This window comes from Wyeomyia smithii, chromosome 1, assembly GCF_029784165.1.
Source record: "Wyeomyia smithii strain HCP4-BCI-WySm-NY-G18 chromosome 1, ASM2978416v1, whole genome shotgun sequence".
NCBI classification, from domain to species: domain Eukaryota; kingdom Metazoa; phylum Arthropoda; class Insecta; order Diptera; family Culicidae; genus Wyeomyia; species Wyeomyia smithii.
The window spans coordinates 32,713,270-32,857,448 of record NC_073694.1 but is presented as its reverse complement, the minus strand read 5'-3'; positions in this window follow the sequence as shown (position 1 = coordinate 32,857,448).

The following is a 144,179-nucleotide window of genomic DNA, read 5'->3' as shown; positions in this document are numbered from 1 at the left end:
CGTAGCATTGGCAATGGACCGAAGTATATAGAGGGCCTTCTTCAATATTACTTCAAAAATCATTATTTGCTGTCAATACGTAAAATATACTTAAAAGTATGTGAATTTCGAAAATGTAAAGAGGAAATAGTGCATCAAAAATAGTCAAAACTATTTTTTGCTCCATATTGCGACATAATTGGAAAGCTAGAATATGACGAGAATTTTGCAGGGTATAAATTTACAAGAATCAAAATATGCTTTTTTGTAAAATTTCATTCATGTCGAGATATCAATTTTTCTAAATTTGTCCAATATTTAGACAAAATTTTTGAATAAATCAATACAATTTTACTTACCAAATTGTACATAAGCAGAAAATAAAAAATCATGAAAAGTACAAAAAGTCATTTGAAGCTCTCTCTAATGTTTGTTTAATGTAGCGTAATACGCAGTTTTCTATTAAATTGCATAAATCTCTCAAAACAAATTACTATCACCATTGAAGGTAGGAAAGTATTCGAAAAAACTTCTGGTTTCAAGATATGTGCAGCTATGAATCGGCAAGGCATTAAGTATAAAGAGAATCTCGAGTTCCACCCACATCCACAGTATCCATAGCATTACCAGCTACTTAAATACAAGTTTCGCATGCTCGACGATACAACCAGTGCTCAAAGTACGTACATGATAGCTTTTAGAGTGTCGTTTTTTTGCCGACAGCAAAAATGAGAATACTTTCGAGGTATTCAATTAAAACTTGCGATTAATTTGGATTTTTCTTCGTGCCCCGTTTGTCACTTCACTATTTCAAGGCTTGGTACACAGTGAAAACCAAAAGCTGAAAGCCTCCGTTAAATGTTTGACTTAGCTGGATTTAACCGCACTAATTCGATAAATATTTGTTCAAGAAAGAATCATTTCTCAGAAGTTTTTCATCTCGCCCGGATAATCGCAGCATACATTTTCCCGCCCAATTAAAAGTTACGCCGGATTGGCGATTTGTTTTTTCCCGCACCCCTTCAGGAAATCCAACGAATATTTCCCTAAACTACCTGCAGCATTTTCTCGCGGTACATTGCTGACGGTGCCTCTGCCTATCCGCAGAATGCAAGTTGTTCAAGTAATTTTGTATTTCGCACTTTTCACTACTTACGGGTACCGCGCCAGCAGTCAGTATCTATCCGCTTTTCTCTACCCTCCTTTTGGCTAGCGTAAGAACTTTTCATCCGCTCGCACGCTTGCTCGGTGTGCATTGCGCTGTTCGCGGTAACTTTTGACGCAAACTTTTAAGCCGGGATTCGCGCTACCATTGGCTTGCGGCGTCGGCGGCTGGTGGACTGCAGGCAGATTGTTTTTATCAGCAGCAGCAGCAGTAGCAAAAGGGTTTGCACGCGCGCAAAATGGGCACTTCCGGCCGGTAGCAGCGTGCGCTTTTCTTCTTTGGAAATTTGTTTTTAGTTGTTGTCGGTGTTGTTGTTTTTTTTTCTGGCGCTCGTTTTCTCCAGTTCGCCCGAAGGATTCAATTCAGTGGACTCAGGAGCGGACGTTATTTGCAAAATGGAGGGAATTTGTGCCATGGCAGTGACGGGGGGAGGAATGATTTTAAAACAAGCGGAAAATCGTTAATAGTTTGTTGTGCAGACACGAAACACGGTAAAGAGAAACAAAGTTTTTGCGCAGATTTCTTGCTCCTATGGAGCATTCGGGGGAAGGTTTGGTATTGGATCGACCGGAGTAACTGTGAAAGCTCTGATTATTCGGATGATAACACGGGAAACTTTCGCATTTTGCTGACAATCAAACACGAAAAAGTTGATCACACCAACACATACACAATGAAACAAAGTTCATTGTTCGAGCAACTACGTTTAGCTGGTGTATGGTCTAAAATGTAAACAGTAAGAACGTGGTTTCGTGCTCGATACCGGAAACAGTATGAGTAACGGAAGTACAAGCATCTTATCTTTTATTAGGTCGAATGTGGAATGGAATTGGTTGTTCCGCTTTATCTGAATGACACTTTTTCGAAACTATTTAGAAATAAATAGTAGCCAAAATTGGCTAAATTATTTCAAAGCGTCCCCTTCGCATCTCCAACCGGCATAAACCACACCAGCAAAACAAGTCGCATCGAACGGTTTGATCGTTTCCACTATAAAATATTGACAAATATTTACCCTGCCTGTCAGTCGATTTGATGAAGCGGTCATGAGTAATTCCAGCAACCGGTGAAAACCATTCCCGCTAAATCATCATCCGCAGCACTGGCAGCAGTCGCTCATCGTTCGTCATCAAAAATCGGCACGATAAAACAACCATCGGGCGGACGGAATTCACCGGTACCTGTGTGCGAATTCCGCAAGTGTTTACGGTGAAAACCTTTCCGGTGGTTTGGTCACCGCACTTTCAATCACTCACCGTGCGCGAAGCCTCCGATGAAGCGCCACCTGCAGCCGCAGAGTGGTAATTTGTATTTCGCAAAGTGAAACCAATCTGTCAACACAAACATCGTGAATAGCAGTGTGACCTGCGGCAACGGTGTCTGCGTAAATTATCGCCAGTACCAGAGACGAGCTGCATTTATGACAGAACGGTAATGGACATGGTTCGAGTGCGGACATCAAACGACACGCTCTAAGTAGACGCGCTTCGACCGCTTTCACAAGTCAATGTTTCGCTCGTTTTGTTTGACATGTGCTTCTTGCTATTGACTCGCAGATTCTCCACAAAGTCAACGTACCGGCATTTGAGTTGGATTCCTGCCGTTCCGATCGTCAACAATTCATTAGAACACTGCTTTCTGATATCCAATGTTTGACACTTGATTTCTGCTGATTTCTGATGGCAGATTCTTTGTTGTGAAACTTTGTTTATGTTTTATTTTCCTACAGTTTTAGCATTCCGCATTTTGATTTTGCTCTTTGCTTCATGGTTTTTGATTTCCGATTTTTGGTTTCTGGTTTTAATCTTCCTTTTTTGCGCTTTACTTTGTAATAGGGAAGCGAACGGCTTTGGCAGTGAATTTCTCCGGCCTGTTCCCTGCAGCAATCTTATGCAGGAACCTACTGAAGCGATTCGCTACCCTATTTGTTTATTTTTGCATCCCGCTATGCATAGTTTACATTTTGTTTATTGCTTTTTAAGTTTTATTGCTAGCATTTTTGCTATATTTTTTTTCATTATGATTATTGCGTTTTGCTTTTTTGTTTTGTTTTCTGCCTTTAGCATTCAACTTAATGCTCTATGTTATTTGTTTTTTGCTTTCCACTCTTTGCCTTCTGGTATTTTCATAATTTGCAGTTTGCTTTGTGTTTCTTGCTTGGCTTGTAAGAAGCGAAACAAAAAATTAAGAGTCTTCTTTATTATACTCTCTTTTGGTTTTTGATTATTGCTATTTCATTTTACTATTGAATTTAAACAGCTGTCATTTATTTTCGTTCAATTCGTCTTTCAATTTTGTACCTTTTTTCTATTTTGCGTTTTACTTTTTGTTTGAACTTAGGGTAATTATTTCCTGCAGGAACAGTTCACTGCGACCAGCAACATCGCATGTTAGCACTATCACTATTGACAGTAAGTGGCATGCTAATCTGTATATATTTCACCGTTTCCCTCAACGCTTACTATTTAAAGCCTCGTTCATACTGCCAATAAAATCGCCAATTATAATTCCTTGGAGATCTTGCAAATAAAATACAATGTTGCCATTTTCCTTTTTGCTTTATCATCCTGTTACCACCCTACCTATTTGCTTGTTCCCATAACAACTTTTTATTTTGTTGATTTTGTCCTCGTTACTTTGTTATCTTGTTGTCTTTCTGTTTTTGATACTTTTTATCAAGTTACCTTTTACTTTGTTGCTTTCTAAAAAATTTCCAATTTGTTGTTTTTTGCTTTGATTTTTGTTTTGAGTTATTTTTTGGTTTTTACTTCTTACATATTGCCATTCATTTTTGCTGTTTAATTTTTTATATTTTGCTCTTTGCTTGAAACGTCTTCCTTTTTGGTTCCTACTCTTTGTTTTTTTTTCGCTCTTTTTGTTTTAGCTTTTTGTTTTCTGTTTCTACTTTTTTTCTCGTTTTTGGTCGTTTTCTCTGTTGATTTGTTTGCTGATTTCGCTGTGGGTTAATTGCTCTGTAATCTTTTTCCTTTTTTTCTTTTGCCTTTTAGTTTTTAAATCTCCTTATTAATTTCAGTTTTCGAAAAGGCCAAAATAGAAAATGATGAAAAATAGGCTCAGAATGACCGAAAACCCCTTCTAAAAGCCAGAAAAGGCCGAAATAGAAAATGATCCCAAATTAAGCTCAAAATGGCTGAAAACCCCTTCTAAAGGCCAGAAAACGCCGAAATAGAAAATGATCCCATATTAAGCTCTGAATAGCCAAAAACCCCTTCTCAAGGCCAGAAAAGGCCGAAAAAGAAAATGATCCCAAATTAAGCACAGAATAGCCAAAAACCCCTTCAAAATGCCAGAAAAGGCCGAAATGGAAAATGATCCCAAATTAAGCTCAGAATAGCCAAAAACCCCTTCTAAAGGCCAGAAAAGGCCGAAATAGAAAATGATCCCAAATTAAGTTCAGAATAGCCAAAAACCCCTTCTAAAGGACAGAAAATGCCGAAATAGAAAATGGTCCCAAATTAAGCTCAAAATGGCCGAAAACCCCTTCTTAAAGCCAGAAAAGGCCTAAAAAGAAAATAATCCCAAAATAATCTCAGAATGGCCGAAAACCCCTTCTAAAGGCCGGAAAAGGCCGAAATAGAAAATGATCTCAAACTAAGCTCAGCATGACCAAAAAACCCTTATAAAGGAAAGAAAAGGCCAAAATAGAAAATGATCCCAAATTTAGCTCAAAATGGCCGAAAACCCCTTCTAAAAGCCAGAAAAGGCCGAAATAGAAATTGATCCCAAATTAAGCTCAAAATGGCGAAAACCCCTTCTAAAAGCCAGAAAAGGCCAAAATAGAAAATGATCCCAAATTAAGCTCAAAATGGCCAAAAACCCTTTCTTAAGGAAGAAAAGGCCAAAATAGAAAATGATCCCAAATTAAGCTCAGCATGGCCAAAAACCCTTTATTGAGGAAAGAAAAGGCCAAAATAGAAAATGATCCCAAATTAAGCTCAAAATGGCCAAAAATCCCTTCTAAACGACAGAAAAGGCCAAAATAGAAAATGATCCCAAATTAAGCTCAAAATGGCCAAAAATCCCTTCTAAACGACAGAAAAGGCCGAAATAGAAAATGATCCCAAATTAAGCTCAAAATGGCCGAATACCCTTTCTAAAAGTTAAAAAAATCCGAAATAGAAAATGATCCCATATTAGGCTCAGAATAGCCAAAAACCCCTTCTAAGGGCCAGAAAAGGCCGAAATAGAAAATGATCCCCAATTAGGCTCAGAATGGTCGAAAACCCCTTCTAAAGGCCAGAAAAGGTCGAAATTGAAAATGATCTCAAATTAAGCTCAGAATGGCCGAAATCCCCTTCCAAAGGCCAGAAAAGGCCGAAATAGAAAATGATCCCAAATTAAGCTCAAAATAAAACTTTCAACTTTTAACTTTTAACTTTTACCTCTAGGCTTTTAACTTTTAACTTTTAACTTTTAGCTTTTAACTTTTAACTTTTAACTTTTAACTTTTAACTTTTAACTTTTTACTTTTAACTTTTTTCTTTTTACTTTTTACTTTTTACTTTTTACCTTTTACTTTTTACTTTTTATTTTTTACTTTTCACTTTTTACTTTTTACTTTTTACTTTTTACTTTTTACTTTTTACTTTTTACTTTTTACTTTTTACTTTTTACTTTTTACTTTTTACTTTTTACTCTTTACTTTTTACTTTTTACTCTTTACTTTTTACTTTTTACTTTTTACTTTTTCCTTTTTACTTTTTACTTTTTACTTCTTACTTTTTACTTTTTACTTCTTACTTTTTACTTTTTAATTTTTACTTTTTACTTTTTACTTGTTACTTTTTACTTTTTACTTTTTACTTTTTACTTTTTACTTTTTATTTTTTACTTTTTACTTTTTACTTTTTACTTTTTACTTTTTACTTTTTACTTTTTACTTTTTACTTTTTACTTTTTACTTTTTACTTTTTACTTTTTACTTTTTACTTTTTACTTTTTACTTTTTACTTTTTACTTTTTACTTTTTACTTTTTACTTTGTACTTTGTACTTTTTACTTGTTACTTTGTACTTTTTACTTTTTACTTTTTACTCTTTACTTTTTACTTTTTAATTTTTACTTTTTACTTTTTACTTTTTACTTTTTACTTTTTACTTTTTACTTTTTACTTTTTACTTTTTACTTTTTACTTTTTACTTTTTACTTTTTACTTTTTACTTTTTACTTTTTACTTTTTACTTTTTACTTTTTACTTTTTACTTTTTACTTTTTACTTTTTACTTTTTACTTTTTACTTTTTACTTTTTACTTTTTACTTTTTACTTTTTACTTTTTACTTTTTACTTTTTACTTTTTACTTTTTACTTTTTACCTTTTACTTTTTACTTTTTACTTTTTACTTTTTACTTTTTACTTTTTACTTTTTACTTTTTACTTTTTACTTTTTACTTTTTACTTTTTACTTTTTACTTTTTACTTTTTACTTTTTACTTTTTACTTTTTACTTTTTACTTTTTACTTTTTACTTTTTACTTTTTACTTTTTACTTTTTACTTTTTACTTTTTACTTTTTACTTTTTACTTATTACTTTTTACTTTTTACTTTTTACTTTTTACTTTTTACTTTTTACTTTTTACTTTTTACTTTTTACTTTTTACTTTTTACTTTTTACTTTTTACTTTTTACTTTTTACTTTTTACTTTTTACTTTTTACTTTTTACTTTTTACTTTTTACTTTTTACTTCTTACTTTTTACTATTTACTTTTTACTTTTTACTTTTTACTTTTTACTTTTTACTTTTTACTTTTTACTTTGACGACATCCATAAATTACGTAACGTAAAAAACCCAATTATCGGACCCCCACCTCCCCATATGTAACGAAACGTAACGCTGCCATAAAAATTACGCAACGCTATAGAAGAATTTGCTCTATAAAAATTCTCGTTTACGAAGAGTTTCTTCAGAGTTTTTGTGTTACGTAACGCTGATCTTACTTCCCTCCACCCCTATGTAAGAAATCGTAACGCTCAAGAAAACTCCCCCTCCCTCCTATGAACGTTACGTAATTTATGTATGCCGCCTTTTTACGTTTTACTTTTTATCTGTTAAATTATTTTACAAAAAGGGTTTTTCAATATCAGACCGTTCCAAATTTCATTTTCATTCCATATCATTTATTTTTCGCCCTCCCTTTAGCTAACTTTGAAAACCTTGGAGTTCTAAATTTGTATCAGCCTTGCTATAAAATTCTGATTCAAACAAAATTCATTTCATGAAACTACAACTACAACATTTCGTAACAAAAGAAATTGAGATTGTTCCTAAATTGACCATAAAATTGTGTTTAAAGGGAATCCGATGGCTTACTGATATTTTGTGTCAGTTTCATAACACTTGAGGTACGTTCCTCTACATCATTAAATGGATCACATTTCCGGTAATTAAATGGGCAAAAAAAATCAGTCCTCGCTGACTCGCCCAACTGGAAACAAGCCAATTTATTGGCAATCAACTCATTTCCATTCGTAAATGAACCAAGTCGAAATGCTGCCATTCGCTGGCTGCCGTCGCCGGTACAGTTTTATTATCCCCTTATCAACGGCAGTTAGTTTCTTATTCATAATCCAATTTACATTTTTATAGCCAAATCACCACCAAAACTTATGGCTGACCTGAAGCTCCACGTGGCCTTTTATCGCGTGCATTCAGAACTATTCCGAAGCCAGACTCGGCACGGAACTGCTGCCAAAAACTATTTTCCCTCCGAAACCGGTTCTGCCCGGGTAAGATCTGAGCTAATTTATGGAACCATACCGAACTGGTTTCTCATTTGCTGGTTTTGAATAAACATATAGCACTACTGCATTACGGTCCGCACTTGGGACCTCTCCTCTGCTTCATCATCGCCATCATCCCGGAATGATGTGACAAAACCGCCACCACCATCAACTCGATTGCCCGAAACCGAGAACAAGAAACCGGTTGAAGCAAGGAACGGGCAGAACCTATAAAGTTGCACCCACTTGGCCCCAGTCCACAGTCCTAGACACACATATCACACACACACACACACACACCCACTCTCATATAACCAAGAATGTCTCCACCCCCGGCTATGGGGCTGCGTTATGCAGTGGCCAGTGTTTTATGGAAACCGTTATCAGTTTTCCGTTTTTCTTCGATGCTGCTTGTGTTGTGCGCCTTCGTTTATTTAGGACACAAACGGCCGCCACGGCTGGAAGGCATGCTTCTTGAATGTCTTCGTTATCTAGCTATCGGTCGTGCTTGGTGCCAGAAAAACCTGGGGGGGGGGGGTCGAACATTGCAATCGCTGCCGCCGCCAATCTGATCCGATGATGCCGGGCGGGAGCAATTTTCGAAAAACATGGCCGGACGGAGGTCGCACGTTTCCTTTGGGATCGCAGAAGAAAATTGGTTACAATAAAAGGAGAGTGAAATTGGCGAGGAGCATCGGGCCATCGCATCGATCAGGTCCGATGTTGGGTTTTGGTTTCGTTGCGGGAAAGGCGGAAAAGTAAATTCCTTCTTCATCGGATAGTCAATTTTGCTCGGAAATTTACTAGCAGCGATTTGATAATGCTTGCAATCCAATGGGCGAAGTTGACTTTTCGATGCTTGTGCCAATTGATTATTTCAAATGATCATGGTCTAAGGCATCAAGAAAGCCACTGAAACTATTCGTATTATATAGTTATCGATATGGATTTTTTAGCTGTTACGGGACGGTGCAATTATCCTATGACCTTCTGTATTGGCCTTAGCAAAATAGCAATTGGACCACCAGGTTCAACCAATTTCACTATTTATTTCAATTATAGCGCTTACATTAATACGAAGCCCTCGATTGCAGATCGTTGTAATTTCGAATGTGGTTTGAGATTCAGTAGAGATATCCTAAGGAATATAATTAGGTCTGTGGAACGTCATGATTCAAACTTTTTGATTTTTATGTTGAATTATTGTTTTACTCGAGCGTGACAGCACCAGCAACTCACAAAATTAAACGAACCATTTCGATCAGTATGCAACGCTGCCGCCTGCTCACGATGTATATGCCATCTTCGTGCGACGTAAATTTGATATCCAGTAAACTGTCACCGGAAAGCCAAGCGAACAACGTTGCCGAGCGAGAGCAAGGATATAGCTTCTGCCAAGCGCCGGATACGCTCTGCGGAAAAGTGAAAATATATTATTTCGCTCTAAAATTGAAAACTACAGGCCATTAAGATATCAGGATACAGTGTTGCCACTCGCAACCGTTTGCCACACTCCGGGGAGGGCAGCTCACGGCCGGAAACAATTGGCCAAGTCGTGGAGACGGGGGTACTCTCTGCTGCTGAGCGTTCCAGCATTTTTTTTTTGTTTCATTCCTTGCACTTTGTCCAGCCGGCCGCGACTGCCAAGAAGTATAACAGCAAATTCCTTCCAATTCACACGAGCAACGGCATCATCAGAGCCGAGATTGCATGCGATGCCAGTGCCAGTCACTATAACGACAGGGTTGAACCCCCCAGGGGGGCTAATCGTTGTCCCTTCCTCTCGATAGCTTTAAGGCTCTGCTCTGTAGCTCTTCTCACTTCCGGCACAACTCTATAAACTGTTGGACCCGTCCTCCTCCGAGCGGCAGTGATGCTTTTCCCCTCAGCATGCGATTCTTTATGACACGAAGATGCATTCCTCCGGTGGCTTGCCATCGCCGCTCCCGAGTGGTGTCCATCGGCAGCATCGTTGGTAAGAATTTCCGGAAACCGGAACGATGTTGCATTGGATCCCTCTGCTGCCGACCGCAAAGGCTCTCGCTCCGGGACTCTCGGGCTGCTATCAGGAGGTCCAACGGCGGCGGTAGCACAGAAAAATTCCCTCTTTCTGGTGCACATTTCTCATCTTTGCGGTACGTTTATTATAAAACCCAGGGCCCCTGTCTGTTGCTGTTTTTGAAGTCTATCAAAAAGTTAAACAGCCAGCCAGTAGTAAGTGAAACGAACATGTGTACCGAGTAAATATGGGAAGCAGATTCGCTTCCTCGTTTTTCCGGCGCACGGCATCCGGCGTTGTTATTAGTATATTGCAGTGCAGGAAAGATTCGACGCTTCCTTCCGGGCTGGCAGGGATTTTATAAATTAATTTCGAGCGATGAAACTGGCAGAGCAAGCGGGCCCCGGCCCACGAGATGGTGGTGGGTTACATTGTTGCCGAGGACGATTTTGCTGACCGGTGGGAAAAGTTACAACGGCCACTAGGAACGAAGGTACGGCGGCGACCGGCTGTCGAGTTAAGTTAATAAAGTTTAGAGACAGCGAAATATTAAAAACAAGCCAACGCCGTTGCTCGCATACTAATTGGAAATCAGATGTGAGTCTTATCACTAAAGTTATGTTTCTTAGTGTATTATGGTTTGAAAAACAGTTCTAAACAACAAATTCGTTTTACTAATTTGGTGATCCTCATTTTGTTAAATTTACAATGTTCTGATTGTAATTATCGGAACTAAAATCACGACTTTTTTATGTTTTGTTCGGCAACACTAAATTGGAGATATCTTTAAGTTTCTCATTCACAATATGAGCAAAATCTTACATTTAGCATTCTGCCAAACATGAGCCGTAGGGCTGTAAGAGTATTATATTACGATGTCCAATAGAATACTTCAACAAGCTTTTGAATACAATTATAATAAAATGAAAAATCTGGTTATCAAACTCCTAACTTCATTATAATTAGTTTATTATTTAAAACTGTTTTAATTATTATTCGTTAATTATATAAATTATATTTATTTAATTTTTTTTATATTTTTATACGTTCACAGTTTGTTACTCAAAGTCAAAATTTGTTACTCAGAATCACAGTTTGTTACTCAAAAGGCATTAAACCTTATATCTTTTCTTACTCTTACTTCATTTATAATTATTTATTAACTTTGTTTTATTTAAGAATAAAAATTATAATATTGCGACAAGCCAAAGATCAAAATTCACGCAATTCATATACACAAACATTGTAAACATTGAAGTTGGAAAATTATGAAATAGCTACAAAACAGAAATACGTGCAATAACACGAACAATCATCAATTAAAAGCTTTATAAATTTCAAAGGACTGGAGAACAAATGGGAATTAAAAAAGAAAAAGGTTGTATCCAAGACACGACCTGACGTAGAACTACGCACACTATTAACAAATGCATTGTTGTAAGTGTTTCATTAATGAGTTATAAAGTCTACTAATTCTTGCTTTGTGCTGCCTCAACAGTGGGGGAATAAAGACATTGAAAACACGAGCTGTAAAAGCTGTTTCACATTCAGTAAATTAGACGGCCGCTACAGATCTAAATTGCTAGTATCCAGCACAGATTGCTCGCTTGAGTTGTCAAACAAATATCAACCTTCGAATACTTGTTGATTTGCCTTGAGAAGGGCATTTTGCTGCTCAAATTGGATTTGCTGATGGCAACCTTTATGCTGCCTCAGTAGTGGGGAAATAACGGCAGTCTGACAACACACGCTGAGAAGTGTGAAGAACCGCGTTGCTCCTGAGACATGTTGACCAACCACAGGGCAAGTGAATTGTTTGATTTAAAGGTAGCCATAGGCGCAACCCGCTGCTTTCCGCTGCAATCCGCTAGGCTGATATCTGCTGCTACTGCTGTCAACGTTGTGGACGGTCTAGCCAGCTCACCTTCCGACTAATGAATGTAGCTGGTACTACCAGAAACACTCTTTTATAGCCGAAGGGAGCTTCGAAATAGACCACGCCTTTGTGTTCAGTTTTACCATTCTCTAATGTTCTTAAGACGAATTATTCTTCAATTCGCATTGAATTTATGCATCCAGCGAATAAACACTGATTCATTTATTTATTTATTTCCTTATTTATCAACAGGCCTCGAACGGCCCCAATGATAAAACTTAAAGTTAAACAAACACTACACATTTTTAAAATAATCTAAAAATAGTTATCTCAATCAAATCCTCGAAACATTTAAGTCCAAAATATGCGACACACGATTGAACAGTCTTTGAACCCCTGTATGGCACCATTGGCGGCAACGTTAGTACTGCTATGGGTTAATCGGAGAAATGAACTGCCTCTTAAACTACGCAGCCTTGCTTGGATGTTGATGCGCGCTAGTAGAGATGGAGCATCACAACGTCCTGTCTAGAGATCAGATACTACTAAAGCCCGAGCTGTATTCCTTCAAGCATGTAGAGGGTAGAGACGGATGAGTTGACATCGGTTTACGTAGCTTGGTAGTCTTAATGGATCATGCCAGGGTAACTGTCAAAGAGCGTAACGAAAAAACCTGCGTTGAACATTTTCGATTCTTTCAGCTGCATTCAAGTACACTGGGTTCCACACTACTGAGCAATACTCCAAAACTGAGCGAACAAGCGAGCAGTATATGGGTCATTTCATACGAAGTGTACATACCACTTGGACACGACCATCACAGATTTTGCTCAAAGTTGGGGAGATTATTCATCTACTGTCTCTTCGGAAAAATCCCAATTTTGGTATCGATTGGAATACCCCCCGCTCTGTGGGATCTCCCTGTTTATTGCAAAGTCACGCATTTTTTGTTCAAAATCTCTTCTTTTTCTTACAATTCATAGACGAAAGATGTCCGAAAAATACTGATAGATGATTTTTGAAGAAAATAAACCAAGGAATCCAGAAAAATATAAGTTTTGACCGGAAGTGTTGCCAGATAAATTATTTTTGTATTTGAAAACTAAATTTACATTTTTCGGCAAATGCAGCCATTTTAATTTTAAATTTGATAATTTCATCGTATTCTATCATCACTATCATCACTATCATCACTATCATCCCGAGGTAATATGAGCCAATCCCAAGATATAACAATTTTACGAAAAAAGTTGTAAACTTAGTAATTATTTTATTTTATAATTCATAGACGTAAGACACCCGAAAAATAGTGATAGATGAATTTTGAAGAAAATAAACCAAGAAAAAATATTGTTTTTGACCGGAAGTGTTGCCAGACAGATTATTTTTGTATTTTAAAACTAAATTTGCATTTTTCGGCCAATGCAGCCAATTTTCTTTTAAATTTGATGATTTCATCGTATTTCTCGGAAAATTTTACGTAAGAAGCACTTATTACCCCGTAGTAATATGAGCCAATCTTGAGATATAGCATTTTTACGAATAATTAATTACAAAATTCAGAACTATTTTCGTAAAAAGGATATATCTCGAAATTGGCTCTTATTACCTCGGGATGATAGTTGTTTCTTATGTAAAATTTTTCAAGGAACACGAAGAAATTATAAAATTTAAGATAAAAATGGCTGCATTTGCCGAAAAATGTAAATTTAGTTTTAAAATACAAAAATAATCTATCTGGCAACACTTCCGGTCAAAAATAATATTTTTTCTGGATTCCTTGGTTTATTTTCTTCAATATTCATCTATCAATATTTTTCGGGTGTCTTGCGTCTATAAATTGTAAAAAAAATTATTACGAAGTTTACAACTTTTTTCGTAAAAGTGTTATATCTCGAGATTGGCTCATATTACCTCGGGATGATAGTTGTTTCTTATGTGAAATTCTCCAAGGAACACGATGAAATTATCAAATTTAACATCAAAATGGCTGCATTGGCCGAAAAATGTAAATTTAGTTTTCAAATACAAAAATAATTTATCTGGCAACACTTCCGGTCAAAACTTATATTTTTTCTGGATTCCTTGGTTTATTTTCTTCAAAAATCATCTATCAGTATTTTTCGGACATCTTTCGTCTATGAATTGTAAGAAAAAGAGAAAAGAGATTTTGAACAAAAAATGCGTGACTTTGCAATAAACAGGGGGGTCCCACAGAGCGGGGGTATTCCAATCGACACCAAAATTGATTTTTCCAAAGTGACAGTAGATGAATAATTCTCCCAACTTTGAGCAAAATCGGTGATGGTCGTGTCCAAGTTTGTGCTTTTTCGTGATCACTTGGTATGGAACAACCCATATGCTTTTTGGGCAGTAAATGTCTGTGAAGTTTCTGGTCATTCGGAAGATGAAGCCTAAGTTCTTCGAAGCTTTGGCATTTGTGAAGTTGATATGCTGCTTAAACGTTAGCTGAGAGTCAAGAATTATTCCAAGGGTCCTTCACGTGTTCAACGCGAGGAACTATCACGCCAGCAACTTTGAATTCGAACTTAATTGTATCCTTTCTACGGCAGAAGAAAGTCACCGAACATTTCGTTGGATTTAATCCCATCCGATTCCGTTCACACCAATCGGTGAAAACATCGATTTGCTGCTGGAAATTCAGTGTATCATCGTCAACTTCAATTCTGCGGAAATTCTTTAGGTCATCAGCGAACGATAGTCTCGGTCCATCGAGCGCATGATTGACGTCATTAAAATAGAGCAGAAAGATTAGCGGTCCCAGGTGACTGCTCTGAGGTATACCTGAAGTGGCCGTAAATGGAGCAGAGAAACTTTTAGAGATATTCACGCTGAGCTGACAATTGGTTAAATAAGACTCAAACCACCTCTGAAGCGAATCACCGAAACCCATTTTTTTTTTAAATTTAGCTAGGGTGATTTTATGATTGATTCTGTCGAAAGCCGCAGACAAATCAGTATATATTACGTCTGTTTGACAGTTCTTCTCAAATCCTTCGTAGACGAACGAGGTTAGCGAAAGCAGATTTGTAGCGGTTGATCGATTTGGCATAAACCCGTGTTGCTCATCGGAGATAAACGGTTTGCAGTGGAAAAGTTCAAACAGCTTTGATACTGCGCACAATGCCGATATTCTTCTATAGTTGTCAACGTTGTTTTTATCTCCTTTTTTAAAGACCGGGAAAACGAAGGCAGACTTCTAAAGAGTTGGATAGGTTCCGGTACGCAGTGATAAACGAAACAGGTGTCGCAGTGGCTGTAGCAAACCTTTAATACACTTCATCAACACAATAGTAGGAATTGCATCAGGCCCAGAAGAAAGCGACGATTTTAGCTTAGAGGAGAATATTGTCGTTATCAATACGGATATCCGTCAACATTGCGTTCGAATCAGGTACAAATGTTGCCGCGGCCACCTGATCTGAAGAGAGTGTTTCCTTTACGAAAATACGGCTGAATTTTTCCGAGAAAAGTCTACAAAGGCCAGTTGAATCAGCTTCAATTTCGCCGTTATAGAGCATTGTCGAGGGTAATCCAGGGTCTTTTCTTTGCTCGTTGACAAAAGACCAGAGGGCTTTTGGATTTGTTTTCCGCTGCATGCGATATTGATGGGCATCGAAACAGCGCCTGCTCAGTCATTTATAATCCAGGTTCAGTCGAACATAGTAGTTTCGTAAAGCAAGAGAGCGATGTTTTGTAAATCGACTATTCTGTCGACCTTTTTAGGAAAAGACAGCAAGCGACTAATCAGAGGACGTAATTTTCGTTTCAACAAGGCTTGACAATTTTCAATAGTATAATAGTTCGCATAATCAATCAACACTTTTCTACATTTAGGAGGATGCGTGTATAATTTTCCAATCAAATGCTGCAAGAATCAAGGAAATCGGTTGAAAACAAACCAATTCATAAGCATTTTAAAACGTGACATTTTTTGTCCCCTTTTCGTTAATAGTTTTCCTATTTACATCCCTTTGTGGTAGGCTAAAGAATAACGTAGTTCTACGTAAAAAAAAAAAGATTGATAATAATAGGAACGAAAAGGGGTGGAAAAAGAAACAAAAGATTTTTTCACTTTTCTGGCTATGCACGATATGCACGATAAAACTTTTCATTTCTTGAGTCTATTTGAGCAGAACCGCTGATCAGCCAGACCATGTATCATGCCACGGAACAAGTAATAATCCGACGACGTAATATCTGGGGAATGTGGTGAGTGAGGTTCATTGAAGCGTTTCTATGTAAATTTTAACGACTTTGGCAATATGAGGCCGAGCGTTTTCATTTTTTTAACCTCTCGATTTTTTATGTGAAAAGAAAATCAGAAATTAGTAAGATTGTGCATAATTTCAATTTTGTTTTCAACATTGGTATTCTCTTGCAAGACTTTAATTTCGGTAGGCATCAAAGAAGAATTCCAATTCCGACACTCAAAGTCATTCTTACGTAAAAGTCTTTGTCATTTTTCATGATTTATGTGATATTGATACTACCTGATTGTGTAATTTCTATGTGAACGGACAAAATAAGCTATTTTTTCGAACTGATTTCTCCCTGTTTTACCCGTCAACATTTAAGTTTATTAAGGTAGACAGTGTATGCAGCTGGGGAAAGTTTTTGAACTAGGAAACCCCTTCATCTCAAAAATTCGTGAGTTCAGAAATTCGATTTACATGGGAACTTGTTTCGAAATGGAAATTTTGTCTGGGGACTTTTTCGAAAAGACGAAATTTTTGAGCCTTACCAATAATCGAAATTCGAAGGTAGAAGGTGGCTGAAATTGTAGCGAAATATCATATATCATCAGAGAAGGGATGACACAGAGGAAGATTTAGAAAGTTACAGCCTGGCTATCATGACACTTTGCAAATTAGAAAGAAAGATAAACAGTTTTCTAATAATATTCGGATTTTTCAAATCATTCAAAATTAACCTATTGCTTTTTTAGAAAAAATACTATATTCCACGTGGAGGTGATTGCAAGAATCCTGGAGGAAAAATTGCAAATAAAATTGGCAACCTGAAGCAGTGCAAACGAAAATATAACTGGAATAGGAACACAAAAAAAGAAAGAAAATAGTGATATTGACGACCTATCGGGTTATACATAGGCTACAGCGTGACTTTGTCTTAATTTAAAACTAGTCAACTGTGTTGGACAAATGGTCAATAAGTTTTCCATCAAGGAAACAATTTCTACGTGATCTGGTGCCTCCATCACAGTTACTCAAAAAAAAAAAAAATATTACCAGAACATCGTAAGTTTAGTTGTTAAGATTGTGTTCAATTTGATTTTAGCTAATAATATTGATATCTAATCTAGCGGACTTATTTTTTTAGTTTTATAGTAGTTCAACACAGATTTTCACAGTTTTTTTTCACAGTGACTACGAATGTTTGCTTCCATGAGCCTAAGACTGATTTGATGTCTCGAAGGTAAAGGTTTCCAAAAAAGTTTGTGATAATTTCAATTTCCCCAACAATTTTTAGATTTTATGTTTGTTTTTCACTTAAAGCTAGATAAACTGCAACGTCTTACATGCTTATCAACGAGTAGAGCAATGGCCAGTGCACCCTCCAAAGCCTTAGAAGCTCTTTTATATCTTCTACCCTCACATCAATAAGTACAACTTAAAGCCGAAAAAGGTTCTCTAGGGGGCTCTAAATTGGGTGAATCTACAGGCGCTAGCGCTGGGGTACAGGAACAGGAATGAATATATCAATTCCAATCGGGCAGTGTACCGCAGTTTTTCAAGCTGAAATAAACGCTATTTTAACATGCACAAATATTTGTTTGGTTAGAAAATATGTATATGCCAATATTTGTATTTAAGCAGTCTCAATGCATTAAAAGCATACACTTGTCAATCGAAGTTAGTATTGGGCTGCATTTTATCCTTACGGCAACTGACTTTAACAAACGATGTTAATCTATCCTGGGTAACCATATCTACTAGGAAATGCGAAAGCCGATCTTTAAGAAAGAATTGGTTCTGCAACTACATTCGTTGGGCCGGAGACCTTCTGTGGGGTATCTACATCCTGTTTGAAATCTGAACTGAGAGGCAGGGAAACAACGATGATTAATGCCAACTGAAGGACTTCTTGCAAAGCGAGACAATCTAAACTATTCATCATTACATCATTTAATAGAAACACACACAACCTACTCAGAATAAATAAAACTGATCTGAGCATGATAACTGGATTACTGACTGGATACTATCCGAGATAGTATCTCGTAAACCACATGACATATGTTGTTTCTGCAATTTTGAAGTTGAAACATCGGAACATTTACTATGCTAGTGCAGCTCTTTGATTCAGGGAAGACAACGTATTTTTGGAAAAGATGTTCTCAATCATGTTCTTCATCACCATCTGAAAAAGGTTCATTTTTTACCGCAAACGTTAGTTAGCATTCTGCCGAATATAAGCAGTTTGCAACAATTTGTTAATTATTAGTTCGCATTTATGGGCTATGATCGAGTCAATCTATTTTTCGATGTCTTCTTATGAGTAGAATGGGTAGAAAAAGTAAAAATAGGGCGGCGTTTTTATGTGAATTTTACCGACTTTGGCAGTATGAGGCAGAGCGTTTCCGTGCAGTAGAATCACTTTAACAGTTCGGTTTTAACAGCGACGAGCTGACGACATGGAAGCATGGGTTGCTGTAAAGAATCTATTTTTCATCACCTAGCATGATGCGTTGAAGAGAACCCCTAAATTATTAACCCTGAAGAAGTTGTTTCCATGCGAAAAAACGACGCTTAAAGTCTCTTGGCTTAAACCATGAGGAACCCGACCTCCTGTTTAGGCATGTAATTGCTCGAAAATGGCTTCATGGGTAGCTTCTAATATACAAGCAAGCTGTTCCTGCGTTTGGCATGGATCCTTATCGAGAAATATCTTCAGTTCAGCGTCTTCGAAGATTTTGACCTTCTTTAACACCGGAAAGCCGTTAACACCGAAACTACCGTCATTAAAGCGACGAAACCAATCAAGGCACGTTGTTTCACTTAGAGCAGCGTTTCAGTTTATTTTCCTTAGCTCTTTAGGTTAACGTTCTTTCTAATGGTTGGTGTTCTCTTGCAAGACTTCAATTTCGAAAGGCATTAATTTTCGTCATTTTAAGCATGTTTGTATGAGATCGCAATTGCAGTCCGATGGGCTAAGCTGAGCGTTTCTAGAGGAATTCCAATTTCGACAATCAAAGTCATTTCTACGTGAAAATTTCTGTCATTTTTTATGATTTATGTGATATTGATAATATATGGTTGATTACGTACTTTCTGCGTGAACGGCAGAAAATCAGCTTATTTCTTCGTACTAAACTCTCTATCTATAACGACTTTTTACCAGTGTTGCTAAATATTGCTTCATTACACTCACATACGTTGTTTGCATCCAGAAGTACTCAGTACAGTGGCAGCAGAGTATGCACTCATAAATGATACGAACGTGTTCATTGTCCCGTGCCATGGTGAGTGACTTACGTGAGAGAAGTTTATTTTCTCTTCGCACCATCTCTGCTTCGGATCCAAACAGATCAGAATTTTATTCGTGGTAATCTTGTCACTCATCATGTTCTTCGTGTGTTTTTTTTCTGGGTGATTCGAAGCGATTAGCTTTATGTATGTGTTTATGTGTGTATTAGCGTTATGTATGAAGTTAATTCTCAAAAATTAAAATAGGTTAGCAGTGATGAACCACGGCACGTTAAAAAAATTTGAAGGATGGTATGGAGAAAAAGGCTGATGCCACAGGGGCTATGAAATATCGGTGCCTTACCGATGTTGACAAGTGCACCTACGAGCAAAATAATTTTAATCTGGTTAATTTTAAGAGGCATCTCATTTCATATCACAAAGAATTTACACGTCGATTGAACTTAGTTGCGAAACGCAGTGAAAATATACCAAGTGCCATAAAACGTCCCCGTCCGCCGCCGTCGTCGTCTTCTAGAATTTGCTTCGAATCCGAAAGGTAGCAAGTCTTTCTGGGAACAAGCATTTTATACAGTTTTTAAAAATTCATTTAAAATGTCAGAAACCTTCAATCAGATGACTCCAAGAAACATGGATACAAAAACATACATTGAAAGAATGCCTTTTTTCTAAATTAATACGTGCGTTTTTTATTATTTACGTGCGAACATCTCAACTAATTCCTTAAACTATATCTCGCAAAAAATAATTTGTCAAAAACATATCAATTTTCAGATGTATCGAACACCCCATCCGATTGCCAGAGAATTGGCTGGTCCACCTTATGCAGCGACGTGTGTTTGGCGACGTGAAGGTAGAAAGCAGAGGGGTTACGGTTGAACATGGCTGCAATTGTAGCGAAATATCACATATAGCTAGAGAAGAAGTTCTCAGTGGAGCATTTAGAAAGCTACAGCCAGGTCATCGTAACACTCTGAAAATGGGAATAAAGGGTAAAAGTCTCCGATCGATATTCAGAACAGTTTTAAATTACCTCATTTTTCTTTTGGAAAAATTCGAAAAATTACTCTTTTCCACTTGGAGGTGATCGCAAAAACCCTGGAGGAAAAAATAGCAAATAAAATTAGCAACCTCAAGTAGTGTAAACGACAAAAAATTAGCAGAAACGCGCAAATATATAAAAATAATTATGCTTTTGACGACTTAGCCGGTTGATAAAGAGGCTACAACGTGACCTCGTCACAGCTTACAACGATGGTTAACAGTCTTGAATAAATGGTCAATTAGTTTGCCATTCAGAAAACAATTTCTACGGAATCTGCAAGCAATCCCACAGTTACTCAAAAGTTTTCCACATTATCGGAACACATGTGACAAGTAACTGGTAAGATTGTTCCTAATTTGATGAACTTTCTTTCTTAATTTTGTTTCAGATTGACACAGACTTTTTCTGACATTTTTTTTTGATTTACGCAATGGATTTGAAAAAAAAAATCTAACGATTGGTTTAACTTTAATTTGCTGAAGATTTTGGCTTATTGGCTAATTGTTTAACGATACCGGCCGTCTATTGTCTATTCTTTTTTATTGAAAAAATGAAAGTCTCCCCGCCCCAACAGGTTGAATTATATATTCCAATTAGCGTTTGCTGCCAGGAGCCCTGGACTTATTTGATGTCTCGAAGGTAAAGGTTTCTCAACAAGTTTACGACAACCTCAGGCCTCTACCAATTTCTAGATTTTTTGTTTTTAATTTAAGAAATAATATCTTTTGCTAAACAGTGACCAAACCTCAATTCGTCGTACTAAGTGAATAACTTGGCAATTCTATTGTAAGGTTTCAACCACAAAATAAAAAAAAAATAAATCTTTCCAACAGAAGTTACAGAGAAAATTACTTGCAAGTTGGGTTCAAATATTTTGACGAAGAATACGTCTAACGGCAACATATCCAATCTAGTTTCCAATTTCGAACACCGAAAACATCGAGAGCATACGAAAATTGTCCAATTTCAAACGTTTTGAACTCAGTCAGTTTCTAACCGATTTCCGTTATTTAAGCAGCAATCGATTCTGGTAGCTTGTTAAGCAGTACAGTAGTTAATTTTCGCTCATTTCGCTTTGTACGTTTGTTCGTAAGTGTGGGTGTGTGTTCGCCTTGGAAACCGACGCTACGGTGAACCCTAATATGGGTAAATCAAAAACCAGTTCCAGTACGGGGAAACGGCCTCCGCCTGACAACACGCCTGATCCCGCGGCTAAAAAGCTTTTGGCCAACAACAGATTCGCTGTCCTGGAAAACGCCACGGATCCCGAAGTAGTGAAGAAGGAGAAAATCCCGCCTTTCTATGTGAAAGGCTTCCCGGAAGGCCTACCCGAGTAAAGTTGAACAACAAAACGATAACATGATGTGATGCCTTGTTATCAAGTAAGCCAAATCCTATAACATGATATTCTATATTTTGATAACGGAGAAAAACGAAATGAATCCAAAAATGCCATAATTTGTTATTCAGATGCCCTGAGAGCTGTTATCATACTTTATTCGGGGACGTGAAGCAATAGTGTTTTATATCGACAAAGAACTGAAATGCACCATCCGCATGTGCACTGAGAGATACAAACTGATGGTTCCGTCGTTGAATCATTACAAGGCGGTGCAAGTGATACTGCAGAAACACGAGGTGAAATATTTCTCCCATGATATCGAAGCAGAAAAACCCCTCAAGGTTGTTCTCCGTGGTCTTCCTGACATGGAAGTTGACACCCTGTTTGAGGAACTAAAGGCAAAAGGACTCAAGCCAATCCAGATCCACAAGATGACGAAGCACAACAAAACTCGGAGGTACCGTGATCAATTATATCTCGTAAACCTGGAGAAAAATCAATGTACCTGGCGGACCCGCAGTCCATCCGAGCACTTCTTCATATCATCGTAACCTGGGAGCGCTACAAACCGGTGCATCGTGAGGTCACCCAATGCTCTAACTGCCTGCTGTTTGGACACGGGACTAAAAATTGCCATATGGCGTACCGTTGCATCAAGTGTGGCCAAACGCACGCTTCCGATGCCTGCCAGCTGATGGAGACCGCCGATCCGGTGTGCGCCAACTGTGGGGCTGCCCCCAAACAACACAAAGAAGTTCCCAGCCATTGGCTCTCGGCACCCCATACCTTAGCTCGCCCCGCTACCGCTGAATCAAACCACCAAACCAGTCACAGCTGCCTCTACGTATGCTGAAGCAACGAGATCCGGTAGCCGTTCACCCCCACCAGGTCTCCGAGCGAACTCGTCCGCAATGATTTTCTCCCAAGCTGCAACTGGCACAACTGAAAACGAACCCATGCTCACCATGAAGCAATACGTTTCACTGGTCGTGGAACCAAGTATGGACCATGAAATCATTAAGATTACGAACTGGAACGCTTGCTCCATCAGGAACCAAAGTTACGAGCTTGTTGACTTCCTCAACGTACACAAAATAGACATTGCTATCATCACGGAGACGCATCTCAAACCTGAGGTGAACATCTTCCTTCCCAATTTCCGATTTGTACGGCTGGATCGAGCATATTCTTCTGGAGGAGGTGTGGCTATTGCTCTTCGGCGTGAAATGAGCTGTCATCTGCTACCGAGTTTTCAACTCAAGATCATCGAGGCCATGGGATTGGAAGTAACCACTGGAGTCGGTCCCATTACCTCCATCGCAGCCTACTGTTCCAAGCAAGTAAACGTGAGGGACGGGTCGGAAACGAATATAAGAAGCGACATCATCAAACTGACTCGGAGACAGGGGAAGTTCATTATTTCGGGTGACCTGAACTCAAAACACCAAGCCTGGGGCAACAGTCGACGCAACCAAAACGGCCTGATCCTCTTCAACGACCTACAAGTAGGCCACTACAACATCTTAGGTCCGGCCGCTCCCACCCGGTTGAGCAGATCCGGAGTCGCAACCATCGACCTGTTCATCTCCAATATGGGCAACATCACCGACCCGGTTGTTCACCAAGAGCTCAGCTCGGACCACTTTCCAGTGGTAGTCGAAGTTGGATCCTCTGCTAACCGATCCCAAGACTCTCGGCGTAACTACCATCGAGTCGATTGGGCGCGGTTTCAGCGATGTGTGAACAACGCAATAGACTGCAGCGTCCAACTCGAGTCCTCAGAAAACATCGACCAGTGTCTGCAGTCCATCGATGAGGCATTATCCCTGGCCCGGGATCTACATGTACCGGCTTCTAGTCTGGTGAGTAACTTTCTAAACCTAGACAACACAACCAAACGATATATCCAATTCCGTAATACTATAAGACGACAGTGCCAGCGCTCTGGCCGGCCTAACCTGAAGACCACTGTCAATCGTCTCAACAAAATCATCAAAACCAGGTTGGTGGATCTAAGAAACAAACATTTTTCTCAACATCTTCCTCCCTCCCAGTCCGTGGAAAGCCGTTCTGGAGACTTCCCCGGTCATTTCCTTTTAACAGCATCTGAAAAAGCCAATGAACTTGGTCAGCATTTTGTCAACTCTCACAACTTGGGTCATTCCATGGTTAGCCCGCACGAGCTTGCCGTCCAGAAAGTATTAACTAGAGTCGTCGATCTTCCATCAGACATTCCCGGTGAATCTAAAACATCTGCTGATGAGGTGTTAGCTGCTATCGAGCGCACCAAGAAAATGAAGGCCGACGGTGTCGATGAGGTCCTCAACCTTGAGTTGAAAAGCTTGAGTCGAGAATTTTTCGAACACCTGGCAGCGATCTTTAATAAGTGTCTGGAGCTTAGCTATTTTCCGTCTCGCTGGAAGTTAGCTAAAGTGATCCCCATCCACAAACCCGGTAAGAGCCCTACCAATGCTAAAAATTATCGTCTCATCAACCTGTTTTCGGGCATTTCGATGTTGTTCGAAAAGTTGATTCTTAGTCACTTACTGGAATTCGTGAACCAGAATAACATTTTCCTCCCAGAACAGTTCGGGCTTAGGTAGGGTCACTCCACCGTTCACCAACTCTCTAGAGTTACTCAGATCCTAAGGCGGAACAAGTCCAACATCTGTCATGGCATTGTTGGACATCGAAAAGGCGTTCGATAATGTCTGGCATGATGGCCTGGTGTTTTAGCTGCAGCGATTCAACTTCCCGATTTTCCTCGTAAAGATCATCAAGAATCATCTGTCGAATAGATCATTCCTGGTCTTCCTCAACAATATTCCCTCTGATACGTTTAACGTAGATGCTGGAGTTCCACAGGGTAGCCTTCTTGGTCCCATCCTGTTCAACATATTCACCTCAGATGCTCCTCTCCTTCCGGGTGGTGGCATCCTGTCAACTATTTTCAACATTTCAACTATTTCAACAGCTGGAAGATCTATATCAATGCAGGTAAGACCCAGGCTATTATATTACCGCATTCAAAATCAACTAGACTTGTTCCACCTGCCAATGTGAGAATCCATCTTGATAACACCCCCATCGAATGGTCGAGTAAGGTTATCTATCTTGGTCTCTCCCTGGACCAAAAGCTTCTATTTCATTCGCACGTAGAAAAAATTTTTACCAAGTGCAACATACTGACCAAATTTCTCTATCCTCTCTTTATTAGGAAATCCATCCTTTCCCTCACCAACAAGCTTGCCGTTAACAAGCAAATAATTTTACCGGTCATAGAGTACGCTTTGCCTGTCTGGAAGGGCTGCGCTAAAACCCACCATCTGAAACTTCAGATTGTTGAGAATAAAACATTACGCATGATCCTAAACACCCCTCCGAGGACATGAAACTCTGAGTTTCATCACCTGGCTGGTCTTCAGGTGCTGGAGGAACGGAGAACAACATCGTTGGCTAGGTTCAGAGAGTCCTGCGCCAGGTAACCTCACCAGATCATTCGTGAGCTGGTACCTTAGTTTTAAGTTAGTTATAACGTAGATAAGTAGGTTATCAAAATTTATTTTTCAATTAAAAACAAGTCCTATAGCATAGCATAGCATATTTGATCGCCCGTGTATTGCCCGCGATTGACCAGAATCAGCTGAAATTGCACAAAGTACCGTCAAAATGGTACCTAGGAGTAGCAAGCCATTTCCAGTGAACAATTCCTGGTGATCTTTCTTTTCACTGGTCAATAACGTAGCTGGCCACGCTCAATGCAGATCAATAGAGGGAGGGATATCGGGAGTGTTAGTTCTATACTTGTTGCTACTAGAGACCGAGGAATCCTCTGCATCATCCACAAGTATCAAAGTAAGGAATTAGTGTTAGTGAAAAGGAATTGATCTGGATCCATCGAGATTGATGGTGCGATCTTTTCTGCACAAATTCGCGCCCGATATGGTTACTTCTCGGTCTCTGGGCAACCGGCCACCAAGGGACGATATAAATAAAACCGCACCACGATCGCTGCTTACAGGAGAATCGAAGTTTCTAGTTATGTTCGGCAACCTACAAATCGTAAATGTATCACACCAAACAATATTATCACGACATTTATTGTGAATAATTACGATATTTTGTCGCGATTATATTTTTTTTCTCTGAATAATTAATTTATCACGATATTTATCGAACGAATGAAACCTACTCTGAATCGCAACGTGCTGAAATAGAACCAACGGGCGGGGAGTTTTCAAATAAATGATTTGGTACACCTCGGAAGTCACAACACACCGAAAATCCTTAGATGAGCAAAGCTCACCCAGGCCGAAGACGCGTTTGCACCGGAGCATTATGCGCGACCGCTCTATTTCCTCTTACCGATGCATACGCACAGGGACACGGTGTTTCCCGCCGATTATTTTTACTTCTCGAATAATTAAACTAAGACACCTGCTGAGTATAAAAACTGGCAAAGCTTCATGCATTCATAGCTCGAAAATTTATGAAAATGCAAATATGCATATCGAACAAAACAGAGTTCTGAGTTGTGATACAAAATGCCAAAACAATGTATATTCACTTTTTAGGTTCTAAAATATTGATGTTTCAATCAATACATATAAAAATGTAGTCCGGTCTGTCTGTCTGTCTGTCTGATCCATATGGGCTCGAAATCTACCGAACCGATCGACGTGAAAATTTGTATGTAGGGATTTTTGGTGCCGATAAAGGTTCCTATAATAGTTTGAGACCCCTCCCTTTTCTGGAAGGGAGGGGTCCCATACGAATGAAACATATATTTCTGCACAACTCAAGAACAAACCAAGCAAATTAAACCGAATTTGCCATGTGGATGTTTTAAGAGGTACTAAAGATGTCCATAATAATTGAACGCCCCTCCCTTTTCTGGAAAGGAGGGGTTCCATACAAATAAAACACAAATTTCTGCACATCTCGTGAACTAATCAACTAAATGGAACCAAATTTGGCAGGAAAATGTTTTTAGTGGTAAAAAATATGTCAATAATGTTTTGACACCCCTCCTTCTTTTGTAAGGGAGGGGTGCCATACAAATGAAACACAAATTTCTGCACATCTCGAGAACTAACCGAGTAAAGGGAACCAAATTTGGCAGGTGAATGTTTTTAGAGGTAACAAATATGTTCCATAATCGACCTCAGGCAACATTTTGGATTGTAATATGGCAACTAACGTTTCTGGAAAACAGCCAGAAATGGCCGATTTCCACCCAATATAACAATATCCGGATCTAGAATGAAACACAGGAGCCAAAATCGACCTTAGATACCATTATGAATTCTAAGATGGTGACTTCCGGTATTGGGTGTTATTCGATAATTTTCGGCTGTTTCCCAGGAACATGTGCTTCCAGAAGAGGGTGGGGCGTCGAACCATTATGGACATATTTGTTACTTCTGAAAACATTCAACCATAATGACGCTCAGAGGCCAGAAATCATTTTAAACCTTTGAGATAATAGACTTTCGTTGTTTCATTAACAATTTAATACAAAACGGTTGCTTAAGTTCGATTATAATCAAATGAAATGGGAACGTATAGGGCAGCCAAACTTTGAAACCACGTGTTCAATCATAATTCACCAATTAACCCTTAGCTAGCCCGCTCATCTGATAATAATATTGATCAAATCGGTTGTGTAGTTTCTGAGATAATGAAGTTTCGTGATTTTCACATTTCGGTACATTACAGACGAATTTACAGTTCGATTACAGTAAAATTCAATAGGGTGTTATGAGGCAGCTAGACTTATCAATTGACACTAATTTTGTTGAAATCAGGTCAGCCATCTCTGATAAAAGTGAGTGAGTCCAAGTAGTCGTCGGAATATGTTCCTTTTCAAAGCTGGATTTCACATTTTTAAACACAACAGGCAAAGTAATAGTCCGATTGCAAAACAAATCGATAGAATCTTATGGGGCAACTAGACCTTTCATTTGATACCGATTTCATTAAGATTGGTCCAGCCATCTCTGAGAAACATGAGTGAGATTAAGCAGTCTTCAGAATACGTTTCTTTTCATAAGTTTTGAACCACAAATTAAATCTTTTTGAAATTCAAAAGTTAAGGGTATTTCAGGTGGCCCGTTCATTTGGAACCAATTTTGTTCAAATCGGTTGTGTAGTTTTCTAAATAATGATGATTCATGATTTTTACATTTTGATACATAATTTCTAAACTATAAATCCGATTACAATGGAATCTAATAGGGTCTAATGGGACAACAAGAGCTCTCTTTTGAAATTAATTTCATGAAAATCGTTCCAGCCATCTCCGAGAAAAGTGGGTGAGAATAAAAATCTGCACATACACACACACACACACACACACACACATACACACACACACACATACAGAAAATACTCAGCTCGTCGAGTGAAATATGCCATTCGGCTCTTTGGAGCACTTTTATACTTTCGGTTTTGCAAGTGATTGCTATACCTTTCTAGGAGAAAGGCAAAAAAACACGAGCTGTATGATTTAGGAATTAGGCATAATATAATCTTTATCGAAAGTTTGTTGAATATCAATTGAAAAGATATTTTGAAGAGAAATTAAAAAAACAGCAACAATATAACTAAAGTTATGCAAGACTCTTCATGCTCCTCATACAGCTATGAAAAAATGGCCATAAAATTATTATTCACGAAAGATCAGATGAGAAAAAAATAATGAAGGGAGGATTTTCAGTGGAGAAACGAAGACCACTACGGACGGAACCGTAGATTTTGTGCATCCCACCTATACTGAATGTTTTGAGGCAAATATGTTTGTTGGTACACTGGGGTCGCTTTTTACGCGGTTGGTTATATCGCATTTAAAAAATTAGATTAGATATATTCATACTAAACTTATTTGATACCGCGTACAAACCATCTTCCGAATCGAGTAGAAATAATCCGCGTTATTGTAGAAATATCCCGTTCAAAAAAAACGCATAAAAACCACCCGCGTAAAAAGCGACCCCAGTGTACTGTGCTGCCTTCTGCAGCTAAAAAACATGACTTGAAATAAGTTATTACAACAACATTGCAGCTCAACCACTCACCGTATAATGTCATCCAAACAATATAGATACATATTATAATTTATTCATCCAATGATGCTCATATGATGTGAGATTAATTTAAATAATTACAAAATACAACAAGATGTATTAAAGCATGTAAAATAGATCTCGGTAGACTGCCTTCCGTAGCGAAAACTGTCGAATTTTCAAAGTAAAACACGCAAAATTATTATTAATGGATTATTATTATTAATCCATTAATTATTATTAATGGATTCGAAATAGTACGAGGGTGGTATCCAAGACACGACCGCATGTTTGACGTAGGACTACGAAAGTTTTATATTTCATTTTGAGAATTCAGACTTTGTTCGATTTGACCACGTTTCACTTTCGACACGGTTTGACTTTGGCACACATAAGCCAAAAACGAGCGGTTATGTTTAATCATAATTTATAGTTTTCTTGTTTTACTTTTAAACAATTCAAACTCAACAACCACCAAGAGAAAGGCATTTTGTCCATTATGTTGCCGAAACCGAAACCAAAATAGACATGATCAAAGCAGTACCCAATACCGTGCTATACCTCTAATTACTCGGAAGGGTCATATCAAGTGTCTAGGTCGTTGAAGGCTTTATGCGGACGTTGCGTTCCGGATACTTTATATTATTGAGCCTAAATCCATCAAACGACACCTCTAACAACTTACAATCCTAAAACTAGTTCATTGGTGGCCACCTATTGTTTAGCCACCAGAAAGTCATAAAAAGAAAAGCGTTTATTTTTAAAAATAATTTAGATTATTTATTTGCAGACATCTATTTAAGAAGAAAAAAATACTGTTTTTAACATTGATGAATACCTTTCATCCTAATGCAGTCAAATTTCTTCAACACGCGAAAAGGCAATTTTTCATATAGGTCTTAATTAAGAACGATTTAGTAGAAAGCAAACTTCCTTTCATCTTCAATTGCGCCTGTGAAAGATAGCTCACTCACCGATTTCAAAGCAGTGTCATTGTCAGTTTCATACAACTGCTTAGCAAAGAAGTCACATAAAAAAATCCTGTATTTACAAGTTCGTTGGAAAAGTGACGATAAAGAGTTGCAGTTTTTAGTAGAAAATCTATATTCACAAAAATTTTGAAATTGACAATGGAATTTATGAGGATGTAACATGTAACAGTCATTTTTTTTCATTTTAGGCCAATTGAAACATTTATTCATTAAGCAGAACCAGAAAAAAATTAATCAGTTTTAAGATACCAATGAAAAAACAAACAACAAAATGCCATATTTAAAAGTCATCCGTCTGTTTCCTCCAAAAATAAACCTAGCTCGGTTTGATAAACAACATTAACCTCTCCAACTGATGTTTGCATAATGTTGTTCAATTACAAGTCTGGCAATGACAGGTTGTGTTTATATGTTTAGTATCTTTACACGGTTGTGTTTATATGTTGTGTTGTGCGACAGGTTGTGTTTATATGTTTAGTAATATTTTCTTGCAGATGCTGATGTAATATTTTTGTAATTGAAAAATACGAATGTGAATGTTCAAAACCTAACGTCAAGATGCATATAATTTGGATTTTCTCTATACCACAACCGCGTAATGCAACTAGGATTGTCATATTGAATTAAATTGATTTAACTGGAAAAAACATAACCATCAGTACAGCTCAAACGAGCTATCTGAACTATCTGTTTAAAAATCTTTACGAAGCATATTGGTTTTCTATTGTCTTTTAAATAGCCTATAGTTGGTCATTTAAATAAATCTGAGAAAAACAGAGTGTATATTAAAAAAGACAGCAACCCAATGCAACTTCTAATTTTAGGAATTTGAAAGAAGTTTTTATCATTAAACATGGATAAGAAAATCACTACGGTTGCAGTTCATATGCCATCTACTCGTCACGACAACCAAAAGGAAGCGAGCAACGGGGTAGCAAGCTTCTGATTATTAGAATGTTAACACAACTTTTGTTGAAGAGATATTTTAATTATTATATAACAATCTTTCGCAGTATTCTACCTGTCGATTAAGACATCGGTGTTTGAAATCTGTTCAGGGGTAGTAATACAATAAGCACTTTAAAACGATGACAAAACATATGTTGCAGCTATATAAAGCGAGCTCGTGATTGGTTGAAAGCTGCGAAACTGAACTAGAAGAAGTGGATTTCAACTGAACTTTTTACTAATTTATGTTCATCGTACAATGAACAATGATATGCCAATTATTGTATCACATGCTTTGGCAACCGTCGTCGTTCGATCAAAGCATTGGTGGTCAAAATCCGTTCAGTTGTAATCACATATTGGATGCAACATCTAACATCGTGATATACTGTTGCGTACAGAATTATTTTATCCCCGGTCGCACAGCGTAGTGTGCGAACACGCACCACTGTACGTCGACAGTAGCTACATTGTTTTCACTTGGCTTGACTGCACACAAATGGCAATCGAGTGCTACTGCACTGACGACGAGCGACCGTCTTCTCATACATGGCTCGGTGCAGTACTGTTGCCTTTGTCAGCATGTTTTCCTTCAAGACATCAGTTTTAATAACATTCTCACAACAGATCGTTTAATTGTCTGATAAAGGAGGTTGTTACGAACTTTCCGAAAAAGCTTTACTTTCAAGACATCAAAATAGTCTAGGTTCATAGAAACAAATATTAGTTGACCTATTGGGACGGGGAGATTCTGTCAAATTTTTTTTTTGCCACTGAATAGAGGTTGTCATAGCAGGCAGGTGGTGTCCACTCATGAAGTCTGTGCCAGGAGTGCTCGCATGTGATTGGTACATTGTTCATAAAAATACGACCTTGAAACTTTTCATCAATTTTCACTGTTTAACAATTAAGTAACAATGATATATGAAGAATCACAAAATTGTCCATCATTTTATCAATCCAACGACATATTGATTATTGTGATCCATCATGTGGTTACATCAGTATAACCGTTTGAAATCTTTCATTCCGACGTTACATCTTGGTTTTTAGTTTCCTCAGAATGTATCTCGATATAGTGCGGTTAGACGTAGTCCTACGTCAAAACATATGGCAACCAATCACTGAGCGCCTCTACTGTTTGCCTCTCTATCCAAAGGTAGATGGCGCTTAAAATCACTTCAATCAGCAGCGCGAGACACAAACCCAAAACCGATCCTTTTTCGATCTGTTTTCAATCTTCCTGAAATGCAACCCAAAAGCAAATAAAAATGCTACTCATCTGTTTCACGATATACGCCGGCACATTTCTTCACTTTTCCGGGTACAGTAGAACCTAAACTTAACATTTTGACCAATCACTCCAATTTTTTCGCGAAGAAACAACTTTTTTAACTAAAATTATACGAAGAGCAAAACCGCGCACATCATCCAGTTGGCCTTGTTGCCAATCCTCTCCAAGAACACGGTTCCAAGCCTTTCTCTTAAAAAAGACTTACACCATTCTGAAATGGGGGCAGATGTAACAGCGACCTTGTTTCTTTCATTAGCCTACAGGGTTCTGTGACTTGGTTGGAAGTAATTGGAATCTGGGTAGGAACCGGTTGAAGAAATGCAAAACGTTACTATAAAATCCAGTACACAACCTTTTGCCGTGTTTTTTGACTAAGTTAAACCAAGCTACGAAAAACTGCATATTTTAATTACTTTATAAACAAAAACCAAGTAGAAGTAAGTCAGGAAACCGTTGGGATCTCACGAGAATTTACTAATAGCGAATTTATTCATTTCGCTGTGTGCGGGCAAAACTGCCGAGGAATAATGAAACGTCATCGCCGTTTAAGACGCAAGTAAGAAAGAGATACCAGATAATTGTTTACGAACTTAGCACGTGCGGTGGTGGGTTGTAGCTGACAGCACGCCAGGTCAAAACTGGGTCAATATCGAGCGAATAAAGCAAGGGTTTTGACAGCAGTTAGTGCCACGGCGTGTAAAAAGAACAACTTTATTTTAAAAAAATGGGCATCGCCAAAATCTTCAACATTTGAAAATATAGCTTTTTACCTTTCATTTAAGACCCTCCGGGAAATCATCCTTCGCGGGCTTTCGAACAACTTTTTTTTTCATTAAAAAAGTATTCTGATAACAAAGCGTCTGACTACCGAGAGGATAGTACGGTGCTACAAATAAAAATAAAAACGCAAGAACTTTTGGAGTGACACAGTGAAGGTTGTAAGTTAGTCGAGTGCAACTTTCGCTCATACTAGAAATTTTCCAAATACCCCTAGAATCTGAAGTTATGGTCAAAATGCCGGTATTTTGACCTCAGCGCATGAAAATAATTTTTAACTCATTTGTTTTCCAACCGATTTTGAATGTTTTAGCCATTTTGGAAAGGGGAAAAATAGAGTTTTTAAAATATATACAGGTTTTTACTAACTTCATTAAAATATGTGAGTTATTCGAGCGTAAATCTCATTTTTTAAACTTCTCCACGCAAATGAGTTATATGTTTCTTGAGAAAATCAGAATTTTCCACTCTCATCGAACAGTGATCTTTGGACTGTTTATTTTACGGTGCTATAAATGGAAAAAATGCAAGCACTTCTGATGTGACCAAATAGCTCTAGTCGTGTGTTAATTACGCCCAAACTTGAAGTTTTTCAAATACCCTTAAAATTTGAAGTTATTGTCAAAACTCCGCCTTAGGACCGTGGTTCACATGTTTATTTTCAACTCTGTATTTTTTCCACCAATTCTTTATATATAGATCGTTTTAAAAGGGAGCATCCATAAATGACGTAGCTTTTTTTGACCCCCCCTCCATCGTAGCAGTTTTCTTAGTTTCATATTTGCTACGTAGCTTGGCTTGACCCCCCCCACTTCCTCCCGTCACATTTCGTCTCAAAACTGCAAACCACTCCTCCCCGGTCGAATGCTACGTCATTTATGAATGTTTCCAAAGGCTAAAAATAGGGCTTTCAAAATGTATAGATAAATCTATAGATTTCACTTAGGTGTACGTGTAATGAGTAGTTTTAAAAAAATTGAAATATATTGTTTTTATTTCTATTTTTATTTTTATAAAAATGTACTTTAAATGCTCTATAATTTGCTACAATCTACACAAGGTGGCATCAGAAGTTGTTGCATTTTCTTCCATTGTTAGCACCGTGGAATAAACAGCCCAAATATTATTGTTCGATGAAAGTCAAAAATTCTGATTTCCTTTAAAAACATGTTACTCAGCGAATTATCAGCCGATTAACAAACAAAAGCTTCTATTTTTTATCGTAATTGCATATAGTTTTAATCTGCTAGTGTACTTGTAGTACTTTTCTTACAAAAAAAAAAAACTGACAATTTTAAGTGGAGTTGAAAATTTGCGTGGAGAAGTCAAAAAAAATAGATTTACGCACGAATAACTCAACATACTTTAATGAAGTTAGTACACACCTGTATATTTTTTAAAAACTCTATTTTTCCCCTTTCCAAAATGGCTAAAACATTCAAAATCGATTGGAAAACAAATTAATTAAAAATAATTTTCATGCGCTGAGGTCTAAATACCGGCATTTTGACCATAACTTCAAATTTTAGGGTGTTTGGAAACTTCCAGTATGAGCGAAAGTTGCACTCGACTAACTTACAACCTTTACTATGTCGCTTCGAAAGTTCTTGCATTTTTATTTTTTATTTGTAGCACCGTACTTTCCTCTCGGCAGTTAGACGCTTTGCTGTCAGAATACTTTTTTATTGAAAAAAAGTTGTTCGAAAGCCCGCGATGGATGATTTTCCGGAGGGTCCCAAATGAACGGTAAAAAGCTATATTTTCAAATGGTGAAGATTTTGGCGATGCCCATTTGTTTAAAATAAAGTTGTTCTAGGATACACGCCGTGAGTGCGCTTCCAGGTCAAAACGAGGTGAGCTGGTGGAATAAAGGAATAAGTAGCGTGATGTACCTACGCGCACTCAGAGATAGGCAGAACGCGAAAATCTCGCTATTAAGTAATAGAACTAATTGAAGCTTTCGTACTGAAATAACGAGGATGGTTTAAGAGCAAACGAGATGGTAAGTTGAATTGAAATTAATGAATTAATCGGGTCTGAGTACTCCGTGCGGTCGAATGTCAAATAAATTTTGTGTAACTAAAAAAGCACGTCAGGCACAATATCGCTAAATGTGACTTGAATTATTTTGGGTGTTGTTGTTGTATATGTGTACGCTTGAAGAGTTGCCATTTTGGCAGTCGCAATTTGGTTGAAATCCACATTGCCACATTTATGATAGCGGTGCAGGGTAAGTATTATTCGACTTCTGTTCAAGTTCTTAACGAATGACATTCAATTCGGCCAGTTTATTGTATTGGAGTGTGGAAAAGTTTGTATGAAAATCAGGTCTACCAATATAATTTCTTCAATTCAGAAAAAAAATCCGCTCCAAGTATTTCAAATGGACATTTCCATTACCCATGTTTCTGTGTACCATAACGGTAACCTTCCGTAATCAACAGCAAACGAGTGACAGGAATATACGTCATGTATAATGATACACCATGAAAACCCTTCAAAATACCAGCATCAGCATCTATCCATCTTCATTCGTTTCCGTTCCTTTCGCCCACAACCGCTCAAACCCACATTCGGGCTACGTACGTATTATCCAATACTGCTCTTTTTGCCAAAACCTTCCAAGCGGTTTTCACCTACATGTCATCACTTCACCTCCCTTTTCTCCTCCTTTTCTCCATCACGTAACTATCATCAACAGCACTGTCACATACGAGGGACAAATTTATCCATCAGTGTCGCTAATGTTATGACATCCCCCCCTCCACTCGTCTTCGTATCCACTCGTTCGTCCGTATTCAGACCCACCTACGGGTAAGGGTTTTTGACGTGAAGCTTGAAAACCAAAAACTTTCAAGACCTTCTCCTTCCGCAACAACGGTCGGGAGGAGGTGTGGGGGAATGTTTGTCACATCCAATTCACCGAAGGCCACACGTCTTCTCATCGATATGCACGAAGAGGTGCGACGCAAAGTGGAAGCAGCAGCATTTTGGCATCTTGTGTCGTTTAATTTGCATATCCTTTTTCCCGTGCGCTTCCCGGGGCTGGTTGGGAGGGATGTGTAACGCTTGGTCGTTTTTGTTGTCTAAAATTTCGCGATAACAGTGTGCCACACCGCAACGGGATTAGGGATGATCGATTACGGCTTTTTTATGCGGTTTACTGTTGTTGTTACTACCTTCACCAATATCATGTTCCTCAAAAAGTGTACGGATTGGGATTATGTTGAAAAATGCTTCCTGCGGACATGGGAAACGTAAATCCGTGGCAACCCTAGTTTGGTTGGGGGAAAGGGCTCAAAAGCAGCATCAGCAGGTACACAGTTGTTAAACAATTCATTACGGTGCGTCCTAATTAGAAGGGACATTGCCAATCATCCCTCAGTATCGCTGTCGAGCTGGCTTTCGACACTTCCCCGAAGTTGGGTTCCCTTCAAGTTGCTCATTAATTTTCCTGTGATAAATTTAGACATTTGTATTCATATCGGGGCTAGCCGGATCGGGTGATGTTAGTCCATTTGATCGGGACAAGCCGGGTTTTCCCCGGTCGGAATTGTGTGCTGAGGTGTAATTTTTTGAAGCAGAGTGAACGTGAATTTCAATAGGTTTTCATTTCTATGATCAAAGCGTTTTGTTCCGAATTTCTTCAAATTGAATCATTAATTAAATACTGTTCTTTGAAGGCGAGACATTTCTTACGAATTATCCTTATACTAATACAAAAACACTGCAGTATTTTTCTCCAGAAGAAAAACCAGTAACCGTACCAAAAGCAAAAACCCTCAGTGCAGTCGACACTTGGCATCTATTATTATCCCACGCTGCAGCTGCTGCTTATACTTCCTCTCTGTTGAAGTCGCGAACTGCAACTCAAATTATGCTGCACTTATGTTTTTTTTTTTTGGTCAGCCTGACTGTCTCAAGAGTTTTCGATTAATATTCATGACGTTCCGCGATGCCGAGACGTTGATAGTGGACCGATGCTAGCAAAATATAAACATTTTTGGTGTTGCGACCGAGGCCACTGACCGCACCGCGGTTCGCGTTGATAGGGTGAAAATTTTGAAATGTGACAACGTTTGGCCGCTGCACTTTCGATTGAATATTCCGGCTGCAGCGCAGCGATTGCAAACATTGTTTCTGGAACTGTTATCCAATTATCTCGCGTTTTTTTTCTCTTACTTCCACACCCCGAGAAGGAAGCAAACGGAAAGTTTTCCCCACCGGGGGAATATTTTTCTCCTATAAAGTGTTGAGCGAGCGTTGCTACCGAAGGCATTTCGTAAGCGACACGAAGTAATGAAAAATCCTGCTGCACAACAGCAACAAGGATTAACTTTTCGCTAATGCATAATTATGGACGCCGACACAATTGCGGACGGGCAAGAATCTGTCCGGTCCGGTTCGGTCCAGGGCAGCGGATACACACTGGAAATTAATTAAATTTCGTTACGAGTTTGTTCGAGATGCAACTCAACAATGCAACACAGTATAACTCGTTTTATCGTTCTGCTACGTCGTCGGTTGTGTCGCAATTGAACGAGATCTCGAGCGTAGATAGATAATGGGACGGAAGAAGTTTTCCACTGCAGAGAGTTTTGTGGTAAATATGAATGTTTTGTTTTACTAGTTTGGCAACGTTTTGATTAGAGCTAACAAAAAAAAAACATGTTCGAGTTTTCGTCTCGTTTATTTCGCTTATATTGCTTTATATTCTAAAAATGTATTAATTCATTACCCTGAATTACTTTTCTCACTTCAACCTTATATACGATCATGTTTTGAAAAGAATTGGGAAACTTAAAAAAATTAAATTTGTGTGAAAATTATCATTTTTTTTCAAAAACATGCATCAGATTTTAACCGGTAATAACGGTTTACTTACGGAATGGATTTCTATACAAGACCTCTTTTCTTGATCAATTTGATGATTCTTATTTGGAGCTTACTTTAAATTGATGTCTACAAAGAAAATGCACTTTTTAATATCGTGTCTGTAAAATTCATCAAGGTTCCTTTTACTAACCTGTTAGGGTTATGAAAATGACTGCAAGACAGTGACAGCAAATTTTCAACTAATCTGGCTCTCATTGTGTTGCACAGCTGATTCTGCTTCCCACACGTTCGGTAGCGGTTCGGTTCTTCTAAGCTGTCGCTAATGACAGCTTTCACAGCGGGAAATCTTTCGTTACAAATTCTAACGGGCTTTCATGTGATTATGATTCACGAGAGTGAGGCCGATGCTATAATGCAAGCGAAGCAGTGCGGAACTCGTTTTTTCTCGTGTGGAGAATAATATCAACAATGGGAAAATATCGTTCTGCGTCGAAGACTCAACTGAAACGGACGTGTGAAGTGGTCGTTGGGCCAACTGACAAGTGAGTTGTGTCGCTGCGTGAAGTGATTCCGTACCCGGCTCGCTGCTGTGTAGCTTATTGTTCTGCGGCAAACGGCTGCAGCTTCAAACGATCGGACAACCAACACTGCTGGAAGGAAGAAGTAAAGAGGTACGTGTTCTTGTCAGCGCTAGTGCGCTAGATTTGGCGCGATGGATGAAGATCCCTAGCCTCCCGCGCCACCATCATCGAACCCCCCGACCCTGTCCCTCATGCCTCCCCTTCCTCGGTTAATTCTCCAACTCCCTCCCGTGTCAGGCTTTACCCAAACGGACCGGCGCTTCCAGTGGTTGTTTACTTCAGGCCGAAAGCAGGGCTGAAATCAAAATCTCTGAATATTTTACAGATTTCAAAAGACCTGCCGTCACATTATAAGGCAGTGACCGAAATTTTAAAAGTGAGGCCGAACAAGCTCCGTGTCGTGGTCAATGACCTTAAAGAGGCCAACGATATAGCTTGCTCCGAGCTCTACCCGTTAGAGACGTGGAGATCGACGGCGACGTGACCGATTCGGGTCAGTCCGTCAAGTGAATTTTGCAAAGTGCTACCGAGTACTTTAAGAACAACGACTGTCCTGGTGTGGAGGTGCTCGACTGCAAGCAATTGCGGTCGGTATCGCTCGTCAGTGGCAAAAAAGTATACACTCCGTCAGACTCGTTTGGAGTTTTTTTTAAAGGGGCCGGGAAATCTGCAAACAGACACCTGAGAAGAGGACTCAGGGTGTGGGGATGAGACTAGGGTAGAGATGCTGGGGTAGTTACACTCCCCCAGACACCTACTGATCCCTGTCCCAACCCACTAAAACCCCTCCAGTCTTCAGCCCTGGTCTTCCCGGAACGACGGTTAAGTATTACGTCGGGGAGTGGCTTTTGTGCGTGATGCACCCTCTTTACTCTTATAACCTCCTAGCTAACTACCTGGAGACTGGTAATTAGCTACCACTGGCGTGTTGCTGGTTGACCCGCCACACACGTTGCAGCTCCGGGACAGTCTGAGAGGCGGCCGCACAGACCGCATTCCAGATGTCCGGATCGTCGCACATCCTCCGGACTAGATTGTCCGGAGTAGAGCCAGGCCCGCTCACAGCCGCCAAGTCGCTCCTCGCTCTTACGAAACGGGGGCATACGGAGAAGACATGCTCAGCAGTCTCCTCCTCCTCCACGCACTCGGGACACATGTGGGACCCAGCGTGTCCTAACCTGTGCAGATATTGCCTGAAACAACCATGGCCCGACAGGACTTGTGTCACGTGGAAGTTCACTTCACCATGTCGTCTCCCGACCCAGCCGGATATTTCCGGTATAAGTCGATGCGTCCATTTGCCCTTTGTGGAGTTGAACCATTCTCGCTGCCAGCGGAGCATCGAGAATGACCTTCTGGTACCTCGTATGCCCCTTGTGTCACGTTGGTCGAAACACTCTCTGTCCTCCTTGATGGCGATGCTGATAGGCATCATGCCGGACAAGACACAGATTGCATCGTATGACACCGTACGATACGCACTCGCAACTCTCAGGCACGTGAGCCTGTAGGTACTTTCCAGTTTACCACAGTTACTGTTAGTACCTAGCGCTCTGGACCACACTGGCCCACCATACCTAAGTATGGACGAAACCACGCTAGCAAGAAGTCTTCGCTTGTTGCCATAAACCGCTGAGCTATTGGACATCATACGAGATAGAGCTGCAGTAGCCGATGAGGCCCTCTTACAGGCATAGTCAACGTGACTCCCGAACGTGAGCTTGTCGTCCCCCATAACCCCCGAGGTTTGCTTCGAGCTGATGGTGCAGTCTCCGACTCTGACCACCGCCTGTTGCTCCGATTTACGGTTGTTCACAACCGTGACCTCCGTTTTATGATGCACGAGCTCCAGTTTCCTGGAGCGCATCCAGTCCTCGACCTTGCGTATACAGTGCGCGGCCGTCAACTCGACCTCCTCGATCGACTCGCCGTAAACCTCTAGCGTTATGTCGTCTACAAAGCCGGCGATCACAACCCCTACAGGGAACTTGAGTTTCAACACTCCGTCATACATGACATTCCACAACACCGGACCCAGGATGAAACCTTGCGGAACCCCTGCGGTGATTGGAACGCACTTCTGACCCTCCTCTGTGTTGTAAACCAGTACTCGATTCTGGAAATAATTTTCCAGAATCTTGTACAGCGACACCGGTACATGGATGCTCCTGATCGCGAGCGCTATGGAGTTCCAACTGGCACTATTGAACGCATTCTTCACGTCAAGCGTGACGATTGCGCAGTAGTGTATTCCCCTTCTCTTGCGCTGGATTGCCACCTCCGCCGTGTTGATAACGGAAGAGTTTGCATCCAGCGCGGACCTTTCCTTCCGGAAGCCGAACTGGTTATTTGCCAGACCGTGTACACCCTCCGTGTACCTCACCAGTCTGTTGAGGATGATCCTCTCAAGCACCTTGCCCGCAGTGTCCAGCAGGCAGATAGGCCTATATGCCGATGGGTCCCCTGGCGGTTTCCCAGCCTTCGACAATAAGACCAGTCTCTGCTGCTTTCACCTGTCCGGAAAGAGACAGTTATCCAGGCACCTCTGCATGACTGCCCTGAACAGCGCGGGAGCCGTTTTTATCACCAGCCTGATCTCCAGGTTAGGGATACCATCCGGTCCCGGTGCCTTGCTCACCTTTAGGGATTTGGCGATCACGATGAGTTCCTCATTCGTAACTCTTGCCACCTCCTGAACCTCGACACGGCTGTCGTCGCTCACGGATTGGATGCTCGGCAGGTTGGCCGACCATCTCTAGTCTATGTCTGAGATACTGGAACGTCGGACATGAGACTCGACCGCCGGAGGCCAAGGACTTGACTCGTGGCGCGGAAAGAGTCTTTCGGTGATACGCTCCAGCATCGCTGGTAATCGCTCTGCAGGCGCCAGCGCGCCTTTAGTCTAGGCCATTACGATCCTGTAGGCGTCACCCCACGGATTTGTATTGGCACTCGTACATAGCCTATCGAAGCAGGCCCTCTAGCTGGCCTTTATCGTACTCTTTAGCATCGATCTTGCCGAACTGAATGCTGTGCGGCGCTCTGTCCTCTGTTCTTCGTTTCACGAACGCTGCATCCTCCGTCTTGCACCGAGGCACGCACTGCGAAGATCGGCTATCGCGTCCGTCCACCAATAAACCGGTGGCTTTCCATTCCTAGGTTGACGAGTCCTAGGCATGGTGGCGTCGCACGCCGGCAATAGCATAGCGACTAGTTGGTCAGCAGTCGGGTGGAGCCAACTGCCCCCCTCGTGCTCCCTTCTCATCGCCTCTTCGAATACCTCTGCATCAAATGATGTCTTCCACCCGCGAACGATCGGAGTATCGGCTCTACCCGTCGCTTGCCGCCTCTCGTTGTTGTCTACACTGTAACAGACCGGCTGGTGGTCGCTGTTTGTGTATCGTCTACCCTCCAGTTCTTGATCAGTCCTGGGCTGGAGAACGGCACGTCGATGATCGACTCCGCACCATTTCTGCTGTATGTACTTTTGTTCCCAACGTTGGCCAGATCTAGGTTGCCAAACCTCCAACAGGATCCGGCCCCTCTGGTTCGTGAAACGACTTCCTCAATCAACAGCCCAAGCGTTGAAGTCGCCTGCCACCACCAACGGCGTTAGGCCCGTTAGCTCCATGGATAGGTGGTCGGCCATCCAGGTGAACCTTTCGATAGACCAACGTGTCGGAGCATAGCAACTGCAGTAGAACACTCCGTTCACCTTAGCAACTACGTACCCTTCTTCTGAGGTTGAGACAACCTCCTGAACCAGGAACTTGCTCGTCGTACATATGGCCGCCATACAGGACTTATCCGCAACCCAGTTACCGTTTCCGGGAGGGATGCGGTAGGGGTCCGCTATGATGGCGATGTCCGACAACGACTCAGTGGCTGCTTGGTGTAACAGCTGCTAAACCGCGAAGTAATGGTTCAGGTTCGGTTGCGTCACCCTTACGCCCGTGGTTTCGCAGCCGGCTTACCGGCTGGGCACCTGGGGCCTCCCATAAAGTGTTTGGCGTCCCGTTTCCCGGAGCATACAATGCACTTGGGAGACTCCCCACAATCCTTTGCTTTATGGCCTGCACCTCCACATCGCCTGCACAGCTGGCTCCTATCGGGCCCCTTGCAGGTCCAGGACTTATGTCCGCCCTCGAAGCACCGGAAGCAAATGTCTGGTTGCTGTAGTATGCCCAGAGGACATACAGACCAGCCAACCTTCAACTTACCCTCTTTCAGGGCCAGCTTAGCGTCCGCCGACAGTAGTCGGAAGTAGCTATCTGGATCCCTGCCGGACCTTTGCGGAGGCGGATTGACTCCTTAGCCACCTCCACCCCGCACTTCGCTTTGAGGGCTTGTGCAATATCTCACCTCACAGTGATTTCGTCCAGGTTTTTAAGCTTGAGAGTCACTTCTGAGGTGAGTGCCCGCACTTGCACCTCCTTCCCTAGGACCTTTTCAGCTACCGTTTTGTAGGTAGCCCCCTTGTTCATGGTGTCCTTCCGGAGCTCAAGTATCATCTCGCTAGTGCGAGATCGGCGGATACTCCGCACATCCGCCCCCAGATCCTTGAGCTGGGTTTCCCCCCTCATCTTTTTCAAGACTTCTGAGTACTTCGACCCATCCGTCTTGAGTATGGAGGCATCATTCGAGTTACGTTCGCCATATCTGCATTACCAAGCCACATCTCGATTCACCGGGTTCGTCTCCCTGTGCGGCTCTACGTGCCCCGCGTCATGAACTGCCTGAATTGCAGGAAGTTAGGTCACACAGCCGCCTACTGCTGCAACAAGGCACGTTGTGGCAAGTGTGGAGAAAAGCGTGCTGTAAATTCTTGCGGTAAAAATGCTGAAAATATATATTCACTGTGAGGAGAATCAGCATGAGCTCTCGACATGTGCGGTGTACATGCAGCGCAGATATAAAATGAAGAGGTCTCTCGAAGAGCGTTCAAAGCGTTCTTACGCTGACATGCTGAGCAAGACCGTTAGCACTTCTCACATTACATCAAACCCTTTCGGTCTGTTGTCCTCTGATGAAACCGATTCTGACGATTTCCTCTTCTAAACTTACCCGAGAAGGTCATAAGAATTCCCAAAGAGGAGTGAATGGTAAAAATAAACCTAAACGTGCTACGGAAAACCCGAAGCAAAATCCTCCTGGGCTTGCAAATTTAAAGTCCCAGAAGGAGTTAGTAGATCCTTTTGCACATCCAGTTGATAAATCAAATGCTGTATTGGTGAAATTTTCAGACATTGTGGACTGGATATTTGAAACTTTCAATGCACCCGATCGATAGCTAATTCATCTACCTCTATCTCTCTGTCTCTGTCTTACAGTAGAATTGTAGAAGTTTTTCTTTTCAAAAATTGATTCATTTGAAGTTTTGATAAATAAAAACAAATGCGATGCATTTTCCCTTTGTGAAACTTGGCTTGCTTCAAATATTGATCTCAACTTCCATGATTTTAATATTATTCGCCTTGATCGAGATACATGGAGGGAATTAAAAAGTGCTATTTTTTCTATCGTATTAACCTCCCCTTGATTCGAGGCATCGAAGTCGTCGCTTGTCAAATGACACTGCAAGGTAAAGAGCAGAGCACAGGTTGGGCAACGGCTGCTCTTTGATTTAATAGAACTCCTTCCCTCGCCACGTTTGATTTTGGGAGACTTTAACTCTAATGGCGTGGCTTGGGGTTCCCCTTCTAATGATAACCGCTTTTCTTTAATCTATAACCTTTGCTACTACTTTGACATGACAATTTTAAATAACGGTGAAATGGCACGTGTTCCGAAACCTTCAACACGCCCAAGTGCTTTGGATCTATCCCTCTGTTCGACGTCATTACGGTTGGATTGCACATGGAAGGTAATCCTTGATCCTCACGGTAGCGACCATTTGCCTATTCTAATTTCAGTTACTAACGGGTCAACTCGCACAAGACCAATTGATATTTCGTATGACCTTACACGGAATATCGATTGGAAGTTATACGAGGAAATGATTTCAAAAGCGGTCGAGTTGATTTAACATCATCCACCACTTGCAGAATTCAACCTCCTCGCGGGTTTGATTCTCGACGTCGCGTTGCAAGCCCAAACCATTTTCAGTTCGGCTCCCCTTCGATCTGAGTTGGACCCTAACAGCGCGCGGTAATCCAATTCAGATATCGTTAGGTGAATCCAGCTAGAAACTGAATGAGACTCGCTCCGGCAGGTTGTCTAAATTGTGGAAGGCGGAGTTCAAAATGTTTCGAATTTATCTTTTGAAATTGATCACTAGTCTCTCTAAATAGCCTGTATAATGATATACACTATAACTAGCATCGAATACATTGTGTTTCATTAGGGTGGTTCATTTATTCGGCATAGGGTGGTTCATAATATTGTGAAAAATGAGAATAAAATAAAAAAGCACTCCGGTTCGTTTGATTGGTGTGATGTCTTCGACAAAGTTGTAGGTAATAATTCTGTCTTTCCAAAAAAAATTACACTTCAAAAAATTATTGATTTAAATATGAAGGTTAGAAGAAAAATTAAAAATTTATTATTCAAAAGAGCTCATTTTCAAAAAATCTGATGTTTTTCAATAAAACCTACAAAAGATTACCAAAACAATGAAACCAGTCCAATCATTTAGAAATAAGAAAAAAAGTTATCAAATTAAAAAAAAATATTTTTTGGAAGGACAAAATATTATCTACAACTTTACCAATTAAACCGTTCAGACTGTAGTCATATTTTTAATTTCCAATAGAGCATTCTATGAGGAATTAAGAATATTTTACAGTCAAAACGGTTTCTTTGATTGGCATAGTGTATCTGGCAAAGTTGTAAATAATAACTTTGTACTTCCAAAAAAATGTACCCTTCGAAAAAAAATAAATTAAAAAAAATTAGAACTTTTTTTTCTGATTACTCCATGACCGGTTTCGTTGTTCAGGTAATCTTTCGTAGCTTTTATAAATCAAAAAACAGTTTTTTTTTATATGGGCTGTTTTGAATGATTAATTTTTAACTGTCATTTAATTTCTTTTTTTCAAAAATTTAATAATTTTTTTTAGAGTGTATATTTTTTTTGAAAGACAAAACTATTATCTACAAGTTTACCGAAGACGTCACACCGCTCAAACGAACCGTGTTTGCTCTAATAATATTTGTAATCATCAATACCTATCCGAAATGGCATTTTTCAATAGTTTTTCAAAAATGAGTTGTGTTTCAAAAATTAAACCAATAGCACAAAACGGCATCTTTTGCTATAAAAACGTCTATGCAAAGTTTAAGCCAATAGGCACGTTCGCGTTCTGATGATGTGAACTTGACAGAAAATGTATGGTCGAACTGTCAAAACGACGCAAACCCAGAAACAACGAGTCAATTGTGTTGCGTATCTGATTGATATCCCTAAACTCTCATTATCACTGAATAACATCGATACAGTCTATTGTTCGATTATATAAGCCAGAGCACTGTGTGCTCGATCAAGTGGCATAGGACATTATTGTGGTGAATAAAACGAATAAATTGTCTGGTACAACATTCGAAAGAACAAGAACAAGTGTTCTAGAGAGTAGATTTTACAAACGAAATCAAAATAAACATATTCCATCAGTTTCCACCGTTCCAGTACTTTCAAGACACTTGAAATCGAAAACATTTTTCAAAAATTCAAATTTCATGTTCCTCCCGTGTCTGATTTCGCAAATGACATGAAAGCATCCAACATTTTCCGCAAGACACAATCTTATTTTGGTTGAGATATTTTTCTTTGCACAGAGTAGTTTTTTTAAACATTTTGTAAATTTGTTTAGTAATATCACAGACAGACGTCCAAGCAAGAACAAAATTGATCGTAAGTTCCGTGTGAATATTCAAAAAGAATTGCGTTCTAAATCACTTGTATACTAGCGCCGCCTAATCGCTACAATGCTTTTTTTTTCGCTGGTGTATGAGGCAGGCGTCACTGGTAGCGCTATCTGGTTACGAATTGCTACTACAAAAATTTTAACACAAGTTTGGAACTCAGCTTGGACGTCTGTCTGTGGTATTATCTTGCCATTTTACATGATATTTTTTCCAATTCAACAATGCATGCCACGACAATGATATACAAATATTATATTTTCAGGAATTTTTCTATTGGTATTCAGTGAAAAGTAATTTTTTTTCATTTTATACTCATTTTAACACAATATGTATTATGAACCACCCTATGTCGAATAAATGAACCACTCTAGTGAAACATAATGTATTCGATACAAGTTATAGTGTATATCATTATACAGGCTATTTCGAGAGACTAGCTATCATTTTCATTAAATAAATTCTAAATGTTTTAAACTCCGCCTTCCACAATTAAAAAACAACTAAGCCCCAGAGAGTCGATTTTTGCAAAAAAAATTTTTTCGGATGACACCAATTCTCGACGTTTCATGCGTTTTTAAGTCATTTGGCATAAAAAAAAATTCGAAAACCGAAATTTCACGTGATTTTTCGGTTTTCAAAAAGGTCAAACTTCAATCGCTTTGCGCTACCCCATTTTAAGTCCGATTGAACCGAAATTTTGCACAGAGAGTTTGTTCGAGCAGGTGAACATTTTGTATAGTTTTTTTTTTTAAATTTTTTGGTCACTTTTTTTCCATACGATGATTGGCACCCTAATGTATGTATACGGTGTGTGCACATACATAACGTGTGTGAATATTTATAGCGTGTGTCGCTAGCGTGCGTGTCTAGCTATATAGCGCGTGCATGTCTGCGTGTTTGGCTTGCGTGTGCATGTCTAGAGCGTGTCTGTGCATGTCTATAGCGTACGTGGTTTGCTATGTAGCGTGTGTGGCTTGCTATGCGTGTACGGCTTACTATATAGCGTGCATGGCTGCGTATGCATGCCTATAGAGTGTGTAGCTTGTTATATAGCATAAGTGGCTTGCGGTATAGCGTGTGTGTGCATATCTACAGCGTGCGTGGCTAGCATTATAGCGATTAAAATCTAAACATTTAAAAATGCAGCTCTGTCTGTTTGTCTGTCTGATCCATATAAGCTTGGAAACTACTGAACCAATCGGCGTGAAATTTTTTATATAAGGGTTTTAGGGGCCGAGAAAGGTGATCAAGATAGTTCGAGACCCCTCCCTCTTCTGGAGTCCCATACGAATGAAAAACAAATTCATGCACATCTCGAAAACTGACCAAGCAAATGGAACCAAATTCGGCCGGTGAATATTTTAGGGGTAACAAACATGTCCATAATGTTTCGACACCCCTACTTCTTCTGAAGGGAGGGGTTCCGCACAAATTTCAGAACATCTCGAGAAATAATCAAGTAAATGGAACAAAATTTGATATGTTGAAGTTCCTGAGAGCAAGAAATATTTTCGAATCCAGAAGCCATTGTTAAATTTAAGATGGAAACTTCCGGTTTCTATCCGTGAATGGTCTCCAAATTTCTTTTTTAAATCCAAGATGGCGACTTCCGGTTTCTGAAAAACAGCGGCAAATGACCAACTACCACCCAATATGGGTATTTCCGGAATTGTTATGATGCACTGAAGCTACAAATCGACCTCAGGCAACATTTTGAATCGTAAGATGGTGACTTCCGGTGACTGGAAAACAGTCGGAAATGACTGAATACCATCCAATATGAGTGTTTCTTTAACCAGATTGACGCTCAGAGGCCAGAAATTGTCTCCAAATGCCATTTTGAAATCCAAGATGGCGACTTCCTGTTTTAAAAAAACAGCCAAAAATGGTCGATTTCCATCCAATATCAGAAGTCACCATCTTGAATTTCAAAACGGCGTCTCGGGTTGATTTCGGGTTCCTGGGTCTAATCCTGATCCCGGAAATGCCCATATTCGATAGCATTCAGCCAATTTTGATTCATTTCCAGAAACCGGAAATCGTCATTTCGATATTCAAAATGGCCAATAAGAACGTTTGCAGGTTTCTGGACATCATCCCGATTTCGTGAATACTCATATGAGGTATTAATTGTAATTATACCAAGATCACCAAATATTCATAAAAATCCTTTGTTGTTATTTACGAAACAATCGTATTTCCGGGAATAAGAAAACTCTTCCGGGGCACCGCTGGTACTAATTTCAAAATAGATATGCTTTTTAATCTTTTAGTACTAAAACTTTTAAAATCGGATGAATACTGTCAAAGTTACGATAGTTTCAATTTGTGGGTACCCGGGTACCCCGTCGCACAGTGGGGCGACTTTATACAAAATAAGACCAAGCAAAAAAAAGTGTCGATAAATGCGACAAAAACATGGTATTTGCATGATTTTGGGGTGCTGAACACGAATCTGGCATCCATTTTTTGTTTGGGACCGTCCATAAAGCACTAAATACAAATTGAAAAAATCATCATCATCATCATCTTCCTGTTGAATTGTTTCCAGAAAATTTGAAATTCATTTTGCTTATCAGCAGGAAAATGTAACAATTTGCGCTACAGCGGACAGTATGCATTTGAAAGCTTGCGTTTTTACCTAAATTTTGAATGTAGTCACAACCGTGGCAAACTGCAAATTTGTTTAGTGTCAGGCCTACTATGATCAAATTTTACAAATTTTACAACTATGAACATCAGATGATGAAAGGGGTTTGTTTTGCACAATATTTACAACAAATTTTCCTTTGACGTCAAAAAAATCCAAGCTATCATTTAAGTTACAGTGCGTTTCAAATTAAAGTACTTTTTTTTCAAGAAATCGTCAAAAAACGGCAGTATGCCAAGCTTTGGAAAGTCATAAAAAATCCAGATTTCATGATGTGGCGTCCAAATTTCGGATTTAGACACTTGAATGTAGCAATAAAGGAAAAATAATAAAAAGTTAACGAAAATTATTTTTTTGCTAATGGCCAGCGATTCCCCACTGTGCGTCGGGCATGTAAAGGTGTTTTTTTTTGTCGAGCGTTATGTGTTAAATTTAAACTTGGAAAATTTTACACGTTAATGTATTATCCACATTTTTGTGGAAAAGCTTTTCTTCGTTTCTTCAAATGGGATCGCTTTTTTTGTGATTCGGAATCGAATCGGCCCAATAATTTGTTCATTTCGACTAACAACCTTCATTAATAGGCAGAAATTTGTTTAAAGCGTGTTCTCGTAAATATCTCCAAATGATAAACATGTAATTAAATCAACAGAATTCGTTTACTCTCGGAACAAGTAAAAGTCTGAAAATAATGCTGAAATGCTCCCGGAAAAACCTTTTTTCTTTCAATTTTTAAGATAACACCAGAACTTGATGTTTTATGCATTTCTATAACATTTTTGATGCCAAATGTCGTTCGAGCTAAGCTGAAATTAAACACGGGGACTTTTTTCCAGATTATGACATTCCTGTGCCCTACCTAAACTAACCTAAACTTACCTAAATTTTATGGTCAAAATTTTCCCATACATTCCATCCCTGAATACTGCCTAAATGTTACTGGTTGAGTTACGCATCAAATGAGGTTTTAATATATTTTTTTCAAATTTCAGGACAGTTTGATTGGAAATATTCCTATAAGAAGCAAGTATTGGTATGGTCCATGAGGCAGATAATTACTTTATATCGTTTTTTTTTTTAGTTTGACCATTGCTCATGTTAAAACCACTAATTTAACAACAGAATGAGATCAAAACAGCACACGATCTATTTTTTCATATCGTCATTAAAAAATTTGAAAAATGGAAATGATATTCAGCTTTAATTATACGTGTTCTCTGCATCGCGCCTGTGGTACATTCCGACTGCTAACGTATGGCTAAAAAGACATCGGTACTTGTGTCGGAACAAAACTTTCACCAGTAAAAACAAGCCCATTTACATAGGAATTGGAGCGTATTGTCCATTAAAATAAAAATCTCCTCGCTATTTTCCCTTCGAGCAACTGCCAATTGCACAACTGGAGGGAAAATAAAATACGCGTATGTAAATACGCGTATGTAAACCCCACCCCGGTGTGCACTGTGCGACAAATATGTTTGCCACAGAAATTTGTTGTTTTTGGTACTCTATCTTTTTCAGGTACAAATTAATAGAAGATTTAGCAATTGAAAAGCAAGTAATTGATGCGATCGACAAGACACGTAATTTCCAATAATTTCACTGAAAAAAAATCTCTGTGGGGCGTGCAAAGGTTAACTTTTTGTACGTTTGAAAACAAAACAAAAGGTTCACAGGAAACGTTTGCTTAGTTCCATTTTGTCCCTTGATTAAAACAAACTTCCACGTAAAATTGCAACATTTGCATGGTTACACAGCAGCAGCAGTACCCCACCAGGGAGGATATGCAGAGCATTCCGACAGCCCGGAAGCAGTGACTGTGAACCGAAATGAGTCCACTGTTCGACTGCTTGCACTGTTTGCTTGCTGTTGGCTTGCACTGCCCAGGGGGGAAAACCGGAACCCGGCGGTAATTATTTTGTTGAATCATTGTTTACTGTGCAGCTCCAGTTGGCCCGGATTCGCTGTTTTTTTGCTCTCTCTATTTCAAATTTTCCCTATTTGCATTGTAACTAACATCGATGCGCTGTTGTTTCCTAACCGTGGCAATGGGTACAGTATGTTAATTAGTACGTGGAAAATGTTTTTGTTTTTTTTTTCTGCACCATGACACGGGTTGATTTTCACCCAATCGTTTTTTTGTCTGATTTGTACCGGTATAAAATCCCAAATGTATTCAATTAATTCTCGAAAAACCAATCAAACTTTCCATATCAACAATTGGGCTGCAAGAGTTCCGCATTATCACCAAGCGATAAAGTCGCGTTAGCGACTTAAAGGAACTCTCCCTTCGTAAGTACGACAAACGGTTAAACTTTGTGCGAAGTGTTTTTCCCCCCATATCATTGTTCATTTCACCGGTAATGACGATTTCGGACCGCTAACAAAGAGGAACGGCAAAAATTTGCGAGTGAAAAAATAAACTACTTGAAAGTAAATAAAAGTCACCACCAGACAAAAGCAATGAGGAAGAAGTGCGAGAAAAAGATTTACCACTCGAGCGGACCCCACCGGAGAGCGTTTCCGTTTCACCGCACATCGCCGGTTCCCCCGTAAGTGAGCCTGCGGTTTGAGGGAAAGAGATAACGAGGCGGGGGACGGAGAAGTCCGCACGAGTGCAACCAGCGATCTGCAAGATCTTAAACCAGACGTTCACTGTTGACGACGATTTCCCAGCGGTACTGAAGTGCTGTTTGGCGTTTTCGTTTGTTTTCCTATTTTACCATCGCACGGAAATGGAGATGATGTGGGGATGGGCAGAGGGTGAGTAAACAAAGGAAAAACTAAATCCATAAAATATGAGAAAGATTGCGATTTTCGAGAGTGGGCGAGTGGGCGAAGTGTGGGTGTATCTGTCGCGCGCGATGCGACACTGTTTTTCGCCAGTTTGCTGCAGGATTTCGCAAGCAGTCGGGACCGAAAAATTGGGGACGGCAGAAGAGTGAAAGTGCCGAAAGTGGCACACTAGGGATAGCTTTCGGGACGGTTTCAGAGCCGGTAGCTACTGTTAGAGGCTAGGTTCTCAGCCATCGCCGCCGGCATCCGGGAAGCAACCGGGGCGGAAATTGGACCAAGAAAAGTTACGCTAAAAGCATCGGGATGTAAAGGGTACGGAGATCGGGCCCGGGACTAATGCAACATTCATAATGTAATTTAAAACATAAATTTAAATTTATTCGTTTGTAGAACTTGCACGGTGGAAACTTTTGACCATCTTGCCCTGAAGTTTCCAACGACGATAAAAGTGGAAAGACAAATTATCAGAAGCTGCATTCTCGGATGAGTTTTATGAAGTAAATATTGGGCTTAACGGAGCTGGCGAGAAAGTTTGCGAACTGGTTGAAATTACGCTCGAGAAGGTAAACCGATTCGTTGACCCTAGCATTGGCACGTGCGTTTGATTTTACGCTGGAAGTTAAATAATTTCCAATATGTTGATGCCTGTAGTTCCTAAATTTTTCTTTTTTAATTTTGAAATCGAAGATTTACCCATTTATTGAAAAGAACTTTTTCGAATTTTATGTTAGTTTTCATCTTTTTGTGTGTTGGAGATAAAAGAATTAAATGACATTGAATGACGCTGTTATTTAAATAATAAACTTCTAACTGAACATTTCATATGATAATCATTTACGCTGGGCTAACTTAGATAAATACTCAAATTTTCCGGCGAATTGGCGCACGTGAACCCGGGGATATTTTCGGAAAACCACTCCTCAAAAGCGTTGATACATTCGGCAACAGCATTAGTTGCAGCAGCAGCAGCATCATAAAATTACATCGGATGAGGTTGCCCGGGTCGTCACGGAATGAATATTCACTTTTCAAACTTCTCACAATTCACACACTTAACGAACCGCATAACACTCAACTTTCATTGAAAATGTTCCAGTTGATCCCCGCACACTTTCGGTCCGAATAATTTGCATAATGCATGACCAGAAAAGATAAACTTCTCCGCACATGTCTGGAAGTGTATGGGTGCAGCAGTAGTAGCAGCACCAACAACAGTGCAGTAGGGTGAAAATTTCCAGCATCCGCTCACTGACGAAATGCAGCTGAATAGTTGCAAAACAACCCGCACCGAACATGATCTATACGCCTGCGTTCCAGTGTGGGGCTAGAAAAATGTTCCATCATCCCCATCCGAAAGAAACATTCCATTCCATCCGGGGACGGACGGATCATTCCATTCGTCGGTTGACCAAGAGTGTATGAGCTATGCAGTGTGGCTAACAAGAATGTGGTAAAAAATGAGCATCATCATTAGCATAATTGGAGAAAAATTGGATGTGGTTCCTAGTGACAGTTTATTCACTTCCTTTCCCTCCGGTCAGCCTCAATCAACGTGTGTTCGGTGTTTTATTTGTTCAGTATAAGAAGAGAAAAAAAAGTTCGTCAGTGTGTGATCCACATTCCATCCTCCGTCATCGCTGGGTACGACTGAAATGCCTGGAATCGATGTTCGCTCGGTTCCACACAGAAAAATGCAACAAATTACAACCCGATTCCACACTACACAGTCAATTAGTATGATTTGGAATTTGATGTGCGGTTTCCCGGTCCTGTGGCAGTCTTTCGAAATATTTAATTACCACCGTCCACAGCTAATCAGCAGCAGGTTGGCACTTAATTATTCGATCAAACAAGCTTGCAACAGTGTAGCGGTAAACCGCGGGCCGTTGACCGTGGAATTAAACATCAAAACTAGTTTTGTCACTCGCCATCAACGCAATCATTTGAATTGTATGTTGAAGGGAGGCCCCGTTGCTAAGCCATGTTTTGATCAATTATTATATCCTCCCATCCGTCGGTGGGAATCCCACTTTAAATACGCGACCTTAAAATATTTTAACCCTGTCGACACGTTCTGAATTTTGATTAAATGTCCTGAATGCATACCTAATATCAATGCCAAAAAACTACACTTCAAGCTCACCGATACGTGAACGAAATAGAAGCAACGCAAATAATTTTATATCTACTTCGACACGTAGGCAAAACAACCTATTGCATTCAAAAACAGGCAGCCTTTGAAGTTACGATCGCAATCAACACTAGAACATGGTCACGCTGACAATACCACAAAACCATAAATATTATCGCATGTTGTTGGCCTTTTATTCAGATTATTTTAAAAATTTTATTTCATTCTGATCTCTTTGTTTAGGTACTCATTCTGTTTAAACTTTGGCCTTGTTCTGTTCTGTGGGGGGGGTCTGTGGAATGTCCATAGTCCATACAAAATTTTTAGAATTTATATATGAGCAGTTGTCCACGGGGGGGTCAAAATCGTTTAAAATCTGTCCACGTGGAATGTTGATGGCCCCTTATAGTTTCATTTCAATTTCATCGTTTTCCCGTTCTCGGTACCATTTTAGTCTTATTTCAATACTTTTCCGATATTATTTAATCACCAAAAAAATCACTCACTACACTAAGAATACTTTAATCTTTGAAATGTTCACCTCAAATTTCCAAAAACAAGCTTGAATTAGCAGAAATATGTGAGATGAATTTCTACAATTCCTGAATAAAAAAAATGCTAGTATTCTCTTCTGTTTTCACTACGTTGAAGAAAATCAAAAAATGCCAAATCAGTTTCTGTTAATACGAAAAAATCATATTGAAAGTGTTAAATTATTCCGCCATAATTGACATAAATCGACAGCACTGCGGTGGTTATCTAGGTTACCAATTTTGCACGTAAACAACTACAGCGGATAATTAGGTAACCTAATATGACGGGCTGCGGCTACGTTCATTCATGATAATGTGATTCATTCATGATTAACAGTGTGCTGAATATGAGGGCGTCGCGAAATGAATAATTGAGCAGTGCTTCAAGTTTTGAGATGGATATGGAAGCGTTGCTTAAAATGGTTTGTTTTTAAAAATTCAGGATAAATCAAGCTAGTTTCACTAAATATACAATGCTGAACGATTCCATAAGAGCACGTAAGCATATTTAGTTTAATTGTTCAATGATTTCGAGAGAATTTGATGTTTAGTCCGTGCATTCTTCGTGGAAAATGAGATGAATAATGGAGCAGTTCCCATATGTGTACAAGGACGATTCGATCCACCGCGATCAAAGAAAAATTTCGCGTTATATATTTGGAACATATTTACTGCATATTGTTCGCACGGGTTAATGTGTGTTAATATGTGTTTGAATGTTATGTTTGAAATCTTCGGTATAGTTTCACTGTTGGCTACCAAAAATTTGTTATTCAGAGTTAAATATAAATCCAGAAAATATTTTCTTTCGGAAAATTTAAGTGTTCGTATAATTCTAATGCAACAAATAATGAGTTTGAATGAGAAAGGATTTTGGGTTTTTGGGTTTCATACAAACCATTGTCGGCCTAATGTCTATTGATGATTATATGGTAGAAGATTGTATCCAAAATACGACCGCATAACTGATGCAGAGTACGCACACGGGAAGTGTGACAACTTTGTTGATTTACAGCTTGTAAAGCTACTCTTGAACAGGTTTCGGCTGAAATGCAGCTCAATATTTGTTATATAACACAATTGTTCATTGGGTTGGTATAACAGATGCTTTGTTGACAGCGTGTCATTAATGAGTCATAGAGTCTACTATTACACTGGTCAACACAGGTGTGTCCCTAAAGCTCCAACTAGAGAAAAGTAAAAGATCATAGGTTCTTAGCCTCTCCTGTGAACTTTGGTGCCCCCAGCCACTAACATTATTTTAGATATCACAATGAGTTTTCTCGTGAACATAACGTTGTGAAGCGATGAACCCGGCTAACAATCACTATGCGAACTTCCACGTAAGTTGACGCGTTTCGGTAATAGCTAGAGGTAATTTCTAAGTATCTGGAAGTTGATTTTTTTCAAAAATTTCCACGTGGAACTACGTCTTTGTTTTCTATACTGGGATGCATTCTGTAAAATTGGAAATGAAACTGGCAAATGCTGTGTCAGATTTCAAACGATAATAACACCATAACTACATGATTGATAGCAATAACCAATATGTTTTTGGATAGATAAAATGTTGGACAATTTTGTATTACGCTAGTTCTTATTATTATTTCATCGCCAAATGGTGCAAGTTGATCAAAAGTTTCAAGAACAAATTTTCGCAAACAATGAACCACTCACATGCGAGTATTCCTAGCACAGACGGCATAAAAAGACACCAACCATTTTCTCTGTGATATTTTCGGTATCAATATCGAATGAAAAATTGACAGAACCTCCCCGTACCAATAGGTCGACTTATGTTTGCTTCTAGAGGTGGGCAATCCGCTCACGAACTGATCTAAAGAGCTGGTTATTCAAAGTGAGTGAGTGATCTATCGCTCTTTTTTTTTTTAAAAAGAGCGGTAACTCACCCTTTACTTTAAGCAAAAAGCTGAAGCTGATTTTGTTGATCAGACACCGCAAGCGAGAGCCATATGATTGTTTTACACCCCAAGCGCAAAGCGGCGTGCGACACTGCAATAGAACTCCCAGAAAATAGCCGCCGCCAGCTGCCTTCTTCCTATGCATAACCATCCACCAGCCGCGGAAATAAAAAAAAACTACTTGCCACAGTTCACACACAGGCCACAGCACACGGGCTGGCAAACGCCGGGACGCACACGAAAAGTGGAACGAAAAGAGCGAAAGAACTAGTTCACTAATCTCTTGAATCTATGCAGACAATTCGCTCCCGAGCTGATCAAAAAATCAGTTCTTTTAAATATCGAAATCATCTGATCGCGAGCAAAAAATTGCCTGCGATTGCCTGCGAGCTGAACAAAAAAACCAGCGGACGAACCAGTTCTTCTGAGAGCGAAAGATTTCGCTCTTTCAAAGAACTGACGAGTCTTTTGATCAGCCTGCGAGCGGATTGCCAGAAGATCAGTGAATCAGTTCTTTCGTTATTTTCGTTCTACATCCATTCGTGTGCGTACTCGGCGTTAGCCAACCCGTGTACCTGTGATTGGACTGTTGCAAGTTGTTTTTTTTTTTTGCATGCTCTTGCAGCTGGCTGGTGGATGGGTGATGGGAAATGCAGGTTATGCATATCAGGGCAGACGTTTGGTGGCAGCTTGTTTCTGGGAGTTCTATTGTAGTTTTGCGTGCGACTTTACGCTTGGCAAATCGGGTGTAAAGCTTTCACATGACTCTCGATTGCGGTGTCTGATAAAAGGGTACACTAATAAAAACCAAAAATTATGTAGGAACGAAAAGAGTGAGTGAGCTGTTAAAAAGAACTAGTTCATCTTAGTGAGCGGAACCGCTCTGATCCGCTCACTATAGTGAACCATTTTTCCCACCTCTATTTGCTTTGCTCTACCCCACTATAACTGGGTCCCGGGCCCCCACTATCGTAAATCCGGCCCTGACTACAGTTATAATAATAAAATGTTCTCTTATATTCTATACATTATTTCCAGTAGTTAGTCGTTTTTTGGTTTGATTCCTGCCCATAGTGATGTCGATATTTTCGCAGTGCTGATTATAGTGATGCATCATGCGATTTATTGGGCCATTTTGTGAGTAGTTAGTTCTGTGGGAGTTTTCCGGAAATATTTTACGATTTCCTAATTGACGACTTGGTGCATAAAAATTTAATAGCGATAATAATTTATAAGATTGCACGCGTTGAGAAATAATGTCATTGATTAAGTAAAGCATTGAAAGTCCGCGGCGTTCTTTAAATGCTTGTATGTCTATAAGCATGCAGCCTGCTTCATATGATGATAAGGGAACAAACAATATCGCACGCTTAGCCTTGGGAATAATAGCGGTCTCGATCAACTAGATTAGTTGGGAGAATTCGTTATCGATATTGTTTTTGGAACATTTCGTATGTGTAGGATAAGTACAACGATACACCGTGCCCCAGTGCTGAGTCGAGAAAATTTCCAGCTCGAAAAGATCCTCGACTCGATCGGGAATTGAACCCGATATCACAACCGTGTGGGAGTGCTAGCCGACCGAAATCGCTAATCACAGAGCCACGGGGACCACCATGATAAGGGAAATGCTGTCCAATTTAGCTTACGAAGCGCGTACAAATGTGCTAGCCGACCGAAATCGCTAATCACAGAGCCACGGGGACCACCATGATAAGGGAAATGCTGTCCAATTTAGCTTACGAAGCGCGTACAAATGAAATTGTTTTTGGATAGATTCAATGCGTTCTTCATGTGTTACAATATAGGGATTCCATACAATGCTACAGTATTCCAGAATCGGTCGAACGTATGTAATATATAATAGTTTGATTGTATATGAGTCTTGAAATGACCGAAGCGTTTTATAGAGCCCAGCATACTATTTGCTTTGTTGATTATTGTGTTATAATGTTCTATGAATGTAAGTTTGGAGTCTAAGACTACGCCTAGGTCCCTTACGATTTTGTATTTTTCTACTGGTTGGTTTCTTATAAAAATGTCTGTTGGTGGTGTTACTGTTTTTCTGCTGAAGGCTATTGAATTACATTTTTTAATGTTGAGTTGCAATAGACTTTTGTTGCACCAAGTGTAGAATACATTAATTTCATTCTGGAATATTTCGAAGTCTTCTGCATTGATTATTTATACAAAGAGCTTCATGTCGTCAGCATATACAAGCACATGTATTGATTTAAGAAGAAAGGAAATGTCATTCACGTATAATATAAAAAGAAGAGGAACCCCGGAAATTACTTCTATTGGGTTTGAAAAGGAATTTTGAAAGCGGACTATTTGTGTTCGTTTTGTTAAGTATGACTGCAGCCATTCCAAAAATTTTGTTTTCATTCCGTATTTTTCGAGCTTGAAGAGCAATAAAGGTATGTCGATTCTGTCAGATGCCTTGCTAAGGTCCGTTGATCGGCTTTTATAAAAGCCGTGTTGTTGAGTTTTAATTTGGTATCTTACTTGCTGGAAATTTTTTTCATTAAATATTGATTCAAATAATTTTGGAATGCATGAAATAATGGCAATTCCGCGATAGTTACGAATGTCAAATTCAGCGCCAGATTTGAAAATTGGCACTAAATATGAGGTTTTCCAGAATTAAAGAGGTGTAGTAAAGGTGTAGATAGTTCTTCTGCCAAGTTTTTGAGAAAAATTGGTGCTATTCTGTCAGGTCCAGGACCTTTCGTAGCGTCTAAATTTTTAAGTGCGTTCTGAATTTCGAATTCAGATATTGATAAAGAATTCGAATATTCAGGAAAATACGAGAAATATTCGCGGTCGCGGTCAAATGTGGTGTATATTTCTTGAAAAAAAAAAGTGGCAAAAAGACTACATATTCCATTACTAGTATGTCCTACATTACTGTCAAGATGCATTCGTGATGGAAAGTTGTTACTTTTTAGTGTGGTCATTGAAGAAGTTCTTAGGGCAAGACTTGATTTGATGTTCGATTTTACGGTTATGTTCTTTATGTGCAATTTTAATGGCTGCGTCAAGTTGACAGCAAATTTCTTGGTAATTTTGAAGATTTCCGTTATTGTTATCTTTTTTGTATATTTTATGTGCTTTTTGTTTTCCAATTTTAAGGTTCTTCAATTGTGGATTAAACCACACTGAATATTTGTTGGTGTTCGTTCGTTTTCTTTTTTTAGTGCTACATTTTCTGATATAATGTAATTATTTATTTTATAAAATTTTGGTACTTCTTCGTTGACATTTCCTTCTTTACAAATCATACTACGCCAATTTATTATGCGTAGTCTACGTTTGACTTGTTCGAAGTCCGTTTCGTGGTATTCCGGTACATCCTCGTACTCGCAGTCGCTATGGTACGAAGTGTTATTCATTACTATTGAATATTCAATTGCTGTGTGAAATGCTTCATTTTTCCAGATGGTCTTGAGTCTTCAGTGCAGTTTGTGAATAATAGGTCCAAATATGCATTTTGTTTGTTTTTGACATGATTGATTTGATATAGACCGAGTTCTGAGGATTTGCCAAAAAGATACTGCAGTGTTTCGTTTTCGCCTACGACTGGGAGTAAGATAGATTCATTTTCAATGTCTACGATAAAGTCTGCATCACGTTGGTTGAAGTCGCCATAGACAAGCGTTTTTACTTCTGGTTTTATGTTAGACATAATAGATCTCTATCTCATGTCAATATTTACATATTTTGATTTATAAGAAAGAGGCTTAAATACTTCAAACCTTTTCAAATGTTAGTCCAGATTAATTTTCAAAAAAATGTTTGCAAAGTTGCTTCGTTCACTAAGGCATACACACCTACAAAGTTTCATTGAGTTCTGCTAGGGCGCCCAAGGAAAATTGTACGTAACAAGAGAAAAAACTTATAAAAACAACACCCATACTTAATTAATTCATATCTCGAAGGTTCATCGACAGATTTTCAACCTTTGAGTATCAATGAACTCGGAATAATTTCTAGTTTATTGTAAACATATAAACCTAAAAGAAACAAGATGTCAGAAATAGTTGTAAGCGTTACAAGAATCCACATTTTGACACACACTCCTAAAACCCGGATTATTCTAGATGTCCGTTGGCCCCGTTTGATTCCCTAACCATTTTTGGAAACTAGAATAGTTTTCCAGTAAAATGAAACCGGTTTCATCAGAATTGATTAATTGTTCGTGAAGTTCTGGCTATTTAAAAATTGACAAAATTTTGCCTGTCCCAATCATTTTGTCTACCCCTTGTACATCGTCCAACAATGCAATATATTGAAAATTATCCTAGAAATATCAAAATTTCTACGAAGTACTAAAAACACATTTTAGTCCACAAAATTTTTTATTTGGCTCACTTCTTATTTAGAGCCGTGCATGGAGATAGTTCGGACTAATTATATTTAGGGTCATCAGCGGTGTTTTTAGAGTAGAAATAGTGGATTTAAGGAAGACATTCTTCAGCTGTAAATTTTTTTTTGAAATTTTTGGCATCTGAAAATGAAAAGATTGGATCGGTTTGACAGGCATTCTCAGCCAATTTCATATCGTTGAATGTGATAAATTAAGAAGTAATTACCTGTCAATTGTCACAAGTTGCTTCATTATTCAGCGCGTAACGGCCAAACTTGGCATGACCAAAGTATGTTCGCTTTAGAAAGAGACAAACATATTTCGGCCATTCCTTGAACTACTATTTTAACATTTTCCAACTTGCTGAGTATACACACTGTTTCTATAATATTTTATTGATATTACTACAACAATAGCTTCCGGACGTTGGCTTGTATGTAACCACTTCCTTTTGATTTTGGGTTGACTCAGCCATGAATTTGAATGTGTATGAACTAATTCCAAAATAATGCTACTGCTACCAAGAATCAGTTTCTTGCCGAAATTTATAGTGTAGTATGATTCTAAGGTGTGTTGTTTCAATGATGCATGCATAGTTTTCTAATATTCATTGAATTTATCAGATAAAATGCGTCAAATGTTCCTGGGTGGGCAAAAATTATGCATGTGGGCAAAATACCCCCGTTACCCTACGTTTTTGAAGTATTTATGATGGGTCCAAATATCGCAGCTTTCCTTTATAGTAACCGGTAATGTCGATGTCGTCCGCGAAGCCTAGAAATATGTGGGACTTCATGATGATGGTGCTTTTCCACTGCACATCTGTCTTTCCTATAGCACCTTCCAAAGCTATGTTGAACCGCAAGTTCGAGAGCCCATAGTCTTGCTTGAAACCATCCAGCGTCACAAACTCGTAAAAAATCATCCGCTGTCCGCATGAGCATGAGCATAAGCATTGGCGACCGTACATGTCGTAGCTGCACCTCCGTGATTGACCTGAGCTAGTGAAGTTGCAAAGAGAACCACATAGATAGCTTTTGGGATGATATACCATCTTCAATGTACAACAATTCAGTAACTCTCACTTTAAAAAGATCAATAACGGCGCTGGCCACGTCCTTACAGTCGTTGGGGAAAAATAGGAAAATAGAATTGTTAGTTCGACAAACGTTGTTATGAGACCGAGTTCACCTCTGCATCTCTACGGATGTCACAGGAAGGGTATTTGTGTTAGTATTATGGGGTAGGAAAGATCAGGATTCGCCGTGGTAGGCAATACGATCAGATATTTTCAAATCCCGCGTGCGAAAAAAATATTATCTTTTAAGCCAAAAAATAAATCGTCAGATACAAAAGCTACGCGCGAATCAACGAGCTGATTCGCAGGCACCGATTTTATGTTCTTTGAGAGTAAGCTACACGGTATTCGTATCTCCAGATGGCCAGTCACAGCAAACTTATCTTTCTTTTTATTTTTTGTTATTTTGGAATCAATAAAGTTAATATATTTAATAATAAAAAACTATACTGTGACTGTTCAATATGTATCGTGATAACGTTGTTTGAAGCGGCCACTATACGGTATCCAGTTGCTATCTTCTTAACATTTGACATGTGACTTATTTTCGAATGCGAGTTGTAAAAAGTTAAAAAGTCAAACGCGGGTACGGTCGCATCCATGATATCAATCGTTAACGCGAAAACACATTATGAAAAAAAAAAAAGATAAATTTAGAAAAAAAGGAGACACACACACCCAAAACAAAACGTCCTAAATTGATTGTATTGCGTCTATGAGTACATAGCAAAAATTTAGCTTGAAGCTAAAAATAATCATTCAAAAGCCAGAGAAGTCATAAACAGCAAAGAAAAAACAATGAATATCGGAACACAGTAATCGGACAAATTTTAATTTTAAAATTTCAAAACATTTTAACAATTCAAAAATATCGCGAAACAGACAAACAAGCTGTGCGGTTCGCGTCTTTTATCAGGTAAGGGATATGAATATCAACAATGAGAAAATATATAAAAAAGCTACGCTTTGCGCCGTCTAGCCTCAGCCAGCACACAATCAGCCCAAGAAATCGTGAGATAAAAGCACTCGCGAATACTAAAAAATAATAATTTAAATAAACAGCATTCAATGAGTCAAGCACACCGCCGCGCTCGCACCCGAGCACAAACAAACCGTTTCTATGATTACAGTTGCCGCTCTTTCGGCTTCTGCCTATCAGTAGAGCTTGCCATCGGCGACAAGCATATGTACAGCGTAACACAGGAGAACAGGTTTCACTGCGATGAACTTTAGTCACAATACACTCTCCGCATGAACACGAACGCGTTTAAGAAATGTCACCAACACAACACTGCGCTATTAAGACAGCCATTTGCAGAGCGCTAAACTGTACAAGAAAACTGTATTGAAATGCTAATTCCTGAATTCCTTTCACACGTAATTCACTTCAAACATACTGTAATCAGCAAGGGATACCCTCAACTACAACTATCACTCGGATTTCACATTTTTTTGCATTATGGACCACAATTAAACGCGATTATTGAAGACGCAATAACAAAGCGTCTACACACGGCGGGCTTCTTTTTCACTCTCTCCGTAAAAAATCATCCGCTGTCTGCAAGATGAAAAGTGAAACCGTCAAGAGTCATGCGACTCAGCTGTTGGAAAACCATGTCCAAGCATAAACTGTCACATTTCACTACGTTTTACTGAATCGTACGCCACCTGGAATTCTATAAATAGATGATTTATCTGCAAGTTGTGTTTTCGAAATTTGTCGAGGATCTATCTCAAGGTAAACATCTGGGCCGTTGCAGAACTTACCGCTCGAAAACCGCACTAGTCTTCACCAACAAAAAAATTCTTACAGCGGACCCAGTCTATGGAACATGTTATGGAAGAGAATTTTATGTACGGAATTCAGGAGGTATTTGACTAAAGTTTGCAACACTCGCGTCTATGTCTCTTCTCATAGACTTGGCATATCAGTCATACGAACCAATCCGTAGTTAGTTTTTGCTCACCCTCAGGATAATCTGGTTAAAAAATTCAGCCAACTAGTTGTCCTTCTTGGTGGCTTTGTGGTTCTTCAACTCTCTGCAAGCTTTTCTCGCCTCGTCAAAGTTTGGCGAATCCATAGTTTTTCTATTCTTCCGAATTTCTCTCCTGTTCTCTTTGACGACTCTCCTACCGTTCTCCTTACCGTTTAACACCACTTCGAAGTGCTGTTTCCAATGCCTTGGCAGAGCTGCATGCCTCAAAGAGTCTTCCAAAAGCATACTTAGTGGGCATCACTACTGATAGTGAATAAAAAGTCCCGGACCAGCAGCGAGAGATTACCTAGGGTAGGTGAGGTTCGGCCACTGGGTCGTGGACTCCTCGCAAAATCTACAAGTAACCGAAAGAATCTCTGATGGAGCGAGTAGTGCCGTTACCATTGCTAGAATGAACATCGGGCGGGCCCATCGAGATCGTTGCCAGTAAGGTCTTAATTATGACAACTACAGCAGAGGAAATCGATAGAGTCGAGTTTCGACAAGGACTTTGGGCGGGCACATGCATCGAGCTCCCTCAGTATTAATCAGACACCCGTCGCGGACGATACATAGTTGTCCCCAGCCATAACCTCCCCTTCTCAGGCAGACTACAATGAGACCTTACATGTGACTACTTCAGTATGAATAAGAATAGCGACTGGAAGGGGGACCCATTAACTAACGAAAGATGAACTCATCAAGTAAGAAATCAGTGACGAGCGTGATCTTCACCGAAAGGCGAACACAAGGTCTGTTTTTAAACCGGTTTCAACCTATTGCTAGTTAAGGCCGTCGGAAAATCGATGGACATGCAAGAGAGATTCAGTTCGACGCGGCCATAGAGTTCTCGGCAAACATGAATAAACAGTTGGTTTTGCTAAGCCCGACAGATGCAAGCCTGGCCCTGAAAGTAGCCCGACTTGAGGTTGCCAGGCTGATCGGGTTTACTCCAGCAACCGGATGTCTGTTTAAGATGTTTCGAAGCAGGGTATAATTTCTGGACCTGCGAAGTGCCCAATAGGAGACAGTAAGGCAGGTGTTGTATTTGTGCAGGCCATAAAACTTAAGAGTGTGGAGGATTCCCTCTATGGAACGGTTGCGGATAAGTCCAGTAAGGTGGCAATTGAAGGTTACGCGGTTGCCAAGGTGGATTTTTACTGCAGGTGCTATGCTCTGCCCTGTTGGTTTATTGAATGGTTCACCCAAATGGTCGACCTGTTTTCTATGGAGCTGGGCCTATCGTGGTTGATAGTGGCGAGCGACTTTAACGCTTGGGTTGTTAAGAAGAATTTACTGGCCCATGGTTCTGCCATTAAGGATTACAAAGGCACTCTTCGACCCACGTGACACAAGGGACATAAAAATACGAGAAGGTCATTCTCGATGACCATATCAGATGGCAATGAGAATTGTTCAAGCCCGCAAAGGGTAGCTACAGCGTCTTATATGGTAGTATCCCGGTTGGTCAAGAGGCTCCATGGATAAATGAACTGACACAGATCCTTTCAGGCCATGGCTCCTTTAGAATTTAACGTTAAGGCAATATCTACACCGGCTTGGGCATGCGGAGTCTACTACCATAACCTCATCCCTACATTCCGGGTCTCTTCTCAAGTGTCTGTGAGCAAATTACTCCGCCACTTTAGAAAAAAACGCCTGCCCACCTGCGACTTATCGGTAAACAGGTTCTCCCAAGGGCCCAGTTCCTGATTCCGTTTTTTTCTCTATGATAATCTTAGACCTCCGTGAGGACACGATCGCAGTGGTCCCCACTGACTTTCCTGCCAGCTCTCGCGCTGTTTTATTGATCACGTAGTGGATGTGCTTTAACTACTCGTTCAGGTCCACTCCTAATAGTTCACCGATCCGTCCATCAACTTCCGAGTGTACTCTGCAGCTGCTTCTTCCGTATCCTTTTTCAACGTCAATCAATTACACGTTGGGTAGTCGGGCCCGATTCTTGCCTACAACGAGATAGTGATCTGCATCGAAAAGACTGCACATGGACGGCATCTGAAAAGTGCCGGTCGTCGATCAGAATGCAGTCGATCTGAGAGCAGACCTTTTATATTACTGTTTCTCAAGAATAATTTTGGTAGTTTTCGAAAGCACGCTTCTGTAATTTCAGGATAAAAAAATTATGACTAATTTATGATAGCTAGATCTGAGCAAACTAAGTTCAAATAACTTTTTTTTTACATGTTATATTCCAAATGCTTGTGAGTGTTACAAAAGCAATAAAAACAGCTGCACTTCCAGTTTTGTGGTTTCATAATGATGCCATCATAAACAAATTGTCGGCAGCGTTTAACTACACCGCTCGAATGGGACACAGGCTGAATAAACATTATTGCATGATTGAAGAATTCAAATTTTTAACAGCAAATACGTCTCCCCTTCCGCAGTAAAAAGTGGAGCAACCATTAACGACGGGAGCGTTTCACATGTCAGCAACACCCCAAAAGTTGAATTGGGATAAGGCTCTGTTGGCTCTGGAAACCGATTTCATCATATGTTCTAATCGTCAGCAGAAGAGAAGATCCGGTTGCGGAGAAGTGTCCCCAGCGATTTACATGACCGGATTTTAATTCTTAGTAGTGCCTAGGAGCGTCCTGACAGCAGTTGGAGTGTTTTCATTGATCCAGAGTCCTGTTCCACAGGGTCCTAGGTAGTTGACTTTACGGTGTAGTTTTTCTGATTAGTGAACCACATGCGGCGACAGTATGGCATAGAATCCAACAACACAAACTTACGGAGCTGAATAGATTCGATGCTGAAGGGCATTGTCTTTACACAGCGAAGCTATTGTAAAACCCCCTTTTTGTCTACTGTAAGTGGGCTTTTTTACTACATAAAGCGGATAGAATTAGTTCACGTTAAACTGTTGCTAACCCCTTTTCGCTGAATGGCAACAGCGGCAATCTTTGGCAACATAATACGAATAGGCTAGCGCATACAACCATCAGCGCTAACAGTTGTCCTTGCCGGAAGTGCAACTTTCGTTTGTGTTACTTACATATCTATACCTATCTGTGAGTTTGTGTTTGCTTTGTGCAAGTAAAACAAAAATGATGCTCCGGGGAAATCCAAAACTTTCTCTGCGATGTGCGCCATTCGAACATTGTGTTCTTTCTGTTCTGCAGCTGAACAGCATGACACAAGTTTTCACAGCTCCGAATAAACAGTAGGAACTGCCGGAGGGCATATTTTTATTGGTTCTCACACAGCCAGACTGGTAAATTGCGGGTTTGCATACTGTTTTGACTCTAACAATGCCAATAGGAGTGAAAATTTCAAAAATGTCAAAAACTGCCGAGATAATAATTTATTCTAATGGTTAACGAGCAGCAATTCGAATCAATATTATTCCAGTTAAAAACTTTTCCCCCATGCTTTTAAAAACTCCTAATTGACCCGTTAACCGAGTATAATACTAAGCAAACCTTCCTCTTTCTCTTGTGTCGGTAATGAGCTTACATAAAGTTATTGTTAATCTTTCGGTGAGGTCAAAAATTACCCTTCAAACTTTCTCCATATCCGAAGATTTTTTTTTCTACCCGTCCCCGTTTCCGCTGTATACTTATATTTACACTCGTAACTTTTATCATCACTTTTAGCCACCAACCCGGAACATCATCTGGCCAGCAGTGCTGTGTATCCAGAGATACCTGGTGGTGCATTTCGGACAACGGACAACTGTCGGAAGGGATTATCGCTGGCAGCACCCGAAGGGCGAACGGAAAAAGTTTCTACTCCGAAAGCATAAATTAATTCAGGGCTCGGGTGCCCGGCAGCCGGTGGATAAATTTATATTGTTTTCAGCACTTTATTTTACGATCTGTTGAGCTTAGCTAAGGCGACTAGTAGCGGCCATGACGTAGCCCCGGGGGGCTGGCAATGGGAGGCAAATATACATCAACTGATCAAAGCATTCATCAGCTACTGTTTTGGGAAAATTTTGGTAACGAACGATTTCGGAGAATGCTTGCAGTCTTAAGTATTTGATATCGAAAAAGCACACATAATAATGTAAAAAAATATCTTCATCAATACGCACGTAACAGTACGAAACGAAGAAGCTACACTGAATCAGCGGCGCAACCGATAGTCGGGACTTCTTCAGAAACTTAAATTATGTAGTCCGGATAATTCCGAAAACTAAAAGCCAATTTAGATTCAACGAGATTGCCCATTTTCACACTAACAAGTTTCCCTAGCCGGCCCCGTTCGGCGGAAACGCAAGCGGATCCATCCACCTGGAGTCCCCAGAATCTGCCGCCACCCGGGCTGCCGTCGCCGTTTTCAAATTTGAATAATTCCGTCTTTAGCTGTTTATCGCCGTGATGTGTATAAATTTGCCGTGTCGTACCGTGTCATTCAGTTAGCTATCTGCCGGGCGGGCGGAGTTTTCGCCTGCTTGGTTGGTGTGTTGCTTCGGGTTTGGAAAATACGAGCAATATTATCATTTTAAATTACATTTTACAACCGAACAACCTGCGCGAACAAAGTGCCATTCTTCCGTCGACGACGACGACAACGGCGATGACGTCGAAGCTTGCAAGAGAGAGAGAGAGAGAGAGAGAGAGAGAGAGAGAGAGAGAGAGAAAGTGGCACCCAGCAGAGCAGCAGCCGGAACGACTCTTGTCGCTACTGACAGGATAGCGCAGTCAACTAAGCAGCAGTCGATTTCAACAAGTAGTACGTAAAACTTTAAATAACTCACAGATGGCTGACTTTTGTTCGGCAAGCGTCAGCCGGTGCCGCGATGGAAGCGAAAAGTGAGTTAATTAGTAAACATTCCTTCAAAGCCAATAGAATGAAAAATGAATGTGGTGACTTGCTGTGAAGTCACATCACGGGAAAATTTTATGGAAAATAAAGATATGCGTTCACTGTTCCTGTGTTTCACCGCATGATGTGGTAGTGTTGATACGCCAGAACAAAGTGTCACTGAGTAAAGAATTATTTCAAAAACAATTAGAAAAAATAAAATACAATTTAAATTTAGGTTTGAACATTTCAAAAAATATCACTACATTTGTGTAATTTACGTTTTAAGATTTTTACTATCATGTTTTCTGTTAGCTAATCTATATGATATAAAATTTCACATTCACTGCTTGGATTAAAATATGGTCACTAATGTTTCTGCAAATAATTCCGTTTTTTGGCAACTTATTTTGGTAATTTCTGACCTTTAATAGCATTTCCAGCCGAATTTAAAAGTTAATGAAAACTGGTTTTAATATTATACATTTTGAACTGGTTTTCATATATGTTTTGAGTACATTTTTTTTTTCAGTATTAGCCTGTTACCTGAGCTTTGGAAGTAATTAAGGATTATTCTCATTGAAGCGATTTTGGCCTTTGGTACCGCTTTTTGACGCTAATCAACTGAAAACTGTCCCAAATTAGTAAATGCAAAACTATTAAAAACAACTATCCCAAATTAGACTCAGAATCATCAAACACACTTCCAAGAGCCACATTTAGGAATGGTCCCAATTTCAACGCTTCTTTTCCAAGTTCCAGAATGTCGGAAATCAGTTTCAAAAACCAGGAAAAATGCTGTCAATTTGCATGGTTTTGGAATGTTGGAAAACGAGGAGGTCAAGAATGACAATGGTTCTACAATTAAGCACAGAATAAAAATTCTATATTATCCTACATACGGCTGAAAAACATTTGTAGGGTAATCGCTCCATTATTCATTTCAACAGTTATGTGCACCTATATTCATCTTATTTCTCTCATTTGTCCAATTAACATTCAAATTTCTACAAATTTTGTAAGTAGAACTGTTTGCTTCTCGATTTTGTCAAGTGGTTGAAAGTTTTACGTTGATAATATGGTAAAATTTGACGATAAATTGATCAAAAAGGCGTGATGAGATAAATATAGGTACTGAGATGAATATAGGAGCGATTACCCTAAAAAACTCCAAAAAAAGAAAAGAACAAAATTAAATGAGGCCATACGAAGGTAGCTACAGATCCAAAGCGTTGTTTTTCTTGAAAATTAATCGAAAAATACTGTAGATATAACCATTTGAAATAATTTCAGGGACAGGGGCACAAGCTGTTGCGGAGCCTACCCGTGTAAACTCCGCCAGGACCTGTGATAAATCGAAATAAAACATCAGAGTCCTATACGCATAGTCATTCGACCATGCGGGACGCTTGATGAAGCAAGATTGAATTTATTAAAATAACTCAACTTAATTCTACCCTACCAAAAGAGCCGGAGAGAAACAATTCTCTTGTCCGATTCTTCGTCCTGTCCTCGTCTAATCCTCTCATTTTTAATTATTTAGTTATACATTTGTATCTTCCATCTCGCTCAATTTACTCGCGGACAGGCGTCACTTACTCAATCGTAAATCGTTCGGTATTTATTATTATTATTATTATTTTAGGTTATTTGCCATGTGGCCGTCATCGTTTCGTTCTCATGACATAAGTAGAATTGCTAAGTGCATTGGAAAATGATTATTAATCATACACGCGCGGCTATTATTTCAGAACCTGTCTGTGAGAACGGAATTTCTCGATTTATTCCTAATTCGAGAAACATGCATGGGCAAGAATATTCCTGTCCATGGGAATGTAATGCAAGAGTTTATGAGAATCAAAAATGCTTATTAATTTCTTGGAAGGCCTGTTCACTGTTTGCACACTAGAAATTTGAAGGCCGGCAGATTCTGATTGCCAACATCCCAGAAACGTGTGTGTGTTACCAAGTATGGCAGACCTTTTTATTAGCTATCACCACCACCGTTATTGGTAACCGCTGCTAGTACGCGCTACCGCTGCACCAGTGTTCCAATAAGGCAAAAAGTGGAACTTAATTCCATTGCGCCTTCCACCTTCACTCTATCTTAATAGTGTCTTCAGAACAAATGTTTGTATGACCCGCAAAATCTAAAATTGTCTAAAATTATGAAAAGTTTACTATACTAGAAACTAGATAGAGAAATTATTTTCTCAAGGAAGTTGTAGAAAATTTAAAAATATGAAACTTTGTTGAACAAAAGAAAATCCAATCTCCATTCGCTACAAAGTTATAAAGTATTTTATGTGGAACTTACTTAAAATTTAGTTTTTTGTACTTAACTTTTGTTAGTTGCATTTTATACGAAAGTGTTGGTTCAAGGAATTGTTAGGCCACACAAAACACACATTTTTGTCAAAGACCATACATATCCTTCCAGGGCTTCTTCTTACAAAGTAATAATATATTTTGGCTTATATTTTCGATAATTTCTAGAACGTATATGTTAAAAACGGGGATCATGATTTTAATACTTTTCCTTGCAGTTAAGCTGGAGTTCTATAAAATCTTGTAGGTTCCACTTGTCCCATATTAGGATTCGGCGAGCATGTGTTACAGTGGGTTTTCATATATTAATAATAATAACTTTTTTATGTTAAGAGATATAGGAATGGTTTATTCAGCAAAGTTTTAGAACGTGCAAAAATATGAAACTTTGCCGAACAAACAAAATTCCTATCTTCATTAGATACAGAGTTACAGAGTATTCAATATAAAAGTTACTCAAAGTTAGTTTTTTGTACTTCACTTTTGTTAGTTACATTTTACAAAATAAAAAACTTGTTCTAAAGAGCATTTGTGCATACAAAACACACGTTTGCTTTGCTTACAAAGTTATAGCATATTTTAGCTTATTTGTTCGAAAACATTAAAAACGTATAGCCCTTTCCGTCCGGGCCGTATAATTGCTTAGGTAGACGGTGACTTGAACAAAACCTTCTCTCTCGCTTTTTTAACGTCCTATTCATTGTTTTATTGTTCACAACGTTAGTTTCAACATCGCAGCCGCTACAAAAAATAAAAAACCGGAGCAAGCAAGGGTTTTTAAATAGGAATTGCTTCGATTCAGGTTTTGTTACCCGTTATTTTTTACCTACACAATTGGGTGGGCTCGGTCGGAAAGGGATAGAATAGATGGAATATATATAAATATATAATATATATATATGTTGTAGCTTGAAAAATAATAGAAAGTGACTTCATGAGTTTGAACCTCGCGCGCGGAAATCAAATATAAATGGATTCTTTTACAATTGAAATTTGAATTGTTATTTTAATGCTTAGAGAAAATACATGAAGTAGTTGTGGTTAGTCTGGCTGAAGGCCATGAAAACTCTGTGCTAGCTTTGTGTAGCTATACAGCAATTCACGTCTTTACCGATGTGAATCAAGTAAACAGTTTTTGAGGAAGTTTATATCTGGAAATGGAATCAGTTCGTTTTTTTGTATAACTGACTGAAATTGTGATTACATTAATTATCTACAGATAAATCGTCCAGCTCAAACCTTTGTATGTGGCGGGATCATCATCATCATCATCATCAACTAACAAAAGTTAAGTACAAAAAACGAACTTTTGAGTAACTTTTATAATGGATACTCTGTAACTTTGTACCCAATAAGGATAGGAATTTTGTTTGTTCAGCAAAGATTCATATTTTTGCACGTTTTTGAACTCTGCCGAATCAACCATTCCTCTATCTCTTAGCACAAAAAAAGTTAGTCTTTTTTGATATATGAAAACCTACTGTAACATATGCTCGCCTCACTCTAATATGGGTGGATTGGGACAAATAGAATCTATAAGAGTTCATAGTACTTCAGCTTAACTTCAAGAAAAAGTATTGACATCATGATTCAACTTGTCCCTTAAACCTATACGTTCTTGAAATTATCGAAAAAATAAGCTAAAATATAAAAAAAGACTTTGCAAAGAAAAGCCCTGGAGATGTAGGGTCTCGAGTAAAAATGTGTGTTTTGTGTGCCCTAACAATTCCATCAAACAACACTTTCGTGTAAAATGCAACTAACAAAAATTAAATACAAAAAAACTAAATTTTAAGTAAGTTCCACATAATATATTTTATAACTTTGTACCAAAACAAGATAGGATTTTCTTTTGTTCAACAAAGCTTCATATTTTTCAATTTCCGAAAACTCTCCTGAATAATTCGTTCCTCTGTTTCTTAACACAAAAAAAGCTAGTTTATTTTTTTATTTTTAGTATAGTAAACTTTTTATAATTTTTGACAATATGCGATTATGCGATCATTCATACAAACAATTGTTCCGAAGACACTATAAAGCTAGGATAAAGGTGGAAGGCGCTTTTGAATAAAGTTCCACTTATTGGACCACTGTTTGCTGCTACTTAGTTAGGACCGTCCTAGTGGCCACCCACTAGTAAACTGATTGGTTTGAGCTTATTTAGCCCAAAGAGTGCCTTCCCAGTATATTCTGTCGACGAATCCGAGGTCGAAATCCGCGTTTCAACAAGACTTGACAATTTTCAATAGTACAATAGTTCAAATAATCAAATAGCAAATTTTCTGTGTTTGGGCGCTGCTTGGAAAATTTTCAAATCGATTGCTGCAAGAACGAAGGAAATCCGTTGAAATCTAAGCATTAAAAAAAATCGTCCCCCTAAATAGGCGTACTTCCTGAAAAACGTAGCTCTACGTTAAAAACAATTTTATATTTTGATTTCATCCAAACAGCAACAGTTTAAAAAAAGGTACGCCATCATTTCTTATTCAAGTCAAGAATTGTGTGCATTATTTAAGTAACAATTTCAGAGCAGACTTAACTTTCATTTTTAAAAAATGCGACAGAACAGTCATAAGTCCTTCATAAGATCAAGGAGGCACCTGGTAGAGAAGGCGCTCAAGAAAAGTTTCTAAGGTACGCCCAAAGCTCTTTTTTTTAAAGGGGGGATTTATTAGTAGCTTAAGTATTAATGATAAATATTAGTAAATAATGAGTATGTGTGTCCAATCACAAATGGTGACTTCTCAACACTGTTAGAAATTTGTAATCATTCTTATCATTCGTAGGGATTTAAACCTACTTGTCAGAAAAGGGGAAGTAAACTTACAACTAACTTAAATGCTAACTTATTGGCTTTAAAGAGAGCTTATCGTAGCAATTGAGGATTGCAACGATTTTTGTCGAAAATTGTTAATAATTTTATTTGACATAGCTTCTAATGGTTCAACACCAGTAAGTCTATGTAATTCGAGTGTACCAAACCAAGGAAGACGCTTCAAAATCATTTTCAGAATTTTATTCTGAATCCTTTGGAGCGTTTTCTTCCTTGTTGAACAGCAACTTGACCAGATCGGTACAGCATAAAGCATTGCTGGTCTAAAAATTTGTTTGTAAATCAAAAGTTTGTTTTTTAAACAAAGTTTAGAATTCCTGTTAATGAGAGGATATAAACATCTCGTATATTTGATGCACTTGGCTTGTATACTCTCAATGTGCTCTTTGAAAATAAGTTTTTTATCATAAATTAGTCCCAAGTACTTAACCTTGTCGGACCAACTTAAAATAACCCCATTCATCTTGACAACGTGATTATTGTTTGGCTTGAGGAAAGAAGGCTTATGCGGAAAAATTATCATTTGAGTTTTAGAAGCATTGGGAGAGACTTTCCACTTTTGCAAGTAGGAAGAAAAAATATCTAAACTTTTCTGCAATCGACTGCATATGACACGAAGACTTTTTCCTTTTACGGAAATGCTTGTGTCATCGCAGAACAATGACTTTGTGCATCCTGGAGGCAAATCAGGAAGATCTGAAGTGAATATGTTGTACAGGACTGGACCCAAGACTGAACCTTGAGGTACACCTGCTCTGACAGGAAATCTATCAGATTTTGAATTCTGATAGACAACCTGCAGAGTTCGATCAGTAAGATAATCTTTTAAAATTTTGATTAGGAAAATTGGAAAATTAAAAGTTTGCAATTTCGCAATCAAACCTTTATGCCAAACAGTGTCGAATGCTTTTTCTATGTCTAAAAGAGCAGCTCCAGTGGAATAACCTTCAGATTTGTTAGCTCGTATCATATTAGTAACTCTGAGCAATTGATGAGTTGTGGAATGCCCATGGCGAAATCCAAACTGTTTATTTGCAAAAATTGAATTTTCGTTGATGTGTGACATTCTGTTAAGAATAATTCTCTCAAACAGTTTACTTATTGAAGAAAGTAAACTGATTGGTCGGCCCAAAACTTTATATTATTATCGATATGAACTCATGATGACACCTTGAGGCTGCTCAAAATAATGGGAAATCTACAAAAAATTTCGAGAGTTTTATAATTTTGATTCACATTTCTTTTCTAGATTATTTGGCTACGGACTTTTATTTTATAATTTACTCAGAGTAATTTATGAGACGAAACCCATTAACTTATTTCTTTTCCAGAATAATTAGCCTCCATAAATCAATAATAATTGCTCATATTTAAGAAGATATTGCGTCACGTTCAGTTTATACAGTTTATACGTATTATCTTCTTCTTCCATTAAATAAAAATAAATTTGTGTCTGTAAAAAGGCGTTTTACTTGAAGTAGAATCAACGGATTTGACTGATTCTTTTTGTGTTTGTTTTTTCTTGATCTCCGACGAGTTAATAGGCCATAAAAACAACAATAATCAACTGATAAAGTTAAAAAAAAAAATAAAATATATTTTCGCCTTTTCCCGCCTTTTACTCCAAGAACAACGTCATTAGATTACTATGATTGCAGGCTATGAGCGGTAGGCAAGCTGTTGTAGCGTCGTTGTCGTGGCATCGTTGTTGAGTTAACAAGCACCTGTTAATGATTCACATATAATGTGACATTCGTTTTCGCTGCCTACTACACATTTTACAGCGGTAGAGAAAAGTGTAGTTTTGATGTAACACGAAAACCAAAAACGAGTAAATTTAGTGCAAAAGAGCTATAGCGTGGTAGCACTACGGCAATAACAAACTCGAAATGCATGTGAATACTCTCAACGTGGCTTTGACTTTATTTAAAAGCATATGCTGGATTGTAAAAATCAAATTCTTGGTTAATTTAAGCAAAGTTGCGAATAATCATCTTATGCATTCAGTTTAACGAAAAGATAAAACAAGAATAACACTACAAATGCGATGATTTGATTTTCCATTGCTCGGATCTAATCAATCTGTTCAATTTTCTCTAGAATGCACACAGACTTAGATCATATTTGCTCATGCTGCAATGATTATGTTAGCCGGTAAAATGAACGTGTAGTTTTTGCTCCTCAAAAAACATTAATTTTTGTTTATGTTTCATCAAATTGGCACTATAGCATTCCTACAAATCTCTGGATTTACAATTAGTTGTTGAATGTTGAATTGAAAACAATAATGTTGCAAAGTTTCGATAGCACTATGCTGAACAGTGCTTTTCAAAGGATCGCAAGTTGACTGTTAAAACACGAATGCGAACGCCTTCCGCAGTCAACTTGACTGCTCGATATAGTCAAGCGATCGCCCAGAGAAAAAACAGTCAAAGTAAAGTTGATCGTTTTTTTAGTTTCTAGGTGGCGGTCATTCGCTATGGCAGCGCTCGTTAATTACGTTCACTCTCTGATTATGTGTACGTGCAAGACACGAAGTGAATGCGGGCGATTGGTATCATTCTTACTGTTTCGTTTTGCGTTTGTTTTCGTATTTGTTTTTGTATGTCGGATTGGATTGGAATAGAACTTTGAAATTTGTGTAACATATGACTAATGCATAAATCGGTATTTAGGGTAGAGCGGGAAAAGTTGGTCATTTTTGGTAAGAGTGTTCCAATACTTTATACCGGTAATACAGTCATACCTCGATATAAGGCAACTTTATTTTCATTACCGCTACGTTATATCGAGTTACGTTATTTCGAAGCAAATTTTTTTTTTAAATTCATGCAAGAATGTTAATGATTACTCAAAGATGCGCGAAAACCTATTTTCCATCACCTATCAGTAATTTTAAACCATTCTTAAGCCCAGTTAGGACAATTTTTCAACAAACAAAAAAAAAGTTTTTTAATTGGTGCAAGACTATTGAAATGCAAAAATGCGCGGAAACCTATTTCCCATCACCTACCAGTAATTTGAAACCTTTCTTATGCTTTTCTTTAGTGAAAATTTCAACAAACAAAAAAAATAGTTGATGCAAGACTGTGAATTGTTACTGAAGGATGCGTGGAAACCTAATCCCATCACCCATTAGTATTTCAAAACCTTTCTTATGCCCATTTGGGACTTTCGCATTGGTTTCATTGGTTTCAAAACTTACTACATATTTTCGAAGCAAGTTATACCCCAAAAACAGTTGCTATATCATTTATATTCAATATCAATACATCTTAAAAGTTACGTTATATCGAGGTAAAAGTTACGTTATACCGAGTAACGTTGAATCAAGGTTGCCTTCTACCGAGGTATGGCTGTATTATGTGAAAATATGAACTTTACATTAAACAGCTCGCAATTTTGCGGATACACTAAAGTTTTTTTTTACGAGGAGACACGTAGCGCGGAAAAAATCCGCGTGAAAAACGCGTAAGTTACAAAATCCGGGTGAAAAATGGCGTTAATTGTAAGATCTGCGTAAAACTTCACGTGAATTCCGAAGTCTGAGTAAATAAACTGGTGATTTCCAAAATTCGCGTGAAAAACGAGAAATTTCTGAAAACCGCGTAAATTCCGAAATCCGAGTACAAAACCGCGTGGATTAATACCGAAATTCGGGTAAAAAAAAAAACGTGAAAACTCTGAAATCGTAATCGGTAAAAAAACGAGTAAATTCCGAAATCCGCGTTAAAAACGCGTAAATTCTGAAATTTGCGTAAATTCCGTAATACGTGTTAAAAGGCTTCAGTGTATTTTATCTTTTTTGAGCGGTTGACAGATTGGCCAATCAGCTCCTCAGGTAGGGTAGAAGTTGATCAGCGAGTGGGGTAAAGTGACAACTTTTATTTCGAAAGGACAATTCAGTTTTCCTCCACCAATGCATTAACGGCAGTCTGTAGCATTTGGGCGGAAGTCAAATCGTTTTCAGTTTTTCGCTTAGACGTTCGCAAAAGCTACTCATTATTGGATGAAAAAGTTTTACTCTTCCTTGCTTGACGAAAAGTTCACTAAGGTCGCCTTTTTTTACAGTTTTTTACGCAGGTTTTTTTATGTGGTCATTTTTACGCGAATTCCGGAAATTACGCGGTTTTTTACGCAGATTCCGGAATTTACGCGGTGTTTTTTTCCTACGCGGATTCCGTATTTTTTCATTTCGGAATCCGGAATTTACGCGTTTTTTCACGTAGATTCAGGAATTTACGCGATTATTTTTTACGCGGCACGTATCCCCCGCGTAAAAAGCGACTTTGGTGTATACGTTGAAATTACATTGATGGTTTGAATGGACACTTGATCAAAGAAAACACGTGTTAAATTGAAAACTCGAATTCCGCAATTCTAAAGTTTTTATGGTTTTCTGATTGTTATAGATCAGCTGAAAGAGAGTAATTTTCTGAGCAAAACGTGGTTTTTGAGAAATTTTTATCGTTGTCCTTCGTATTTTTAATTGAGTTCTTGCTCAAACCTGCTCAAAATCTGTTAATGAGCGAATTGTCATTTGAAAACGGGTGTTTATTATTCTTTATTTAAAAACCGACGGACAACGATAAACATTCTTTTAAATCACAATTTGCACAACTGCACTTTGTTTTGTCATTTAGTTTCTTTGCTTATCTGATTATATCACCCATATAACACAATTTTTTTTATATAAATGATATGTGAAAATAAAACACAGTTTTTTCGATGCGTTGGTTTGATGTAATCCTCATTGACCAACTAACCCCGTAACCAGCTAGCCCTGTTCTACCCTATCTTCTTCCCCGCCGATGTTGTGAGAAAAACTATCTTGCTCCTAAAGCCATTACCACGTGGCTTGAATAATGACTATATTGAATATCACTCACAAGCTCTACTGCTAAGCGAAATTCGACGCAGATGATTGAAGTAAGCGTTGGTTAATTCATTACGAATGAGGTCCCGGTTAGTAAATAATCACAGGAGGGTTGTGTGCAAAGCCACGACCGCAAGGATGAAGTAGAATACTTTTACAAGAAAACCCGGCTGCTTGCGTGTCAGTCATTTTAATTTGTTGTTCAATTCAATATCGGATAAGATACCGATCACATCTTGGCGTTATCACTGACAGTGCGAATAAAGTATTTCTTGTGATAAAATAAACAGTGAAAAGCTGATTTAACACTCGAAACTAGACGGTTCATGTGTTGTCAAAATGAGACTTTTCATTGAATGCATTTACTAGTGCCCGCTACCGCACAGAGACTGTATTTCACTGAAGTGCCTCACTGCATCAGCTGCTACCGATGCAAAGATCCGCTGCGCCTAGTGCGCTATCCGTAGCCATGCCACAGTTGTGGCCGTTATACACTGCCATTGGTATCCACAGTCCCTGCATCAGCTGGCCCAGCTGCTATCGTTGCTGGGATCCACTGCAACTAGTGCGTCATCAATTGCTACGCCACAGCTGTGGCCGCTTTCCGCCATCGCTGATATCTACTGCACTGCTAGTGCTGCTGCTAAGGGAGGACGACTGCTGTTGTCGCTGTCTAGAACTGTTGTGAGCGGCTTCGGCTGAAACAGGCTCTTATATAGGGATGAAAAACCTATCGATAGTAGTAGGAAATCATCGATAACTATCGATAGCCATTTCAGTCGATATTTTCCATCTTATACAGACAAATAGCACATTTAAAATGGCAAGGTCTATGATTCTGTCGACCGTGCTTGGGGAGCAATCATATAACGACCAATCAGAGGCCGAAGTTTTCGTTTTGACAAGGCTTGACTATTTTCAATAGTACAATAATTTGAAAAATAAAATTACAATTATCTGCATTTGGGAAGAATCTTAAAATATTTTCCAATCTATTGCTGCAAGAACGAAGGAAATCCATCGAAAACTAACCGATTTATTAGCATTTGAAATTGGACATGTTTTTCACTTTTTTCGGTTTTAGATTTTCATTTCACATCCCTATGTAGCCGAACTTCCTGAGAGAAGTATTCTACTTCAAAATTGGCACTGTAGGTGCAACAGTATACCACCAGCACATGAGCCTCAAACGTAAGAATGCTTCAAACTGATTGACTGTTTTTTCGGTCGATCATGAACGCAAACGAAAAATGGTACGTGACTGCCGACAGAAGATTGTACGGCGGACTTGAACGCCGAAGCGGCGGTCCTTTTGCGGAAAGCAACGTTGCACGCAGCTCGTTTCTTATTCGCTCTGCTTTCAACCGTTCGTTGAAATTGAACGTGCTGCAGGTACAAGTTGAAATTGAGCGAAGGATCGCACAAAAAGGAAAGCTTGTAACTGACCGAGAAAACGTTCAAGCGTCTTTATAGAAAAGGATTTTTCAAAGCCCTGATGCTGAAGCGACAGGTCTACCTCAAAAAACAAATTAAGTGTTAATGTCACTGAAGCGAAAATTTCGAAGTTACATGTATCCCAATATTACCAACAAACTTACCATTCCATTTCAAACGTCTGTATGTACCTTCGCGCTTCGCAGTTAAACATGCGTGTTGCATTACAAAATGCCGAAAAATAACGTAATGTTTTCGAAGCAGTTGATAGATACAGGGAATAGAAAAATCTATGTTGACATTTAGACCTCACGGATTTTTGTCAGCTAACAGATTCTAAGGCTGAACTCACCGAAAAAATGTTCCCGAAAATCGCGCAAAATTATGAAAACCATCTCTGGTTAAGCGAACGTGCGATTTTGACCGCCAAATATAAAGATGTAGATGAATTGAACATCATAATTCAAGGTTAAATTAACGGCCAACTACATTTCTAAAAATCGGTGCATTCTGTCTCTAACCAAGACGATGTGGTGAGTTATCCTACCGAACTTTTGAATTCACTATAATTTCCCGGCCTACCTCCTTACAATTTGCGGTTGAAGATTGAATGGGTAATTATAATGTTGCGGAATATCAATCAACCTCGATTGTACAATAGCACCAGGCTTATGGTAAAAAAGCTAATGGCAAATGTCATTGAAGCGACAATTCTGACAGGAAACAACAAAGGAGAAGTCGCATGAATCCCGTATATCCCAGTTATTCCTACCGACTTGCCGTTCAAATTTGAACGTCTGCGTCTCGCATTCGCGACCCAAGGACAGTCACTGACAATTTGTGGCATAAACCTCGAGTATTCATGCTTCTCACATGGACAGCTCTACGTCGCATGTTTACGAGTCGAAAGAAACTCAGCATTATATTTGCTCCAGAAGGAAGGACGAAAAATAACGTTTTCCATCAGGCTTTGCGATAACTCTCTCTCTCTATAAACGAATAAAAGATTTGGGAAATTGGTTATTAATCATTTTTACTTCCAAACCCATCACCCGACACTGTGTAATATATAGAATTTAGTGGCTAGGACCGCTTTGGCCACTTTCACATGTTTCGAATATCTCTTTCTATTTCAAACTTGAATTGTTTAGAATTCTAGAGCTTTTTATAAAATCGTTCCAGTAAGAATGGCTAGGAAGAATGTTATTACTATATTTGCATTAGGCCCAGCTTTTAAATATTTGAATAGATAACGTGAAAATTTCCTTAAGAATATTTGAAATAATGACTGTTTATTTTCAGAAATGTATTAAAATATTTCGAATATGGTTTAAAGGACAAAAAGGACGTTCAATGAAATAAAAACTAAGAATATTACGAGCACTGATTTGAAAAAAACTATTAACAAATCAAAACTAAAACATATCTTGAGTATGTTTTTTAGCAGCAATTAGATATTTCAGCTTCTGCAATACAACAGTCAATAAAACTCATGGCGGGCGGTACGAAGTTTGCCGGGTCAGCTAGTATAGTATAAAACTTTAAAATTTTCAACGCTCTATGAGATTACTTCCAAAATAATAATTTATTTAGAAATAAATAATTTTTTTTTTTCAATTTTCAATAGGCGGGGATTGACCTGATTATGGTTTATTTTATCAGTTATTGTGTTCAAAATAGTCAACATTTACTACTAAACTGCTATGCTAGCATAATTGGTAGCACTGAAAATCACGGTTATTGGCGTTTATTAACAAATAGCTATCATTTTGACGGAGCCAATTACAGTTTGTTCACCATATTTGTCGATAGTGATTAGTCCCTCATAAGGTGCCTTTAAAACTGAAACTCTTTGTGCAAGTTGAACAAAGATTTTTCTACGTTAACCACGTTTTACTTTAGTTCAGTGACACTCTGAAACGGAAACGGAAACGGAAATATGCCTTCTTAAAATGCATGAACATAAATGCGAGTAACGCTTAGTGAAGTTTTTTTCAAACTTTTGGTATAATAATTTCCATATACTTCCTATTGCAAACCAATGTTAAATTTAACTAAAAATCAATTAGAAAAGCAGTGGCTATCCAATCACGAGCTCGCTTTCTGCTCCTGATATTTATTTTGGAGCCATCTTATAGCAAGCTTCGCCTTCAATGTAAGTTCTCACAGTTTGTCCCATTTTCGCAATACAAGTGTACAAAATATAAATTTCATTAATGTTGGTTCCCCGCGAAACCGGACCGATGGAGTTCTCACAAAAGCAATAACACGTATCGTGTTGAGTTGCGGCTTGGAAGGAAGACAATCAAATTGTGCTCGTGTCGAATGGTATCAGTTACCAAAAGTGCAACTGTTGCGTGTTGCATATTGCTGGATTGAGACTGGGTAAAAATTCTGTTCGTTACCAGATGGCAGACGAGAGTATGAAAATGTGCTTGAACAGAACAGTTCATGGTCCATTCCAATTTTGATGTTTACAATCATAGAGTTATCTTTAACACTATTTCGACGAAGAAATTCTTTTATTTTGTCGAAATGCCGAGTCGGTTGGAAAATATATATATAAAAAAAGTCGAGTGATGAAGAGTTTTCAGCTGGTAGTGAGAACGAATGTGTTCGAAGTCACAGTTTTAAATGGATAACCTAGAAGTTGCACGGAGAAGACGATTCGAATATTATGTGTTTTCCATATTTCATTATTATTTTCATGGGCTGTCATACAAAATATACATGGGTTGAAAAAGAACCGTTAACGTATGATTAGCCATATTTTTTCAACGTAGGTCTACGGTTGAAATACAACTAAGAAAATTATTGCTTGCCTATTTCGTTTATTGCTATTTATTCTTTTAACAATTCGAAATTTCGTATAGATTTCAATAAATTTCCGCCTAGATGATCCACTTTTTCATACTTTTTAATCTGTTAGCATCCATTGTGACGGATATTTGTCTATTTCGAAAACTTATTTTTAGAAGCATTTTCAAGATAGATTCATCTAAGAGATGAGTTCGCTAACAAAATTCCTGCCAAGTTTATAGAAAGTTCAATAAGTTAAGAAGTTTATAACTCTTCAAGTGTTCTTCAATCACTCTTGAGAATTGTTGATCATTAAAAACCACAAGCACTTCTAAAAACGCATGCAAAAACTTGATGGGTAGAGCAATGATTTGATAAAACTACCATAGAACATTTATAAAATCAATTCCCGTTTTGATTGTTACTGGAATTGTGTAATGTTTCAGACGAACAATTCCTCGAAAAAATATACCATCGTGCACAGTCTTTGTATGTAATAGAATAATTACAATCTGCAAAGTTTGGATTCTTATATATTGATTTAGTTGAAATAATCCGTGACGATTTCAAAATCTGGAAATAAATAATGTTAAAAAAACGGGAAAATTGGGACATATATTCAAATTTGAAAAAAAATTACCAAAAACCATTCTAATGATCATATTATTAGATACTGAAAAAATCATAAAATTTCAAGCAATAGCAAAGCTTCTCTCACATTTTAAATATTTCATATGGTAGCTTTCGTCGTTTCTCTCATGAAATTCTTAGCACTTTTCCTTCATACATTTTCTAGTTTTCGAGTTCAGTATAGCTTCTCTATTACTTGGTTCTTCTTTTTATGCTATTTTGTTTCACTTTTTTCTTCTTAAAATGTTTCAACTTTTCATTTTTCATTAGTTCCAAAAACTTTATAGCTTTTTCCGCCATTGAATTTTATTTTTTTTTAAATTATATGGTTATTTTTTCATGGTATTTTTTTTTTATTTTTTATTTGGCATTGCTTTACATACACTAAATTCGTTTTTACGCGATTTGTTTTTTACGTGATTTTATTTTACACGATTTGTTTTACTCGTAGCGGAAGATTTTATCAAAACGATTGCGTCTTTTTTACACGATTTGTTCAAAATTACGTGATTTTTTTTGGCGTTTAATTTTTTTTGCGCGGATGCATTTATTGCGTAAAAAAAAATCTAGTGTACTGCTTCTTTGACTATTACTCTTTGATTTATTCCCTCGTTTTTTTTTTACATTTTGTCGTCACTTTGCCATGCTTGTGTTAATTTTCATTTGCCGTTTTTCCTTTTGAAAATAGAATGTTAATTTTGGTTTTACTTAACAATTGCCGAAGTTTTTCCCTATACCACTTTTGTCTTATTCATATCATTTACATATATTCGTTTCCTATACGTGGTTCCTTTGCCCATATTTGAATACAGTTTTTTTGGTTTTCTTCATTCGCTGTACTGGACATTTTTTTGACGTTGGACTAACGTCTATATCGAAGTTAGGCACCTGAATTTGAAAATCTAGTAATTCAACCGGGTAAAACCAGGAAAAAGTGGTCAGGTTTTGAGCGCTTATATATCAGTCATTTCTTTTCAGAATTTCGAGGTTTTGGCATCAACCGATCAGAAATTCTTTTACGGTTGAATTTATGTAACAAAAATAACCTATTGTTCGAGATACACTATTGAAAAATTGATAAATCACATCGATTGTCTAAATCATACCGAGCAACCAATCACCACCTCTCTTCACAAGCACAGTCGACACTAACGGATACAACCGATCTGACTTTGTAAACAGTCTCGCAGCTTTCAACCAATAACGAGCTCGCTTTCGGTAGCTGCAACAGGTGTTTCAACACCATTTTAAAATGCTTCTTTTATCATTACCACTGAACAGATTCTAAACAGGAATGGCTTGATTGATAGAGGAAATATTGCGCAAGATTGTCATATACTAATTTAAATATGTTTTCGATACTAAACTAGCTAAAAGTTGAGTTAAAAGTCATGCACATTCAACCAATCACAAGCTCGCTTCTTGTTTGCTCGCGAATTGATTTTTGCTTTGGGCTATATAATAACCTGCGTCGTCTCATAGTAGTCATCAGTCAACAAGTGGAAGGCCACTAGAACGGTCTTGAATAATCAGCAGCGGTGGCTGATTCCAGTGGCGAAACTGAGCTGCAGCAGAACCAGAGCGGTGGTAGGTATCAGGCAGCAGCGGCGGAGGTAGTGGGCAGCTGCATTTCTTCATTCTGTTCGATAGCTAGAGCTGTTGCGTGTGTATGGCTAGCTATAGCGTGTGTAAGATATAGCATGTGTAGCATATTATGGCTATAGCGTGAATATCTTCAGCGTGTGTACGGATAGTTATAGCGTGTGTGTGGATAGCTGCTGCGTGTGTAATGATTACTTATGGCGTATGTATGGATAGTAATAGCACATGGTTGGATAGCTTATGCGTGTTTATAGATAGTTGTATCGGATGTATGGATAGGAATAGCGTGTGTATGGATAACTTTAGCATGTTTGTATAAAAAACTATAGCTACAGCGTGTGTATGAATAGTTTTAACGTGTGTATAGATAGTTATAGCATGTGTGTGGATAACTATAGCGGGTGTTTATCGAAGATTATTATTGTCATTAAAAATATTAAAACGTCTTAACGAACACAGTCGTGAATTTGATTTTACAGCAGCGATTTTAACTTCTTCAGCCAGTCTTTAGTCATCGAGAAAAAATTACTGCCTATGAATGATCAACACTTATTTACTAAAAATTTCATTTAGATCAAAACAGGTTCTTTTGAGTGTCATAAATTATTGGTAAAAAGAGTTGAAAGTTTTCTCAATGAGCATTCATTAAATTTTCATTTTTGTTTCTCGGTCCGCGGTTTTGATTTTGTTTCTCGCACACAGAGAAAGAAACAAACTTGTCGCTATCGTGAAAAATAACAAAACAATTAGAAATGCTCCAAATCACAATTGAAGAAGTTAAGATTTTTTCCTGTCACTCGCCAAAACCTTGATAACAACTACCGAAAAACGTGTAATTGAGCTCTTGCTGTATTAAGTTATTGAAATAAACGTATTTTTTGTTTAAATACATGAAGTTATATGCTGGGCTGGAGCTAACCGAGCATGAGTTTTATCAATTTAATGTCAAACAATTTTTAAATTTAAAATTTTCGTTTGAATCGTTCTGGGCTCCGATTTCAGATAGTTTCGTTAAGTTTGCTTTTTGCTTAGATAGGAAAATTTTACCAATTCGCTCAATTAAATGATTGTCTTGCTGGTGCAGCTACGAACAAAGGTTTGATTCGAATATGTATGAAATGACAGCGATTAAATAAAAGATATCCATTCTTTTAGTAGGGTAGGAAACATATTCTAAGCAGCTTTAGGAACCGCCTGTGTATTCAGACGAAATACTCGAAATGTGCTGGGTGAAACTCAAACAGTAGTATATCAATCTGCTCTCTATCGTTTCCTCTGTCAGAACTTGTTTTCGGATTGTAAAACTAAGTTAGCAAACTTTGACAATCATCAATCAAAGTTACCAATCGAGGGACACTATTCCAATCACCCCGAACCTATTCTAAGCAGTTTCCATCTGTTTTGCAGGCGTTTTTTTTTCAGCACCTGAAGTGGCTCCTGAATTGCTGCAATATAGGTCGATTTGTTTCAATTGCAATTGTTCACAGATTTCTTTGTGATTAACGGTATTTCTTATATTCGTAAGACAGCTAGACAATCAAAGTTTTCGTTTTCATCATTAAAATTGTCGATAGTGGTCGAAATGCAGGAGTTTGAGGCCTGTTTTCTTCGACTGATTAAAATAGGTGCTACTGCTTAAGCCGTTCCCTACCCTATATATTATTATTTATAACGTTTTAACGTCTCAGCATTCAGAAATGCACTAGATAAAATTGCAGAAAATACTAGAGTTGCAATTCTCTCTATTATTTGTTTTAATGGAAAATAAGAATACCGTAGTCCAACGTCATGCGGTCGTGTCTTGAATACCACCAATACCATTTTATTCTTCTCTAGCGATTATTTTTTCTCCACTATATGTTTTTATTTCTGTTTTATTTCTGCATCTAGTGCTTCGTTGGCATTGTTTTTTTTTTCATTGCTTTAAATATCTCATCGATATTTCAACCTACAAGTTTTTTATATGTTTTCATATCTTCAAAAATGAGTTCTGTTTCCAATTCTTATTTTCCTAATTATTTTGTCTGGTTTTCAAGACTTTTATGCGTTGACCATTTCATTACGCTATTATGATGATACTACTCATTTCACTTTCGGTTTTTTTAGATGATGTAATGTACAGTTAAAAATCTAGTACGATAGAGTTAAAAATAATAATGCGTCCTCTTACTGACAAAATCGGTGGGGACGCCTTGTGTTTTAATTCTCACCATAGAATAAAATTAGTTTAAATAAATACCCAAACTTTCGGATACTCAGTCAGGGTTTGCACACGCAATAATCTGTAATATTTTCAAATTTATGAAGTATTCACAACTTCTAAATCTATGAACACTGAATTTTTTAAATCTATTTTAGGTATATCTAAATCAGGGGTTCTATATCCGGGGTACGCGCACACTTGGGAGTGCTCGAAAGCCTTCAGGGGGTACGCGAAAGAAAAATCAGTAATAGCGGACAATGCAATTTTTTTTATAATACTTCATTTGTTGTTCAAACTTACTCTTAAAACATGACTGTAGCAATCAAACAAACCATAGTTCAATTTGAAACCTGAACTAGGCTACCACAACATGATCTACCATTACTCCCGCCCACTTTGTGAGAACATTTCATGTCAGGGGGTATCATTAGTTTGGGAAATATCGCCACAAGGTACGCGGACAAAAGAAGTTTGAGAACCACTGATCTAGATAAACTTTGAATCAATTAATGAGCACTTTGACAGCACGATTAACAATCTAATATCAAACAAATATCATTAACCAAAGTACTACATCGAAAAAAATCCCGCTATGTTGAGACAAACATTTACGCTGATATATTAACAGCAACTGGAATGAGTTCCGGTAGATTACTGCCAGCCGAAGGAGGAGGAAACTTTTTGTTTTGCGCTTCAATAATTAAACCGTGGATCTTCCTGGGAATATCCGCCGCTCTAATGGCTCCAGCAAAGTCAAAACTTTCTGAGCCATGGGACGTGCTCCGCTCGCCGATTTGCGGGCCCCCACACCCCGCTCCCACCCCTACCGGGGGAGTCTTCGTATAATACGAAAAGATTTTAATTGAATTTATCTTATAGCACTTTTATTGTTGTTTCGCTTTCCGATTTTTGGCCGCACACGGGGCTTAGCGCTTCCTTGCGAACGCACAGAGGACGCGCAGACAGACACTAGGCTGGATCTTTTCGGTGCGTGTCATTCCACGGAATAACCGGTGAACGATGCGTACGTGTGTGCGTGCCCGTGTGCGTGAGTCGATCGGAGCGGGCAGCCATCGTGCGATAGCGTGTCGTATCGTGTCGTGTCGTGTCCTGGGTGTGTGTCATGGGAAAATTGCGCAATTTCGCATCGGAAAGTTTCATAAATAAATCACAAATGAAAGTCATCCGCAGTGGTGTGCCTCCACAATCTAGGGGGCCTACAAACAACAGAAGCTGGAGGATATTCTGCGGCAATGGTGCGATGGTCGACTACTCTAGCAGAAGAATGGCTTTGACTTCTGTTCTGAGGGGGGGGGGGCGTAAGGGGTAAACGGCAACGGTTGGGAACGGTGGTGGGTTGCCGAATGACGAGTCCAGGGATCCTAAAGATAATGAACTGAACTGGTGATGTGATATATGTTTCGTCGGGTGGAAGCTTCATCCTGGGTCCTGATGAGGGAGAAGTTAGCAAAACGTTGCACGTTTTCGTATTGTCTTGTTAATTTACTTTACGGTTGCACTCGGCTCCCGGTGGGTTTGGACTTCCTTAGTTGTTTCTTGTGATACATATTTCATGAACTGAAAATTAACTTTCGATGGTATCCACCGGTTTAGTGGTAGCGGGAAGGAGTTTCACACCAATGCTACGACATTTCTTCGTCTCTAATTCAAGTACAGTGGAGAATGACTATGATGAGAATAATTTTTTATTAAAACCAAATTAATTTCTCAGTTAGTGTTAGTCAGTTAGTGAAACCTAGAATAAAATACTTCAAGTCAACTATCAATAGTTAAATGTTAGTACATAATTGAAACTGGAAACTAAAAAACGTCAGATATCGAGTTACGACTTATGTTCGGCAATATCAATTCATCTTATTTGCTAATACCATATTTAAATGGCTTTTCGTTATTTTCTATTTGTCACGCTTAAAAGCTTCTTTTCTTCTAATCTTCAATAAAAACTACATATTTGAAAATCGAACATTTAAATTATGGGAAGTAAACAGTAAATGAATAATAATAAAGAAAAAATAGTTAGAAAGACAAAAGCAGAATTAGAAACTAATAAACAATGGAAAACAATGAAAAATGATTCATGAAAATAATAAAACCCTAAAAAGCTGCTTACGAAACTGACTAACTCCAACTCATTCGAACGCATTCAAACGCATTGCCCAAGACTCAAGATCCGGACGTTTAAATCGCTGGGGACCCTTCTTTGCCTGTAGGTAGCCGGATCTTCTGTTCTGCGGACAGTTAGAGCAAATGATGAAGTCGATTTCCAGAGCCAACAGTGCTTTTCCCAATTCAACTTTTAGAGTGTTACTGACATGTTAAGCACTACGTCGAGGATAGTTTCTCCACTCCTTGTGGTGCACTTAAACGCTGCTAACTATTTGTTTTTTTTTTATTGCAACATTGTGAACTCTAACTAAAAAAAACCACTCGACATGAACCTAGAACTTTTTAAATGAACACGTTGGTATAAAAATTCTTTCAAACTGTTAAAAAAATTTTTTAAAAAGAGTATAAAATTCGCTATCGCATCAATCATTTTTTTAAGAAATCTGCGCGATATTCCCTGGGGCAGATTGCAACCGATTTTTCATTCAACGCTTTTTCAGAATTTTTAATCATGTTAACGTCAGTCAACTAAACACATCAATTAAAAATTCAGCCTTATTTCAAGAGTCCCTCAAGGCTCTCACCTAGGTCCTATATTATTTAGTTCATTTGTAATATCGCCTACCGACAACAGAGGTAAGATGGTGAATCGAAATGATGCTCGAAAATCAATAATTTCATGATAAGATTAGCGCTAAGAAAGAATAAAAAACTCCTGGAATAGGCAGATATCTCATGTGTCCGACATCCTATAAAGTTGTGGTCTTTAGTAAACTTGTTCAGCAGGTCAAGGGCTCTGAATAGTGTGAAATTCGGTGCAAACTTCCACCGCTGCGTGGTGCTAAAGAGCATAAAAATGCCGATATTTATGGGTCATTCCATACGAAATGTACATGCCACTTGGACACGACCATCACAGATTTTGCTCATAGTTGGGGGAATTATTCATCTACTGTCTCTTTGGAAAAAAGTCACGCAATTTTTGTCAAAAATCTCTTTTTCCTTTTTCTTACAATTCATAGACGTAAGATGTCCGAAAAACACTGATAGATGATTTTTGAAGAAAATAAACCAAGGAATCCAGAAAAAATATAAGTTTTGACCGAAAGTGTTTCCCGATAAATTATTTTTGTATTTGAAACTAAATTTACGTTTTTCGGCAAATGCAGCCATTTTTATTTTAAATTTGATAATTTCATCGTGTTTCTTGGAAAATTTCACATAAGAAACTACTATCATCCCGAGGTAATATGAGCCAATCTCGAGATGTAACATTTTTACGAAAAAAGTTGTAAACTTCGTAATTATTTTGTTTTACAATTTATAGACGTAAGACACCTGAAAAATAGTGATAGTTGAATGTTGAAGAAAATGAACCACGGAATCCAGAAAAAATATTGTTTTTGACCGGAAGTGTTGCCAGATAGATTATTTTTGTATTTTGAAATTAAATTTGCAATTTTCGGCCAATGCAGCTAATTTTATTTGATGGTTTCATCGTATTTCTCGGAAAATTTTACGGATGCATTTAGGATTGTCATATTGAAATTCATTTAGCTAACAAAACAAAATCATATCATCAATACATCTCGTTTAATTTGCTTTTTGAAAGATCTTTACGGAGCATTTTAGTTCTCTATTGTCTTTCAGTGTATCTAACCGTGATTACGTATAAGATAAACCTAAAATCGAACTTCTATTTTAATAGTCAAACAACGTGTGCAGTCGTAGTTAAAATATCTTCTGTAAAAACTTTATCCTTTCATCAGGAACATATCGTGGAGTACAAGTGATTCGTGGTTTGATTTGCGAAGTGATTATTTCATTTGCATCGCCGGTACTTTCTGTCACTGATAGCACCAGCTTCATCGCTTATTTCATGTGCTCACTGTGTGCTTGACGTTTGCAAAACCTCGCACAGAACGGAATGGAGAGAAAACAATGCTGCGAGTGTAAAGGCGACATAAACGACCTCGAGCCACTGCGTTGTTGTTTCTGTGAAGCTTACTTACTTATCAGCCAACAATGTTGCGGAATTAACGCTCGCGGTTTGAAAGAAGCGTTTGCTCATGGGAAGATTCTGTTGATTTGTTTTTCCTGCAGATATGAGCTAAAAGGTCGCATTATAAACACATACATTTCTGAAATAAAACAACCGCTATCACCCGATGCTCCAAATCTAAACACTCAATTTCAACATCTGTGCGGCGTTGTCGAAGCGTTGAGCGGAAAAATAGACAATTTCGCATCTAACCCGAAACTGCCACTGCCACCCGCTACCCCTCCAAAGTAACATTCAGAATGCTTCAAGAATTTATACTGGTTTTGTTTTTGTTTCAAGTTGGCTTGCGTTAAAGCCTTCGATTGTGAACAGATTTCATTTGATAGTCATGAAATATGTTCTGCAAACAGGCTTTACAAACCATCATATGTCTACCATAATACAACTTAGCTTCACACTTTTAAGAACGGCCATAAATTTGTTTTATATTGACTTTCAAAATAACCAAATATAACCAGAAATACATCACCCATGGAGTTGCATGATAGCCCCTTTTAAAACTAAGATGAATTTTCAAGCTGTAATTTCCTTTTGAACAGAATTTGTTATGGCAACCCCGCCATGTAGGTTATGATTGTGGTTTGTATAAAACTTGATGATCGGAACATAGCCAGACGAATGCTATGATAGGTTTACTTAGGTTATGATATACTATGTTCTGATCAAATTATGAGAATTGGTTATGACGAAGATTGTAAATACGTCCGGGGTTTTATTCAAAAACAACATGTCACATTGAATGGAAAAATTGCAAACTTTTGTAATTATATCTGAAATCAGCTTTTTCTTTTACGAGAATAACAAAACCACACAATTGTTTTGAAAATCTAATGATAGATAGCGGCATACATTCAACAAATGACTTCAAATCATGGCATTTATTTATTCATCACCTTAGTTTAGAGAAATTAAATTTTAATTATATATTCATTTCCTACTCAATTCCTGCGGCACGTATCATTTGCGATAAAATTCGTGGCTGGTTTCACCATAAATATTTTATGGCATGTGTTTTCACACCAATTTAAAGGCAACAAAATATTCATTTATCAGTCAAGATGGAAACAAAAATTTACACAATTTTGCTTTCACGACACTGCCGGGAATAACTCCTGTCATAGAGTAATAAAGCCAAGATAAAATTCAATGCATCACACCTAATTTGGAGAATAAATCTCAATTAAAAGTACGAGGCCATTATGTGGTAGGTAAATCGGTTTGTACCCAAGTAACAATCGAAATGCTTCAAAGACTTAAGACTGTTTTGTTTTCGGTTTTATGTTAACTTACATTAAAGTCTTTTATTATAATCTGGTTTTATTTGATAGCCACAAAATATGATCCGCAAGTATTCTGTACAGCCATCCTATGCCATCCGTCATATGCATTAAGTTGTATGATAGTCCCTCTGATGGCCAAATAAAACTAAAAACCTGTAGACTATAATGGTGGCTAAAATAAAACCTGATGATCGTAACTTAGACAGATGAAAACCGTGATAGGCGTGTTGGGTTTAATATACGCTATGTTCTGTTCAAATTAGGAGAATCTGTTATGATGAGAGATTTTGGGAGCGTTCGAGGGTTTGCCGAAAACAACATGTCACCTTAAATGAAGAGAAATCATTATGAAATTCAGTCCCGGATCAGCATTTTATTCTACAACATCACCGATACCACTGAGTAGTTTTGAAATTTGAATGATAGATAAAGTCATACAATCAATATAAAATGACAAATTATGGCATTTATTCAATCATCGCCTTAGTTGATAGGAATTAAATCTTGATTAAATAGTCATTTTCTACAGAATAACGGCGGCGAGCGGTAATTAAGGTAAAATTCATGGCCGGTTTTACCATAAATATTTCACGGCATGTGTTTTTACATGCACGAAAACGATTCAAATGACAATAATAATCAATCAATATAGTAAGAAAACTTTCTGCACATTTCTGTTTTTCACGACACTGTCCGAATATAATGTTGTCATTGAGGAATGGAACCAAGATAAAATTTATTACTTCACACTTAATATGGAGAATATATCTCAGTTGAAATTTGGTGGCCATTCTATGGCTAGCAAATCGGCCTGTTAAAAACATGTGGTCCTATGATGGAGCGCATATGAAGTTTTGATGACTACAATAAACCTGGGCCAACTAGCCATGACTCATGTATATAGCTGTTGTTAATAGGTTGTTATAGTCGCGTGGTCGGCATTGAAGGTTTTATGTTTTGGTTCTATTTAGCACTAAAAAACTTAGATATAACCTATTTTGGTACTTGGGTATAAAACAACTGGTCCTATGTTGAAGCGTATATGAAGTTTTGATGACTACAATGAAGCTGGGCCAACTAGCCATAACACATGTTTGTAGCTGTTGTGAGTAGGTTGTTATAATCGCATGGTCGGCATTGAAGGTTTTATGTTTTAGCTGTATCATATACTAAAAAACTTTGATATAACCAATTTTGTTACTTGGGCTTCTATATGTGACACACCGGTTTGGCCAAGACGCAGTGTGAAGCGCCGGCGTGATGAGCGCCAGTCATTCATTCATGCCACTGCTGAATCTGGAACAAAGGAAATAAATCTGATCGATCTTTCCGTTCCATCACTTTTTCCTGCTGTTGCAACGAATAGATTTTGGCTTTATATATCTGGTTTAAACCCGCTTACAACGAATAGTGATATACAAGAAAATTATTTCTCGTTGCCTGGACACAACCGCTTCCGCTGAAATCATTCGGCTTGTTCCGAAAGATAAAGACGTAACCAGCCTATCGTTCGTATCATTCGAAGTAGGACTGGATCCCGATTTGAAAATTCGCGCACTGGACCCATCTTCCTGGCCTGCTGGCTTGCTGTTCCGTGAATTTATCGATCGTTCAAAAAACTCAGACAGACAACCCAGGGCACAGGAGTTGACTATTTGAATTTATTGCGTACTTCTGTGGACGGTGGGAACCTTCGGGTTTCCACCAAAGGCGAGTATTTGTCTAAGAAGTATGTTCCTCTTGCGCTGAGTAATCCTGTGTTGTAGTGTACCGACCACAACAATGACAGTAGTGTTTGGCTCTACTACCAAAACACACGGGGATTAAGAACCAAAATCGACGAGCTCTTCCTGACGACCCGTGTGTGTAATTTCGACATTATAATACTAACAGAGACGGCTTGGATGACCGCATCAACTCACTGCAACTGTTTGGGACATTATTCAACGTTTATCGGTGCGATCGCAGTGTGCGCAATAGCAACAAATCCAGTTTTGGTGGTGTTCTGATTGCTGTGGCGCAGTGTCATCATAGCTCACTCATCGAAACTGTGAATGGAGATAGTTTGGAGCAAGTTTGCGTCCGTGCCACGGTTCGAGGAACTAAACTGCTGCTGTGTGGTGTATATATTCCACCAGATAGGAGTCAGGATGTCGACGTCATTGATGCACACATCTCCTCTATTGGTGAGCTGTCTGGTAAAAGCACTGTCTTCAGTAAGCGCAGATAATATAACACGATCATTGAATTATCGCAAAATTGATTTCGTCGCACTCGAAGATTACTTGTTGGGTTTCGACTGGACTTTTATATATCTATGCACTGATGTCGACGATATGACTGCACATTTTTGCGACGTTATAATCCAGTGGTTAAACGTAAACGTGCCGTTAGTGAAGCGACCGAATAACCCTGCGTGGTGCACACGTCGGTTGGGCGATCTGAAACGATTTCGGAATAATGCACAGCGAAAATATCGTCGTCTGAAAACGCTGATAACGAAACGCAATTTCAAAAGCGCCAGCGACGAATACCGTCGCCTTAATAGTGAATTGTACAAATCGTACGTCCTACGTGTGCAGACAGACCTCCATAGGAACCCCAGAAATTTTTGGAACTTCGTCAACTCCAAAAGAAAATGCTTCTCGATACCTGTATATACCTGGATAATTCAGTTTCTGCTTCATAATCTGACTCTTGTGAGCTCTTCGCAAATTTTTTCACCTCCGTGTTTGCTGACAGAGTTGCCTCGAATTGCGATGCGGAAATTGCGGCGGCTGCCGTCCCGGCCGGTTCGGCTGATTTAACTACATTTGAAGTTAGGCTGATACAAATTTAGAATTCTTTTTATGTCCAAGGTTATCAAAGTTAGCGAAGGGGGTGGCAAAAAATAAATAACACCGAGACGAAAAAAAAGAAATATCTTTGATCAAAGTTTGTGTGCAAGGACCTTTGTAACTTGCACTCAAATAAATGTTAAAAAACAACACTTAATTATTATTATTATTTATTTTGCTTGCCTTTTGACGACACTCTCGCTGTCACTGGACTTGTTTGTTGCTAAATAAAGCATTTATGCTTTCGGAAATGAACAAAACGGTTTGAGCTTTTTTTTTCTTCCCCTTCCAATATTCAAGATTTTTGAAGGGGGGGGGGGGGGGGTGACATAAAATGAAAATAAAATTTGCAACGGCCTTACCACCGACTTGATACTAAGTGCAGCGAAGGAACTTAAACGTTCTTATATACCGGGACCCGATGGCATCCCCGCCATGGTTATCAGTCGATGTGCCACTGTGTTGGCAAATCCACTGCGCTGTATTTTTAACAAATCGTTTGAGCAACGAAAATTTCCCGAAGTGTGGAAACAGTCTTTTATGTTTCCAGTACTAAAATCTGGCGACCGACTAAATGTCAGGAACTATCGTGGCATCACTAATCCTTCGGCGGGCTCTAAACTGTTTGAGATTCTAGTTAGCGATGTCATGCTTCATTGTACTAAAAATTACATATCCACCACGCAACATGGATTTATACTGAATCGCTCAGTGTGTACAAATCTATTGGAGTTCACTTCAACGTGTATCTCAAATATGGAACAAAAAGCTCAAATAGATGTCATTTACACCGATTTGAAGGCTGCCTTTGATCGCAATGACCATTGCATATTGTTGCATAAAATTACACGTCTAGGAGCATCACGTCAGTTCATCGAATGGCTGAGTTCGTACTTATGTGGCCGGATTCTACGTGTGAAAGTTGGTTCTTGCGTTTCATCGCAGTTCACGAATATATCGGGGGTTCCACAAGGCAGCAACATGGGGCCTTTACTGTTTGCGCTTTTCTTTAATGATGCTATGCTACTGTTAAAGGTTGGTTGTAAGTTGGTATACGCGGATGTTTTAAAGTTGTATTTGGTAGTCCGTACAATTGACGATTGCCGCCGTCCACAAGCTCTGCTCAATGTTTTCGTCGACTGGTTCCACAGGAACTGGCTGAAAGTCGACCGTGTGTGCGACCTTGGTGTTTTACCCGATGCCAAGCCTAATTTCCATCTACATCATGCCAGCTAATATCGAAAGCGAATCGACAATTAGGATTTATTGCTAAAATTAGCCGCGATTTCAGAGATCCTCACTGTCTAAAAGCGCTGTACTGTTCACTGGTACGACCACTACTCGAAAACTGCAGCATGATCTGGTTTCCCCACCAGCTATCCTGGTGTTTACGGATATAACGTGTTCAAAAACGATTCTTACGATACGCACTACGGGATCTACCCTGGCGTGATCCGGATAACCTCCCACCGTATACTGATCGCTGTAAGCTACTTGGCCTTGACACACTTGAACGTCGCCCAAAAATACAGCAAGCTGATTTCGTTGCGAAAATTATGAATGGAGAAATCGATTCACCGTCGCTCCTGTACCAGCTAAACTTCCGTGCTTCTCAACGTGCCTTACGATCTACTGACCTGCTTCAAACCTCCTTTCACTGCACATCATTTGGATTCTACGAACCAGTCACCGCTGCAGTCAGAACCTTCCTGAGTGTTGAAGATTTTTTTGAGTTTGGCGAATCATCCCGCAAGTTTGTGTATAAGTTGAAGCAAGCAAACATTTTGTAGACTTGACCCTGATTCATGTTATTTATTAAGACTTTTGCCAGATAAATTGAAGTAAAATAAACAAATTAACTAATAAACACTATATATAGTTATTTCGATAAATCTGAGAAAAACAACGCATTTTATCTGTACGATGCACCAATTTTATATACTCTGCAATCTGCCTCTACCGCCACCGCCGAAGATATGGTCGGCGCACAGGTCTACGTGTCGGTAGAGGCAGATTGCAGAGTATATAAAATTGGTGCATTGCACAGATGAAATGCGTTGTTTATTTTTATACTCTACACTCTGTTTTTCTCATGTTCGGTTTTTTATTTCTACATAAATAAATAAATAAAAATAAGTTCACTCGGGTTGACAGGGTGTTAAAAAAAAGAAATAAGAATGGTTAGAAATCACGTAGACAAACAATTTAACAACCAGCAAAGTAATAACTATCGGCGCGATAAAAATTTCTTCGGCGGCGCGCCGACCCAAAATCATTGGCGGCGGCGGCGTGGCGTGGTGGCGCACAGGACTACCGACACGTAAAGAATTTTGTTGTCCCCGGTGGCGCAGCGTATTTTGCAGTACCCGAATAATCATATTGAATACTGATATTCGCTACTTTACGAAACAAGAAGAAAAAGAAGACAATTCAAACGGCAATTCGATTGTGTTGCAGACCGCAAAACGACATCTACGCGTTAACGCAACACGCTTCACTGTGCGTCGACAGCAGCAATGTAGTCTTATGGCTTGGCTGCACACAAATGAATATCGAGTTCTTCTGCACTGATAGATGACGAGTGACCAGCGCTCTATTCATACACTGCCCCTGTTTACATAGTTGACGTAAGAGCCAAAATGACCAAAATGCACTTTTTCGTTGATTCAGCTTTCTTTCCCTAAGATACATACATTACAAATGAAAAGAAAACTATTGTGTTCTAAAACTTTTGAGAAATATTTGAAAAACGTTTTGGCATAACTGCCAATTGGTTTCAAAAACTGGCGTCACTCCATACAAGGTGCAATTGTCTATGTTAAGTCGTTTGGCTCGATTGTATAACTACTGTCTGTTTGTCCAAGTTAAGTCGTTTAGTTTGACAAATATTCCATGGAAAGGGGGAAAGGTGAAAGGGGGATTGAATTCTTGTATTTTATATCAATATTTTTACACTCAGCCTCAGAAAGGTTCAAAGTCACCGTGTCCTTTCTCCCTAATAGTGGATATTTGCATCAGATGAAATAATTGAAACGTGTGTGTATACACTAAAGTCGCTTTTTACGCGGTTTTTTACGCGGGTTTTTTAACGCGGCTTCTTTAACGCGGATTCCGGAATTTACGCGGTTTTTTTACGCAGATTCCGGAATTTACGCGGTTTTTTTTACGCGGCACGTATCCCCCGCGTAAAAAGCGACTTTAGTGTATTACGGTGGGTAAATTTAATCAATTTGCCAGAAAGTTTTTATGATTCAATTTGGGGCCCCAAACAATCCTGACACTACCGGAAATGGATTAATCGATAGCTCTCTAGGAAGAAACATGCGAAAAAGTTTTCCTATACTAATTTTCATACAAATTCATGTACATGCATATGTAATGCACATATCAGAGGCACGAGTAATCCATATTCCTTGTAACGATGACCCACCTTAGCGTAAATGTAAGTTTTTGTGCATGTGTTTGTGTGTGGGTTTGTATGTGTGTTTGTGCGTATTTGTATAATTGAAACTGCCGATGGACAATAACTGACGTTTGACCGAAACACGATTGATAAAACTAATTCAACTGCGAGGCAGAGTAGGAAATAGTCGAGTTTTTACGCCAAGCTATGCGAACAATCTGCGAGAGAAATGCATGTTTATTTAATAAACTGTCGTAGTGGTTTTTTCTGGATTAATTACCATGGACAGACTCGTATGATTCACGGGGCCTCTATTCAAACATTAAGCTTCATAAAATTGACAGACTATTTAGTTGAAATTGTATCTCAATATGATTATTTGGGTTAAAATAACAAAACGCAGGGGCAGTACATTGCTCGGTGCAGTACTGGTGCCTGTGCCAGCATGTTTTCCTTCAAGACACCAGTTTTATTAACATTCTAACTTAAACTGTCTGATAGTGGAGGTGGTTACGCACTTTCCAAAAAAGCTTCACCTTCAAGACATCAAAATAGTCTAGGCTCATGAAAGCGAACATTAGTTGACCTATTGGGACGGGGAGATTCTGCCATTTTTTTTGGCCACTGCTATACAAAAAATAAATGCTACAAGGAATACAGCCCTAGAGTTGTATGAAATAGTGACGTGGGACTAAACAATGTAAATAAAGGGATTTTTTGTTACAAAGGTGACAGACAGAAAAAAATCGTTTGTTCAGTGACTTATGTATTTTTATCCTCAGACCTTTTAACTTTTTTAGAAATATATTTAACAATACTCGAAAGAATATCGTTAATATCGCAGTTTTTCCTCGATAACACACGAATAGAAATGTAGTAATAGAAGTGTATCGCTGCAATACGAATAGTACCGCTGCTGTACGAGCACAAGTGTATCGCTGTAATCATAGAGAGACTTGCGGCGCTCTGCCCACATAAACTGTTGCTTTTACCATGTTGCATGTTTTCTTTCAAGACATCAGTTTTAATTACAATCTAACAACAGGAATATAAATTGTTCAGGAAAAAGTGGTATGGAAAGTGGAATGGTTAGTGTCTATTCACGTCGTCTGTGCTAGGAATGCTCGCATGTGATTGGTTCATTGTTCGCGTCAATTTGTCCTACAAACTTTTTATCAATATTTTCCGCTTAGCAATGAAGTGATAATGATAACTAGCGTACTGCAAAATTGTTCAACATTTTATCTATTCAAAAACATATTGGTTATTGTTATCCATCATGTGGTTATGCTGTTATTATCGTTTGAAATCTGACGCAGCGTTTGACAGTTTCATTTCCAATTTTACAAAATGCATTTCAGTATAGAAAACAAAGAAGTAGTCACATGTCAAAAAATTGTAACGTGTAAAACTTTCTCTCCCAGAAAACTTCCACCACTTAAAGTGGAGCGGATGTAACGGCCATCCCGTTCCTATCACATAAAAAAACTAGGGTAACATTTTTGGTTGTCTCAGAGGGACACATTATTCTGCTATGTCTCAGTCAGGCAAAGTTCCAACAGGAGGGTACCATTACCGGAATAAAATATTTACCTTGAGAGATTTGCATAGAAATAATGCGAGAGGAATATAAATAAACATTTGTGATGTAAAAAGGAGTAAAGATGGATTTTTTAAGCAAAACAGAAAACGTGAATCATTGAAAAAAATTTTTGCTGAAGACATTGAGTACATAAAATCAATTCTTCACAGTCAAATCTAGAACGCTCACGATTTTTCGTATTTAGACCACTGTGCACTGTGGGATTTTCGAATAAATCTTTCCACCAATTGTTAATGTCTTTAATTATAAAAGGACACTTTTTAAAAATGTACCGTACGATAATTTTGGAATTTTGACAATTTTGAACGAATCGAATGGTGTACTCAGATTCTTTAAGGCTTTTTTTATAATAACGGTCTGTGGGAGCACCGTGATAATATTGAAACTGATTCAAGAAGCTTATAGAGAAATGTAAAGAGATGATTGAAATAAATCTAAACTAAACGAACAGAAAACAACAGTTCAATGAAAAAACTAAAAATAAGATTCTACAGTCACCAAAAATGTGAAAAATTTTCTAAATTGTTGTTTTTATATGCATAAGTTTTGAAAAGATTTCGGATTTATTGACTCTACATCTCTTCAAATAGATGTTCATGCAAAACTTTAACATAACAACTAGTTTGTGCAGATTTTTTCGGAATCTATATATTGTTCAAAAAAACCCTCAGATTTCACAAATTGTGGAAATCTTACAAATTTTACCAAACATTTCAGATTTCATATACAGCGCTCACCTCAGTGTTCAGGTTCTTCTTAAACACATGCCTCAATTACATTGGTAAATAAGATTGTTCTACACATGAATAAAAAATCAAAGCCTTTAGTTTTCTAAAACTTCTGCTACTTCAATGCAACCGAGAATGGTAGAGTTTCTCCATAGTGAGAACTGAAACACTTGGCGTCTCTATCAACTGCGTTGAAAAGCGAGTTGAAAACAATAATTTAATTGTCCTACTTACATTTCGCATTTACATCATGAAAAACAGAAGGTGCCATATTTCGACTGCGTTTGACGAGCAATTTTTTTAACACACACACACAATCTTTATTTTCCATTTACGGATAACAGTAAACATTACCTGAAGCTCTCCAGAGCACACTTTCAATTATATCCAGCAGCTTTCTCTAGTAATCCGCAAATACCAAAAACAAAATAAATTACAACAGCAAAAAACAACTTTAATTCTCCCGACTGAATGAATGAATATTCGCCTTTCATTTATCGCTATATGTAGGGATCATCCGTTTTCGTCTGATTCTGTCGACTAGTAGCCAGTAATTTTTTATTTTCCTCGTTTTCGTCTGCCGCACCTTGCAGCCAGTCATGTTGAGCAGTCCAAGCTGTTTAGGTTCCTTGCGTATTACTGTGCGCAAGATGTTACGTTTGTTAGGGTATCCTCATTTCAAATAAAATTTTCGAATATTTTTATTAAAAATCAATTCTGTGACTGTTAACGAGCAGTTAACGAAAAGGTGAGTTTTCGAAAACACCCGAAAAGTCACCCTACCGCGGCATAAGAATCGTTCTGCAATGTTTCATTTTAAATTACGATGATAGTGCTCCGCTGTGTGAATCGCTTTCACTGCACTCTACTGTCATTGCCACCTGCGTGTGTGTGTGTGCTGTATGTGGATAACACATTCGCCCGGAGCTGATGCCTGCCGGGAGTGTGCCATTTCCGTAGAAACTGATTTGTGTGCCCGGCATTTCAAACAACAGCTGCAGCGGGAATTTGTGAGGATTTTTTTTTTACTGGCTGGCGTTCTTTCGCACCACTCAAATGTTTTATTTCCAATTTATGTTCACTTCGGTTGGCAGTCGTCACTTAAACTACTGCGCACAGTGTGCTCCACGCTTATCCGGACTGTGACAGATTTAAATCTGAACAAATCGGATGCTTTGCGGAATGTGGAACGATTATTGAAAGCTTGATGTTTCACAGTTTCGGAGTTTCATGTAAGTTGCGTGTTTTGAAGACATGCATTTTCCAGTGTGAGATTAAAAGCTTTTCGTGTGGAAGAATATCCCGAGGGTGAAGTTAATGGTGTAACCATTAACAGTTTGCCTGGAGACGTTCTTCCCAGTACTTTTACTGGGCGGATGCATATCATACAGGAAGCAGCACCGTCACCTCAAAGAGAATACGGCTTCCAAGCTCGTTAGAAGGTGGGGAGGAATGCCGGGGAAGGGGAGGCAAAGAAACAACTTTCACACCGTTTAAAATTAGTTCTTCAGGGTATTTAATGGATACTTGTGTCAAGTATCTCTTACACTCAGCTCAGTCGACAGACCGGGACTGAAAACAGCACTTGTGTGCATGTATGTATGTGTGTTTGAGCTTGGCCGGAAAGTTGGGTTGTAGAAAAAATAGAACTTCACCACCTGCATCAACATCGAAGAAAGTTCGGAATCTCTTTCTGCACAATGTAGAGAATCGCGAAGGGTGACTAGTGAGAAAAAAGCAGTCCCAAGAGATACGACTTTGAGGTTATAAATGATTCAAAGATAAACAGGCGAGTGAAAGTGGGAAGTGCATTCTCGGGGACACAAGATTCCGGTTGGCTCCGGTTTGCACGTTGAGTTACTACGATGACGATGACGACGAGGACGGCAAAGGAAGTCAAACTGCCACGTTGATCACCGCTTAAGGGGATTTGCACTACAACTGCATATTGCACCCGGCAGGCGCTCCGACATGGTGCTGATTTTTATCAGTGTTTTAATGGTTGTGACTGCAGTTGAATGTCGATTTAGAAATAAAATCCGCTTCTTGAACATTCGAAATCAAATACACTACGTATTTTGTTTATAATCCAGCTTGAGAAGATTGCTTTCCAGAAAATAATAAAACGTAAGACTTGACAGTAACTTTGTTGTCTTTAAATCAAGTCTTCCTTTTATTAACAGTAACCTCACGTACAATCTGCCTAGGATTGCAGTTTGCAATAAGGCAGTAACCGGAAGTCCCCTGCCACAACCCCGGAAGTAGCAGTAGCAAAAAAAACTCCGTCGGCAGGAACTGCCTCGAGCAACGACCGTTTATGCACACCATTGGCACCGAACAGTGCACTCATGTACGATTTCTGACCCCTCGCTAGAGGTGCTCAGCTCAGAAACTCACTGCAACCCGTTTATTTTTCCCTCCGTTGGCCTAGCAGCTCATGGAGGATGGGAAAACGCGCAGCGGAACGAAATTAATCTCTTTTTTTTCTTCCCTGGTTCACAAGCTTCACTGATGACACTTTACACGTAACACTTAATTTCCGCACCTCTAGCCAAGGACTGTTGGCTGGCTGGCTGGCTGGAAAATAGGACGGACTCTTTGCTGGTGGGGAGAGCAGAACAAAAGTTAGGTGCTAGAGCAAATAAACGAGAAACCATTATGCGGGTTTATGCACTACTTCCCTTGTTGGTAGCGAAAAGTCACACGACGGGGTTCGAACGAAGAAAGGAAACCCGGAAAGGGCGCGTTATTAAAGTCGTAATTAATGTAACATCTCGCCGCTTGTAATTATCGATACCATTCGACGACGGCTTCGCGTGGAACTTTGAAAAAAAAAAAAACATTTTCATTTGAAACATATACTTTATTGATCCTCCTTCCCACACGAATCGATTAAAATAGGAACTGGAAATACACTCTAGCAAATTACAAGTTTATTTATTTTCCAACTATTCGAATATATCAATAAACTTTTACGTCACTACCCAGCAAAGCCAATGATTTATGATGGCCTGCCCATCGATGCAAATGCATTCGATCCATCGATCAGCAATTGACACTGCCGCCACATGCTGCCGTGCACACATGTGCCGTCTGTTGTGACCATGTGCAACATAAATCATGTTAATTTGAAAAGTTTAATTGCAAAACTTTACCGTTATCATTCTGTGTTCATTTATCGTCGCACTCAAGAGTCTCGCAAACGCGACCAGTTCGGGATGCCTCGCACCTGGTTTCGTCGATATGCGCATACAGATGCCGAGCCTTCGTCCCTCCACTTCTCAGGTCCACAATGAAAGGAGATGTTTCAGATAACGACACTTTTATTTCAGCCATCTTTCGCGCGATAGGAGGGAGCAGAGCAGAGCTGCCATTTTTAGAAACACGTGCACCACATGGGGAAATGGCACTCTCTGTAAAAACTAGGGTGACCGGTTGGGGGATACATCAGCGAAATTTCATTTCATTTATTTTAATTAATTTCGACGTGATGACGGGAAGTTAATTCTAAAAAAACTGACGGAAGTTCAACTTCATTTTTTACAAAGCCACAACAGTTTTAGTCACGGTCATCATATTGTAATTTTGTTGGTTTGCATATGGCACATCTTGTAGACAATGGTTTTTATTAGCAAAACCAAAATCGAGCCCAGAACAAGGTACCATGGAAATTACCCAATAAATTTCATCTTGTTAGTTGAAACTTGAAATTTTAAAATAAAACCTTCTGTGCTCTTAACTGAATGAACGAAATTTTTGACCAACTTTATCATAGTAACTAGCTTCCACTGCAGAGACGATTTTGGTTACAATATGAAGTTTCATCTATGCATCAATCAAAATGAGCTTATAATCGCTTAAAATTTCATCAAAATTCCAAAAAAGAAAAAAACGCTGAAATTTGTGTACGAACTGTTTAAACACAAACACAAATTTAATTTTTTCGTGGGGATAATACACTAAAATCGATTTTTACGCGGGAGATACGTGCCGCGTAAAGAGAAACCGCGTAAAAAACCGCCTGAATTCCGGAATCCGCGTAAAAAACGCGTAAATATTCTGACATTCCTAATCTGATTTTTTCCGATCACTTAGTTTCCATATGCATTGTTTTGTTTTGGTATTCATGACTTCTCTAGCTTTTGAATGATTATTTTTGTTTCAAGCTGAATTTTTTATACATATGCTTATGAAGCAACACACCTAATTTAAAACCTTCTTTTGGCTTATGTGTGTGTTTGGATTTTTTTGAAGTAGAATACTTCACTCAGGAAGTTCGGCTACATAGGGATGTGAAATGAAAATCTAAAACCGAAAAAAGTGAAAATTATGTCCAATTTCAAATGCTCATAAATCGGATAGTATTCGATGGATTTTCTTTGAGCTTGCAGCAATAGATTGGAAAATCTTCTAAAATTTTTCCCAAATGAAGATAATTGTAATTTTATTATTCAAACTATTGTACTATTGAAAATAGACAAGCCTTGTCAAAACGAAAAATTCGACCTCTGATTGGTCGTTATATGATTGCTTCCCAAGCACGGTCGACAGAATCGTATACCTTGCAATTGAAAATATGCTATTTGGCCTATATAAGAACCTGTTTTACCCGAAGCCGCTCATTCATTCTTCATCTCACGCTTGGTGTGTACAGACGTGTTTGTTACAACAACTGAAAGTTTTAGTTTACCTATCACATTCGTTTATTTCACCTATCGCATTCGTTATACAACAGTACGTTGTCGTGTCCCAACGAAATGGGAAAAACTGGTTCCAGTAAGAAGCAAAACAATAAGCGTCCTCGTGACCCTGCTGAAAAGGATGATGGAATCGCCAAGAAGATACTAGCTGCTAACAAGTTTACAACGCTGGCTGACCAAACTACCGAGAAAACGGAAAAGAAGGAGAAAATGCCGCCTTTCTACATAAAAGGTTTCCCGCCTGGACTAAGGCAACACTTCAATGAACTTATCAGCAAAGGGCTGATAGCTACCCTGAGGCTATGCACGGACGGCTACAAAATCGTCGTTCCGTCCACCCCACATTACAAGGCAGTAGAGGCTTACCTGAAGCAAACAAAAGCGGAGTATTTTACTCACGATATTGCAGCTACAAAACCATTCAAAGTTGTACTGCGTGGTTTACCGGAATTGGAACTGGACGAGTTGAAAACGGAGCTTGTCGCTTGCGGCCTAGAAGTGGAAGCAGTATACAAAATGATAAGACACAACAAAGCCATCAAGTATCGTGATCAGTTATACCTGATCCACCTGACCAGGGGTTCAACTACACTGAGCACAGTGAAAACAATCACCGCCCTATTCAACATCATCGTGCAATGGGAGCGATACAAACCGATTCATCGCGATGTCACGCAGTGTTCCAATTGCTTGAACTATGGACATGGCACAATGAATTGCCACATCAAGAGTCGCTGCATGGTGCAGGTCCGCATCGAACAGTGGATTGTCTTGTTGAGGAAGCCGAACAAATCAAGTGTCTCAACTGTGACAAAGAGCATGCTACGAACAGCCGTTCCTGTCCAAAACGAGCAGAATTTATCAAAATTCGAAGTGAAATTGCCAATCGCCAGCGACCGTCGAATAGAAAAAGTGTACAACCTAGCGTTACACCAACCCCGCCAGCGACTTCAAGTACGTTGCCGTTTCCACCTCCTCCAACTGGTGGTGTTCCTAGACGGGACCCCCCCGGGTTTTTGAGTTATGCACAGGCTGCCAGCATGCCCCCAGCAAGTAGCAATTTGTACTCGATGGAACAGCTAGCTACGCTGTTTCTTAAACTCGATCAGCAAACAAAGGCTTGTCGCACCAACCAGGAACAGATTGCGGTCATGATGACTTTTTACTACCGTCATGGATCCATTCTTTCGAATCCTTAACTGGAATGCCCGCTCTGTGGCCAACAAGAAGTTAGAACTTCTACATTTTCTGAACACACACCACATCGATGTCGCTGCAATAACCGAAACACATTTGAAGCCGAACATAAACTTCTGCCTGCCGGAACACTCGGTAGTCAGACTGGACCGCACAACCTCAGCTGGGGGCGGGGTTGCAATCGCCATAAGGAGAGGACTACCATACAAATCACTACCGAGTTTCAACACAACCTTTGTCGAAGCTGCAGGAATCGAAATTACCACCACTGATGGACCACTCACATTTATTGCGGTCTATTGTCCGAAGCAGTCTCGACGGGCAAATGGAACCACGGTGAAATTGAAGAACGACATCCAAAAGCTGTCTAGAAGAGGAGGCAATTTCGTCATCACAGGTGATCTCAATGCTCGCCACTCCGCTTGGGGTGACTCCAGGTGCAACTCAAATGGTAACATCATCGTAGAAGATTCCGAAGCTGGATATTACTATCCCGCTCATCCGGAATTGCCAACTTACATCTCTCCTGGTGGTGTAGGCTCTAAGCTTGACATTTTTCTGACCAACATCACCGATCGATTTTCGATTCCGAAAACCATAACAGAGCTCTCTTCGGATCATCTTCCGGTCATCGCTGAGATTGGTGCTAACGTAGAGCGGCGCCAAGTTCAACAAAGAAGAAATTACCATCGTGCAAATTGGGTTCAGCTGCAGCGGTATGTTGAAAACCATCTTGATGCGGACATCACTTTGAACAGCACTGGAGATATCGATCGTACTCTACCGTCCATGATAGACGTCATCCAGGAAGCAGAGTGCTGCTACATCCCATCTGTTCCAGTGACACGTAAGTTTGCGCAAACTGACGATAACACCAAGCGCATAATTTCCTTGCGAAACTCGCTGAGAAGGCAATATCAACGTACCCGCAACCCTAGGCACCGATTCTACGCTAGACAGCTGACAAAAATCGTTCAAGAACGTCTGGAGAAAGTGAAAAGCAGACAATTTGCAAACGAATTACGTAATTTGCCCAACTGCTCACGGCCATTTTGGCGTGTGGCTAAAGTGTTGAAGAACAAACCAAAACCCATCCCGCCATTAATAGTGAATAGTGAAACTCTGCTAACTTCCCGCGAAAAGGCTTGTGCTATCTCTCAGCATTTTGCCGCTTCCCACAATCTTGGTCGTGATATTGTGAGTGGAATCGAACCAGCTGTCAGTGAATCGATAGTAATTCTGGCCCGCACACCGAATATCTTACCACCTGATCAGCGGATAACAGTGGACGAGGTACAGAACAACATTAAATTCTCTCGGAACATGAAGGCTCCCGGATTTGACGGAGTGTTCAACCTTGTGCTCAAAAACCTTGGACCAACAGCCTTGTCTGTGGTGGAAAAAGTGTTCAACCGATGCCTTGAATTCGCGTACTTTCCAACAAAGTGGAAACTGGCGAAAGTGATTCCCATTTTGGAACCAGGAAAGGATCCCACATGCCCCAAAAGCTACCGTCCCATCAGTCTGCTTTCTGCCCTCAGCAAGGTATTCGAACGATGCATCTACAGCCGTATTCTGTGCCACGCAGAAGTGAACAACATATTCCTGGACGAACAGTTCGGTTTTCGCTGAGGCCATTCAACAACATATCAACTGCAGAGAGTAACAAAACTCATCAATCGGAACAAGGAGCTATCTAAAACAACTGCCATGGCCTGCCTGGACATAGAAAAAGCATTCGACAACGTGTGGCACGACGGGTTTATCTACAAGCTACAGCGCTACAACTATCCCGTTTATCTAGTGAAGATTGTGCAAAACTATCTTACGCTGCGCAAATCTCAGGTCTGTGTGCTGTATGGCCTGTCTGACCCATACGACGTAGGAGCTGGTGTTCCACAGGGCAGCATCCTTGGTCCTGTTCTGTACAACTTATTCACATCAGATATTCCTGAACTACCCAATGGAGGCATCCTGTCGCTGTTTGCTGATGATACCGCCATTATGTACGAGGGCAGACAGATCAACCAAATAGTTAAAAAGCTGCAAACTGGGCTTAACGTCTTTGTGACTTACCTCACCTCATGGAAAATTTGTGTGAATGCAGCAAAAACTCAGATCATAGTCTTCCCACATCGGAATAGTCAACGTTTGGTGCCGACAACAAAGATTCGGTTGAACAATATATTCCCTGGTCGCCATAAAGAGTTCCCTGGGATATTCCCTGGTCGTCAAATGTTCGCCATCTTGGTTTGACCTATGATCATAAGCTACTTTATCGCCCCCACGTTGAACAAACAGTAACGAAAAGCTTAGTGCTAATGAAGAAGTTGTACCCGCTAATCAACCGAAAATCGTAATTATCCGTCGTGAATAAATTGACGGTATACAAACAGGTCATCCTGCCGATGCTTCTATACGCCTCGTCGATCTGGAGAACCTGCGCGAGAACCCACCTGCAAAAGATTCAACGGATCCAGAACAAGTTCCTGAAAATGATCTTGAACGTGCCCTTCGGAACCCGAACATCAGAAGTGCATCAAACAGCTGGTATCGATATGCCCGAAAACATAATCTCTGCACACGCTGAAAACACTAAAAACAATGCACTTAACTCTAGTGCGGTGTTCATTCGTGAGCTTTATTTATAAGTAGCTAGGTATATTTATTGAATAATTAAAACTCTAATGCCGTGCATTAAAATGTAAATCATGTACGTAGAAAAAGAAAAAGTAGTAACACTTATAGTACATTAAAAACATCAGAGTTGAAAAGTTGATAAAATTGAATCTCTCACAATGTTAAAAAAAAAACAAATGTATAATGAAAATACCGTAAAAAATAAAGAATATTGAATCCAAAAATGAATCCGAAGCCGCTCATAATAGTCCTAGACAGCGACAACAGCAGTCGTCCTCCCTTAGCAGCAGCACTAGCAGTGCAGTGGATACCAGCGATGGCAGAAAGCGGCCACAGCTGTGGCGTAGCAATGGATAGCGCACTAGTTGCAGCGGATTCCAGCAACGATAGCAGCTGGGTTAGCTGATGCAGGGGCAGCGTTACCAATGGCAGCGTATAGCGGCCACAACTGTGGCATGGCTACGGATAGCGTAGCAGTTGCAGCGGAAATATCTGACCATGAAGCATTTATGCAACAATTGAATAAAAATTGCAGCAATCGGCCTTTTTCAAGGCTACTAAATGTTTTTGGAAGAGCATAATGAATGGTTATTAATAAACTGCATGCACAGCAGTGTGATGTTTATTACGATTTGTTGGTACTGTGCCTAACAAGCTGAAAATGACTGACACGCAAGCAGCCGGGTTATCTTTCTTGTAAAAGTATTCTACTTCAACCTTGTGGCTTTGCAAACAACCCTACTGTGATTTTTTTCTCAAATTTAGTTTAGTTTAGTCTAGTTTCAATTTAGCTTTGAGAGTGTATAATTTAGCCATTTTACACTTTTGTTAAGTATTTTTGCGTTGACGATTGATATTGACTGCAAATGCTCATATAGTTTGACACAAGAGAAGGCTCGATGCGACCTTACCCGCGTTCAGTAATAATTTACATTCTTACAACTCGTGTTCAAATATAAATCATATGTCACATGCGATGAAGATAAAAACCGGATACCGTATAGTGGCCACGGTGTTCCAAATACCGTTATTATAAGATAAAATACGCCATAAAAACTGTTAATATCAGTTGGTTTGTATCACTGCCCTGCACTTCTGAACCTAATTCGAAAATCATCGTTGAACTAATTTTTGAGTTAAACCCTTCTGAAGTTTAAGGGAGAATTTCTCATACAAATATACTTTAACAACCCTTCCAAAACGAACATAAATCATAGTAGGTGTTGTTTTACAGGCAACATATGCTCATTGACGACCTTTCTGGAAGATTCGAGCTGTATTAGGACCAATGCAAAAATTGCCATTTTACCCGGGTCTGAACCAAAAACATTGTTTTACACCTCAGTTCACTGGAATTCTAAAGCTACGTACCGCACGTAAAAGCAATATCAACATCAGCAGGTTCCGTGACACCTGTCAGTTCCTAAAAAGGTCTATAGTGAATCCATAGACGAATAGACGTGTCACTCAATGATGATTTCTTTGTCCAATCCGTTTTTACGAAAATATGTCAGTAGGCAGTAAGCTCACATGGTGGAGCATAAGTATAACGTTGCGAATGAGGACGAGGATTCTTAAGGTTTTTTTCGAAGAGGCCTATCTGTTTGTCTGTGGTAAATCTATCAATATTTTTTGTTTTGTATATTCGTGGATATATTTGGTAAAAAGCAATGTTTTTTTCGAAAAATGCACGAACTTTAATGTATATGTAGTAACTAGACGGGGAGGTAAAACTAACGTTTTAGGAGATTTATGTCGAAAAATTTCTTTTTTATTGCCAAGAGTACTTCAAATTTCATGACCTCTTATATTTGTTGAACCTTATTGGGTCTATTATGTACATAGGGGAACTGCTCCATCATTCATCCCATTAAGCTGATCTTCACGAAGAATGCACGGTTTAAACAACAAATTTTCATGAAATCATTGAAGAAATAAACGCTTACGTGCTCTCATAGAATCGTTCAGCATTGTATATTTTGTAAACTAAGCTAGATTTATCCTGAATTTCGTGAAACAAACAATTTTGCACAACGCTTCCATATCCATCTCAAAACTTAAAACACTGCTCAATTATTCATCTCACGATGCCCCCATATTCATCACACTGCAGTGCACTGTTAATCATGAATGAACACATTATCATGAATGAACGTAGCCGCAGCCCGTCGAAGTAGGTTACCTAGATATTCGCTGTAGTTGTTTACGTGCAAATATGGTAACCTAGGTAACCACTGCAGTGCTGTCCATTCATGTCAATTATGTCGGAATAATTCAACATTTTCAGTATGATTTGTTCGTATTAACAGAAACCGATTTGGCAACTTTTGATTTGCTTCAAGGCAGTGAAAACAGATGAAAATACATACAGTTGAAATTAAGGAATTGTAGAAATTCATCTCATGTATTTCTGCTAATTCAAGCTGGTTTTTGGAAATTAAAGGTGAACATTTCAAAGATTAAAGTATTCTTAGTCTAGTGAGTGATTTGGTTTGGTGATTAAAACAAAAAATGGTCCGCTAGTGATGAGAAAAACTTTGGTTGGCTGCTGAACGAGTCCCGTTGTAACCGTACAGAACAATGCACGGATTTTGTTTTCTGAGGTAGGTGATTAAAATAAATGCGTTTGCGAGTGCAGATACTTGACTATTATATCAAACTTGGAGCTTTTAAGTGAGTTTTGAATCTATTCCATGGATTAGCAGATTGATTTAGTTAGAAAATATGAGTTTTTTTCTGTTTTCAATTGTGTTTTCATGTTGTATGAGATGAATATATGGGCTGAGATGAATAATGGAGCAGTTCCCCTATTATGAGCAATTTGTACAAGTTGAAACCTCATTTTTTTAAGCTTTTCTATGATATTCGAGGTTTGAGGCAACCAACTTATAACTTTTGATTTTTCGCAAATTTTGAAACGGGTCTTTGAAGCATCGTTAACCACCAAAACCTACAAAAAATGAATTGTGCTTATCAATAATTCGGTTACGATATATGCGTCCTGTTTCACGATAACTTGGGAGCGATAAAAACCCTTCATACCTCAAATCATTCAAATCACAATTTTAGCTCGCAGTCATCAATTAGAAAAGAGGTTTTTTGTCTTAGAAGGAAAAGGTTGACGATTTAGGCTAAACATAGTTTATAACTTTGCCAAAGATACCCCGGTACACATAGACATAGACGTAGTATATGAGAAATAATCATTCTTGTAATAAATCTAACGTTTTTTAAGGTATATTTTCACAGTTTTTAAGGAATATTTTTTATAATTGAAACATGTTGTATTAAGCCATCAAAATATAAAGTTTCCATTGGTCTAGTTTTCGAATTCTAGTGTGAACTGAGGGTCAAATGACGTTTTTTTTTTGGTTTAGTTTGACAAATGGCCATTTTACCCGGGTTTTTTTGAATTGGAAATTTTCCCAATGGTCCTAATAAAGCTCAAATCTTCCAGAAGGGTAGTCAGTGGGCATATGTTGTCTAAAAAACAACACCTTCTATGATTTATGTTCGTTTATGAAGAGTTCTTCAAGTATATTTTTGTGAGAAATCCTCCATAAAACTTTAATAGAGCTCAACTCAAAAATTAGTCCAACGATGATTTTCAAATTTGGCCCAGAAGTGTAGGACGGTAAAACAAAGCAACTGGCATTAACAGTTTTGATGGCGTATTTTATTTTATAATAGCGGTATTCTGAACCCCGTGGTGGCGGTTTGAAACATCGTTATCGCGAAGTATAATTATTATTTACAGTATTGTTTTTAAATATCAATTATATCAACTTTATTAACTCCAAAAAAAAAAAAAAGAAATACAGGTTTTTTTAGTACAGTGATCAATCGTTTTAGTTCGGTTTGCAGCGGCTGGTGATCTGGAGAGTCGTATCGCGTAGTTAACTCTCAAAGGAAACAAAATCGGTGTCTGCGAATCAGCCGAAAGCAGCTCATTGAGTCTAGATTTATTAAATGTTTTAAAATTCATTTGACGCGTGGGGTTTTGAAACATTTGATCGTATTGCCTACCACGGCGAATCTTGATGTTACCTACCCCATCATACTAACACAAATTCCCTTCACGTAACATTCGTAGAGATGCAGAGGTGAACTCGGTCTCATAACAACGTTTGTCGAACTAACAATCCTTTTCCTATTTTTTCCCAACGACTGTAAGGACGTGGCTGGCGCCGTTACTGATCTTTCTAAAGTGAGAGTTACTGAATTGTTGTACACTGAATTCTGTTTTACGCGACTTTTTTTTACGTGATTTTATTTCACACGATTTTTTACGCGATTTTCTTGAAATTACGCGATATGTGACATGGGAAATATTGTTTATGAGCCAAAATGTAACACACACACAAACATACACACACATACACGTACATACACATACATACACACAAACACACACATAGCGAAAGATTTTGTAACGACGCGATCTTTTTTTACGCGATTTGTTCCAAATTACGCGATTTTTTTTACGTGATTTGCTCAAAATAACGCGATTTTTTTTTTTGCGCGAGTTATAAACGGAGTTTCTTTTTTTAACGGGAGAAAAGACTTGCTTTGAACACTGCTTAACTAAGACTAGTTTTATTGCCAAAAAAATGAAAGTTGAATAGCAGTATCGCGGTCCCGCGGTGGTTGCGTACCTCAGCAGAAACGACGTCGCTCGATGTCACTGATGTTGTCACCAACGTCGGTGCACTTTATCCATGGCAGCAAAGTAACCAATGTTACGTTGCTGCTTTCTGGGTCGGGTCGTTAACTAGTCCCCCTGCAGTGTGAGGTTCCATACGAACGATTTCACTCAATGGTAAAATCTGGAAACTGCAAGATTCGCGAGGGGCCTGCTTTTGTTGTTTCACCTGAACTTCAACATCCGTTCTTCTATGGCGAAAAAAAGACAAAAAGAGAACAATACTTATAACAATCGATGTGGTCGATAATCCTCCGAAAATCGTCCAATGTGGCCATTGAATACTTGTATTGTCCAAACGAATTTCCGCCATTTCTTTCCTCGCCTCAAGATGCAGATTATGTAGATGATGTAGGCTCAGGTTGATAACGGTACTTTGTTTCTCGATAGGAATACCATACAACGGCAGATGAATTGGTTCTCCTGTTCCATTCTGCTTATAATTTGAGAACGTTTGATTGTTAATGGTTACCTCACAGTTATTGAACGAAATCAGGTATGTCCCAGATAGGTTCCTGTCCGATAAGCCGCAGTTAGTGTGAAGGGTAAAACTCCTTAGCACATTTGTGATAAGATGCTGGCCGTCGATGGAAACGACCTCTTCAACTGGATTGGCTAGGTAATCACATTTCGCTGGTTTCCCATCAAGTAGATTTGGTACACGTGCTGTGGAGTCTAATGCAATGTCTTTGGCGTCAAAAATTCTGGGTTGTAGGTTATCAACGATGAAGTATTGATCTTTATGGGTAATATAATTGCTGTTGGGAACATGGATTTGTTAACGACCGAACCGTGTTGGTAAAATGAAAATTTTCTTGAAGATTCTCGGATCCAATTTCGGCAATTTGAGTAGAAGGGCTATATCATACTCGTTTGTTACGATAGACGTCGTGACGTAGGTGAGTGCTTCGGCGGTGTTCCAAACTGTTAAATTTTCCTTGCTTAAATCTTTAACTAGCAAATCTATTTCTGCCTGACTCAAAACTTTCTCATTAAGTATCCCTACTTTTGCCATGACTATTGTTTGTATAATTTGATCTAATTTATCGTTCAAAAATTGTAGGTTTAGGTATATGTTTACAGAATACAGTTCAGAAGTTTTTAAGTTTAACGATTGAATGGATTCTTTGTTCTTAAACAATATTTCCTTCATTTGCAAAGGTATTTCCCTGTTAATTTTGATTTGTTCGTTATGATTATTAATAAGACCGTTGATAGAACTATTAATTATTTTAAGGTCATTTGCGTCGGGATTTCCTGCAAGATATTTCCAAACCGTTCCTAATTGGTTCCATCGTTTCCTTCTTTTTATTGGTAGAAGATTTCTTAAGTTAGAATCTAATTCATTGAATTCATTTAATATAAGGGTAGTAAACTGATCGGGTTCCACTTGTTTGAATTTTAACTTTAGGTCTTGTACTTGAGTTTTGAAAGATTCTAAATTGAAATGGTGAACATAGTAATTATAATTATTTCTTATACGTCCGTGGCCTTTGTCGTATATAAAAAGGGGTAGATTGTCCGTCTTGTGAATCGAGATTGTCTGTGCAGTACCATGTCCAGATATTTCCATTAATAATAGCCTGGAAGAAAAAATTGCATTGGTACCAGTTCTGTCGAATTTTTAAATCATTTTTATGAACACGTCTATTATCTGATGTAGTTATTGTGTATTTGTGAACGTTTTGAATTTTATTTTTTTTATATCTAGGTACGGTTTTCACTCGTCTTCGCGTTTTTTCAAATGCTTCTTGATTTGGATTTATGTGTCGTGAAGATAGTTTTCTGTTATGGTACTTAAGGTCTCGATTCTGTTTTTTCTGTAGGTTTTGGTAAACGGCTTTAATAATATTTGAGCTTTGGGGACTTGGGATGATTACCTCGAAAGGTGTATACTGTGTGCAGGAATGGATAGAGGAGTTATATTTAATAACCGACATTTCGACAAGTTGTTCCGGCTTTTTACTTGGGTTTTCAGCTTTAGTGACGCGATAAATCTCTTGCAAAGTGGAGTGAAATCTTTCAACCACTCCGTTCATCTCACTTCGGCCCGTAGCTACTACGTATGGAGCAATTTTATTTTCGTTAAAGAAATTTACCAAATCGCCTGTCATAAAAGATTTTTCGTTGTCCATAACGACGGTCTCCGGCAGTTTATATTTTGTTAAAACCTCTTTAACAGCAGGTTCAAGGTCTACAGCTGCTCTTGATTCTATTGGACGAACTTGGGCAAATTTGGAGAATTTATCGATACACGTAAGAAATATTGATTTTTCTAGGAACATTATGTCGATATGGGCAATCTGGAATGGAGCATTTGGAATGGGTGTCTTTTGAAGGGGATGGTGGATTGGATTTCTATCATATTTGTTCTCGTGGCACAGTTGACAGTTCTTCGTGAATTCACGGAGTTTGCTATTCAACTGAGGAAAATAGAATTTCCTGAGGATTTGTGCTTTATTTTCCTCTAAGCCACGATGTGCTCGACAGTGTTCCTTTTTTATAATTTCCCATTGTGTATGCTCTTCTGGCACATCGATAAGCATTTTCTGAGTGAAACGGATCTTCAACATGTTTTGTCGACCGAAGTGTTTTTAATACACATTTTGTATATTACCCATGATGGTTTCTTTAGTTTTTTTATTTTTTTTTATTTTTTTTTTGTTAAGGGGGGATTTGTTAGTAGCTTAAGTATTTATGATAAATATTAGTAAATAATGAGTATGTGTGTCCAATCACAAATGGTGACTTCTCAACACTGTTAGAAATTTGTAATTTTAATTGTTAGGATTTGTTTGCTTTCGCAATTAGGACTTATCATTCGTAGGGATTTAAACCTACTTGTCAGAAAAGGGGAAGTAAACTTACAACTAACTTAATTGCTAACTTATTGGCTATAAAGAGAGCTTATCGTAGCAATTGAGGATTGCAACGATTTTTGTTGAAAATTGTTAATAATTTTATTTGACATAGCTTCTAATGGTTCAACACCAGTAAGTCTATGTAATTCGAGTGTACCAAACCAAGGAGGACGCTTCAAAATCATTTTCAGAATTTTATTCTGAATCCTTTGGAGCGTTTTCTTCCTTGTTGAACAGCAACTTGACCAGATCGGTACAGCATAAAGCATTGCTGGTCTAAAAATTTGTTTGTAAATCAAAAGTTTGTTCTTTAAACAAAGTTTAGAATTCCTGTTAATGAGAGGATATAAACATCTCGTATATTTGATGCACTTGGCTTGTATACTTTCAATGTGCTCTTTGAAAATAAGTTTTTTATCATAAATTAGTCCCAAGTACTTAACCTTGTCGGACCAACTTAAAATAACCCCATTCATCTTGACAACGTGATTATTGTTTGGCTTGAGGAAAGAAGCCCTAGGCTTATGCGGAAAAATTATCATTTGAGTTTTAGAAGCATTGGGAGAGATTTTCCACTTTTGCAAGTAGGAAGAAAAAATATCTAAACTTTTCTGCAATCGACTGCATATGACACGAAGACTTTTTCCTTTTACGGAAATGCTTGTGTCATCGCAGAACAATGACTTTGTGCATCCTGGAGGCAAATCAGGAAGATCTGAAGTGAATATGTTGTACAGGACTGGACCCAAGACTGAACCTTGAGGTACACCTGCTCTGACAGGAAATCTATCAGATTTTGAATTCTGATAGACAACCTGCAGAGTTCGATCAGTAAGATAATTTTTTAAAATTTTGATTAGGAAAATTGGAAAATTAAAAGTTTGCAATTTCGCAATCAAACCTTTATGCCAAACAATGTCGAATGCTTTTCCTATGTCTAAAAGAGCAGCTCCAGTGGAATAACCTTCAGATTTGTTAGCTCGTATCATATTAGTAACTCTGAGCAATTGATGAGTTGTGGAATGCCCATGGCGAAATCCAAACTGTTCATTTGCAAAAATTGAATTTTCGTTGATGTGTGACATCATTCTGTTAAGAATAATTCTCTCAAACAGTTTACTTACTGAAGAAAGCAAACTGATTGGTCGATAACTTGAAACTTCAGCTGGGTTCTTATCCGGTTTTAAAATGGGAGTAATTTTTGCATTTTTCCATAATTTGGGAAAATATGCAATTTTGAAGCAGCAATTGAAAATTTTCACTAAAAATCCATTGTGCTCTCAGGGAGATGTTTGATTAGTATATTAAAAATTCCATCGTCACCAGGTGCTTTCATATTTTTGAATTTTTTAATAATTGATTTGATCTCATTCAAGTTAGTTTCAATTATTTCTGCAGGTAAAAAAATCTGGGAAGAAATTAAATCAAATTGACGTGTGACTTCATTTTCAATTGGACTCACAAAATTCAAATTTGAGTTATGATGGTTTCTTCAGTTAATAATCCGTTTAACCCAGATGCATTAACATGTTCCTTTAGGACCTGAAAAAGAGAGTTTTCATTAATATCGTTCAGATGAATCGTGATTCTCGTATAGTTAGGAAAAGGGTGTGTAGTATTTATTTTGTCTGGACCCTTCTTTATGACAATTTGATGTCTAAATGCGTTCAGTGGTGCTTCCGTTGATATAATAAACATGTCGTCGCTGTCATCGGCTGAATGTTGGGTTCCGGTAATCGAACACACAATGCGACTGAGAGCGTCGGCAACAACATTCGATTTTCCCGGTTTGTAAATTATCTCGTAGTCATGTTCTTCGAGATATGCCTTCATGTTTTTTAATTTGGCATTGGTATTTTTTGGTGACAATGCAAAGGTCAAGGGTTGATGATCAGTAAAAATCTTAAATTTTGATCCATATAAATGGTTTCGAAAAGCTTTTAATGCCCAGTACATTGCAAGCATTTCTTTCTCAGGCACAGAATGTTTCTCTTCTGCTCTAGGTAATGATCGAGATGCGAAGTGAATTGGTCTGTCCCTTCCTATCTCACATTGTGAAAGCACAGCACCTATCGCGAAGTCTCGCGAAGGCATCCGTCGTCAATATATATGGTTTTGTATGGTCAGGATATGCTAATACATCGGTTGAAGACAGTAACGATTTCATTTTCTCAAAGCAGTTTGTTTCGGTTTCATTGAAATAGATTTTCCTAGATAAACTTATGTTCTTCTCCCCCCTAAGAAGGTTCGTGAGAGGTTTAGCAAGTTTTGCAAAATCTTTGACGAATCTTCTATAATAACTAATCATTCCGAGGAATGATCTTAATTCTTTAATAGTTTTAGGAGGTGGATATTTCTGAATCACTGCAATTTTTTCAGGATTTGGTTTTATGCCTTCCGAACCAATCACATAGCCCAAAAATTCAGTTTCTCTATGCAGAAATTCAGATTTGTCCAATTGAATTTTGAGATTTGCATCATTCAATGCTTTAATTATGGTTTCCAAATTTTTTAAAGCTTCCTCGAAGGTTTTTCCGAAAACGATTACATCATCAATGTAAACATAGTAGATTTTTTTAATGTAATGACGAAGTACGTCATCAATTGCTCTTTGAAAAATAGCCGGAGCATTTTTCAATCCAAACGGCATTCTCGTGAATTCATACTTGCCATTGTTGATGGAAAACGCTGTCTTTTTAATATCGCTTTCCTTCATTCTGATCTGGTGGAAACCAGATGCTAAATCAAGGGTAGTGAAAAATGTTTGACCTTTCAATTGGTCCAAAGCGTAATTAATTTCCGGCATAGGATAGCGGTCCGAAATAGTTTTCTCATTGATTTTTCTATAATCAATGACCATACGAATTTTTTTCACTCCTGACGCATCCGTCTTTTTTGGAACTATCCAAACGGGTGACGTCCAAGCAGATCGAGAGGGACGTATAATTCCGTCATTCAAAAGTTTGTCAATTTGCATATTCACCTCATCAACATAGGCTGCGGGGTAAGGATACACTTTCTGATGAACTGGAACATCATCAGTGGTATTAATAGCACATTCTACAACAGTACTACACGTTAAACTTTCGTCTGGTTTATAAAAAGCAGTTTCATGTCGTTGCAGCACTTCCAGAAGCTTATCTTTCTCGCTAGACGAAAGATGAGAAGTACGAAACATATGCATGGGGTGTCGCTTGTTGTGAAACGGTGCTTGAATTTTTTTTGGTGCTGTATGTCCAGCTGAGTATTGCAAGAGCGGGATACTCATGGTTTCATTTTCTCCACTTAATTGTAGCGTATTATTTGAAAAATCCATTATTGCATTTAATGCGTTTGAAATTTCAGTTCCAATAATTCCATAAAAAAATGGCTGGAAATCGTGTAAAAGAAATTGAGCTATATCGTTGATTTTTGGCTGGAAAAAATTTATGTCAATTGCTGCATCAGCATTGAACTTTCCATTTGCACTTCCTATGTTATTTGCATAGAAGCTGTATGGCTTTGAAAGTGAATAATTGCATGCTAACATTGGGTGTATCAGATTTATATTAGCACCAGTGTCAATCAAAAACGGAAATTCACCGATACTTGTCTTTAAATTGATAAATGACATAGTTGGCGTTACCAACGTGGGCGCCACTCTAAAAAATTTGCTTCTTGCTGTTCGAGAGTAGTTGGTTCGTGTTGATAGTCGGTCGCTTTACCAGAATGAGAAGGCTCTCCTATTTCATACGTTGGTTGTTCAACTTCGTGATATGAGCCGCTGTACAGCCCGCTGTCCCAGTACTGACCTTCATAATTGTAGTCGTAATATTCGTTATTGTAATCGGGGTACGGATATGCACTTTCAAGAGGATGTGCTTGTCTTTTAAAATGATGTTGCTGTTGAGAAGAAGAATGGGGACGTTTTAAGTTCATTATCGGTCTTTTACCGTAATTTATTGCTCGGGTTCGTTGACTGGTGTCGACATCCATCGGTTCTGGTTTTTGGAATGCATATTGCCTGAACGGATTATTTGGCGGGTTATTTTGAAACTGATGTTGCCTAAATGGATTATTTGGTGGGTTATTCTGAACGTGACGTTGTCAAAATGGATTATTCGGTGGGTTATTTTGAAATTGAGGTTGCATAAATGGATTATTTTGAAATTGATGATGTTGCATAAACTGATTATTCAGTGGATTGTGTTGGAACGGGTTTATTGGCTGTCGCCTCGGAGGAAGAGGAGGTGGTAAAAAAAAATTTGGCTGAATTTGCATTCTAGATGCTATGTTTGGTAGGTCACGAGGTTTTGGAATCGGCTGACCACCAAGTTCGTTTCTGAATGGTGCAGAGCGAGTGTCTAAATTATGGTAATCAATGCAAAAGTTGTATGCTTGACTAAGCGTTGCTGGGTTTGAGCTTTTCAAAAATATGTTCAGAGGCTTTTCCAATCCTCTTATAAACGCATCCAACGCCTTCTCCCGAAAGTAAATAGTATGTGCGGCTGCATTCAACCTCAGCGTGTCGTCAGTTGTCACCTGAGCAATTATGAGAGAAAGCAACTCGTTTACCCGACTGTAATACGAGTTTAAACTTTCATTGGCCAATTTTTTTAATGTCGTTAGCTGGGTATCTAGTGTTTTGACGTCTCTTTGATCTTTGTAATAAAGGATTAGAGCATTCTTGATTTCAGCCCAATTCGAAACTATGTTATTCGAGATGAGTATATCGGCAGCCTTACCCTAAACTTTCCTTCGAATTGTTCTCTCTATTATATTCATCTGAGCCATCGTTGCACCGTTCTCCCGATACGTGCGGAGAATAGATTCCACATCACATACCCAATCGACGAGTCTCGTGGGATCGCCATTGAAAGGCTTGACATCCCTTACAAAGTCGGGAATTTTACCCAAATCAATAAATTGTTGAGTTGTCATGGACTCTACCTGAGCTGGAACTTGAGTAGTTGCCATGTCGTTTACTAAATTAGAGTTCACTGAACCGAAAATTTACACTAAATTTACCGAAATAAAAATTTGTAAAACCTCTAGATTAAAATTCACTGTTACAACTTATAAGCACAGTTTACAATTAATGAGTCCTAAAATGTTCAAAAGTGTCTACTTACAATAGTGCCAACATGGTTGGACTTCTTGGGTTAAGTCTTCTGCCGGGTGAGAGAAACCAAGCAGCTATGTCGGGGTGTCCTTTTTGCTTCTAGCTACTACGGTCCCTAATAGCGATTGAGCCGGTTGGCTGCGGTGTCCTGATTCCTGCTTCTGTCGTGTGTTGTCGTTGAACCGAATGATGTTGGCTTTTTTTGTTGGCAGTTCTTCACCAATTTTTTTTACGATTTTTAACACGGCACTTATACTATTTCACCTCTGGCAGGGTCCCTATTCGGGCGCCAGTTATAAACGGAGTGTCTTTTTTAAACGGAAGAAAAGACTTGCTTTGAACACTGCTTAACTAAGACTAATTTTATTGCCAAAAAATGGAAGTTGAATAGCAGTATCGCGGTCCCGCGGTGGTTGCGTACCTCAGCAGAAACGACGTCGCTCGATGTCACCGATGTTGTCACCAACGTCGGTGCACTTTATCCATGGCAGCAAAGTAAACAATCCCAAGTAACAATTGAAATGCCTGCGGGATTTGTTACTTTCTTATAGTTATTTTATGTTGTCAGTCATAAAATAAAGTGTACAGTTATTCTATAAAACCGATTAATGCCTTAAGAACAAAACAAGATTTCTTTAGCATTAACGTCAGATTTCGGAGGGTACTGTAGACTTCCTTAAAACTAGTAACAAAAACTACAACATAATTTCCATCTGAGATTTATATTGGATTTCGTGAAGCCCGTCGTGAGCCTTCAAGTAGATTAAAAGTAAATATTTTTCAATCTTTTTGAAAACTGTTATTCCTGCGAAAAACTGAGATTTTAAGATGATGGTTATGTTAACAGAAGTAATAGCTACTGAAATTTGTGATCAATTGACAGGAACGGTAAAATGATTGCTTCGAGAAGAACATAAGCGGATTAAAAGATGTTTAAACTAACGGTACCAATCATTGTTTCATCTATTCCAAATATGAAATATACTCGAGTCAGAAATTTCACTCAACTTCAATTTTCATTTCATTGAAGTGTAGACTTTTAGAGACAGTACAAAACGTTATAACGTTTAAAGGTTAATTTTATTTTCTCTGTATATCAAATGAAAAATCAGAACATAAAAAATATCTTTTCCTAAAATACACAGTCAAAGAACACAAAATCAAATTTTGAAATCAGAGCAAATACATGTATTAACTGGTATGGTTTTCATTTTTCCTCATGACGAACTTTGTATTTTAAGTTTCTTGGGCGGTTCTTGTGTTTAGATACTGTTTTGGACAACAGTCGTTGCTTGCTGTTTTTGAGCACACGTTTAAAAAACTCGTCGCATTTAATTGCCGTAAAGCTATTATCAGCTTGCAAAATAAGCTTCAAAAACAGGCAGCGAATATTCTTGTACATCACGAATGGAACTTTCAACTGTCGATCAGACTCTCCATTCAGCATTTCTGCTTCGTTATTATCTCGTGATATACCTGTCCAAGTACAAGTTGTCAGAAACTGTCGAGTTATAAAGTTGTCGATGAGACGATAGCAACAGTCTATACCATTCTCTCTACCACTTATACCACAAATGTGGCTCAGAGTTGTTATGTATTTAGCCACTACTGCCTGATCCTTCAAATTTTGCTCAAGTTCATCTAATATATTCAATGAGTCAATTGGCAATAGCAAATCTTCGGGTTGTACTTCAGTTGCCTTTTCACGAGTGAACATATCAATTTGTGAAACTCTCTCGTTGAGATAATCCATGCTTGTCTTTATGTGAGCAAGACAAGAAATAATTTTTGTCAAATTTTCCATAATATGAGCTTGATTGGTTGCAACTGTTTCCACTGATAGCGACTTGAGATGATTATCTTGAATGGACTCCACTAAGAGTGTATCGCCTCCAGATAACTGGTCTAACTGTGGAATAAACACAACATTTTGGATGTGTTCATCTGTCAGTTGCAGTTCTGTAGCCTAAAATGAAACTGGCGTTTATGTCCTGTAATGTATTTTTGTTTGACTTACCACGGTATTTTCGACAATATCCTCTACGGACTCGATTCTTCCCGGTAGTGTTACAAACTCGTTGAAATTTATTGGTTCTCGCTTCGTTATGTTCAGGTTCGATCGATGTTCTTGGGTATTTTCTTAGCAGCAGGAACTGTAATCGTCATTTCCGTCTCAGTGTCCGAAAGTGCCTCCATTTTGTTGAGTTCAGATTCAGCCTCTGCCCTTGAACGGCAAACCCGTTTTTTGATGCATTGCATCGTTTGCCACTTCGAAGTAGGATGTGAATTTTCGTCTCGCAGCAATTTTGCAACACCTGTTGTTTTCGGCCACCATAAGACACCATCTCTTTCCCAGGCGGAAGGTACAATGCTGAGGCATAGGTTTCCTTCTTCGCATGTTTGAATAATTTTGAAAGGCATTCTAAAATGTAAATGCTGTCAATACAAAATTAATTATATCGAACAACATACTTACTTGTGCAAAATCCTCCCGCATTCGTCAACGTGTTGTCAAGAAAAATAACTGTTCATTCAGCAGAGTTGCCAGGTTTCTTCAGGGAACTAGGCTGTTACCAGATATAGAAATTATAAATGTCTGTTTCTGCTTTCGCCGGAGTTTCACAGATAATAACGAAAAAAAATATATATATTGATTACAGACGTTCTAAGATAGTATTGGTTTTTTGAAATGGATTCATTTTACGCACCACATTTGTACCGGCATTACAGCTTTAGTGAAATACCGATAAACTTGACTAACCGGCAACTCCAGTTTACATTGAGATGCTTGTACACAGCAGTCGGCGCTTGATAAAGTTTCGGGGTTTTAAAACGAACTAGCAACTTCCTTTATAAAATTTCCAAGTTTGAATGTGAAATAAAAAAATTCCTTGAAACAGCTGCTGGTTTTGATATGACATAAAGTAACATAAAACAGGAAATAAAATTATATCAAGACATTTTGAGAATGTGACAGGTTGCAACTAATTAACATATGCCTGGAAAAATAAACCTCTGGAAATTTTAAAATTGTTTCTTTAGTACCCTAAGCACAGACGCTTATGATCAGTTTTGAATTGAGTAATGACTTTTGTTATTGATTAAACCTATTTAACATCTTTTCTTCAGCAAATTATAAATTATTTCAAATGGTAAACTATTAATTGCATTTATAGGGGCCGTAAGTTTATGTTTCTATTACATCTATATGCACATGTATATAGATAGCGTTGCATAGGATGTTCGTCTTTTACTATATTGCCGATTCCGAAACTCTAATAAAGGCGTACATTTTACAAAATACAACAGATCGTGGATGAGTTCAGTACTGAATAAACATTGATTTTCTACAGAATTCCAGCGGCGAGTAGCATCCACGATAAAATTCGTGGACGGTTTCACCAAAAATTTTTCACGGCATGTGTTTTACCTGCACGAAAACGATTTTAAGGACAATAACATATTCAATAGTCAGTTAATATGGGAACACAACGATTTACACAATTCTTTTTTCGCGACGTCGGAAAATTTTCATCGAAAAATATAACCAAGATAAAATTCAATGCATTACACTTAATTAGGAAAATATATCGCAGTTAAAATTCCGAAGCCATTCTACGACAAGCATATCATGTTGTAAAAAACATCTGGTTCTATGACGGAGCGCATATCAAGTTTTGATAACTTCAATAAAGCTGGGCCAACTAGTCATGACACGTGTTTATAGCTGTTGTTAGTGGGTTATTATAACTGCGTGGTCGGCATTAAAGGTTTTATGTTTTGGTTGTATCAAGCGCTAAAAAACTCTGATATAACCTATTTTGTTACTTGGGAATGGTGCATTCTCCGACTCTGACCACCGCTTGCTGCTCTGATTTGCAGTTATTCACAGCCGTGACCTCCGTCTTATGGTGCTCTAACTCCAGTTTCCCGGAATGCATCCAGTTTTCGACCTTGCGTATACAGTGCGCGGCCGTCAACTTGACCTCCTTGATCGACTCGCCGTGGACCTCTAGCGTTATGTCGTCTATAAAGCCGACGATCACAACTTCTACAGGGAACCTGAGTTTCAACACCCCGTCATACATGACATTCCTCATTCGTTGTTTTGCTTTCGTCTTGATTAGACGCAAATTGTTTATCTCCGTTTGATTCGCAAAATAACAATACACGAGTTATCGTACGGGTGTTTTTTTTCGATTTCGATTCTTGTGTGCGATAGCAATAGCCTGAAATATATCGGCAGAAACATCTTCTGCACACTGGTAGGGGCAGGCTACCCCGCCAGTGATCTGATACGCAGCTGATATATCAGCAAGAATAATTCTCCCGCACCGCTGTTACCCCGCTAGCAGCACGGACCATCATACGATCGAGCGAGTGGAAGTCAACTAAAAGTGGCAGCTACAAGGTCGAGTGTAAGATACGGCCACTGTGTCACAACACGAAGCTGGATCGTCATTGTTTGTTCTGCGGAGACACTCGATTAATTCAACTATAAGCCGTGAGGTCGTGACTTAGACGTTCGGTGAAGTATTCACTTTAGAATTTTTTCATTATTAATAATATTATTATTATTATTGTTATTATTATGATTATTATTATTATTGTTATTATTATTATTATTGTTATAATTATTATTTTTATTATTACTATTATTACTTTTGTTATTAGTATTAGCATTAATGTCTTTTTTTTATTTTGATCCATTGTAGTTTGAAAAATTGTTTTTAAAATTTAATATCAACTACTTGATCCCCCTACCCCCCCACATTCGAATATTTATCGTTTGTGTGCGGTAGAGCGTAACGCTCCCGCAAAATGGACGACATGCAGGTGCAACTATTCCTGGATGTGGAAACAAATGGGGAAGAGATTGAGATCTCCCCCATCAATTCCCCTCTACCTTCCCCGCTACCTAGCCCCGTACCAAGGGTACCGGCAACACGGGTGAAAGCTTACCCAGATACTTCGAAAGGTCCGTTCGTAGTTTACTTTAAGCCCATAAAGAAGCCTCTTAACATTATACAAATAGGCAAGGACCTGGCAAAACAGTTTTCGGCCGTAACCGAGATTACGAAGGTGAGGCCGAACAAACTGCGAGTTGTCGTGAGTAGCTTGAAGCAAGCAAACGAAATTGCTAGCTACGAGCTCTTTACAAGGGAGTACCGCGTGTACATCCCTGCCAAGGACGTGGAGATCGACGGTGTGGTTACCGAAGGAAGCCTCACGGTCGATGACATTTTGCGTCACGGGGTTGGCTGCTTCAAGAACCCCCTGATTCAAGATGTAAAGATACTGGATGTCAAGCAATTACATTCAGTATCCATCGAAGAAGGGAAGAAGAAATTCCTCCCTTCGGATTCATTCCGTGTAACATTCGCCGGATCCGCACTGCCGAACTACATCTCTTTGGACAGGGTTCGTCTGCCTGTACGCCTATTTGTACCGCGAGTCCCCTAAGGACTACCGGGAGTACGGCACTGTCAACCTGCTTCGAAAGTACGAGGCACTGGGCAGGCAGATGAAGAGCTTAGTAAAGGCGAAAAAACGCGGGTACTGGCGGCGGTTCGTAAGCGCGTTGTCGAGGGAAACAGCGATGAGCACTCTTTGAGATACCGCCAGGCGCATGCGGAACCGTGACGTTTCGAATGAAAGCGAGGAGTATTCATATCGCTGGATACTCGATTTTGCCAAAAAGGTCTGTCCGGACTCTGTACCGGAACAGAAAACCTTTCGCGACGCGTTATTAGTAACTACGGAAGAGCCTCCATTTTCGATGTTGGAATTTTCAATGGCTCTCCTGTCGTGCAACAATAAGGCTCCAGGGTTAGATAGAATAAAATTCAACCTGTTGAAGAATCTACCCGACTCTGCAAAAAGACGCTTGTTGAATTTGTTCAACAAGTTTCTTGAGCTAAATATTGTTCCGCATGACTGGAGGGAGGTAAAAGTCATTGCTATTCGGAAACCCGGGAAACCTGCCTCTGATCACAATTCATATAGGCCGATTGCGATGCTCTTTTGCCTCCGGAAATTAATGGAGAAAATGATCCTCTTACGGTTAGACAAATGGGTCGAAACAAACGGGTTACTTTCAGATACTCAATTTGGCTTTCGCCGAGGCAAAGGGACGAACGATTGTCTAGCGTTGCTTTCTACTGAAACTCAACTAGTATTTGCTCGAAAAGAGCAAATGGCTTCTGCGTTCATGGATATTAAGGGGGCTTTTGACTCTGTCTCTGTAGAAGTTTTAAGCGCGAAACTTCATTCGCAGGGACTTTCACCAAATTTGAATAACTTTTTGCTCAATTTGCTGTCAGAAAAGCATATGTATTTCTCACATGGCGATTCGACAACTTCCCGAATCAGTTACATGGGTCTTCCCCAGGGTTCATGTTTAAGTCCTCTCTTATGTAATTTTTACGTCAATGACATCGATGAATGTCTTGCAAATTCATGCACGCTAAGGCAACTTGCAGACGATAGCGTTGTATCCATTACTGGTAGCGAGGCTAGCGATCTGCAAGGACCATTGCAAGATACCTTAGACAATTTGTCTGAATGGGCTCTTAAGCTGGGTATCAAAATCTCTCAGGAGAAAACTGAGCTGGTCGTTTTTTCTAGGAAGCATAATCCAGCTCAGCTGCAGCTCCTACTAACGGGTAAAACGATCTCTCAGGTTTTAGTCGCTAAATATTTCGGGGTCTGGTTCGACTCTAAATGCACCTGGGCTTGTCATATTAGGTATCTGACACAAAAATGCCAACAGAGGGTTAATTTTCTTCGTACGATTACCGGAACCTGGTGGGGAGCCCACCCAGGAGACCTTCTAAGGCTTTACCAAACAACGATATTGTCTGTAATTGAGTACGGGTGTTTCTGCTTCCGCTCCGCAGCAAACACACATTTGATCAAACTGGAACGAATACAGTATCGTTGTTTGCGTATTGCCTTAGGTTGCATGCAGTCGACCCATACGATGAGTCTTGAAGTGCTAGCGGGTATTCTTCCGTTGAAACATCGTTTTTGGAATTTTTTTTACCGGTTGCTAATTCGATGCACAGTTATGAACCCATTAGTAATTGAAAATTTCGAGAGGTTGGCCGACCTTCAATCTCAATCCAGATTTATGACTTTATATTTTGACTATATGGCTCAAGATATTAATCCTTCTTCATACGATTCCTCCAATGTCGCACTTTTAGATACTTCTAATAATGCTATATTCTTCGACACCACCATGAAACAAGACATTTCTGGTATCCCGGATCAATTGCGACCCCAAGAGATCCCTAAGATTTTTTCCAATAAGTTTAAACATGTTAGTTATGATAAAAGGTTTTACACTGACGGATCTAATCTAGATGAGTCCACTGGCTTCGGTGTTTTCCACGAAAATTTTACCGCCTCCTACAAACTCGATGCTCCTGCTTCCGTGTACGTCGCAGAACTTGCTGCTATTCAGTACTCTCTTGGGATCATCGAAACCCTGCCCATAGACCACTACTCCATCTTCACAGACAGTCTCAGTGCCATTGAGGCTCTGCGATCGATGAAGCCTGTGAAGCACACCCCGTATTTCCTGGGGAAAATACGACGGTTTTTAAGTGCTTTTACAGATAAAAATTACCGGTTCCATTCCGGGCAATGAAAAGGCTGACGCTTTAGCTGAGGTTGGTGCTATTGATGGCGATATTTATAGTAGACCAATTGCTTATGATGAATTTTATAGCATTTTGCGTCAGAGAACACTCAACAGTTGGCAATCATCATGGAACTCAGATGAACTGGGACGGTGGCTACATTTCAATTTTCCTAAGGTATCGACGAAAGCATGGTTCAAGGGGTTGGATGTAGGTCGGGACTTCATTCGCGTGATGTCCAGACTTATGTCCAACCACTATACGTTAAACACGCATCTCTTTCGTATAGGGCTTGTAGACAGTAATCACTGCGTTTGTGGCGATGGCTACCATGACATCGAGCATGTTGTTTGGTCGTGTACCGAATACTGTGGTGTTAGGTCTGGGCTTATAGATTCCCTTCGGGTCCGAGGAAAACAACCGAACGTACCCGTTAGAGACATTCTGGGAAGCGGTGATCTCCAGTACATGACACAGCTATACGGGTTTTTAAAAAATGCTGGCATTAAAATTTGATTTCTTTTATCTATTTGCTAGAATACAATTTCTGTCACAAACTGAAAGAGAATGATACACCCGGCTGGAGACACTAAAACGAAGACTCGGCATCTCTATGTTTACGCAGACACCTCAGACCAAAACTGCTCAAATAGAACATGACTGGTTAGCCACGTACAAATGAATACATTCTGTAATATAACATAGTTAAAAACAAAATTGTAACACCCCTCCTCTCACCTTAAATCCCCACTAGCTCGTAGTCGGCCGCGTGAATAAAAATAAGGCCTGGGACGCACTTTTGACCCTCCTCCGTGTTGTAAACAAGTACTCGGTTCTGGAAGTAATTTTCGAGAATCTTGTACAGCGACATCGGTACATGGAAGCTCCTGAGCGCAAGCACTCGCGGTAGAAATTATGTCAATTTTAGGTTGTCTTCTAATGAATCAGGTGGTTAAAAAATGAGCTACAAAATAGATATTCAGCTCTTTATGACGAAGCAGTTATTTATTGTAAAAATTTTAAAATCCTATATACAAATTGTACAAATACTGCTTCAAGTGGTCTAAAATAGTCCTGTTACCCTATACAGCGTTTTTTTTTTGGTCAGAAATCCATGTCAGTCTGGTTGTGAGCACTCCACAATGGCAGATACCAAAGTTCAATTTTGTTATACCAAAAACATCCAATAAAAGTGATTTTCAATAAGCTCAGTTTTCCTGGCTAAGGCTGTTGTGTTACAAAACTAAATCAAGTATTTCCTCTATGTAAAGGGTGTCCCATATGAAATGGCATCACGCAAAAAATGCTATAGAATTTTCGCGCAAGCACCTGGAAAATCTTCAACTCTCTCTTCGGGACTGCGGAAAACATCTCGGGATCGTGCAACGGGTGAGTCGGGTGATCAAACGTTACTACGAAAATCTGAGCATCGAACGGGAGGTGAAATGAGGTCAAAATGGCTGTTCGATGCCGTACGGGGAGCCCCACTGCTTCGGTTAGGGATGTGGCCAAAATTTTGAATCTGTCCTAGTCTTTATGCCCTGGAACGGTACGAAACCAACGATGTCACTTTCGTTTCGCAACTACTCTCACACTAGTAGGAAAAGCGACGCACTTGCTTTAAGAGAGCAGCGTATGTGTGTGTGTGTGTGTGTGTGTGTATTTGAGAGACATGCAAAAAAAAACACCGCGATAAAATCTGAAATATCCAGAGAGATAATAAACTGGTGTGAACTTTCTCAAACCATCTTTCTCATGCCAAATGAAGAAAAAGTCTGAATAGGAAAGTATTTTGTGTTGTTTGCTTTGCATCTAGAAACTGGAAAAAAGTAGGAGGGTGGTATGAAAGACACGACCGCATGACGTAGGACTACGGTATTTTTCTATATTTGTTATCTAACAGTGAATTTTTACTTGCAGAGACATTAGTGTCGACTATGCTTGTTAAGAGAGGTGGTGATTGGTTGCTCGGTTTGTTCTAGACAATCGATGTTATTTACCAATTTTTGAATAGTGTATCTCAAACAATAGGTTGTTTTTGTTACATAAATTCGGCCGTAAAAGAATTTCTGATCGATTGATGTCAAAACCTCGAAAACCTGATTATAAATGACTGATAAATAAGCGCTCAAAACCTGACCACTTTTCCCTGGTTGAATTACTAGATTTTCAAATTCAGGTACCTAACTTCCAGATAGACGTAGTCCTACGTCGAAAAACTCCAACCATCCGTCAAGCATGTTTGCTTTTCGAATGCCATCGAATTTATCTCAGTAGTGCTCAACGCGGCGTACTTCTGTGTATTTTCACTAGAGTAATTCAACACTTTTGTTTTGCATAGCTGGTGCAAGCTGCAAGTGTGTTAGTTTTTCTGTGAGCAGGAGAAACACAGCACAAAAGAGAACAGCATTTATAGTGCCTAAATTTCTACACGCGGCGCTCATACTGGACAAAAAGTAAACGTTGAATGTTCACTCTGCTCTTTTCACATATTGGGGAAAACACCAAGCCTGTGAACCTCCGAAGGTCAATGTGTCTGTTATATATCTGATTGATAACTGTATTCTCTCTTATTTCTGCGTGAACTAGTACTTAATCAGAATAAAATATCTCAATCAAAATCAATATCTAGTCTAAGTCCAACACAAATCCAGTCAAAATTCTAATTAAATTTAGTCCCAATCTTCGTCCATCCACTGAGACCAAATTCATTCCAGAGTAAATTTGAGTCCAGGTCAAAATTAGTTTTCATTCATTAAAATCCCATTTAAATATTACTCAAATCTTAAATCATTCAAAGTCGATCAAAATCCGGTTGAAATTCAGTCGAGTTTAAGCCAAATTTATATTGAACTCCGTCAAAATTCAATTCAGATAAAAACCAAATCCAGTTCAACTCAGATTTAATCCGATCCCACTGCGAATCCAGGTGACGTCCAAAACAAGCCCGGTACAAATTCAATACGGTTAAGTCCAAATTCAATAGGAAATCAGTCTATATCCAATGCTAATCTAACCCTATTCTGATCAAAATCCAGTCAAAGCCATGTCCATATCAATTCCGAATCCACTTAAAATCTTTCTCAAATCCAGTTACCATAAATTTCGGGTTCACTCCAAAATTAGCCAAGTCAATGGAAAATCGTATCAAAATCAAGTTGAAATCCTGTTAAAAACTAGTTGCCAATCACAATCAAATTAGTTGAAATCTCAAAATTTATTCCAAATTCATTTCAAGTTTAATCTACAATCATTGTATTCCAGCTGGATTGGATTAAACTTAAAATGAATTTTGGATTGGATTAAACTTGTAATGAAAATTGTAATGAATTTCAGTACCGTTTCACTAAAAACTCACTTAAAATCCTCAAAACCGAGCTTACAAATAGTTAAGAAACAGTAAAAATCAGTCATAATCAATTTCAAATCGGTTTCAATCCAGTCCAAACCCATCCGAAATCAATCCATCGACTCCAATCTAACTCAAATTCTGTCCAAAGTCACTCAAATTCAAGACTAAATTCTGTAAAAATTCAGTCAAATTTAATTCCAAATCCAGTCCAAAGGTAATCAAAATCCACTAGTCTTCATCCAATGTAAATAGAATTCAAACCCATTCCAAATTCAGATTAAACCCATTCCAGATTCAGCTCAAACTCTGTACAAATCCACTACCAATTCAAACGAGCTATTCAAATTCAGTTAAAATCCATTTCAAATCCAATTCAAATTTATTTCAAATCCTTTTCAAAATCCCAAGACCAAAACTATTCGATGGTCCCTTATATTTTTCTATCTATAATTCTGGCTTCATTTACTAGAACTTTATTCTCAGTTCCCATTATTCATCCATAATATATTTTTATTTATATCAGTACCTTGGAAAACACTGAAACACTCTGATAAAGTTTAGTAAATGCTATTTGGGCTTACTTTTGTGTACTAACAAAACTGGCACTCAATGGGAATACGATAATCGAGAAAACAGATACGAATAAAAATGTAAAACTTAAGTCCAGTCTAAATCTTGCCAGCTTCCACAAATCTGGTTTTAATCTGGTCAATATTCATCGAAAATTTGATCCAAATAAACATCAAATAAAATCACACGAGAGTGCAAAGCCACGACCGCAAGGTTGAAGTAGAATACTTTTATAAGAAAATTAACCCGGCTGCTTGCGTGTCAGTCATTTTGAAACCGGATTTGTTTCATATATATCGCTTGTTAAGCACAGTATCACCAAATCGTGATAAACATCACACTGCTGTGCATTTGCAGCAGCATCAAACCTCAGTTGCAGTTTATTATTAACCATTCATTATGCTCTTCCAAAACATTTAGTCGCCTTGTAAAAGGCCGATTGCTGCAATTCCAATTTTCATTCAATTATTGCATAAATGCTGCAACTGCTACGCTATTCGTAGCCATGCCACAGTTGTGGCCGCTATACGCTGCCATTGGTATCCGCTGTCCTTGCATCAGCTGGCCCAGCTGCTATCGATGTTGAGATCCGCTGCAACTAGTGCGCTATCCATTGCTACGCCACAGCTGGCTCGCTATCGCTGGTATCCACTGCTGGTATTATGAGCGGCTGCGGCTGAAACAGGCTCTTGTATAGGCCAAATAGCATATTTCAGTTGCAAGGTATATTGGTGCAAAATTTATTAGAAGCTTAACTATCAATATTTTGTCTTATTAATCCAAAAATACATAATAAAACTGTATTGTTTATATTGGGCTTAAAATGCAATGAATCTGTATGAATAAAATAAGATGAAACTGTAATTGATTTAAAAAAAAGACATTTTTGAATTTTTTTCACCAACCCAAATTTTCCTACATAATTAACTAGACAGCGTACATCCCAACGGAATATGTCCAATTTTCAACCAACGAAGGTCAACCTACAATTCCCACACCTGCCAGTGCCCGACCGAACGGGGAGTGTACAAGTAAAAGTACTTCATGGCGGGTTAATTTTTAATTTTGCATTTCTCCGTCTAACCCAGCAGTGGCTGAGGCAACTACCCAAACCCCCTTCTCTCCTTTCCGTCATGCACTTCCAGCCAACATAGTTGCCGGAAGAAGGCATCCCGGGTGCGGCCTGCAATGTAGGTTATATGGTGAAGTTTTCACCATAATAAAACCAAAACCCACTGCACATGGGTAGGATGTAGTATGAAGGAATGGTTCTGCCACGGCCGCAGCGAGAGCGAGAGAGAGAGAGAGAGAGAGAGAACCCGAATAAGCGCGTAAGGTGCATTGAGTCCCGGGAATGCATGCAACTTTGCCGTCTTCCGGTGCGATCCGAGGTGAACAGAGAACTTGTTGGCTAATTATCGACTATCGATAAAGTTGTTTCCTAGCTGTCGAATTCCCCGGATAGGAAAGTTGCCGCAACTGAAGGCGAAGTCCTCGCAGCAGGAACTTCATTAGTCGGAACTAAACCACAGTCCGTTATGGCTGATTGCACACTAGCTATGAGCATAAGATGTCGCTCGGTTTGTTAGAGTTGCAAGTGAGTATATGAAGATGCTCGGCTAGGAAAGCAAAATTTTCAAGAGTTAGAAATGCCGAAGTTCGTAAACTTTGCTTTATGTTTTGTGTTACTTCTCTGCATAGATAAAAAATATTCCCTTTACTTGACTGCTGTGCAGCGAATATTCAGTCTGTGGTTACGCCCAACCGAATTCCGTTTGCGGTGTTGTGATCGTTAAATAATTTCTCCTAAACGGTTTTACGATAAGTATCCCCGAGGGAAAGCTCATCCTAGCATTCTTCTCGTGTCGCCGGCTCACTGCTGGAAGAATGTAGGTACGCGTACGGTTTTCGATCTTGTTCGCTCAATCCGGTTCATTAGTTCGGTAATTTTATTTATCGTTCGGCAAAGGTCTCAGCCCGCCTTGCCAAAATATTGCCCATCGCCCCGGATAGGGATGAGTGAACTCGCAACTGAGCACACCTTCGATGTCATGCTTTCTAACCCCCTCGCTCCCCCCACGAGATCGATACAACCGGGGAGTCCCTTGAAATGGTAATTTGCATATCGAAGGTATTAAATTCAATAACATATTTCTCTCGTTTCCGCTAAATTGGCTTCGTCGTTTTTTTTTTACGTTCGGGAAAAGTTGCTTCCTTCCTCGCCCATTTGGTTGGGGGAATCTCTTCTCTTTTTTTTTTTTTTTTGGGAAGATTCTGCACGACGAAGTTGTGGCCCGGAAATCAATTTATTACAATACGGTTATGGAAATTTAACACCGTTTCAGTGCAACCGAACGGGAACTAGGCCGGACCGAATCAGCAACGACCGGGCCAGGTCCGTAGTCAACCTAACGTGCCAAAGATGACACCCCGGGTAGGGAAAAGTCCTTTCCGGTGGCTGATGATATTGCTATTTAGCGGATTATTGAATTTTTTTTCTCTTTTCGTCTCCGAATCTTCTAGAAGAATCCGTGCGAATCAGTACGGGGAAGCAGTCTCTGGAGAGGGGCCAGAACTCGACCTACCTTGTCAATCGGAAATCATTGTGTGCCTATAACATTTTTATTGGCAGTTTCGGCAGAACGATGATGAAGCCATGCCGTTCCATCTCGGGCGATTGATCCCTCGGAAGGTTCGTTTCGGTTCGTTTGTAAGAGGATATGTGTGCATATACTTGGAATGTGGATGATTAGTGCATCTGGTGTTGCGTATCACTTGGCGCGAAAGCTTAGACGATTATCGCGATGATTGATTTTTTCGCGACAGAAATCGGGAATATATACATGTTTAGGATACTTCCAACTGGTAGATGGTAAAATATCCCATCATTTTGTTTTTGAAAATGGCTGATATGAGCAGGGTAATCGTAAAATACAGAATGACTAGTTAATTATGCTGTTTAAATAAAAAATATAAATTACTTAAATTCGAATCTTCGTGTCCTAATCACTTCGATCACTTTCCCGTTGCTTTTCTCATGTTTACACCCGTTTCTAACAACAATTCCAATATTATTCCTGTTGTGCTCAATTAACATTTTTGTTTCTTATTCTTTCGTCAGTTTCAATTGTGATTCTTTCGATTCCAATTTATTCCATACTGAAATTTCAATCCATAGCTGGAACAAAAATCAATATTTTACTGTCCACAATCTCAGTATTTAATTTGAGTCCAATAGAAATCCCAACTCCAATTTAAGTCATAATCTTAATTTTTGGAATTATTTATGGTAATTTAAAAAAAATCCAATATCAAATCGTATTCACCAATATTGAAACCATCATTGAAATCTTTATTTAGATTCTAAACTAATTCCGCACCAAATCATTCAATTTCAGCTTAAAAAATATATCTAAATGCCGATTCTTATAACAATTCTAATACTTCCGCTCTACAATTCCAATAATCCTAAACTTTATTAGCTTCTAGTTCTAAGCTCATCTCAAACTGTAGATCACCTATTTATTACCTTCACAGTTCGACAAAAATAGAATTTCTAGTTGAGTACTCAATTGATACCAGAGTGTTCATTCACACTGTAATCTCTTCATTAAGGGGTTATATACCTTTTTAGTTTTAAAAAAACCGAGAAAAAATTATTGTATTATCTTCAAATACAACATCTTGAGAACATTTTCACAAATTTTCATAAAGTTCTGAGCAATAGGAAGAACGTTATAGCGATTTGCAGCGTGCCTCGCCACGGCCGCATAAGCTAAACTTGAAACTTTACACGCGATTATCTCGGAATAGTGTTTACCGAAAAATGACTTTGCCGTGATCCTGATTGCGGGAAAACTACTGAACCGATTTCCTTCATCTTTTTTTTTTAATTTTCGTTATTAAATTCGCCGGTCCTTGAACGATCGCTTTTTGAAACACACAGTTACATTCTGCCGCAAAAAAAATTTAATGCAATTTTTAGCGCTCAAAACGTGCATTTTTTTGGGAAAAATGTTCCCGTTTGCACTGAAAACAAAATACTCATAAAAGCGATCGTTCAAGGACCCGGCACACTTCTAAACTAATGAAATAATATGAGTTTTTTGATCTCGGTTGACCCGCTGAGTCTCTATCAGGATCACCGCAAGCCTCTGCAAAAAAATAGCGTTTCGGGGAAACGGACATTACTCCAGTAATATTTGGTAGATCTCAAAATCAAACGTATTTTTTGTTGTTGATAAACTGTACTTTCAGAAAAATACCACTTTGATGCAATGAAAATGGTGCTATATACATAAAAATAAACTCAAACTTCCCTCATTTTTCTCGACCAAAAAGGTATATAACCTATTAATTACTATTGCAGTTAAAATTTGAATTTCAATTACAGCCACGAATTAGTAATCATACAATTTGGAATTCGAATCCGAATCCAAATTCAAACCTCAATTCTAGTCCGAATCCAATCTACATAATGGTAACATTCCATATAGAGGTTGAATTTCATATATTAGATATGAAACACAAGTTTTAACTAACCCCAAAATATTATCTCATTAATAATTGGAATCTCAATCCCATCTATAAAAAATTAAAACTCTAAATCACCCATACACAAAAACAGATTATCCCAAATATCTAAAACGGCAGTATTCTTGAAAAACAGTCTCCCATAATCTAGTAACTCTGAGATCCTGGAATTCAGTTTTCTTGGGCTCATAAAATTTGAATCAGAAATTTCCGGTATTCTTATCTATTTCCAAACTGTTGATAAGGTTAATTTTTTTATTTGAAATCCTAAAATCTTTCAATTTCTTTTTCCCAAATTCCAAAACTATTGTACCCAAAATCCCAAATTTCCGAGAAAGTGGAATCTTACAATTCCAAAAACCCAAAATTTCAATATTCTAGAATCAAATATTACAAAATATTTAAATTCTTCAAATATAAAATTTTAAAAATTCAAAGATTGTAATATATAAAAAATACCTATATAAAAAAATGTCATGTGACAACTTGAGCACCCCTAGTTAATACAATCAATACAACCCAAAATAGCCATCAGCTAAACGCATAACACAGAAATGCTAAATAGTGTTATTACAACCATATGCGACAATTGTCGCGCAAGAATACCACACACCAATAGACAATTACTTCTTTGCCTCTTTCTCTACCTCCCGTACGCAACCGTACCAGTGCATAGACTCAATAGCCGAAATATGACCTGACGCAGCATTCTAGACCCTTTGCATATAGCCACACAGTCCAGAGGTCTCGCTCATACTTACTATTAGGATAGGTTTAAGCAAAAATGTACAAATCATATATAAGGAAGAAATTTACTGAATATAAATCAATTGGTATGATAGCAACTGTCTCACTAAGTTCTCTCAGCCTGAACCGGTAGTCTTCTACCCTAGTTCGGTTACTGAATAGAAAGAAATAGCCTTCTCCATCCGATGTTCTAGAAGGACATCTTACATGGCATACCGTGACAGGTTATCTACAATCAGTAGACCCTGAAAGTTAAAATTTAAAACGCGATTCTAAACCACCCGCGATCCGCGAATATAAATTGTTTCGTTCATGTACAAAAGATGATAACAAGTGTATGCATATGTGCTCAGTGAAGAAGAAATAACAACGCAGTAAAAGTGGTTATTAATTATGATACCAAGTGCACGAAAATAAACATTCAGCTAAAAGTGATGGAAGAAAATTGGGACAACGCTGACTCACCAGCCTACATCCCCAAAACAGAAAACAAACGAATAATTCGCAAGACGCCAGCCAAATTACAAAGGCGCAGAAAAAACAGTTTTATGAAGAAGAACGCCAACGTTGGGCAAAACTAAACCAAAATTCTAAAGTGAAAGTGAAATCATGGGGTGGTTCGGAAGCGACCAAACAGAAAACAATTTTTATAGTGCCCATGACACTATACAAACAGTGGCGATAGGCGCGATCGCAATAGTAGTGCTAATCTATGGAATCGTACGAATTTTAAACAACCACCTTAAGAATCAAGCAGAGCGAGTGGCCAACATGGCAGTGCGTTTCAGTAGTAACAACTTCGCTTAAAATAGCAAAACCGCGTACACGGAAAAAACTAAGTGACAATGACCTTCTACGCAGTAGAAGTGTGGGTCGTAGATGCCCAAACAGGTGAAATCATAACACGTTATTACAGATTAGAATACGACGAGAACGATAGTGAAGAGTGAAAATGACGGCGAAAACGTCACTAGTGAAAACAATCAAAAGGCTAGAACATGCAAGGTCAACAAACATTCCGATAATAATTGAGACCAAGCAGCGAAGTATAGAACAGTTAATAGACACGCTACTAGCCGAAAAAACAATAATAGTGTTGAAAAACTATACAAACTCGCGCGCAGTAAAAGTCGCGTGCGCAGTAAATTCCATTGAAGCCCTGGCTCAGACGATCAAAGTCAGAAATACGGACATGGAGTGAAAAACTACTAAAAAGTAAAAATGGATACATTTTAATGTCCACAACAAAAGGAGTAATATCGCACCGGGACGCCGTAAAACATAAGATAGGAGGAGAAATCCTAGGATTCGTCGCGAACTCATCGGGTTAATCGTCGTGACAGCAACAAGCAGCGCAACAAGGTAGCAGTGGAGAGCAGTACGCAGCACACCGCTGCTAACAGCGACAGCAGAAAGCAGTAACTGGTGCACACCAACAACAATAACAGCAACAACTGCAGAAACAATAACCACAAACAGTTGCAGAAACGGAATGGATTACCAGGCTGTTAAATGAAAGGTAAAACACGTAGTACAAATAAGAAAAACTATTGAATGGAAGATCAAATAGAGACCAAAATAATAATACTAAAAAACTAACTAGTAAACTTTAAGAAAAACCCTAATAGAAAATTTTTACGAAATACTATATTGAACAAGCAGGAATTATTAAAAACAACCTACAACGAAATAATAAACATTCTAGCAATATTCGAAGAGCAGTTATCATCGACACAGCTCATATATTACACAAAACTAACAAGGTCATTATATGACGAAATTAATATAATAATTATATAAAAATTAACATACTCCCCAGAAAGAAAGACTAAATTTAAAGCGCTGGGTAACACAGTAATATTTTGTAACCGCGTAAAACTATTACACAATTCTAAGTGGCTAGCGTAATAGAGATAATAAAAATCATATCGTCACTGGTACCATCTTACGATGGTAAACCAGAAAATTACCTAATGTACTAGCAGCACTTGGTGCTCGCAAAGCATTAGTCACCAACGAAAATAAAGACGCTGCCATCCAGACCATTTTGTCAAAACTGGAAGGCAAAGCGCGAGCTGCAGCAACAGACGCTCCAGCTGACATTGACGATTTACTTAATAAATTAAAACTAAAGTGCAGTCCAACCACTTCCCCAAATACCATAGTATCAAAATTAAGCACTATGAAGCAGAAGGAAAGTTTTAGCAAATTCGCCGACGAGATCGAACATTTAACTCTCGAATTAGAAAAAACATACATTTATGAAAAGGTCCCGCTAGACACTGCATCCAAACTAGCGACAAGTGCAGGAATTAAAGCACTTATTAACGGTACTAAAAGAGCAGAGACTAAGCTACTACTTAAGGCAGGACAATTTGATACACTGACCAAAGCCATAGAAAAAGCTTCGGAGAACGAAGCCGAAGTACAGTCTGCGAATGTACTAACTTATGACCATTACAGCAATAATAGACCATTCAGAGGCAGAGGTTATCAGCAAAACAATAACCGATACCACTATCAAAATCGACAGCAAAACCGCGAAAATTTTCAGAATAGGAATAACTGGAATAATTTCAATAACGGAAATAGATTCAACAATTACAGACGTGGTAACCCTCGTTACCAAAACAATAACCCCCAGAGAGGAAATCAAAGACCTCAATTATACAGACCAAACGTTTACTATATGGCTCCGGAAAACCAACTGGCCCCCAACAGGAGCCAGTTGGGGGAGAACCAATGGCCCAAGCTGCATATCGGCCACAACATCAAGAACCACAACAAGTTCAATTACCCAACATGCAAAGAAATCGAACGAAATCTATAATATAACACCTCATTGACAAATTTTGTAACCCTATTAATAAAAAATTTAAACTCCAAATTTACTTTTCTAGTAGATTCGGGAGCGGAAATATCAGTTTTAAAACCTATCAAACTACATACAGTAGGTACAATAGACCAAAGCAATACATGTGCAATAACAGGAATCCACCAGCAATCCATAGACACACTCGGAAGTATCGACATACCTTTGATACTTCAAGATGACTGTTTAATAAACCATCAATTCCACATCATTCCAACAGACGTACCAATCCCAACGGATGAAATACTCGGACGAGATTTTCTAGTTAAATTTCGTTGCATACTAGATTATGACACATGGACATTATCAAGCTTTATAAATTCCCAACTAATAAAAATTCCCATACAAGATAAATTAAACGGTGGAATATTAATACCACCACGTTGTGAAGTTTTTAGACAAATTCGGATAGAAAAACCTGACCAAGATTACGTAATCCTCTCCAAAGAAATTCAACCAGGAGTGTTTTGCGCAAATTCAATTATTAATGCAGCAAATCCTATAATCAAATTAATTAATACAACAAATTTCACAATAAAAATTAGAGAACATTTAGCAGACAGTATATTACCACTAGAAAATTACAACATCTTTTCCTTCGACAAACAAACCAACCAAAACAGAAAAACACAATGCATATCAGAACTGAATTTAAACGACACACCAAGCTATATTTAAGACAAACTCGAGGACCTATGCTCAAAATACGACGATATATTTGCACTACAGACTGACATGCTGACATGTAATAACTTCTACAAACAAAAAATCAACTTAAACGACCAATCTCCAGTATACATAAAAAACTACAGAACCCCAGAGATACACAGAACAGAAATAGACAAACAAGTGACGAAAATGCTAAACGAAGACATTATCCAACCATCTATATCCCCATACAATTCACCCGTTTTACTAGTTCCAAAAAAGACTACGAATAACGACAAAAAATGGCGTTTAGTAGTAGACTTCAGACAGCTCAATAAGAAAGTTATTGCAGACAAGTTTCCTTTACCCAGAATAGACGACATACTTGACCAAATGGGTAGAGCTAAATATTTTTCCACGCTTGACCTAAGGTCAGGATTCCACCAAATTGAACTAGACGAAAAATCCAAACAATTTACAGCATTCTAAACCAACTCTGGACACTACGAATTTAATAGACTACCTTTCGGACTAAATATATCTCCCAACAGTTTTCAACGCATGATGACGATAGCCCTTAGCGGACTACCACCAGAATGTGCTTTCCTTTACATTGACGACAGCATTGTAATCGGATGTTCGATTCAACACCATTTGACCAATTTAGAACATGTTTTTCGCAAATTAAGAGGATATAATTTGAAACTTAACCCGGCAAAATGCAAATTTTTCTGTGCAAACGTGACATACTTAGGACATGACATATCAGCGGAAGGCATACAACCCGACAAATCAAAATTTTCAGCAATCCAAATCTATCCCCGACCACAAAATGCAGACGACGTTAGAAGATTCGTCGCATTTTGCATTTATTATAGGAGATTCATACCCTATTTCTCCGATAAAGCAGCACCCCTTAACGCACTTTTAGTCAAAAAGGCAGTATTCAACTGGACAAAAGATGTCATGAATGCATTTGAGACATTAAAACACGAACTTTTAAGTCCAAGAATACTACAATTTCCTGATTTTAAAAAACCGTTCATTATTAGCACAGACGCCTCAAAAATAGCATGTGGCGCTGTACTAGAACAGGAACATGATGGCATCAGATTACCTATAGCTTATGCCAGTAAGAAATTTACTAAAGGAGAAAGTAACAAGTCAACGATAGAGCAAGAGCTCACTGCCATACACTGGGCAATTTCTCATTTTAGACCATATCTCTATGGACGGAAATTCATTGTAAAAACAGACCATAACCCCTTGGTACACCTTTTTTCAATGAAAAATCCAACGTCTAAATTAACAAGAATGCGACTAGATTTAGAAGAATTCAACTTCAATATTGAATACGTAAAAGGAAGAGAAAACGTAGGGCCCGACGCTCTTCCACGTGTTGCAATTGACTCTGATACTCTAAAAACTATGTCAATTCTTCCAATGCAGACGAGGTCCAAAACACAACAAAATAATAAAGCAACAAAAAGCGAATCTACAGCCAATAAGATTGATCACCTCAAAGCCTACGATTCAATTAACAACATCGAAGCTTTCAATTTACCAAAAATAACATTCGAACTTATCGACAATTATACGAGCATATCAGAAAAAACAAAATACCTGAAAGGAATCATTGCTCTAGCGCAAGTATTCCAACACA